Source organism: Melitaea cinxia, chromosome 13 (assembly GCF_905220565.1).
Source record: "Melitaea cinxia chromosome 13, ilMelCinx1.1, whole genome shotgun sequence".
Classification (NCBI taxonomy): domain Eukaryota; kingdom Metazoa; phylum Arthropoda; class Insecta; order Lepidoptera; family Nymphalidae; genus Melitaea; species Melitaea cinxia.
In genome coordinates this window covers 7,924,399-8,068,577 of record NC_059406.1, presented here as the reverse complement: position 1 = coordinate 8,068,577, position 144,179 = coordinate 7,924,399, and the positions used below count along the sequence as shown (strand labels likewise).

The 144,179-nt window shown below is 32.2% G+C and overlaps 2 protein-coding genes across 2 annotated transcripts; one reads left to right on the top strand and one right to left on the bottom strand.

The window, feature by feature from the left end:
• Positions 1-79,244: 79,244 nt before the first annotated feature.
• On the top strand, positions 79,245-86,914 carry LOC123659297 (elongation factor-like GTPase 1). Its single transcript, XM_045594544.1, has 10 exons — positions 79,245-79,592; positions 79,802-80,041; positions 81,564-81,747; positions 81,825-82,701; positions 82,794-82,867; positions 83,686-83,841; positions 84,220-84,337; positions 84,783-85,501; positions 86,511-86,628; positions 86,854-86,914. Exons 1-10 carry the CDS (start codon positions 79,245-79,247, stop codon positions 86,912-86,914), a joined length of 2,895 nt encoding a protein of 964 aa, XP_045450500.1.
• A 595-nt stretch (positions 86,915-87,509) lies between these two features.
• LOC123659091 lies at positions 87,510-142,987 on the bottom strand. Its single transcript, XM_045594356.1, has 6 exons — positions 142,143-142,987; positions 90,607-90,717; positions 89,996-90,136; positions 89,355-89,517; positions 88,678-88,776; positions 87,510-88,318 (listed from the first exon to the last, which is right to left on the bottom strand). Exons 1-6 carry the CDS (start codon positions 142,947-142,949, stop codon positions 88,068-88,070), a joined length of 1,572 nt encoding a protein of 523 aa, XP_045450312.1. The 5' UTR covers positions 142,950-142,987; the 3' UTR covers positions 87,510-88,067.
• Positions 142,988-144,179: the final 1,192 nt, after the last annotated feature.

Here is a 144,179-nt window from a genome sequence, read left to right as displayed (position 1 = left end):
ACATAGAAACGCAATTCTATTAAATAGATAAGTGGATGTGCAATCTAAACGCTTTATCTAGATAATAAAATTTCCAGAGGTATTATATTCATTTTATTCATGGATGTTCATTTTAGCTTTGATTCGCTTACAAACAGTGACTATATGGCAATTTAATAACTGAAAAAAATCTGATTTACCATCATTGCTTGTACTAAGTTCTACTTACTAAAAGTAAATCAAAATATCGGATATGCTTGTTTTAATAAATGTATATTTGTAATTAAACAGCTAACGATTATAACTTTTTTTGTACTATACGCAATTATAATGTACTTAATCATATTTAAACGCAGATTATCCTGATGATTATTGCAGATTCCTGATATTTTATCGACGTTGCGATGATGGAATTACTCGCGTCTGCAATGTGAAAAAAAAATCGTATTAATAAAATTAAATAAACAATGCTTACTTTTTTATTTCAATATAATATCAAAGTCCCCAAATACTCTAAAATTCTGTCGGTTTCAAATTTCGGACAGATATAATGTCTGTCACTTCTCTTATTATTAAGTCTTTGTAGTTATAAGTCTTAAATTTTATAGTCAACAAATTGTACTCCTACTAAATTCAGAAGGATATATCCTAAAAGACTTAAATGTACGCTATGTCTGCAAACTACAAATCTTCTGACCGCCGTATTATGACATTTATCGAGTTTCTTATATGACAGCAGTTTCTGAAGCGATTTAGAACGTTCTAACTTTTAAACTGTTTCTCTAACGTTACCTATATTTGTTTTACTCTTTAATAATAATTATTAAGTTACATTATAATAAGTCACATAAAAAATAAAAATACATATGTGTGTTTTACATTACAATTAAAAGAAAAATATGAAACTAAAAAATTGTGTAGGTATGTTTAATAACAGTTCTATAATACGAAAATAAAACAAGCGTGTATTATAATTATAGTTTATAAAAATGTTTCTTAATAAGTAATTTGATAAAATTAAAAGCAATATTACTACTTTATGTATACTTCAAATTATTTATCGTTCAATATAAGATTGAACAGTTATAGAAAGTACAGCTACTTCCTACTGGTGTATAAATAAATACAAAAATGGAGCTGCGTATCTGAATTCTATAAACTGGAATTGTCACTTAGAAACGGTTTTTTTATACATAACTTGGCAAACAACCGTACGGCTCACCTAGTGGTAAGCGATTACTGTAGCTTATAGATGTCTGCAACACCAGAAGCATTGCAAGCGCATTGCTGACACTATTCTCTATTCCACTCAGTAGCTCTGGTCACCTTACTCACCAACAGGAACATAATACTGCTTGAAAGCAATATTATTTAGCTGTGATCTTCTGTAAGGTCGAGGTACTACCCTAGTCGGGCCTCTCCATATTTCGAGCAGGAAATCTGTCCCCTACCTCAGTTAGAGGTCGAGAACTATCGTTTATTATATGTTTTTTGCCTTCACTATACGCATAAAACGTTGACCTGGTACTGTGCAAATAAAGTGCAAAATATAAAAATACTTTCCTGCCTCTGTGTTACAGTATCTCAACGTAAGCTTAGCTTTATTGAAGTTAAATATTCTATCATGAGGCCAGCGCACCGATACCGAATAGCGACCGCGATCGAATTTCATTTAGCAAACTTGAAATGAGGACGCAAATATTTGTATCTAATTTATGAATACTTAGTTTGTTTGCGAACATTATGAAACATTTGAGTATCAAATCGATTTCAAAGCTCTATTTTTATAAATTAGTTTTTGTAACATGAGTTTGCAACAACTTAGGATTTGATTATACACAAAGGCTTTTTTTTACGTCACTAGGTCGGCAAACAAGCGTACGGCTCACCTGATGGTAAGCGATTACCTTAGCTTATAGACACCTGCAACACCAGAAGCATCGCAAGCGTATTGCCGACCCAATCCCCAATCCCTCCAGGAGCTCTGGTCACCTTACTCACCAACAGGAACACAATACTGCTTGAAAACAGTATTATTTTGCTATGATCTTCTGTAAGGTCGAGGAACTACCCCAGTCGGGCTGCTCCATATTTTGAGCAGGAAATTCCTGCTGTGCCCTACCTCAGTTAAAGGTAAATCGTAATTGATAATCGTTAAAAGAAAATTTTATTTTGTTTGTCGATTTATGATTTTAATACGTACTAAAGGTACAGTACTATTCACAAAACCTGGCTTTCTTATAGTGTGATAAAAGTACGAAGAAAAAAGGACCAGATCTGTTTTATCTCAATCTCGACTAAGTATTGCTTTCGATACTAAAAGCAATATTTCAGAAGCTCAATAGAGAACACAGCTAGCCTGGATGAAAAACATTTTTTTTAATTCTAAATGTAATCATGTCAATCAACAAAAACGTATTTTAAGCATTTCCTTCCTACTGCACCTGAGTTTGAATTTCAAATGTCAATCAAAATTGAAATTGTTCAAAAACAACAAATAGAATAACCAGTATTTTGAGCAAGATGACGAAGTGGGATAGTAACGTATGAAATACAGCGGATTTCATATAGCAAATTCAATGCCAATTGTATTATCTGATATATATATCCGCCAACCCGTAGTGAAGCAGCGCGGTGGATTAAGCTCCGACCTTTCTACACGGAGAAAGAGGCATGTGCACAGCACTGCCTGAATCATGATCGCGATCATGAATGAACACTAACTTTAAGACTTAGAAGTTCTTAGCAATATTTAAATCCACAATTACGGCATCATTTATATTTTATATTGTTAACGGTTCATTTTGACGAGTAAAATAAATCTGTTTACACTTTTCTATTTCAGACGTTTTTTTTTTCAGATCATTCTCAAAAAGATAAAATTAAATCTATTCAGTTACTCAACGAGTGGACATCATACTTACTTTCAAATTGAACCCAAAAACAATTCTGCTGTTATAAGCCAGCAAACAGATGTTTTACTATCCGAGTAAACAGGATCGAGCTAGGATAATTGTTGTTGTTACTCTGAACTAGTTTAATCCTCAACTCTCTTAACAAAGATTTATTGGCCACTTATTAATTTCTGCTGGAAATGAATGCAGTTAGTAATTTTATTTTTTTTAATTGGGTCATAATTTAAGAAAAATGGATTAGTTATTCAGCAGTAAAACAAAAGTGCATAATATACAAAAAAAGGCTCGGGCAACTCCAACCCCGTCTCCAAATAAAAAAAAAACGAATGTGCTTTAGATAAAAATACTGAAGTAAAATTTCTTTAGCTCCATCTAACTTATATCTCCCTCTCAACTTCCATTCGTCTCGAACGATCACACTTTTCGTAACGCTCTCATCACGAATTCACCAGCTTTACTCCCCAATTCAAGCGTGCGTAGAGAAGTAAACTTCAAAAAAAAACTTTTGTTTCTTATAAATAGTATATCATTTTTGTAAATATTACATTTACGCAAATAATTTAGAAAGTATTAGCTTATACCTTGTTAGCTGTCAATAGTAGCTAACATTTAAAATTACTCTATTGAATAAATTACTAAATTAAATAATAAACAGTGGAACTGTCGAAGCGAAAACGTTGAGTAAACGAATAAATTAACACAAATTAATATTAATAAAATCAAAATATATTTTTGTTGTGGCTTTAAATATACAAAATGACATTCGTATATCTTTTGGCGTATTGCATCTTTCAATTATTTTCCTTCCTTTAACTTATATTCTTTCAAAAGAAAAGTGAATGAAAACTTCAAAAACACGCGAACTTAAACGATGGTAAGTAAATAACTATTTAATGTCTTTTTATAGCATAATACACTGGTTGAAATATGGCAGTTGATGAAGTACATTAATCTCTATCAAAATTTTGTTGCATTCAAATTTTGGGTGGTATCGCAGAGATTTCAAGCTCTATCGTATGTTAATTTCAATTTCTGTTCAGTGGCGTTGAATTATATAAATAAATGAGAAAGCTACATGGTTTGAAAAAAAATAACATCATCATATCAACATCTATATTGTATATTCTATAACTGTCAATATGGCAACGGTAAAGTGTGAAACTTCATCCTATTATCCTTATTAAGGAATAGAGCCTGTTCTGGCAGAATAGATATTTAAAAAGATTGTACAGTAAAATACAGTTTAGTACAAACTATTTACACGGTTAAGATAAGTCGGACTTAATGTTAAAACGTTTTCTATTAGCAAACTTTATAAAGTGTAAAAAGATCGATTACGAGAATACAATGAAACAACTAATTAACAATTTTTATTTTTTCGTTAAACAAAGAAATGCTTAGCAGAGAATTCAAAGCTAAAGTGGATCAGTTTAAAAAGTTCCTTGTATTAAATTTTGTAATTAAGAAAAGCATTAAAGAAACATTATTTTTTAATGTATTTTTTACAAAGTTTTTATAATATTTTTACCACATTCAATGGTGTCAAACTCTAAATTTGTATTAAATTACGCACCCTTTTTTACTATAATATTCCAAGCTACTCAAGCATTAATCAATGTATTTTTTTGAGGTGATTTTAGTTTATAAGTAGGGTAATTTTTAAATGTTTATCTTTTATATGAAAATAACCACATAGCCGCCCAAACATTTCGTACCATGTCTCCGATTTTCGCAATCAACTCAAGTGGCTCCCTATCCGCTTTCGCAGGAATACTCACATCCTTTCTTTACTATATTGTGTACTTTTCCATCCAGATACACCGCTTTATCTAAAAAATCGCTTTGAGTTTCTCTGTGACACTCATGAATGTTCCCTCAGGTCATCTTCAACCTTAACACTCAAAACTCCTTCTCATACTACTTCCTTTTATTCAAACTCCTTTTCTGTTAAAGCTGTACAACTTTGGAACTCTCTTCCTCTCTCTATAAGAAAAGCTCAATCTCTTGCTTGTTTTAAAAAATATCTAAAGGCGCATTTTTTGTCACTAAATACCTCATAAATATCATTATCAGCTTCATAAATATATATATTATGTAGTATTTGTTTATGTAGTATATATGTATATATTTATTTGTATATATGTATGTGTATGTATATTGTGTGTATATGTATGTGTATATGTATATTTACTTCTGTTAATATCATACTGCTTGTTAACTATACGCCAATTCTTTATCAACTGTTTGTACACTTCCCTCCCGCTTCTCTTTTTCTTCGCTATGTCCTATGTCCAAAGGTTGTCTGGAAGAAATCGCTCTTAGCGATAAGACCGCCTTTGTACATCTTTCTTTTCATGTATCACTTTTTTTTTGTAATGTTTCTTTGTGGTGTACAATAAAGAGTATTTATTATTATTATTATTATTACCATACCAGTGAGGCCACAAATTACAAATTTGATTTACCCTATAACGACATACTGCTGGATATAGACCTCTTTCTCCTTGTAGGAGAAGGGATAGAGCCTAATTTACACAAATATTCATACAAATACAAATATCTATCCCGAGTGGAATCAAACCCACGACCGCCGGTGTTTTAGCACTTTCACGCACCACCGCACCAAATGGGTTGTTAGTAAGTAGTCATTGTTATTAACTAATTTAATCATCTATAAAATACTCGATAGAGTGTGCTTTAATATTTTGATGTGATGTGCTATACGCTTATGTGATGTATTAGTCTTATAAACATTTATTAATGAATCTTCTCGAACAGTATTCTATATGTATATTATGAAAGAACGCGCAATAAAATTTTAAATGTAAAATATGAAATTAGTATCTAGCCATTAAGCGGTACTATAAAATATAATATGATTTTGTAAATATCAGGAAATAAACAAAATTTTACATAGACTATTACGATATGCTACGTCATCAGCTTTTCCAAATATCGCAGATTTGAAAGTTGCAGATAATGCTCTTGTCAGTTGTAAATTTTCATTTAATTAGATACTAGTAGCATAAACCTAATTATTGAATTTATAGCAGAAAATTTTGACAAGTGGTCGATCTTTAGTTTTTGAATTGGTTCCACGTGTATACTTATTTTTCTTTTACGCCGTTTATTGTTTTGAACCCTTTATTAAACTATGTGTTGTTATATTGCTATTTTGCTTCTCCTGCCTTCTGAATTTTTTTAATTTAATATGTAAGTCAAATACATGGTAGTGTGTGTAATATTTTTTTATTGATTTTATGTATTTTTCATGCATATTGTTACGTGTTAGGGTTCGAAGGATTTGGAGAGAAAGACCTGCTGACTCTTTTCAAGACTTTATTCACAAGCACTAGGTTCAACACAAAGCACTAGGTTCAAACACTAAGCACTAACAATGTCCTATGTCGTAGCCAATGTCGTAGGTTTCGCTGGTACCACTCTTGATCACTAGTTTTCACTCTTGAAGTCGCCTCGAAGATCGCTCAAACTGAACTGTACTCGCTCGCCTACCTGCGGCTATTTATATCGGCCGACACGAGGCCCAGACCATTCTGGAAAGTTCGCGCATGTACCCGGTGTTCGAGACTATACTTCTACATAGTTCCACAGTAGTTCCTCTAACGCCATCTAGTATTGAGTAGAGAGTTTCATGTTATCGCTGTCTTTGTGTGGTTTCAACAGTTGCCGCTAGATGGCGCTAGTTTCCTTGTGTGTCCTTAACACTACTCCCCTCTTAGAGATGCTCGTCCCGAGCATCGTTGTTACTGCCATGGTAACGCGCCAGACGGTCTATGTGTACCACTTTGAATGTCCCTCTTGGTTGCTTTTGAATCCTGTAAGTCACATCATTCAGTCGGGTAACCACTTTGTATGGACCGTCCCACTTAGTCTGCAACTTTGGCGATTTCCCTTTCCGGCGGGTTGGGTTATGCAGCCACACCAGTGACCCTTCCTTGAAGCCGCTCGTGTTCGATTTCCGGTCGTATCTGGTTTTCATGTTCTCGCTTGAATGTAACCCATTTTCCCGAACCAAGGCGTGTATATAGCGCATTTTTTCCCTTAAATCGCTGACATAGTCTTGTACGGTATTTGGTCCCTCCGGTGCCCCTCCAGTCAATAGGTCTACTGATATTCGTAATTCCCTACCGTAATTGACATACGCCGGGGTAGCTTTTATGCTTTCATGCTCGGCGGTTCGGTACGACAGAAGGAAGAGTGGTATATACTTGTCCCAATCTTTTTGTTTGTCGTCTACCAATTTCGCCAAATGCCTCTCAAGGGTCTGGTTAAATCTCTCAACCATTCCATCAGACTGTGGATGGTACGCGGTGGTCCTCGTCTTATGCATGCCCAAAATTCTGCACACTTCCTGGAATACTTGCGATTCAAAGTTCCTGCCCTGATCGGAATGGATTTCTAGAGGCACGCCAAAGCGACATATCACTTCTTCGACTAACTTAGAAGCGACTGTTGTAGCTTCTTGGTTTGGTATGGCGAACACTTCGGGCCATTTGGTGAAGTAGTCCATGACGACCATAAAATACTTGTTTCCCGATTCCGTTATAGGAAATGGCCCCGCTACGTCAACTGCAATTCGTTTCCACGGTGCACCGACGTTATACAACCGCAGATTCCCACGGCTCCTGGTCTGTGGTCCTTTTACAGCAGCGCAAGTAGTACATTTGCGGCACCAATCCTGTACATCATCTCGACAATGCAACCAGTAGAATCGTTCTCGCACTTTTGTTAACGTCCTCTTGACACCTAGATGACCTCCTGATACGCCATCATGTATTTCACGGAGAACATCTGGTACTCTCGTTCTTGGGACAATTATCTGAAGGTGGAACTCTCTGCCGTTAGTCTTCTCCCATTTCCGGTAGGGTATTCCGTTTTGAAGTATCAGACTGTCCCATTGAGCCCAGTACGCCTTAGTGACAGCGCCAGTGGGTGCAACCTCACTCCAGATTGGTTTTACGTCACCCCGTTTCTTCCATGTGATGATGTGCCGAAGGTCGTCATCTCTTTCTTGAGCTTCCCTCATAGCATCACTCTCCCAGATACCCAAAGGACTTTTTCTTGTTAGCTTTAATGTTACTTCATTAGATTCTTGCTTAACACAATGTTTGCAGTCTTCCGAACACGGCCTTCGTGAGAGTGCATCGGCATTCCCATACAATTTCCCGCTGCGGTGTTTCGTCTTGAAGTCATACTCCTGATCCCGGGCAGGAGGCGAAGCCCTTTGCTTCTTCAGCTCCTCTATTTGTTCCTCTATCCTTTTCATCCGTGCTATCTGGGTCTTCTTCTGCGGACAGTTGAGCTGAAGATGGCCCCTCTCGCCACACTTGTAGCACATGACTCCAGAACTTTTCTTCGTAGGAGCCTTAACTACCTTGACTTCCTCAGAAACCTCGCAGATCTTATGCCGTATGTCATGGCGAACAGCCTTGACCTCCAAAGCATGCGCCAATGCTTCCTTTAACGATGTATGGTGACGAAGCCTCACTGCAGCTCTGACCTCCAGGTCTTTGATTCCGTCGACAAATGCTTGAACAATATTCGTGTCTACCATCTTGGTGTCTGCTCCTGGGTGTGACTTCCTAACGAGTTTTTCGATTTTCAACGCCCATTGTTGTAGTCCTTCTCCTGGGCGTTGAACTCTGTCGCGCAGTTGGGCACGGAACACGTGCTCCAGATGTCGATCCCCGTATCGGGATTCAAGTGCCTCCATCAAGTCTTGGAACCCATTTTCCGTATGTGGCAGTGCTTTCAGAACCGTCAAAGCTTGCCCCCTAAGCGCAACAGTGAAAGCGGTCAGGCATTGTTCTTCCGTCCATCCGTTGGCAGTAGCAACAGTCTGGAATTGTCGACGATAAGCGTTCCACGAAGTAGTGCCGTCGTATGGAGGCACTTTCACTTTTGCTCCTTGCCCCACTCCGGTCGTTCCACTAGACATCGCAATTCTCATGGTTTCAAGGCGTATTACTCTCTTCTGTAGTTCAGCGAGGCCGGTTTTCACATTTTCAAGATCCAATCCTAACCCGGTAACTCGTTCTTCCACGACGACATCTTTTCGAAGCTTAGTCACCGCGTCACTAACATCTTTTACAGCCAAAAGCGTTTTTTCTTGGAGCTCTTTTTGTTGCTCTTGTAATTCTTGCAATTTGAAACTTGTTTGCTCTTGTAATTCTTGCAATTTGAAACTTGTTTGCTCTTGTGATTCTTGCAAAGCACTACGAATTTCAACCCTTTGCTGCTCTTGTGATTCTTGCAAAGCACCACGAATTTCAGCCTTTTGTTGCTCTTGTGATTCTTGCAAAGCACGAATTTCAGCCCTTTGCAGCTCCATTAATTTAATTAAACTTCCTAATTGAAGAGCCACTTGAGAGTCTGTAGAAGTTACGGTATCACTGGTGGGCGCGGTAAGGTGGACGGGTCTGGTGGGCGGGGCCTGATACAAAGTGGGCGGGGCCTGAGCCTGAGTGGGCGGGGCCTGAGCCTGAGTGGGCGGGGCCTGTGCCCAAGTGGGCGGGGCCTGAGTCCAATTGGGTGGGGCCTGAGTCTGAGTGGGCGGGGCCTGACTCGGAGTGGGCGGGGCCTGAGCCCGAGTGGGCGGGGCCTGAGCCCGGGTGGGCGGGGCCTGGTGGGCGTGGTCGGTGGGCGGGGCATGATAGGCGGGGTCAGTTGGCGGGGCTTGGTCCACGCTGGGCGGAGCTTGGTCCCCAGTAGGTGTGGCCTCCGCAGCTCGTTGCGCCCTTGTCCTGACGCCCTTGACGTCCTTAAAGTCTTCTCTCGGAGTCAATGGCATCTCCAAATCCCACTTCTGACACCAGTTGTTACGTGTTAGGGTTCGAAGGATTTGGAGAGAAAGACCTGCTGACTCTTTTCAAGACTTTATTCACAAGCACTAGGTTCAACACAAAGCACTAGGTTCAAACACTAAGCACTAACAATGTCCTATGTCGTAGCCAATGTCGTAGGTTTCGCTGGTATCACTCTTGATCACTAGTTTTCACTCTTGAAGTCGCCTCGAAGATCGCTTTGTTCAGTTCCAGAGACAATTCAGTGCAGCTTGCCAATACTGCTTCACTACGAAACCGAGATCCCAGACCATTCTGGAAAGTTCGCGCATGTACCCGGTGTTCGAGACTATACTTCTACATAGTTCCACAGTAGTTCCTCTAACGCCATCTAGTATTGAGTAGAGAGTTTCATGTTATCGCTGTCTTTGTGTGGTTTCAACAGTTGCCGCTAGATGGCGCTAGTTTCTTTGTGTGTACTTAAATTGTTAAGTATTTTATATTTTTATATTTTTTCCAAAAATTAGCGTTCTACACTCCTCTATATAAACTGTATCATATTCATCCGTTCGCGTACTTTTCGAAAAGAGTAGAAAGTTTTTACTTCTCGTATTAATAGAGATATACTATCATACATTTTTCCTAGTTTAAAAAGTAAAATATCATTAGAGATCTTTAAATTTTTGTCTGTGATATTAAATTTCCAAAATTGAAAGGACCGCTTTTGTAAGGATTTGATATAAAGATGAATTCTGTGACCCAAATACGTACGAGTAATGTAAATTTGAATATGGGTTTGTGTGTTTTAGGAAACTGGGAAATATAAAAAAGTTTTCTAACCGTTCCGTTTCACATATTAAACGAAAAAGTTTTTTTGTAAGTGTTTCAAATACTTTTTTACTATAGAATATCGTCGAAAATTGACTAACTCTACCAAAATAATTGATGACTGTTGTCCACAGCCTTAGTAACTGTATACACACACTTTACGGCTATATTAAAATTTTGAGTTTTATGAATAACGTTAAAATTATTGTTCAGTTCTCAGAGTTTTAAAATATATAAATTTCTAAAGTAAAAGTAGCCTAAGTTATTCCTTATTACATCGGCTCAGCCATTTCAGAGATTAGCTAGAACAAACAGACAGACAAAAATTATAAAAAATGTTATTTTGGTATATGTACCGTATAAAATAAGTAAAAGCGGTTATTTTAATATTACAAACAGACACTCTAATTTTATTTATTTGTATAGATTAACAAATCGGTAAAAGTAATATACAAGAAGTTCTTGCTCTAAAAACTATGTTGTAAGGTAAGTTTTATACATAAAGCTGTTTTTTATTAAAAATTACCAATAAAAATTTAAATTGGTAATATTTAACTAACATGCTTTCCTACATCATTTAAAACTTAAACAGTATGAAACTGCTTCAATTAATTTACAAATTGTACGACGACACTAAGACAACATATTTATACATGATAAACAACATGAGTTGTTATAAAATTCAAATGCATCGTGTCTTCTAGTTATTATTATTGAATAAAATAAATGATAAATTTAATATCCACAGTCAAAGGCCACTGTCAGATAGACATAGCATGCTTATGACGTCAAGATAATTATGCTACATCCAATATTATTAGCGCAGTTTGGGCCGCTATCTTGAGTAACATACGTTTAAGCTTTGTCTAATCGGTAATTTATACCATATTAATAATCCTCGTAACGAATATATTCTTATTTCTAATTTAAAACATTTATTGCACTTTGTGATGAATCCCAATTATGTTTTCAATTTACCTATTTTCAATTTAATTAAAAATAAACACACGTTAAATAGGCGTGTTTATTGTCGCATGAACCATTCGAGTGCGAACGGTTGTACGAACAGTGTAGAGCTGTCTATAGTTATCGTAAGTTCAAATTTAATGAAAAGATTTATGGCCGAATTGTAATGATTATTTGCTGCTACTCTGCTAGATGTTAATGACAAAGTATTGTTTTTGAATTATTCCCTCCCGTTCTCTAAGTAATATACTTTAGTATCAACAGCTCGATAAAATAACTCTTTTGATAATCTTAAACGTGCTTGATACCATATAAATGTGAATATATTTTTAATTCACTATGCAAAATATATTTATTTCGTTTTCAAAACTACATAGTTTGTATGTAATTAAGGAAAAAAGTTGTGACAACAAACCACGTGACTGATGTAAAATAAATAAATAAATGGCTGCTAAAGTAAATTTTTGTCCCTGCGACACGCTCAAGGATATTACGCTAGTGCGAAGACGGGGCTCATTGCTAGTATTAAATAAATTTTAGCTGCGAATTCTTATTTCTGTTACACTATAATTTTTATTTTCATTTTTTTGCAACATTTCGGCTTAAAATGTATTTTAAATGTACTTTCGTTTACACATAAATTTAATTTTTTCTTGTATAATGATTACACTTTTACATTTTGCTTATACTTTGTAAGCTCACAGCTACGTTTAAATCATGAACTTAAATGAAACATTATTGAAATAATTGTTTAAGCGCATTGTTATTGCAAGCCTCCGAGGAGGCTATGCTTTATTCATACATAGTTGTGTTTGCTCGCAAAAGAAAAAAACTCGACTTCAATTACACCGACAAGTAAAGGATTACAAATAAGTACTCATTACATCTCGATCAAATTAAAATGGGACTAAAAACTAGCACCAGCTTTCAATTATAATAATAATCATCAAACTCGGTATACACAGTGAAAATTTATGCGGTATAATACAACGTAGGTCTAGCCTTATTACATGTAACTCGAAAAGTAATTGTTAGATCTTAATTAAATATAAATGGAACCACATGGACATGCATCACTTTTCGATTAAAATAAAAATCATTGAAATCGGTCCACCCAGTTCTGAGGTAACGTACATTAAAAAAAACAATCGAATTGAGAAACATCTCCTTTTTTGGAAGTCGGTTAATAAATGAAACCTACCAGAATGTGTGCGTGAAGGCGTACACTTTTAGATTTTCCGAAAATTTAACTTTTACGCATATAATTTTGACGTTATGATAAAAAAAGCTTTTTTACGTACCATCGTCATTTATTTTTGTAACAAAAAATTGGAATAAAGTTTTAAAACAAAAAAGTAAAATTACTAAAATGAAACCCTAAAACACATGATTCTGCTTCAACACCGCACCTGGCAGCATTCAGTATGTATAACTTAATAAATTGTTGAGAACTTTGATATTCTGCAGCTAAATGAAATGTGGCCATGTAATTGAATTTGATCTACGCTATGTGCTAGGCTGTGAAAAAACCTCTAATAGATTACGTCTCAAATACAAATCTAACATATCAATAAAGTAGCACCATTCCCAGGTACTCAAACAAATTTATGCTTTCACTTTTACGGCAACGTTATATTTCAGAACACAAAATTTTATGTATACATTTAATATAAAATATTGTGCTTTATATCAGAAAGAATACATAATATAATATAGCGTGTCTGCAATATGATATATTAAATACATAATAAAAAAAACTAAAGCATTCACTTATTTAAATTAAATATAAACAATTTGTGTTCCAATCTAAATTTCAAAATTACTATAGAATTTAGAACTAGATACGTAAAAGACTAAAAACTCTCAGTGAAGGTGTAGTTCTTATGATCATTTCTAAAGTTATCATCATAATTACTCGTATATTCAAGAATTTATTCCATTAATTTTATAATAAGACAGTCGTAATGATAGCTTTTTAAAAGGCAAACATTATTAACATGGTAGGTGTTCGAAAAATAAAAAGGACACAACGTTTTACGAAGGACATGACTTACTATCATTATGACATTTAGAATCACTTGTAACAGAAGGCAAGTCTGAATATATGATAAATTCAGAGAGACATTGAAGGCAAAAAGTTTAAGCAAATTTGGATACATACCTAAATGAATAAATACGAGTAACACTAAGTAAGAAAGAGGTTCAAATTCTTTTTAACACAATATTTCGTATTCTATTTTTTTACTACAGATTGAAAAGATTATAATTATATTCTTTTCACATAAACACGCATTTAGGTTAATAGAGTGGCCTGGGTATTCAATGACATAATATAAAAAATGTTTTTAAAAATTTGTTATAAATCGCCCAAAAACTAACGTTCTTTTTTTATAGAGATATTAATTTTTCATGCTTCCAGGTTTAGCTTAAATAAAATCAAAATTATGTTAACTCATAATGACTTTAAATCCCTTAATATGTAAAATATTAAAGATTAAAAATATGAAAATTTCTTGATCATAGTTGAAATTATGGTTGCATGTTATACGAATTATAACAACCACAACAGCGGTTGTAATATTATGATTTTTATCTAAAACGACCTAACCCGCAAACCTGTACTGCCATTTATTTTTTTTTTCAATCATTAATATATCAGCTTTTTTAATTTATACAAACCTTGTACTAAAAATAAAGAACACAAAAACTTTCATCATCTATATAATAAGTTCAACTGAAAAATTTATGAATTATTCTATACTAGCGACCCGCCCTGGCTTCGAACGGGTGTAAAAACTATCAGTGTTTCTCTACTATATTATGCAAGTATTATACATATTAACTTTTCTCTGGAATCACTCTAATAACTAAAGAAAACCGCATTAAAATCCGTTGCGTAGTTTTAAAGATCTAAGCATACAAACAGCGGGAAGCGACTTTGTTTTATATAATGCAGTGATGACTTAAGAATTCAAAACCGACCTGTTAATAAGTGTGTTTACTAGCAAACGAAAAAACCGACTTCATTACATAGACAAGTAATACAACGTAAGTAGACGAAAAAAAATAACAAAAGCACTAGACACCACTACAATTTTCGAATATTCCCCTCGATTTCTTTAGGATGCCATGATTAGATCATGGTTTTCCTATCATGGTACCACTCATGGCATATCTTCTTTCCAACAAAAAAAAGAATCATCAAAATCGGTTCATAAATGACAAAGTTATCCGCGAACATACATAAAAAATATATAAGGTCGAATTGAATAAACTCCTCCTTTTTGAAGTCGGTTAAAAACATCGTTATTATTGTGCTATTCTAAGTTAGTGATAGCGCCTATCAACCCCTTTCGAATAAGTCAGTTTATTATCTCATTCTGTGCACATCGTCTCATGTTACAATTATTATTATTAATCCAGTGTAGACTGTATTGCTTTTATTTTACATTTTGTGTGTAATTTTAATTGAAATATACCTAACATAACCCTTCTTGATTAGGTTGGTATTGGTTATTACTATATTACTATATTAATTTTTTTTTTTCTATAAAACTAGTTCAGGCACACTTTAGATTGCCGATCTCTGTTTGAGGAAGGTTCAACGACGTATGATCGGAACTTACTGTAAGTGGCATGAGAGGGACCACTTTACCTCTTCCCTCTCATGTTTTATCTTTTACTAAATATTTATATATGTACTTACACACGAAAAAGAGCTGATTCTATCAACAACTTATACAAGTTGTTAATAGAAATGAGATCGAGACTTAATAATTATTCACATCAATTTACTGTTATTATAAATATTTTTAGCAAATAAAAACAATTTTGCATACTCAATTTTTACCTATAATCACTGACATTCTAAAATAACATGGTTATCACTAGTACAACATAAAACGGGTCCTAACTAATTAACTAATTAGAGGTTATCACGACCCATACCATACCATACTTTAGCGAAAGAGCTGTTGAACGGTTGAAGTGATGTTAATTAAGATCTTCGCTATCTCCACCGACTCTTTATTTAGAGAATAAAAATAATAATATAAAAACAATGTTTACATAGTAAAATATACAATATAATTCCAAAACAACGTGCACGTAGTAAAACATAAATAACGTGTTTTATTCATTCTTTCTTCTTCTGAAGATATAAAATAACCTTGTATATTGTTTTCGAATACATCACTGTAAATGTATTGTAAAATTAATCTCCAGTCAATTCGTCTTATGCTCCAGTTATCGGTAATAAATTAAAGGAATTGTCGTTATAAACAACAGTAACAATCTATGCAAGAGCACTGTTTTGTCAGCTCGTACACGAGTAAACAAATAAACAGAGCGTGCTTTTGACGTTGGTATTTGCTGGATCCAATGTTATTAACGCAGTTTGATTCGATTTGATCAAAAGTTTCGGTTCAAGCTTTAAGCAGATAAATCGTATTGTAATATATAGCTTAAAATAAAATCTGATTGAATTAAAAATTAAATATTTTATGTATGTTCGGGGATAACTCTGTCTATGAACCAATTTTGTTAATTCTTTTTTTGTTGGAAAGAATATATTCTTGGTTTGGTACCATGATAAGGAAACCAGGATCTGATGATGGGATCCCAAAAAAATCGAGGGAAACTCACGAAAATCCGCATAACTTTTTACTGGGTGTACCGATTTTGATGATTTTTAATTTAATCGAAAGCCGGTGTTTATCATGTGGTCACATTTAAATTTCATCGAGATCTGAATACCACTTTTGGAGTAATTTTTGATAATGCGTATTTACTTGACTATTTTTTCGTCTACCTACGTTACATTACTTGTCAATATAATTAAAGTCGGTTTTTCTTCGTTTGCCTGCAAACACAATTATTTTATTCGTTAAAAATATTTGCTTTAAGCTTATGACATAATATTTTTGACCTCAAATTACCTTATTTTGTTTTTATTCACCTTATATTGGTTATTTACCTTATATTGTTTTTTATTCTATAAAAAACAATATTTTATATATTTATATCTGTATGCCTGTATATCTGTTTGTCTATATATTATCTATCATCTTTTTTTATCTGTGCGCTTGTGCACGCTAATATCAGAAATGTTTTAAGTAATATAAATTCGGCTATCTTTGCAAGCCGCATTTAAGTATTATTCAAATCGAATGATGTCGAATCGAATGTAAAAAAACATGTTTTTGATGATAATGACGATTCAAAGGATGACGTCGAACATTTGTATTCAATCTAAGCTGACATGTCAAAGCTATATAATAAAGTTTGAGGGGATATTAATTTTGTAATGAAAGCGTTGTTTAAGCAGAAAAAATTTCGAAATTCATCCTCTATTGGGGTTGAAAGTTTGTATGGAAGTCCGTCATTTTAGATGTTAGAGACGTGAAATTTTGTTTTTAGGCTACCCACCAAAAAATGAGTACGAAAATGTTTCAGAGTTTCGTGAATTCAAAAACAAGGTCAAGGTCGAAAATTTCTGTAATAGTCGATCATTTTAAAGTTGGATACATTAAACTTTATTTTTGGACTACTGGTAAATTAGAAAATAATAATTTAGGTAATAAATTAGGTATCGAAAAGCCCTTTTTAAAAATATAACCAATTTATACGCAAGCAAAGCTACGGTAACAATTTATCCATTAAATATAAGAAAATAAGAACTTACTACAAGCACAACAGCTTTGTGACTAACCCGGATATAACTAGGTACATTACCTAAGTTTGTTATATACCTAAATTAAATAAATAGTAAAAGAATAGGTTGTAAATTTATTATTTTTAAATTGATTGACATTTTAGCTACATTTTTATTTATGTGGGTTTTTTGTGTTTGTACTTTTTTTTAGTGGCCGTTTAGTGTGTGTATCACCTCATGGGAAAATAAATATTTTCATTTCAGCTTCTTCTTGAACACGTGTATGTCGGAAGATTGGAAAGACACAAAAATTTGTATTTTTATGTCTTCACTTGAACCACAAAAAAGATCCATTAAGAATATATAAATATTAACTCTCACTTGAATGATAAAAAGTTAAAAATAACCATATAAAATAAATATGTAAGAAATAGTGTCAATCTGCTCAATCATTTAATTAATTAATCGTGTGTATGTAATTGAAATGCTTTAAAATTGGATTTTAATTTGCATTGAATGAGGAATCTCGGTGTAAATAAGTCATTGATTTCAACAAAATTTACCCTTTAAAGCCCTTACATGTCAACGAGATCAAAAGCCACAGTATTGTGTTCAACGAGCTGATTATTATCAATTAATTTGCGTTTCGTAATAACATTTCCTAAACATGTTTCTATTACTTTTAAAATTTTACAAATTACAAAATCAATAACACATTAGAACAAAATTGTTTTGTCAATATTGCTTCCTACAGTGTTATCAAATAAAGTAAGACTTATATAAACATAGAAATGATTATTCATTCGAGGTATTTTTATCACGCTTATGCCAGCCATCGTGGAACTGGTGTATATACCAATTTATAAATATCGCCATATATTATAATATTTTAAATTTTCGGGATACAATTTAAGAAAATAACGTAAAAACAAAGGAATACAAAATTTTAAACATACATACAATTACCTAAAACTGAAATTGAAATTGCTAATCAAGTTGTAGATATTTGAAACCAAAGTGACCAATTCGACGAAATCCCAATCTATACAAATAAATAAAATTGGAGTGTCTGTTTGTAATATTAATATAACCGCTGTTTGCCAAATGCATATGGGTGTATTATTTGAAAATAAAAATATTAAAAAAAAATTCAATAAATCAAGATTTTTTTTCCTAAATGATGCTTTAACATCACAACCCATAGCAATGCTAAATTGTGTATTTATTTCAGGGTTTATAAACTCTTACTAATAATTATTCTTCTTGGTATTTCTTACATAAAAGGCTCCATAACCAAAAAATATCCATGACAAAACGTTGATGACCTAGTATGATATTTTAATAATTATCTCCTTTATCAATACCTAAATTAAACTGTAAACCGGTTTATATCTGTAGACAGAAGATATTTGAGAAATAAATACATGAAGTGATTTTGTGTGACTAATACAACTCAAAAATACTATTTTTTAGTTCGTCTGTCTATATGTTTGTCCGTGCAACACGCAAAAAAAATATTGAATGCAATTTGATCAAACTTTTGCAGTTAAAATATTGAAGGCCTAACTTCAAAACTGGTGTATAGTTCGTCTAAATAGTCTCTTAATGGAACCGCCAAAAATCGTGTGAGCCACATAAAGTAGAAAAATATAATTCCTACCTTTGACAAAAGCTCAGAAAAGTTATATTTATCTTCTGGTAATCAGCTTCATTAAAAACAAGAACAACCCAATATACTGAAAGTCCTTTGAATATTTTTTGTCGTCACTTTTAAAGTCAGGATAAAATTATGAGAGCTTAAATTGTATCTGCAAACTTGAAAAGTTTAAACGAGAAAATTAAATTAAGAACATTTAAAATTTAAATACGGATTTAAAATTACATATACAAATTTTAAATAAACTTTGTGTAATTGTAATTATACAATATATACAATATTATTAAGGAAAATTTCATTTAACTCAAAGAGCCATTTTATCTTTTATATCATTGAATCTTCCTTGTTTTTCAGTTTTGTTAAACATCATACGAATATATAAAACGACTCCTTGCTTTTAATGTTACTTAATTAATTCTATAACTCGTAAAAGATGAGCGTAACGTATTAAGCTCCAACCATTCTCCTTCTTTTAATTTATTTCATCCTATTATTTGTAAAATGTTATATTTATTTGATTATTAAAATATTTATACTAAATTTTGTATAATTTATAAAAGTTGTCGAACTACGTTATATATATATATATATATATATATATACATCTCTTTTTTTAACACATTATAAAGTCTCATGTCAGAACCTAGCAAAATTAAAAAAACCAATGATAGAATAACATAGAAAATTTTAGAGCTCAGACTAAACATCATACATGGATTATTAGTATATTCTGTGTTAATGATGATCAGACAGATAAAAATTGTAAAAAATGCTATTTTGTTATATGTATCGTGTACACATTCATATGCATTTAGTAAAAAGTGGTTATTTTAATATTACAAACAAACACTCTTAATTTATTTATTTGTATAGATTAGGCATACTCAGATATTTGCTTAAATTTAAACATGTAAACATAAATAAAAATTAGGATAAAGTATCTAACAGGAGCACCTAAAAGAGTTTGGCAATATTCAGCTACTTTTTAAGTCTCGATAAAAATATTATTTTGTTAAATAGTTTTATTAAATAGTTTAATATAATATAATAACAATAATAATATAAATAAGTGTAATTAGTTTTCTCGAATTTTGTGATTTATGTAGAAAAATATCTGAAATGTTATTCATTCACCAAGTAAGATCTATCGTCTAAATAAGGTCATTATTAATTTTGAACAAGGAGTTTCAATAAATTAAGGATTGATAGCCAAATTGAAAATTGCGGATTTAAATGGTTCTCCCTTTCAACAACGGAAGTGTTGAATTTTCTCTGTAATATTTATAAATATAGAAATATATTCGTGCAGTTTTAAATTAGACTTTTGAGAGAAGTGTGCTTTTCAAACAAAAAGTGTGTGTTTTTCAAATTAACTTTTAACAACACTTTCTTTGTTTCACACTGTAGTGTGGTTACGGCATTAAAAATATAGCCACCCCCTCTCTTCCCATGGGCGTCGTAAGAGGCGGCTAAGGGATAACACAGTTCGACTACCACCTTGGCACTAAAAAAGCCGACCGATGGTGGAATAACCATTCAACTACTGACTTTGAAATACACAGGCCGAAGACGAGCAGCAGCGTCTTCGGTGCGACAAAGCCAGCTCTCTGGTAACCAACCCGCCTGCCCAGCGTGGTGACTATGGGCAAAATACATGAATTCACTCCATTTTTGGTGCGAATGGTATTAGGCTACACTGATAATGAACACTTTCTCTTCAAAATTTGAAAGCAGGTGGCTAATTGTATGAATAGCGTTTTCACCCCTTTGTAACTAAAGTTTAATCGAATGGAATCAAAAATACTGGCCACATCGAGACTTACTTTTTACAACAAATTTTAGATTTTCTTATACCGTTGTCATATTAATAATAATAATAGTGTACATTTTATTTACGTCACTATATTGAATTACTCATCTAGTTTATTTTTTACCAATTATTTTAATTAAATTTTTACTTTAAAAATGTACATTTTTAAAACCAATTTTTAGTAATTGAATCCAACGAGGTTATTAATGTGGGCTGTACTTAACAACGTATTTAACACAAAATTTACCACAAAGTTAAAATCTTTTATAATTCAATGCTAAATAAAATGTGACCGCGTAAATTGCATTCGATTTGCGTTCTGCGGTTGCTTGTGTGAACCGAGCTCTAATATATTACACCGTCTCAAATATAAATCCAACATATCAATAAAATAACACCATTCCAAACCACTCAGCCAAATTTACGTTATACACGTATTATTATATTCCTTCAATAAAAAATATTGTGTTTTTTATATCACAGAAAGTGTACACAATAATAAATTTAGAATACTTTTTAAAGATATTATTACTCGGATAATCATAATATTTTTAAGTAAAAAAAGAACAAGCTATAAAAATTAAAATAATTATTTCTGTCATAATCAACACACATAGTCAGTCAGCAGTTCAGCCTATTGCAGTCCACTGCTGGACATAGGCCTCCCCAAGTTCGCGCCAGACATCCCGGTTTTCCACAATTCTCATCCAGCCTACACCGGCAATCTTACGTAGATCGTCGATCCGACGGGCCGGATGATGTCCCACACTGCGTTTGCCAAGACGCGGTCTCCACTCCAGGACCCATCTACTTCAACGGCCATCGGTCCTGCGACGAAGATGACCAGCCCACTGCCACTCCAACTTGCTAATTCCTTGGGCTATGTCGGTTACTTTTATTCTCTCGCGGATAGTCTCATTTCTAATCCTATCTTTAAGAGAAACCCCAAGCATAGCCCGTTCCATTGCACGTTGAGTGACTTTAAACTTGTGGACCAGTCCCTTCGTCAGTGTCCACATCTCGGCTCCGTATGTTAACACAGGCAGGACACATTGCTCGAAGACTTTTGTCTTCAAACATTGCGGAATCTTCGAAGTGAAAACTCGGCGAAGTCTGCCAAACGAAACCCAGCCCAACCGGATCCTCCTATCGGCCTCCTTCTCGAAGTTGTTGCACACACACACACACTGTGGTTTCATTTTTTTGCGCTAATGAAAACCTCGATAAGATTTAAGTCAAAATTATTTAGTGTCAGGGCCCATAACCAGAGATCAACGTTTTTCACCCTTGATATAGCAAAAAAAAATCACAAATCAGTTGCAAGTTATTATTGGTATATAATCCCATTAACTAAAACGTGCAATGAGTTTATCAATGTGACCAGAACTAGGCAACGTGATGTTAATAAACTATTAATTCCTGGGAATGTTCCCCTAATCTCAGGTTTCACATGCTGACATGGCCAAAAGTAATATGATTCCGTTCATCCAGCTAGCTGGTTATTTGTTCTGTTTAGATTAGCGATCATTATCTTATACTATTAAACGAGCAATTCTTGTATATATATAATCTAAATCTCGGAATCGGCTCATACAACGTAGATCGACGAAAAAATAGTCAAGTAACTACGCGTTATCAAAGATTACTCAAAAAGTTGTTATCAGATCTCGATAAAATGTATATGTCATCACGTGATAAACATCAGCTTTCGATTAAATTAAAAATTATCAAAATCGGAACACCCAGTAAAAAGTTAATGCGGATTTTCGAGAGTTTCCCTCGATTTCTCTGGGATTACATCATCAGATCCTGGTTTCCTTATCATGGTACCAAACTAGGGATATCCCCTTTCCAACATAAAAAGAATTATAACAATCGGTATATCCAGTAGAAAGTTATGCGGTATAATACAACGTAGTACGACGAAAAAAGCGTCAAGTAAAAACGCATTATTAGATATAACTCGAAAAGTAGTTGTTAGATCTCAAATAAATTTAAATGGGACCAATTGACATACACCACCTTTCGATTAAAAAGAAATTGTCGAAATCGGTCCACCCAGTCAAAAGTTCTAAAGTAACATACATAAAAAAAAATACAATCGAATTGAGAACCTAAGAAAAAGCCTTCATCCAAACCGGCAGCGAATCATTTCAACTCTCTCTTCTACTACTAATCCTTCACGATTTACTAAAAATACCGAGCTGAGCTCGGTCACCCAGGTACTACTATCATAAATAGTCTAATATTTGAAATGCATAAAATAAATAAATTCATAAAATGAATTATTCAGTCTATACAAATAAATAAAACTGAAGTGTATGTTTGTAATATTAAAATAACCGCTTTTTACTAAATGCATATGGATACACATATGGTCACGGTACATATTATACCAAAATATTTTTTTACAATTTTTGTCTGTCTGTCTGTTTGTTCCGGGTAATCTTTGAAACGGCTGGACCGATTTCGGCGGGAATTTCACTAACAAATAGCTGATGTGGTAAATAGTAACTTAACTACTATTTTATATTTACTTAAGTACTATTTTATTTTAGTAATTTATTTGTTTTATAACTCTGCGAACTGAACAATTCCACGCTGAAATGACATTAAAAATTTCCAGTATAACTTTTTTTTTAATCTCACAATAGTATTACGTAAACAAATAGTCTTTTAAGCTCGTGTTAAATTTAAGCAAGACTAGGGTCACGGAATAATCCGTATTAGGTTTTTACATATTATAGTGTGGTTGACTTTTATTCTCAGTTTCTTTCCTGCGATCTGTTTTACTTAGTGGCCTCTTGCGATACCCACGGGAAGAAATGGGGGGCTATATTCTTTACTACTGTAGCCACACAGCGAGCGAAAAATCAAAAAAAATGACAAAAAGCTTTCGTTGTTGTATTATTTGCTGCTATAAAATACACAATACTAGTTTTTGTGAGACATAGTGAAATTTTACAATTTTAATGGATATGGATAATTATTATTGTTTAATGGATAATGGATAAAAGAAATAATTAGAGAAGCGAAATTGTTTTCCTAATAGTATAGGTTTTCATATTAAAAGGATTAATGAGCGGACAAAGTAAAATACCTACTCCTTTTATTGTCTATAAGTACAAATATAAAATATACAAGAAAGTAATTTTCGGCTTTTATGTTCGAAAATCATTCCTTTCAGCGTTAGTTTTGACACATTGACACAAAGCGGATAGCAGGATGGACGCCTTTCGCAATTCGATAATAGATTTCTCCTTATTGAAATTCTTATAAAAGACCGTGAATGAAAGAAAAATACTCGATTTTACGATATTGCTCCCAAACTACGTCTGTTTATAAAAGGAATGATGTGGATTCAGCTTACATCGAAGTTAAAGTTTTACTTTATTCTTTTTTACTATTGATGTATTTCTAAAGTTGTGTAACAGAAATATGACAGTAATATCAATACATTTGAAACCGTATTTACCTAGACACTTATTGACTTCTTATTAACACTGAAGAAAAATGTTATCAGGCAGAATAATCATTGTAATATAAATGTAATACTTCCATTTATATCATCAAGTAATAAATACAACGTACATAGTCGTAAAATAGTCAATTAAATACGCATTATTATGCGTAACTCAAAAAATGTTCGTCAGATCTGGATCAAATTTAAACAGGACCACATACAAACACCTGCTTTAGATTTAAAAAATGGTCATCAAAATCAGTATAACTAGGAAAATCTTACGAGATAAAATATATAAAAAAGTCAGTCGAATTTAAAATCTCTTTTTTTGAAGTCAGTTAAAAAGGAAAAATTATTACCATATTATATATCTAGTATTTTTAGAAAAAAATTACCTAAACCGTGTTTTAGAGAACTTTACATAGTTTTCTGTCTAAAACTGAGATAAATGTAGTCGATCTATAAGCTCATACGTCTAAATTCAAGAATCAGATACCGATAAATTCATGTGCTACAAAGGTCCTCTAGATTGCTTTGCATAAGCAATATCTACAGTGTCTTAAGTACTGTGATCGATGACATGGCCTGTTTCCATTTTAGGAACATCAATTGATTGAACCAATGTTTGTAAAATCTTTTATGCACATATTTGTCCGTAAATTTAATCAGCAACAAAATTTATATTATTAGTTAAGCTATCGCCACTTTCACAGCGTGACAAGTACATTTACCTTAAAAAAGGTAAGGCTTTATTCTAGTTTCTAAATTAAAATACATAGAAAACAAAGTAATTCTGTACTTTGTATATAATCTCAAAGCACAGTTGATATTCTTAACTTTAAAATAAATTTCGTGGACTATTCGTATAACTTCAGATGCACCAAAGTTTTTGGATAAGTTCAAAACTTTTCAAAACAATTCACTCGACAACTCGGTGCATTTCACGTGAATGTACTTTTGGCTGAAACCACTACGAATACTGGCAACACATCCAAGCAGCAACTAGCATTCCGTACCCTAGTCTCTAACATTAGTACAATAAATAGCTTCAATATCTATTTTTATTTATATTTAATGTTATTTTTTTTAATTTGATAGTGAATAATTTGTCTTCTTTATCTAATATAATGTATACATTGTTATTTTATACTTGGGTATACATAAAAATACATACATACAAAATTAGGGTACATATAAAATTATTTCTACTCAGAAATCAATAAAATATTAGTATTACAACTGCAACAGTAAAATATACATATTTAGGTAATTTTTTTTTTTTTTTATATAACAATATATATCCACGGACTCATAATGCCCGTGCTTTTATTATTCCAATATTAGTTCGATATCTTGGTACTTACACATGCAACTTAGAGGACTAATTAAACTAGACTTAGTATCTCTAATCCTACGTGAGTCCACCGACCAAAAATTTAAAGTTATACTAAATTTACTTATATATATATTAATTACTATATATTATATAATTTTTTTTTTCTCCATCTTACAGTGATCCAGGGTAGAAGCTGTGTACATTTCTGAAGATTTTTGTATTCTTACTGTCAGTTTTATTATCTAAGTTTATATTTACACTTATATACTAGTTACCGTATATGTATACTTATGTCCTAGTTACCTTATATATAAACTTATGGCCTACTGGCCTACTTACAATTTACACTTAGCCTAGGTTACTGTTAGTAAGTTTTTTTTTCTCTCTTCTATTTTTTTATATATTTCTATTTATTCTTATGTATTCATCACCATATATGTATTTCCTATTTTTTTTTTTTAGGTAATATTAACAAACAAATAACCACTCCCTCTCTTCCCGTGGGTATCTAAGAGGCGACCAAGGGATAACACAGTTTCACTACCACCTTGGAACTTAAAAAGTCGACCGATGGCGGGATAACCATCCAACTGCTGGCTTTGAAATACACAGGCCGAAGACAAGTAGCGTCTTCGGTGTGACAAAGCTAGCCATGAGGTCACTGCGGTTCACGCCACATGAGTTTACGCCATTTTTGGCGCGAACTTATGGAGGCCTATATGTAGGGAATATATCCGCCATTGGAGTTCATTGGAGCAGCGTGGTGGATTAAGTTCTGATCCTTCCCCTAGATGGGGAAAGAGGCCTATGCCCAGATACACAGGCTGAAGCGTAGATCAAATCAAACATAATGTGAAATAGAGTCTAGAAATCAATATCGAATAATGCATTGTTAACAATTTTTAATATCATATTAAAAATCGACCTTTGGCGCCGTCTATAGTGAGTCCTTTGCAGCACTCGTAACTATTCAAAGTATATATTCGTAACAATTCGGCGCCACGGTCGCTTAGACCGCATATAAAATCATCATATCAAAAATTTCGATCTAGCGGTTACATCGTTCCATAGCTTAATCGGCTAAAGCACCGATACGGTAAGTCAGAGATGCAGGTTCGATCCCCGGTGGAACGGTCGATTTTTGATATGATATTAAAAATTCTTTAGAATTTCCTCATGTGTGGGTAACACAAAAATAAATCATATGGATAATGTATTGTTCTCGACTTCACCGACAAAAACCGAAAAAAAATCAGCTTTTCAATTGAATTAAAACTATATTTTGCAATAACATTTTAATTTTCGTAATTGATATTAAACGTCGGTTTATCCAAATAATATGTAGGTAAATCGAAAGCCTTTAATTAGCAAATGTACATTTTTTAAATTTACTGTCTAGTATTAGCAGTTTTCAATGTAAGTACATGATTATAAATATATAATATGTAAGAATTTACTTTAATCTAACATTTTTGAAACATTCTGAAAATTGTAATGGTAACTTAATGGTACCAACTTAACAACTATTTGCCCAATACTTTTAAAAAGTGTCAAGTTATTTTAACTTAGAAATGAAAGACAACTTTTCAACGACTCACTGCAGCTACCCGGTGTTTGGTTTGATTATCTTGATGGAATCTGTAGTTCAGTTGAATTATGAATATCAATTTAAAAAATTTACTTGTAGGTAGGTATGTAGCTACACAATTCGTAGAAAATAAAACGTAACCTACGTTACGTTTATGGGGAGATTTCAAATTAGACCGTTTTGTTATTCCAATTATTTCATTATTACATTTGCCTTAAAGGCTCAGATATAAAGGTTGAATAAAAAAATATTATCAAACAATTCCAAAAAATCACACACAAAGGTGAAACATCGTCTGATACTGAGTTTATGTGGGTCTGTTTTGTTTGAAGATTTTTTGTTGAGTATAATTTTTTATTCATGTCTCTATATTAGCTGTACCCGCGACTTCGTACGTGTGGAATAACAAAAAAGTTATTGTTCAGTTCGTAGAAGTATAAAATAAATAAATTTCAAAAATAAAATTCGCCTAAGACTCCTTACTATATCAGCTATCTGCCAGTGAAAGTCCCGTCAAAATCGGTTCAGCTGTTTCAGAGATTAAACGGAATAAGCAGACACACAGACAGACAGACAAAAATTATAAAAATGCTATTTTGGTATATGTACCGTGTATACATTCATATGCATTTAGTAAAAAACTGTTAATTTAATATTACAAACAGACACTCCAATTTTATTTATTTGTATAGATTGTCACGAAGTCGTGGCTTTTTTTTCTGGTAATTAAATTACTACTTTTAATATTTTTAAGTAAAATATAGCCTATATACGGATTTCGATATCAAGTAACATATTAAGCTTAATTAAGATCAGTTCAATGTTTATAAAAAAGTAAAATAACAGTCCATACATACAATTAAAATTTATAATGATTTGAATGAAAAATTTAACCGATACTTGATAATAATTAGACAAATTGACACATAACTAAACTATACCTATAGATCATGTTATTGTAATAGAAATATAATATTATTGACCAATATCTGCAAGGAAGCTAGGCAGTTAGATTTTGCCCGTTTAAACGTACTATTATCTCTTCGTAATTAAATTTAATCATACATAGTAGAAGATGACCCACGTTCTACCCACGCTTATGATTTTATCTTCCCCTTACCAAGCTGACAAAAGCGAAAGTAATTTTAAAAATCAACAATGAACAATGAACACTTCAGTATGATAATGTTATTGTAAATTTAAACATTTTTAGAATTCATCACGTTATTAGATAAATAAGAATGTACCAAAGTTTATTTGATATGAGCTATCTTACAATAAACCTAACTCTTATAGTAAAGCTCACTAAATATTTATTTACGTTAGAGTTTTGTTACTTATCAAATCAAAAAACGTTTTACATACGAAACTTGCGTATTGTTATTCCAAAAAAAATAATAAGGAATTTGAAAGGTTAAGCCTTATTAGACTATGATAGATGAGGGTGACTTTTCACGATTTCATAATATGATCTTTCTCACCTAATAGAGTAAGCGCAATTACATGCTGGAGGTATGGTGCAAAAATATTACAAATTCAGCAAAAAGGAACTAATATTAGCAAAACTTACATTAGCATTAAACATGAGCATTTTTGATTTTTATATTTTAGTCGGATAATCAAAAATAAAAGATCATCAACATTTCAGTGTATAATTTAGTATGTGACGAGTTAAACGCAAATTGAATTGTGAGATATGCAGCCATCGCGTGTTGTCGACAGCTCGCTTTCTAATTTGTAGGGAGTAATGTTGGATGCTTCAAATTGTTACATATATACGACATTAATCATCTCGGTATAACAATGACGTTGTACTGCTAGTACTTATTAACAATACTCTAGTACTCTATAGAGCATTCAAATAGTGAACGTGTAGAGTAGTTTTCTTGTAAATTATACATTTAGGCGATGTTCTTTATTAGTCATCAAATTACGTACATATATAATAAAATCAACAAAATTGTTTTTTTTTTGCATTGCGTAATAATAGAAGAAGAAGAAGAAGAAGAAGAAATATACTTTATTGTGCATATTACAAGCCAACATAACATACATCTTTAAAAAATAAAATTTGCAAAACAATATTATGCACAAAGGCGGTCTTATCGCTAGGTAAGCGATATTAATAGTAATGTATTTAATTTCACCAGTAGTTAAATTTAGAATTTTTACATAATAACTTTTTGAAATGGTTAACCTTATTTTAATTGACTATGTCACGGAATTTTACAAATCTGGCTTGAACAAAGTTAGTCAGTCAGTCAGTTCAGCCTATTCCAGTCCACCGCTGGACATAGGCCTCCCCAAGTTCGCGCTAGACATCCCGGTTTTCCGCAACCCTTATCCACCTTACACCGGTAATCTTACGTAGATCGTCGGTCTAACGAGCCGGAGGACGTCTCACACTGTATTTGCCAAGACGCGGTCTCCACTCCAGGATCCGTCTGCTCCAACGGCCATCGGTCCTGTGACACAAATGACCAGCCTACTGCCACTTCAACTTGCTAATTCTGTAGGCTATGTCAGTTACTTTCGTTCTCGGATTCGTGGATAGTCTCATTTCTAATCCTATATTTGAGAGAAACCCCAAGCATTGCCCGTTTCATTGCACGTTGATCGACTTTAAACTTATGGACCAGTCCCTTCGTCAGTGTCTACATCTCGGCTCCGTATTAACACAGTTAACACAGGCAGGACGCATCGCTCGAAGACATTTGTCTTCAAGTATTGCGGAATCTATGCCAAACGCCACCTAACCCAACCGAATCCTTCTACCGGCCTCCTACTCGAAGTTGTTGCGGCCCAGTTAGATGGTATAGCCTAGGTAAACATAATCCTGGGATCATGGCGAGGGTCGTCCAGCCCATGAAACTCGCGAGTCTTCGGGTCTCTGGACTGGACAACTCCGTCACAATGGAGATGGTAGCCAAGGCCAGCTAGTGCGACACCGGTAACGTAAGAATCGGCGAAATAATGGCCGGACCAGGAGGGAAGGGCACTTTGGTGCCTCGGTGGCCGATCTCCACTGCAAAGGCTCTGGCTGAGGGCGGCAGACTCCTTGTCGGCTAGAGCTCTGCCAGAGTCAAACTGTTGGAGCAGCGCCCACTGCGCTGCTATAAATGCATGGGCATCTGGCACACCCGCCCGACCTGTCCCTTCACGGTTGACAAAAGTGGTCTGTACTACCGGTGCGGCAAGGAATTGGTTGTTAAACATACGTTAATTTTAGGACAGAAAGAAAATATTTTAAAATAATACAGACAATATAAGGATTTACAGCAGAAAATTGGTCAGTGTCCGAATCTTAATATTAAACAACTCAATATATCGCAGTAAAACGATGTGTTTTTTTTTAATTTATTATGCCCATTCCTTTTGTTAACATAATGCATTGTGCTTATGCTACAGGCGATTTATTATATAAGAGCGCAGATCGACAGTCCTGTGACTACCTAGTAAAACCAGGACGTGCTCCGACGTGGACGATATTTCTCTATTACAATTTCTTTAATATAGGGTAAAAGCCGGATAGTTGCCCCACTTTTCGAAAAAGCTTAATTTTTTAAAATATGAATTTGCTGAAAATTATTTAGTATGTCTCTAAAACATAGGCCTTTTATCTTCTATAATAGCCTATTTTTGTGTACATAATCAACAGTGGTTTTGTATAAATATTGTTTTATTTCACCTCTCAGAAAAGGGATAGTTGCCTACTACTATAGCGGATAGTAGCCTAGCGTGGAAAATGCTTCGAGGGATACTTGGCTCGTGCGGGGATAGTAACCTCAGTAAAATTCTTATTTTAGATAGAAACAAATTTATATCAATTAAATTAGTCTTTATTATTTATTTAACAGTAGTAGTAACTGATTTAACTGCTTTAGCGCCTTTCTTAGCTAATACTTTACCAATTTTATTATTTAGTTGGACACCGGTTTCATCCATATTAAATATTCTATCTGGCTTATTCGGCAAATTATTCTCAGTTAAAGTAGTTATTAAGAGTTTGAAAAAATTTGCAACTTCTGTTCTGTTGAGACCCTTCGCTCTTTCAATTGATAAGCCCTCAGCTTGTCTTAAAGCTATTTCAGGTTTTCTTTCAAGAAAGCTTTTTAGCCTTTGCGGTCCAGCCATTTTATTCTCATTGTTAAAGCTGTGCTTTAATTTCAACTTTTCGGCAAACTGATAAGCTTATTGACGAATCACAATTCTGTCAGGAGGAAAACCGGCGTCTCCGAGCTTCAATATATGAGCTACCAGTCTTTTTTCATTTTCGAAGCCAAGAACAGGATATTTTCCTAGAAGTGACAAAAAATACAATTGTGTCAGCTAAGAAGGTGTGTAGATAGAATTTTGTATTTATACTGCAGGGCATACACCTTTGAATCTGCTAGTTACTTGTTTCGTAGCGTCTTCTTAAGGTTCGAGAGGATATTCCGTATGTTCGAGAAATTTCATTGATACCTTTTTTTTCTCTTAATTCTTCCAAGGCAAGTTTTAAGGTATCTTCTGTCCAGTTGATGTTGCGTGGCACCACGCCTGGTTTTCGCTTATATTTACGAGGCATTTTGCTTATCTAGAATAAATATATAAAACAGTTGAGTAGTTAGAGTCACAGCAAATTCGAAAAAACAACAAAAAATGAAATTCGTCTTTACTTGTTAAAAAATATTAGTTTCTCTAGGGGCAACTATCCGCGAAAGTAAGTAGGGCGACTATCATTTTTGGGGATGGGGGGATCCCCAGGAGCTCTGGTACCCATACTCACCAACATGAACACAATACTGCTTGCATGTATTTGACTGTACAATAAAATTTTACAAACGATATTGAAATTGTCTGATGATAAATGTAAAGTTTGTATTGTAAAGATTAATAGCTAAAGCTTATCGGTGCAAGGTTACATTGATGATAAAGACAATGTGTGGATCTAGTGAAAGCTATATTTCATGCAAGATATTACAAATTTGTACAAAACACAGTTTATATAAATATATATATATATTCCATACAAATTATACTTCATTAAGGGACGCATTATTAATGAATATTACAGTCATTATTTACAATTAAAGCATTTCATTTATCACCGACTATAACGTTTTAAAGTTAAATCTAGTTAGTGTTTCAGTCTCAGTTTATTAATCCAAGATATAGACATAGATGGCTTGAGAATAATCATATAAAATATTTAAGTATTATTAAAAAAGATTAGTTCCATATTAAATATTAACATAATAAAGCTCTTCACGATTACTAAAACAAATATCACAAAACTTTCATTTTTAAATTACGAATTAGCTAACGAAGATTGTTTATGATAAATAGATGATAAATTATTGACTTTGCAATAACATAAGTGACTTAATACTAACTATATACATACATTACTTTACATTCCTATAAATATATAATAGGATTTCCATAGACACGCCAAAGTAAATGTTATAATGGTATCCGTTCCCTTTAAATTTTAATCCCTATTATTGTATTTTATTTTTTTATCAAATATCTAATTTATAATATACTATGCGTAACACGTATTAAATCAGAATTTACTTTAACTCAAAGCTTAATACTAAATTTGAATGTGAATAAATAAGTATTACATTATTTATTACATATTAATGTTTGTTCTTTTCGTTATATTTATCCAAATCACCTTCATTATTTCACCTCATCGTCTTACGTGCAAAGATTTTATATTTTTGTGCGTCTGCTTATTTTTATACATTACTAATCCTAGATTACATTAGCTATTCACTTTATGGAATTAATTTTAATATAGGCTAAGAGAAGAAGAACCCGTGACCATGGTTGCTGTAATGTATCCGGAACGTGGGGCATCTAAAAAACTTAACAAACCGCGATAAAATCATTATAAAAAAAAAGAAAAAGCTATTTCATTGTAAGAAGAAGTTTAGCTTAACTTACCGTCGAAGAAATTTACTTTTAACCCATAACATAAGATCGCGCTGCAATCAATTTATATTATTTATTACCTATATGATATACGATACTCAAATGTTTGTCCAAGACATACATACATAGCTACGACGTTTTCGTCAATGCCGAGCAAAAGACGAATTAAAAAATGTAGGTACTAGAAGTCTCAGCAGTCCAGTTCAGATTATAGTTATGTATTTATTTTAGAGTATGTGCTTGTAGTCTATGCAACTCTTGGGGACAAGTAGTAGTACTTTGAAGATAGTCATGTATATAGAGATAGATATCTACATATCTACAATCAAATAAATTCGTTACTCACTGACATAATAATGATATTTCGGAATTCCATTAAACTTAGTAAAAGGATTGGAACACATTATTCGTAGACTATAATTAGATCAATTCATACATATCAATTGAATACAATGGCGAACTGTTTCCGATCGTGTATCAATAGCGGCTGATTTATTGTGAGCATACTGAACATCGCTTTTGATTGGAGCAAACATTTGTCACTAATGGATGAATCGCTTATTTGGTATAAATGATAATCGATGGTATAAACATTTATACATGTACCTAAAAACATGATATGTGAAAAAATCGTAATCAGTTAATAAAATGAGTAATTAACGAATGTACACAAACATTGATTGCTTTTATAATTAGCAATGATAATACGATAATATACATAAATATACACGAATTATATCATTATAATGTATGAAACATTTATAAATAATAATTATTATTTTTTCGTTTATCAAGAACGCGCATCGCTTACCTTACAAATTTCTCACGAAATTGTTACTTTATTAAACAAATAATAAGTGTAAACATTTCGTCTGATATATTAATCAGAGCTTATTTATCACTGAATGAGACATTCACCAGAACGGATTTGTGAATAAGCAATGAAGCAATAACATGATTGAGTCGCGACCTCATTTAAATGTATTTATAAGAAAATCCTGAAATAATGCGAAGGTTGTGTTACATGTAAGTTTACGGTTTTCTAAATGTGATTATTTCTTAACACAAAAGAATAATGATAAATATGTACGAGATAAATATGTAATAAATATATGAATTAATAAATATATGAATTATTGTGCTGTGTGGCTACGGCACCAAAGAATTTAGCCACCCCCTCTCTTCCCGTGGGTGTCGTAAGAGGCGACTAAGGGATAACAAGGTTCCACAACCATCTTGGAACTTAAGAAGCCGACCGATGGCGGGATAACCATCCAACTGCTGGCTTTGAAATACACAGGCCGAAGACGGGCAGCAGCGTCTTTGGTGCGACAAAGTCAGTACTGCGGTCACCAACCCGCCTGCCCAGCGTGGTGACTATGGGCAAAACACATGAGTTCACGTTATTTTTGGCGTAAACTTGTGGAGGCCTATGTCCAGCAGTGGACTGTATAGGCTGTAATGATGATATGAATTAAACAAATCAGCTGTATTTAACCATTCAAGTGTTATCGTTAGTATAATAGAAATTTAGAAATTCCAGATAACCTAAAAGATTATACGTAGGCAATATTCAAGCATCTTAAAATAAAACAATTACTTACCTTAATTTTTTTTATGCAATAAATAAAATAATCGACATTTAATGTATATATGAATAAATTGTGATAGGCCAAATTCTGTGCTTTAAAGATATTTCGATAATTTTTGCTGGGCACCATTATCGATAATGAAGACAAAAAATGCCCTTTCTTGCGTGTTTACCTCTATTTTTGCTGCGTGTCACGCTACGGATCACTTATTTACTCTTACACCGAAATCTGGCACAGTCCCCTTGGGAGAGAGGATGAAACTCCTAATGTGTACTTAGTTAATATTCATTAACGCGTTGTCAGATTTGATTTATTTTTTGTTAAAACGGATATGTATTAAAGATTCTCCTAGAAAAGGTATTTTCAGTTGAGGAATCATTATACAAAAATCTTTGAACTTACGGATCGTTTTAAGATGGCTAATTTATTTTATAGATATATAGGGTATAAATTCAAAATTATCCGTTTTATATTATTATCTTATGTTATAATTAACCAAAGACAAATTCACATTAATCGGTATCTAGATAATTGCCTACTTTTTTACAGGTGTCTTTAACTTACTAGGAATATCGTCAACATCGAAATAAGTAAAGTAATTAATTAAAAATAGTTCATTTAGCATACAGTAATGAATATTTGAGATTAAATTCAGAAGTTATTGTCAAAAAGTAAATTATGATAAGCAAACTAAAAAAAAACTGACGTCAAAAACATTTAAGAAAAATATAGTAAAAGTAAGCATCAACGGAATTTAGAAGATCGTCTAATTTTATTAACAGGTGTTCGTAAATTACTTACAATATTAATAATTGTGTTTGCTCGCAAACGAAAAAAAAACCGACTTCAATTACATCGACAAGTAATACAACGTAGATCGACGAAAAAATAGTCAAGCAACTACGCGTTATCAAAGATTACTCAAAAAGTAGTTATCAGATCTCGATAAAATTTATATGTGACCACATGATAAACATCAGCTTTCGATTAAATTAAAAATTATCAAAATCGGTATACCCAGTAAAAAGTTATTACGGATTTTCGAGAGTTTCCCTCGATTTCTCTGGGATCCCATCATCAGATCCTGGTTTCCTTATCACGGTACCAAATTAGGGATATTCCCTTTCCAACAAAAAAAGAATTATCAAAATCGGTACATCCAGTAGAAAGTTATGCGGTATAATACAAAGTAGGTCGACGAAAAAAGCGTCAAGTAAAAACGCATTATTAGATATAACTCGAAAAGTAGTTGTTAGATCTCAAATAAATTTAAATGGGACCAATTGGCACACACAACCTTTCGATTAAAACAAAATTTGTCGAAATCGGTCTACCCAGTCAAAAGTTCTGATGTAACATACATAAAAAAAAAAAAAAATACAGTCGAATTGAGAACCTCCTCCTTTTTTGGAAGTCGGTTAAAAACGTAAGATAAACCGGTCAAACAACCGACCATGTAACAAACAGTAACAATTCAAAATACACATAAATATACAAAATAAAATGTACCATTAATGTCGGAGCAATATTAAAACAAAAAGTCAAAAACATCCAAAGTTTGTTAACATTTAGTGTGTATGCATAAATACAAATTACTTTTATTATGCTAACAAAATTTGATAAAATTTGGTTTCAGAGTTTATCGCTAATATACATCGTGATATGGAATATATATATATATATATATATATATATATATATATATATAAATTCCATATTATATATAGATTATACATAATTTGTAAAAATAAACGAAATAATGTAGATAAATAAACAAAAAAATAAGAAGAATAAAAGTATTGTCGTAACCATATACGGAAACTATCTATCTAAATCCACCTTATGTATAAATCAATACAGTATACTTATAATAATAAATCCAAAATTTCACAAAGCTTAGCGTGCTTTTGCAATCTATTTAAATAATTCCCTTAGATAATCCGTGTTCGCTCCGTACGAGCACGGCGATGTAGTCAAAGGATTGTTTGTTTGTGGAAACACAGGCCCTTTCATCAGAAAAGCGATCACGTGACAAAGCCAGCCACTTGATGAAACGATTAAAATTAAAAGCACCTTGCTTTGTGACCAATCTCTCTGGTAACAATTGTGCCTCTTGTACTTACTGTTTCTGTTATTCTACATGTCAATTATATTGTATGTCAACAGGTGAGTTTGTAATAGTTGTTCTCATATCAAACTAGATGACCCGGTTAACTACATACCGCTATTTTTGTTCATAAAAGTAAAATCGATTTTTTTAATTTCCTAGTAAGCAACCCTTAACCTGGAAATAACGAAGACAAAAAAAACGAATAATGCAATTTGGTGCTGGCATTCAAAAATTTTACTCGTACATACATTTCGGTGATTATTTTTATTTATGTATAAACATTTCAATACAAATGTTAATTAAATATATTTCTTATATATACATAGAAGTGTAGTCATAATAGGAAAAGAGAAGTACGCTTATTAGTTACATATCTACGTCGTATATTCATACAAAATTCCAAAAAGGAAATTACTAAAGCAGTTCAGTCATTAAATACGTAGGTATATGTCTGTAGATAGGCATCTTTCCATACATACATACATACATACATACATACATACATACATACATACATACATACATACATACATATAATCACGCCTCTTTCCCGTAGGGGCAGAGACCACTTCTTTCCACTTGTTACAATCCTTACATACTTCTTTCGCTTCATCCACTTTCATTATTCTCATCATACATGCTCTTCGGTTTAGGGTACTCTTGACCTGGCCTTTTTTCAAGACGTCCCTTATTTGGTCTCGGAACGTCCACCTAGGTCTACCTCTTCCAACCCTTCCATCCACACTCGCCTTATACACTTTTTTTGTCAATCGTTCTTCACTCATTCTCTCGACATGACCAAACCATCTGAGCATACATTTCTCAATTTTTGTCACTACATCTTCTTTCAGACCACAACGTTTCTTTATCTTACTATTTCTTATCCTGTCACTCAGTTTAACTCCTATCATACTTCTTAACGCTCTCAACTGCATTTATTCTGTTTTCATGTTTCTTCTGCCATACCCAACTTTCACTTCCGTACATGAGTGTCGGAACCTTCTTCTTCTTGGTTAGACACCTTCCGACTGCTCATAAAGGAGTGCAAAGCTCATTCACCCTGTTTCATGCATTTACTCTTCTCCAATATCACTCTCACACTTTCCATCTCTTGTAAACTTTGAACCCAGATACACAAACTCATTCACCTGTTCAATTTGTTCATCTCCAATCATGATATTGCAGTCTGTCACTGCCTCATTTCTTTCAAACACCACAACTTTCGTCTTATTCACATTCATCTTCATTCCCTTTCTTACAAAACCTCCACTCTTATCAGTTACCATCTCCTGTAAGTCCTCAGGTGAAGACGCAAGTAATACTTGATCATCAGCATAAAGAAGACATTTGACGAGTAACTCATTCATTCTCAACCCATTTTCATTCTCTTTTAAATCTGTCAAACAATTGTCCATGAATAGATTAAACAGCCACGGTGACGCTACACATACCTGTCTAACACCTTTTTCGATATTAAACCATTCAGTGTATGCCCCATTCATCCTCACACAAGCACCAGAATCCCTACAAAGAGATTGCAATGCTCGTATGAGGACACTGTTCATACCATTCACGGACAATGCTGACCACAATTCATTCCTCATCACTCTATCATAAGCCTTTTTTTTATGTCACTAGGTCGGCAAACAAGCTTACGGCTCACCTGATGGTAAGCGATTACCGTAGCTTATAGACACCTGCAACACCAGAAGCATCGCAAGCGCGTTGCCGACCCAATGCCCAATCCCCCCAGGAGCACCTTACTCACCAACAGGAACACAATACTGCTTGAATACAGTATTATTTTGCTGTGATCTTCTGTAAGGTCGAGGTACTACCCCAGTCGGGCTGCTCCATATTTTGAGCAGAAAATTCCTGCTGTGCCCTACATCAGTTAAAAGGCCTTTTCTAAATCCACGAACGCTTAAGAGCCTCTTTTGTTTTTGGCCAAACACATTTCGGCTATGCACCGCAAAGAAAAGACATGATCCGTACATCCCACTCCCTTTCTAAATCCCGCTTGTGCATCCCATACTTTATCGTCTGTTTCATTCACAACCCTCTCAATCAACACTTTTGCATACAATTTACCGACGACGCTGAGAAGGCTTATACCGCGGTAATTCCTATAGTCCTACCATGACCCTTTTCCCTTGTACAATAGGACGATTACGGCTTTGCACCAGTCTCCCGGTACTTGCCCATTTCGCCAGCCCAAATTGAAAAGGCGGTACAGCTGGCTAGCCACTATGCCATGTCCAGCCTTCAGCATTTCGACGGTAATCCTGTCATACCCCCTACCTAATCTCATACTTTTCAATGCTTTCACTATTTCATCCATGCTTATCTCACTTTCATCACCATTTATACTCTCTTCCGTGGAAGGTGCCGAATGTTGTACCTGCAATTCCTCTCTTTCGAACAAACTTTCAAAATACTCTTTCCATCTCTTTAACATACATTCTTCTCCTTTTATAATGCTCCCATCTTGACTCCTGATTGTACTCAGTTCCGAGGTAGAGGTTTTTCCTCTGGCAGTTTTGATGGATTGAATCTTCAGTGAGCCTTCTTTCAAAATCATCCTTTCGTTCTTCTTTCTTTCAACTTCATTCGCTGCTAATTTCAATCTTTTATACTTCGTTCTTGCTTCCTTTACCTCATCATCCGTTGCCTTTTAAACTTTTTGGTTAGCTTTTGTCGCTAACCAATCACACCACGCTTTCTTCTTTTCTTGCACAGCCTTTTATACATCTTTATCCATCCACACATTATAGTTCTTTCTTCTTCCACCTTTCCATTCATTCATTAATGTACATTAAATATAACCTGGAGAGTATTTTGGCTACACATATCTTATTTCAAGAACTAATTTAAGTACTCTTTCATCTGTCGATTACCATATATAAAGTTCCGTGAAAATAATAAATGTGAAGTTATTTATAATACTTAGCTAAATAGTTAGGAACATTTTATCTAATAATCTACACTTAAACTGACCTGTGAAAACTTTAAAGTTGCTAACTTTCCTTTGAGCATTTGATGATTCAAAGGTGCTTGTTGAATACTAACTGAGTTTACTGGTACACGCTTTGTCTATGCGTAGCTTAGTTTATTCACGTCACTGTCTATTAATCTAAATAACAGTAATGTTAACTATGAGTTTCAAAAGGTTTAATATTTTAATTAGTTAAAAAATGTTTAAGTACGTAAGAACGTGAAATACAAATAAATAAGTATTCAAAAAATTACACGATACTATATTTATGTCATTGTGTAATTTTATACTAACTGTATTTATATAATTTTGTAGATAAAACACATTAAATTTATTGATAATTTAAAATGTAATTGTGTGAAAAGTTATATCTAAAGCATGTTATTGTTGTATTTATTCATTTCAAATAATAGTTAGGTTGATTAAGTCTAATCAGTGTCTCATAACTAATGAATATGTTAATTTTATAAACAGAATAACTACGTGGGCGCATGATATTAATAAACGCCCCAATTATCATAATAGTGTGACTTATATTAAAGAATATTTAATAAAATTATTAGAAAAAGAAAGAAATGTGATTTTTTTTTTAAATTAACACTAATATTTGAACATAATATATGTATGAAGTACTAGCATGTACGACCATCGACAGAAAACGAACATATTATTTAGTGTTAAATCAACTGGCATTTCCATTAACTACGCAGCAATTCAATGTACATATACTGTATATTTCATTCAATCGAACAATACAATCAGTTGGGCGAGTAACTACCGGAGTTACGGGCTTAGAATGACTGAATGAATGAACGAATGAATCAGCCAGCCATTGAATTGTTTCCGATCACAATTTGTAACTTAAATCGTATTTTATGACGTAAGCATAAGTGTTAAACAATTTACATTGCTCAAATATTTTGACGGTTTTGTTTGACTTAAATTGTACAAACTAAATTATTATTTTTAAATTCAATGATAACTAATTTTCATTTTTTCTTCTTTTACTTTGTTTCTCTGGAAAAAATGGCTAAATAGAGATGTTATTCTTTTTTTAAGGTAGGGCAAAGTAAAAAATATCCTACTCAGTATTTGGACCTGGACCTTACTCATATTGCTCTCAAGGAGTGTTGTCTTCCTGTAGTGAGTAGGGTAGCAATAACTCCGGGGGGGGGGATAGAGTAGGCAACGCGATTGCGATGCTTCTGGTGTTACAGGCGTTTATGCTGTGGTAATCGCCTTTATATAATTAGGTGAGCCGTAAGTTTATTTGCCGACCTATTTGTATAAAAAAAAAACGAGTGTGCTTTAGACCACACGACTGAAGTAAAACTTACGAAACGTAACTCTCTCTCTCTTTTCCTATCTTAACTAATTAATATCTCCCTCGCAATTTCCCTTGGCGTCGCCAAATCACACTTTTCGTAACGCTCTCATCACGCATTGACGAGCTTACTCCCAAAGTCAGACGTGCGTAAAAAAGATTTACGTTAAAAAGTAGTTCATCATTATCATCATCATCATTACAGCCTATACAGTCCACTGCTGGACATAGGCCTCCACAAGTTTACGCCAAAAATAACGTGAACTCATGTGTAAAGTACTTACCAAATAAAATTGAGCTTTAGTTTCAATCTAACGGAATTAACTAATACTATACGGTAGACTAAACCTATTATTTCCTGACAATCGTATAAAGCGATGTAAAAACAAAGAATAGCCAATAACAAGCAACCATAAAGCTAAAGTTGATCCCATATCATGAGAACAAATGACGGCCATGATAGTTTACAATCCTACTTCCTCGTAGAGCCAACTAATCGTATTAGAAAAATCGTCCCTGACCTAATTGTGGTCGATTATCCTTGATGTTAATGAAAACAGACTTTATATAAATACTAATTTGTTATATTTCGCTACGATTTGATGATCAGATTTCGATTAAATTAAAATGTGGCAAATGAAAAGTACCAGCTATCGAATACAAAAGTAAGCATTATAATCGGTACACCTACTAAAAAATTATGACAAAAAACTACATTCGAATTGAGAGTAGCCTCGTCTTTTTTTGAAGTCGGTTAATAGACCAAGAGACAAATATACAAACCAAAGTTGTTTAATTTGTGATGACAAATAACATACCCATAAAGTATTCGCTAAAATAACTATGACAAACTGTAGAAAAATAAGCTTGATATGTTACTGGTACCACTCCGCAGTTTCAGTTGCGTAATTTTCTATCCCGTGAGAACGTCGAGATAAAAAGTGGTCTATGTATTATTCTGGATTGCCGAATATCTACGAGCTAAGTTACATTACAATCAATGCATTAGTTATTGCGTTAAAGAGTATCAAACATCCATCCATCCTCATAAACGTTCTTATTTGTATTTTTAGTAGGGTAATTTGGAGATATAAGTCGTTTTATTCATAAATGATATCTCACTTTGCTTTAAACATTCAAATTTTTTTATACGCAGATGATTTAAAAATTTACTCGACTATGACAAAAGGTAATTAATTCTGTTTGGTGCAGGAAGTTTTGGATAGGCTAAATAAAAAATTATTCGTTTGCAAAAATATTCATTTTTTAAGAAACAAAAACATAATACCATCCACCTTTTTGCTAGGGGATCATACACTCGATACTGAAACATCGATTCGCGACCTAGGTGTTTTTCTAGCTAGACTAAGCTTGTACTTGACATACATTGATCATATATTAAAAAAAAATCTTACTGCATGTTAGGTATTATTTGCTACATTACGAAATCTTTTAAGCGAAAAGACACATTTATCTACCTTTACAATAGTTTAATGCCTTGTCCCCATTTGAAACCCGTTCTACTATATATACAAAAACCGCATAGAAATTATACAAAAAAAAAAGTTCTTACGTATCCTCAACTATCGTATTCATTCCCCAAGGTGGTCTTATAATGAATTATTAGATAGGTACAGTATGATTTCTCTTAACGATAGACGTTCGATGGCTGATCCACTTACCCATGGGAATATTTGCATGGGTGAAATAAACGCGCCACAACTTCTTGCACAACTGTATTTTCGTGCACCAGCTAAACCAACTCGGACTAAAAAGCTTTTCCATATAGAAATAACTAGAACAAAATATAGGTCAGTGTGCCACTTCACAGAATGTGTGTCCTGTCCTACACAATTGTTTATGTAATGAAATATATATGTTTTCATGCTCCCGGCATCTTTCTAAAACTAAAACAAGGAAATCATTTGTTTAGATCAATTAATGACCTTGATTTGTCCTTTAACTCTAGATTATGAATAGTAATAACTAATCATCTTTACTGTCATTGCTGTAAAGTCTAAACCTCGTGTTCATAGTGAAACATAAAGGGGACAGTTTGTATCTATTATTTCGTCTTATGTGCTACGCTGTTATCTAATATATTAATACGTGAAGCAAAAATTTTGTACTCCTTTTTACAAAAATTACGCGGATGGAGGAGTATGAAATTTCGCTCACTTATAGTTTATATAATGAAGGAGTACAGAATGCATTTTTTTTAATTGTGCATAAAGAGTACATTAAATCAATTTAAAAAAAAAGCATTACACACACTACCATGTATTTGACACATATACGCATATTATACTCTTTTGTTGATTTCAGTCTGTAGTCACATTGAAAATTAAAAAAAAAGGTTTCTTATTTTCATAATTTTTTGATTTTCTATAATTTGATTTATGGTCGAATTTCGACGTCTGGGCGACCAGTTCTTGTAATTGTTTCTTTACCGTTCTCTAAATAAATAAATAAAATGATGATATAAAAATGCTTATGAAACCTATCTATAAAAAAAATGTTTTTTGATTTTGATCCTATGTAGATAGAGCAATTGAGACAGAAAGCAATATTCTAGTCAAAGCGTCGAATAGGTGATGCCTACCTTAATCCGTTGTACGAGTATACGATACTGTGATCGCCTTCAAACACAGATAAGCCTTAATCCCAATGACAAGCACGTTTGTATACGCTATGACATTTCAAATTACATTAACTTGTTTTGGTTTTGATCTATTTCTTTATTTTAAAACTACTAAACTTTTTTTTAATAATTATGTAAGTTTATCATATCGTAGTTTTTGCCTATTTATAATTGATTTTTACTCCTTAATTTGTGCACACCTTAACCGGTGCTACTGTATCGTGTCCAGTACCCAAAGGTTATCTCGAAGAAATCGCTATTTAGCGATAAGATCGCCTTTGTACATCTTGTATTGTATCTTTCTTTATATGTGTCTGTATTTCGGTGTACATTAAGAATAAATAAATAAATAAATAAATTAGTCGTGTTACTGTTTAAACAAATAAAATAATTCTACTACTTTGAGTATTCATCGTTAGAGTATGTTGTTAATCAAAAATTGTTCAGGTAATATGATTCCAAATTTTGAGTATTTTGATAATTAAGAAGTAATAAGCATCGTGACGCCCAATTTTATTGTAATAGCAATACGTGGACTGTATGTTTTAAGTTTGCTTTTACGACCACTCTGGTGTAATGGTGCACGTGCCGTTAGGCGGCGCCTAAACACCGACGGTCGCGGGATCGATGGCGGGTATAGGCGGGTTATATGGTTTGCCTAACATTAGCTTTCGTTAGACACAATTATTATTATATAAATAACTTACAGTATTTTAGCTATTGGTTTAGATGTTATGATATGTTCTAACGACAACTTACGATCTATTAGTACATTTAGTATTCATTAATATACATACAAATTTAAATACGAATTGATTGATCTTTTGTAAAAAGGTATCAAATTACATTTTAAAATAAATTAATTAATTTTTATGGTGAAAATTCATTTTTTTAATACTGTCTCGAGAAGTGGGTGAAAATTGTAGAAATACTCATACTCGCTAGAATTAAAAATAACTACTCAAACGGTTCAAAACTGGCATTATTGATAAAAAACTAGCGTTTTGACTTCCCTTTCAAATAAGGCGTAGATATTTTGAGTATATTATTCATTTGTTCTGTTGCATTTGTGGTAATTTTATATATATCTAACTAGTTGTGCCCACGACTTCGTCCGCATGGAATCTAACAAAAAATTATTGTTCAGTTCGTAGAGTTATAAAATAAATTTCTAAAATAAATGTAGCCTAATTTACTCCTTACTAGATCAGTTATCTGCCAGTAAAGTCCCGTCAAAATCTGTCCATCCGTTTTAGAGATTAGCCGGAACAAACAGACAGACAGATAGATAAAAATTGTAATAAATGTTATTTTGGTAATGTGGAATAAGGTGGAATTTAGTAAAACGCGGTTATTTTAATATTACAAACAGACACTCTAATTTAATTTATTTGTATAGACTACATTAGACTTCGAGTTAGCGAATAAGTTCTTAAACAATAGTAACAATCGTTCTCAGATGTTCATATAAACGGCAAAGACCGCCAGCGCAATAGGTACAATCCATGGCTGTGACCGTTGTACCAACGCGGCGTTGTGGTGGATCAGTATTTCTGAATAACATTTCCATGTTGATTTCGTCCAGAAGTGAGACATTGTTAAGATTTCAATTTTGTATGGTACTCTACATTATCATATTACCAAAAATACATATGGCACACCAGGATATATCCTGCTCCAAATCTGGAGCATAAAATAATACTGCTCTCGAGAGCTCTTCAGAGCTCCTGAGATGAGTTGGTAATAGGTTCAGCAACGTGCTTGCGATGCTTCTGATGTTGCAGGCTTCTATAGGCTACGATAATAGCTTACCATCAGGTGGGTCCGTACGTTTGCAAACGTAGTCGTAAAACATATATTTACGCTTCACAATTATTATACCGACTTGCTTTTTAGTGCACATCATTAGCCGTGGACTCTTCACCTATTTTTTGCTCGTTTGGTAATGAGTACCTAACATTGTGTCTATGGTTAAAACTTCTGATATTATTTTATATATTATCAACAAACAAGACTCTTTTTTAAATAATCTTTATGTCAAAAAGTATACAATATTTTCTCTCTCTCTCTCTGTTTTCTGAAAAGTTTAATGTCGTACTATTTATGGTAATTTGTGCAAATACAAAACAAACTAGCCGACATCGTTTTAGAAATGTCACGATAAAATTCCAATTTCAAAACTAGAAACATTTGTGCAATCCGTAAGCAAAATAGCTTTTCGTTGTTAGAAGTGTTGCCAATGGTACGTGCGGCTGAGAGGTCGTTCACGGGAATTGAAACGGATGCCGTGGATTGTTCGAGGTATTACGAGATTAGTTTGTGACTGCGAGTTCGAAACTTTAAAAAAAGTAAACTATTACAACGTATAACGACTGTTTCACGATGATTACTTTTTTTTTTAAATCAACTCGATAATAGGGTAAAAATATTATTAATACATACGCATTGTGACTAGGTGAACAATGCACGCATTCGTTTTTAAACAGAAGTCAAAATAGCATAAATCGTATTCGATAACAGTTTAATTTATTTCGTCTAATCTATAATATAAAAATGAGTCGCTGAATGTGTTGCTAAGCGCAAAACTCGAGAACGGTTGGACCGATTTCGCTAATTCTTTTTTTAAAATATTCCTTGAAGTACGAGGATAGTTGTTACGGAGAGAAAAATACTAAAAAAAAAAAAAATTATAAAATTAAATTAAATTATAAAATTAAAGAATCGACTGTTAGGCGATACGAAGTTCGCCGGGTCAGCTAGTTGTAAATAAAATTTAAATGCCTTATCTTTGGTTTACGATAATATGATCACGTCTCCCAATTTCGTACTCAACTTAAGTGGCTCCCAATCCATCTTCGCCGTGATATGGACATCCTTTCTTTTCAGCATACTGGTACTGAGATGTATGTACGACACGGCGACGATGACCGTCCGTATCCAAGACCAGAGAACAAGACCCATTTTCCTTCGGTGTGGGGAAATAAGACAGGGAGATGTAATATCACTGAAACTATTTACCATTGCGCTAAAGGATGTCTTTAAGACCTTGGATGAGGGGTAACAAGGCATCAACGTCAACGGCAAATACATCTCTCAGCTTCGTTTCGCCGACGATATCGTCATCTTTGCGGAGACTTTGGATGAGCTAGGCCAAGACGCGTCCTAAACGAGTCCTTTCGACGAATCAGTCTCGGTATGAATTTAGACAAAAGAAAAGTTATGTTTAACAACCAAGTCATACCGAGAACAGTGTCGGTTGACGGTATCCTTCTCAAAGCTGTTGAGGATTGTGTCTACCTTGGCCACAGTATTCGACTAGGATGATATAACTTTAAGAAGGAAGATAGGAGGATTCGGTCGGACTGAGCGGGATTTAGCAGGCTTCGTAAAGTCTTCGAAGATTCCGCAATACTTAAAGACAAAAGTCTTCGAGCAATCGAAAGCGAGCAACCTTAGAAGCTGTAAAAAAAATGGCGAAAAGATTGCAGTCGCATACCATTTTTGGCGCGAACTTGTGGAGGCATATGCCCAGCAGTAGACTGCAATAGGCTGAAATGATGATGATGAAACTTTTTGATAATTGTTTGTTAATTATATTGACCCTTTTTATTATAATTTACATAAATCTGTAAGTGTCTGTAAATCTGTGTATTTTTATGATTAATACACTTCAGAAAGAATAATTGTGTTTGCAGGCAAACGAAGAAAAGCCGACTTCAATTATATCGACAAGTAATACAACGTAGGTAGACGAAAAATTAGTCAAGTAAATACGCATTATCAAAGATTACTCAAAAAGTAGTTATCAGATCTCGATGAAATTTAAATGTGACCACATGATAAACATCGGCTTTCGATTAAATTAAAAATCATTAAAATCGGTACACCCAGTAAAAATTATGCGGATTTTCGAGAGTTTCCCTCGATTTTTCTGGGTTCCCATCATCAGATCCTGCTTTCCTTATCATGGCACCAAACTAGGGATATCTCCTTTCCAACAAAAAAAAAAAAGAATTATCAAAATCGGTTCATAAACGACGGAGTTATGCCCGAACATACATAAAAAATAAATAAATATACGGTCGAATTGAGTAACCTCCTCCTTTTTTTGAAGTCGGTTAAAAATATGGACATTATACTATGGACAATAAATGAATACTTATTAAACTGTTAATTTTATTTTAACGACCCACTAAGGAGGCCGCGATTTGGCAGATACACATTATAGGTAATAGTCGATAACTGGGAGTCGGTAATTGGTAACTATCGATTACTGGGGTGTCGATTACTGGGGTGTCGATTACTGGAGATTCGGTGTCGATGATTGGAGATTTATACACTTTTTCCATTTATAGGATTTTTTTCTAATCCGAATATAGTTAATAAAAATATTACATTCTATTCTTATATCAAGAATATACCTTACCATACTCAATCGTTAGTTTTGGTTTAAAGATGACTAAATGACCTTTAATTTTATAAAGAAGTACACTATCTCCATAAAGTGTGGACGATTGGTGCCACTACGGTACTTACTTTACGTACTTTATGAAGTGAAGGAATAAAAGTGTTTTCGTTGAAAAGTTTTATTGTGCAATTTTTATTTCTCTAATTGAAAATACATCAAACAACATAAAAGATGGCATAATCTGTGACGTCATAGGCGTTAACAAAAGGTGTATTTTCCAGGTATGCGTCTATGCCCTGCACACGTTCTTTTACCTACAACTTCAATTACTTAAACTCAAAAGATCGACGCTCCGTCAAGTAGAAAATCGGTCGGAGAGATCACACGCTTATCGAGCGCATGTTTCACTGATGAGCAACTGATTTGAAAAAATATACATATTTTGATGTCATCTGACCATAAACAGGAAAAGTCGATACTTTAACACATATGCATCGTAAAATATAGGAAAATAATGCACACTTAGTGAATGAATACTGAAAAATCGTCAGTGTTGTAAACATATATTGGATATACGGATAGGTACAATAAATAGATAGAGATACCGAAATAGAAAAGTAATAGCAACGAAAACTATAGTACCTATAAGATAATGATAAACTAGTTAGTTATCTTTGGTTGATTCTGTGATTTTGCATAGCGCTTATACGCTTCAGGCTGTAATATCCCACTACTAGGCTTAGGTCTCTTTTTCCACGTAGGTAATGGATCAGAGCTTAATCCATCACGCTGCTCTACTGCGGGTTAGTGGATGTGTTGCCTATATTATACATGATAACAACCGGGACCGATAACTTAACGTGCTCTCCGAGGCACAGTGGGGAGACTCACAAGGACTAACAATTAAACCGGTAATAACTATTTATATAAACACAAATATCCACTCCGAGTGGGAATCGAACCCGTAACTGTCGGTATTTAAGCGCCACTGACACGGCACCCTCACCATTACACCACAGTGGTCGTCTAAACTGGCAATTAAACAAAAGAATATTAAGAAGAATGAAACCCTCAACAAGTATCTCCATACAAGAAAAAATATTTATGAAGTTTAGCTTTAACTTTAAAATAATAAGTGTTAAATATTCACAATCGTTCAAAACAGATTAAATGTTAGATAAATTATTCGAAAACCTTTATTTATACAATTCTGTTGCTTGGCAGAGTCAAGCCCATTCAAATTATATAAAATCTCATTAACAGGGATTCTCAGACGAATAATTTAAATTTAATCAGCAATTAAATGTTAATTATAATGAACAAAAATCACGCGAATGTATTAACTATATTTCTTCATCCATACAATACGGCTTCAAAAGAAAAATTGCGTAGTATTATATCAACAATTTGTACTATTACGTAATTGAAATATCGAAAAATCTGCATCGAATTACTATTCGGTGCAGTTTTCCATGCAATACAAATTGACGCTTAAATAAAAACATTATTTCTCACTTTCATTGAATCGTTTATGAACGGATAAAGTCTTTATTATAGCATCGGTATATTATGTCGTAGCAAAATGAATTTACTGTTTTTACGTATTTAATATGCAAATAACTGTACATAACTTGACGTAAATATTAAATATCTGTAATGCTTCCTGTCGACGACGTTTTATTTCCACGTTATGTTATGTTTTTTGTGGGAGTAAAACATTTTAATAATATTGACATAAAATATGTTATTTTTTATCACAATGCGAGCTGAAATAAAAAGTACATGCACAAATACCTACATCGTCCATACATATTTGAGAGATGACATACGATATTGTATTTTCATATCGGATATTACACTTTGTACGTTGCATATCATTGAATATTAAAGTAGTGTGAAGACAAGTAAATCCATAAAAACTTAAATACCGCTGCGCATCTCTAGTATCGAATAAGATATAATATCGAAAATAAAAAAGACACGCATCTTGCTAACATGACATAAAATATATTATATTTACATATTTAGTTAAATCAAATACTTATTGTGCCCTCGAGCAAACAGAAAGGCAATCGTTGCTTTATTATAGTAGAAATGTGAACTAAATGTTATGATTCGTTGTTCCGCATTTTTGTGAGCCCTAAGGGTGTGATGGGGAAAACGAGTGCCTTAGAAGTAAAGGCAACTCACTATAAACAAGTGATATAAAATATTTTTAATCAATTGCTGCTACATATCGTTTTTTGCAGCCGTATGAAACAAAAATTAAATAATTAAATTTTAGTAATAAACTAGCGACCCGCCGCGGCTTCGCACGGTTGCAAAAACTATCTATAACGGTATTGAAACCTTCCTCTTCAATCACTCTATTAAAAAAACCGCATCAAAATCCGTTGCGTAGTTTTAAAGATTTAAGTATACATAGGGACAGAGAAAGCGACTTTGTTTTATACTATATAGTGATATAATCGTCGCATCATAATACCTTTTAAGTCATTAACTGTCCAAAATTATTAAATTGTTCTTTTTATTGTTACCAGGGAGCGAATCATTTAATACATTATTTTTAAATAATGAATAGAAAAATATATTAACACCATGTTTATACTTCAAATTAAAAAAAATGTGCTTAAACTCGAGTGGATGAACCAAAAATATTTTATTAACGACGTCCGCGTAGAATTTAACAAAAAAGTTATTGATCAATTCGCAGAGCTATAAAATAAATAAGTTTCTGAAATAAAAGTAGCCTAAGTTACTCCTTGTTGTATTTTAAAAATAAACTACATTTAAAAATACTTTAACTTTGTTGTGAAGTTAGACACAACACCCACTGGTTCGTGTGTTGCGAGTGTAATGAAATTAGTTATGCCGCTTTTAATATTGCTCTACACGAAAGGTATTTTAAGCCGTACGAGTATGAAAGTTTCTATGACATGATAAATGTATATCGATTAAATTAACTTTACTTTTTGATTAAAATATATTATAGATACATGGTGTTACAATTAATACTTGTATTTGTTCTGAAACGAAAAAAAAGTTATTCAAATATGCATTATTAGGGGTCAATAACTCAAAGTACTCGGATCTTCCTAATGAAACCACAAGACAACCACCAACTTTCGAAAAAAAAGAAACAACAAAATCGGTTCGTCTGGTAAAATGTTATAGAGTTTGAATGAGGTGACACATAAAAAATAAACTACAATCGAATTAAGAACTTTTTATTTTGAAGTCAGTTATTTATTTATTTGTTTTCAAATAATAAGTTCTTGTAACGAAGCACGTTGACAGACACGTAGACGCTGTTTCGAAAGTGAGTATCGGACAGAGGAAATTCATCCTAACTACATCGGAGTGCGACCCCTCGTTCAGGCCGCTGAACGTTGCTCTGCTATGGACCTAACGTTAATAAACCTTCTATAAACTACAAACTCTAATACTTCTTTTTTATTGTAAAATATAATGTAATAATGTTAAATTAGTCACATTAGTCTTTATAAGGCTTACTAGCTTTTGCCCGCGGCTTCGCTCGCGCAAGAAACCTACCTAAGGAAGAACGTCACAAAAACTATAAATAACGACACCTATGTCGATTATTAGGTTTATTTACCCCATTCATCCCCTAAGGGGTTGGTTTTCGGAAAATCACGAAGGTCGTATTTGCTTATTTATTTTTGGGAGTAATCCTACGACGTTTCGAATCGAAATGTCTATTTAATATTGTTTCACCATACAATTTTTGAACCACCATTCATATACATCACTCATACATCATCAAGGGAAACTCTGTGCAAAATTTCAGCTTTTTAGGTCCAAGGGTTTGGGCTGGACGTTGATGAGTGAGTCAGGACTTGTCTTTTTATATATAAAATGATTGATAGTCACAATAAAATGATCATTATATATATATGTATATATATATTAATAATTAGGCATACTATACACTATAGGCACGCCATATACGTAAACAAGGATATTCAAAAAATTAATCAAAAGCTGGTATCAAAGTTATCTAACGAAGAACTCGCTCCATCATAATAAGAAAAAATAAATTACATTTTTACCTAAGTCGAATAACAATGTAATATTTAGCTATTAGTAATATGTCCTTGACTTATAAAGATAACTTGGCTTATTGACACGCTGAAACAATTTATCATATTAATGGTCTACGATCTGAAAAATTGATCTTCACCGACCTGATAATAAAGTGAAAAATACTTTATAATAAATCTAGTATATTCGATAATATACAAAAAATGGGTTGCCTAAAAATCCTGGACTGACTATTTCTAATTATTTTAAAAATATATATTTTTAATTGAAAATTGCAACATTTTTTTTTTCAGAAAATCAGAATAACAGATTATTAAGCATTATACATATTTACAATTCACAACTTAAAAACTAATTTACAGATAGTTTTGGTATAAATCATGTCCGCGTGGAATTGTGGCAAGAATGCTGGCAGCATTTCCCCGTTGAATGACTATGCCGATTCTCTGGGTAAAAAAATGCACCAGCCCTCTTGTCATCAGTGGAGGCAATAAGGCGTGGAATTATCTCATTTAAAAAATTTTTAGCACTGCTACTCCAAGGTCCAAGTGTTTCGACTGCAAGATGAAAACGGCACAAAGATGTAATTTGGAATTAGTGAAATAAAAATAAAATGAAGTTACTTGCTTCTCTTAAAAGTTTTTTTTTTTTTTTTGGAACACTTTATTACACTATAAAATAATTATTAATATAAACGACTATTACTATAAATATTGAAGTTAGGATCGGTCGGAAAATATTTGGAAACAATGGAACGCGAATAACCTAAAATCTTACCTATAAACATAATATAATTACATTTCCATAAGTATCCGAGGAGAAATCCGATTTTTAACACTAAGAGGTTGTCGTAAAGTTTTGACAACATTTCAATCTCCGCTCGAAGTCCGCTGTACTCAATTTCCAGTCGTCTTTGAAATATCATTTTATAAACAAGGCTTTGTTAACTTTCATAAATTTAATTTTCAGAAATACCTATTATTCGACCGATTTTAATGAGTTTGGATTAAGTTTTAACTAAATCCTGCCCAAAGTAACTTTACGTCATAATTTCATTTATTCATTTTTTTATTACCGCTTTACGGATATCTTAAAAAGAGTATAGAAAATGTGTATATCGTCATATAATTCATATAACCCACCCATAAAGATATCTTTTGATTTATTATTATTAATTAATCTATCGAGTATTAAGGTCCAATTAATTATTCGAATCTTTAGCATGATCTATTCTTATTTCATGTCGATATTAGCCGATGTACAAGGACCAAAGCCGTTTTGTCTAATTACATCAGAGGTTCATCACTAAAACATGCTTCGCTTGTTACCTATTGTGACGTCAATAATACGGTTGATCAGCAAAAATTATGTCGTTTTTTAGATTACTTTTGGGATAGAAATATTTATTTTAGTTTTTGAATATATTGATAATTTAAGTTAATTTCTGTAACTGTTAAATAATAAAGCTCAGAAACAAATTTAAAAAATTTAATTCACCTAAATAAACAATGACATTAAAATCTAGGGTATATTGTATCACCATATATTATAACTATATATATATTATAACTAGTAGTCGCTCAGAGATCGAAATTGGACCATAATTAATTTAAATTATAATTATCAACAATATTAAGGTTCTGTTGTCAAAGACTATACTTATATAATAATAAACAAAAGAGTTTATTATGTGTTTATGTAGGTATTTGTGTACGTGTATATGCATGTATTTGTGTAGGTGTATTTGTATGTATATGTGTATATAATATATATAATATAATATACTTATGTTTATGTCTGATAGTACATATTTTGCGCCCCTATAAATTCAGCAGCAGCGTCTTCGGTGCGACAAAGCCAGCCCTGCGGTCACCAACCCACCTGCCCAGCGTGGTGACTATAGGCAAAACACATTGACACACGCCAAAAATGGCGTGAACTTGTGGAGGTCTATGTCCAGTAGTGGACTGCGAAAGGCTGCTGTGATGATGATGATGATGATGATGAATTAAATTTATGTTACTTCTGTGTTGGTGTGCAAAAAAGTGTAAATAAATAAATTAAATATATATGCACGTGTGTATCAAATATATGGTAGTGTGTGTAATGTTTTATTTATTAGTTTAATGTATTTGTTATGCACAATTTTAAAAAATATTAGTGGTCTGCACTCCTTCTCTACATAAACTATAAGTGCGCAAAATTTTATACTCCTCTGTCCGCGCAATTTTCGTAAAAAAGGTAGGTGCAGTAGCTTAAAATGTCAACACGAGTGGCATTGTAAGGGTCAAATAATCTAGTCTAACTTGATAAAAAAGTTGAACTTTCATTTTAAATTATATTCTTATCTGTTTTACACTTACTTTTGAATAATATATGGTATAAAAGATTTTGTATCAACAAAGATTTTGTATCAACAACCAAGGAAAACTTATGTACAAACTTTTATCCAATATTTATAGGGTCTTTCCTTTCTTTTTTCCTTAACTTTACATGCGACCGATTTTCCTCACCCGCCTAGAAGTATAATCACGGTTTTACTTTAAAACTGTCAAAATTTTTTTAAAGAGAAGAAATATATTTAAAATTCTTATAAGTTTCAGTTAAAATAAATCGTCATTCACTATATACAACCTATCCCGATATATTCGCTTCACAAAAGAACGAGAGAAAATTGTTAAAGACCACAGAAGAGTTAACAAAGAAAACAATCAAGACGCGAAGACAATATTTTCCAAATTCTACAAAAACAACATGATGTAAAAAGTTTGTTCATGTAGATTAATATTATTGTTTTTTTGTTCTAATTTTTTTCTCTAAAAATATAATTAAAAATAAAAGAAAACACAATAAAGGATTAGAATTATATTCAAGGAATAAGTTTGAAGAAAAAAAATTCTTACCAATTACTGACAGATTTCTTAAGATACTAGTTTTACTTTATCGGGGTCGACTGAATTTTTAATATGAATAGTTGGGACCAGAATATATTAATAACTGACTTTACTATCAGATTTTCATGATTTATTTGTTAGAGGCATGTAAACTTCTGCAAATGATCCTGCTAGCAAGTAACCTACTAAACAACTGGTACCGTAGAAGTAGTCGTACCGTGAAAGTATTTCTTATAAATACACTGCCTATACAAGTTGGGCTTTATTTCTGATTTCTTGAGCCTCCTCTAAACGTTCACCTGAAGAAAAAATGCACGAATTCACAATATATTTGCCGTGAAATAGGTCTATACAAGGTTACTGGTATAGAATATTCTCTAGTTTTACTTAACATGTTTAGAAAATTCTTAACGCCGCTGTTTATGCACTCAAATGTAATGTGGAACTGCTGAATTAGGTTAATGGTAACCAGTTATTTCAGCGTATTTTTCAGTATTGCAAAAGAATCGTGTTACATTTAATGGAATTGCCCGTTTCTGGTTTAGGTTTACTAATAAGCCAAACTCAATTTTGACATTTTTTTATTGGTGAGTTGTTTCACATAGTTGTTCTAGATTGTAAAATCATTTCTTAATAATTGTATCTATTGGAATAAAAAAATAACTCTAATAGTAACAAATATTTTTTTATTAGAAATCGGTTATTTATGACTGCTAAGTAAATTTTACTTTTATTATAAGTAAAAACTTTTATTATGGTTTAAAATGATTTAACGTGACTACAAGAATCGAATTTTTGGAAAATTTAAGCTCACAAAGAAAAACGAACAAAAAACCTATTTCAATTACATCGACCATCAAAAAGTACTCATCAGATCTCAATCAAATTAAGGGGACAAAAAAAATGGATCAATGTGAAAAGCACTAACTTTCAATTAAAAAAAAAAACGGCCAAGTGTGAGTCACACTTGCGCACCGAGGGCTCCGAACAATAATTATAATTGTGTTTGCTGGTAGACGAATAAAAACCGACTTCAATTACATTGACAAGTAATACAACGTAGGTAGACGAAAAAATAGTCAAATAAATACGCATTATCAAAGATTACTCCAAAAGTTGTTATCAGATCTCGCTGAAATTTAAATGTGACCACATGATAAATATTGGCTATCGATTAAATTAAAAAATTATCAAAATCGGTACACCCAGTAAAAAATTATGCGGATTTCCGAGGGTTTCCCTCGATTTATCTAGGATCCCATCATCAGATCCTGGTTTCCTTTCCAACAAAAAATGAATTATTAAAATCGGTTCATAAACGACGAAGTTGTCCTCGAACATACATAAATATATATACGGTCGAATTGAGTAACCTTCTCCTTTTTTGAACTCGGTTAAAAAATATAAAAAATATTTATATTTATATGCTTGTAACTAAAAATTTATGCTTTTCGCAATTTTTCCTTTATATGTGCTTTAAGACATTGCTTTATTCAAGATTCTGAGTCCACGGAAGGTACCCTGTAGGTTCTGATTCCCTTGTGAGTAACGTAAATTTACTGCATAATCGGCTCTATCTTTTGATTACGTTGGCTTAGAACTTTGATTTTTTCACAGTTCAGAAGTAGACCTGAGTATTTGATAAGAACTTCAGCTTGATACCGCCACGCGTTCCTCGAAAAAAGGTTCTTGACAGACAGACGGACAACTAAGGTAAATTTTCCTATAAGGGTTCCGTTTGTTTCCTTTTGAGTTACGGAACACTAAAAAAGAATCATCGAAGTCAGTACACCCAGTAAAAACTTATGAGGTATAATACAACGTCCTCTTGGTTGATACGTTCTTGTCAGAATGATCGTGGTCACTAAGAGTGGTCACTCGCCGCACAACCTCTTGCCATTTCGACCTATTTTCAGCCTTTTTGTTAAACTCATATAATAGGCCGTAGACAGTAGATTTGATCTAATCAGTCCATCGCATGGGTGCATACAACACACGAACATCGAATACAACGACAATCGTCGAAAAATAGTCAAGTAAATACGCGTTATTAACGATAACTCGAATAGTATTTGTCAGGTCCCGATAAAATTTAAATGGAATCCAAATGGTGACACTCACCACAGGTCACGGGAGGACTGAGTTGTCAGACGTCCTAACATTACAGAGTTATTCGAAAGTACCTATATACATCAATATTTTATTTAATACTTGAAGCAAAGCAAGTTTCAATTAATTTACATTTAAAATTTGATCAAGAACTCTCAACTGAGCTCGACAATTTCATAGAACATTATTTTTTCACTAAAATCAGTGGAAATATCAAACAGATAAACATAATATGAATAGTGCAACTAGAAAATATACATATGTTAAATACACACATTATATCCCGTATCAGTATTTACTGAATTATCATGAGTATTTCGAGAGATCGTCTAATTACAGCTAACATTTGTTACTAATGGATGATTCGGCAATTTCTCAGTCCGCAATGCAATCGATGTGACATTATTACATCGTTGCGAGTAATAAGACTTACTCCACTCCGATGACGAGTCTGCGGTACGGTTATTTATTCGATACGAAAAAATATCACATTTGACATATCTAGATCGAAATATCATGTACATACATATTAGGTGATACATATGAAACTAGCTATACCCTGAGTCGTTACCACGCTTTTTTGCATTTTTTTTTTTTTTTGGTCGTACCAACTCAGAAACCTTTGTGGGCTCATGCACAACACTTTGATGAGGATCATGACATCATCAAATGCATAATTTACGATTCTATAAAGGATATACAGACAAACATTCATTTTTATATCGCTTCAGTCTGTAATATCCCACTACTGGGCATAGCCCTCTTTCCCCATGTAGGAAGAGGGATCAGAGCTTAATCCACCACGCTGCTCTAATACGGATTGGCGGATATGTTCCCTACTATGAGTAACGATCGCTATCAGGTGTACATGATAACAACAGGGACCGACGGCTTAACGTGCTCTCCGAGGCACGGTGGGGAGACCCACAAGGACTGCACAAACACCCAGACCACGGCAAACATCTGTTTGGCCAATACAAATGTCTGTCATGTGCGAGGATCGAATCTGCAATCGCCAGCACATGAAGAAGAATAATTTAATATCTTTAAATAATAAAAGTATAGTAACTGCCACGCAGTATTGAAATTCGACAATAGATGGAAACTTATTTACGTAGTAGAAATTGACTTTAAATTTTTAGAGCGTACTCTAGCGCTAAGACCTGTCCTGAGATCTGCTCTGAGAGTGACGTTTTATCAAGCACTTGCAAGAAAGTGATAAATGTATTTTTAAATATCACGGTAATCGTTTTTAAGGAGTAAACTCCACTCCCGTGTCGGAACTGGCACAAACACTTTTACTTCTTATAATAAGGTTTATAAAAGAGTACATTTCTTAAAACTCTTACCTAGCACTACTAGTTTTATCTGTCCGTTTTGTTACAACACTCAGTACTATAAACTTAAAGCGCAGTAAGCACTAACCGTTTTATGTATTTTCCGTCACCATCTTTTCGCAACCTTGCATTTTAGTATTCTTTAATAATAAATTATCACTTCGAGTTAGTTCGCTTCAAGAGCTTGAACAAATAGGATTTAACACTTGAAAAAAGGATAATTTCTGCATAATTTTTGTGGACAAGATGCCTTTTCATTTTGATGTATTGGGTATGCGTAACCTCACTAAAATTCATTTAGATTTTGTGTTGTAAATGTAAATGTATGTTCAGTTCGCAGAGTTATAAAATAAACAAATTTCTAAACTTAAACATAGGTTAAGTTTCTCTTTATTATATCAGCTATCTGCCAGTGAAAGTCCCGTCACAATATATCCAGCCGTTTCAGAGATTAGCCGGAACAAACAGACAAACAGACAGACAGAGAAAAATTATAAAAAAATGTTGTTTTGGTATATGTACCGTGTAACAGACACTCCAATTTTATTTATTTGTATAGATGTATTTCAGCTTCCACAAAAACGATAAATAAAAATAAAAGAAAGTAAAAACTATTGGAGTTTTCCATACAATAACTGTTTTTTTTTTGTAACTTTTACTACTATAACAAAAAATTGACCTTACTTGCAAATTTTCTAGGTGCATAAAATACGATCAGGTGTGTAACAACGTGACAACAACAACAGATTTTGCTGAAGAAAACATGTACGGCATTCTTCGACATACCAAGGTTGGCTGGTCAAAAATGCATTAGCGTTAAGCCCGCCTTTTGTACACACTTGTATTAGTGTATTTATTATACGATAAACAATTTAAATAAAATAAATAAATAAACATAACATAACAATATACTTTATTGTACACCAAAACAGAATACATATCAGATTGATATTAACAAAGTATAAGGAACAAAGGGCGGCCTTATCGCTGAAAAGCGATCGCGAATAAATATGTTGTTATTACAAAAAATGTACCCAAATTTATTATATTTTACATCAGTCTAGCTTTCCTAGACTAGATTTTGTCTGCTCTGTTTTTTCCCTTTAAAATAAAACTAACTGAGTGACAACTCAGTAAAAACAGTGTCGTGGTGATAGAATTCTAAAAATGGGTCCAGTAGTTTTTAATACTGAGTTTTTTGCCAGTTATAATTTAAAATAATAAAAAGGTTTCTTTTTATTGTTAATATTTATACATATATTTTTTTATTTCAGGTTAGCAAAGTAGATGATTTTTCGAAGTTACTTTGCACAGAATGTGAGGAAGTCATTACGAGATATCGAAATTTTCATAAACAGTGCACACAGACTGATTTCATTTTGAATACTGCTGTGAAGGTAAGGTTTCAAATGACGATTCATTATCTTAATTACTTGGTAGCTTTGTAAACCATATTTGGATAGCATTTTTGTGTTGATATCAATCAAATACAGGAAAATTCCACAGCCTAATTTAGTTTGTTCTATGGTGATTTTTACGTTCTAAATATATTTAAATTTTTTTTTTTGTTTGTTTGTTTAAATTTTAATTTGTAAAATGACGATTCGAAAGTACTTTTGAAGCCTATTTGAATAAAGTTGATTTCTATTATTTTTATTTTATATTATATTTACTGAAACCAAAATGTATTTTAGATAATAAATGTTGCTCTATCTTACGTCCTTATAAAAGGAATAAAGAAAAGAAAACAACGACAACGACGAACGAAGTCACGCAAAACAATATCTCAAGATCTTTGAATTTTTTTAATTTGTTTTTTTTTTTTTTTTTGCTTTTTGCTTACATCTATACTAATATTATAAAGCTGAAGAGTTTGTTTGTTTGTTTGTTTGAACACGCTAATCTCAAAAACTATTGGTCCGATTTGAAAAATTCTTTTAGTGTTAGATAGCCCATTTATCGAGAAAGGCTATAAGCTATATATCATCACGCTAAGACTAAAAGGAGCGGAGCACCAATGAAGAATGTTTCTAAACCGGTGGTTCTTTTTTCCTTTTGAGAGCTTCCGCTGCGTGTGCTGTGAAAACAGTTAAAGTTTCGCAAAAATCATGTATGACAGAATTGATCCTCTTTAAAGGTTCTAAAAAAAGTCCGCGACAGCATATATCTATCTTTTAAGGTTGGCTCACTACAATCTTTTTATGCTATCCAACTTTGTTCTAAAATAATGCATTATTTGCGACGATGTTTTTATAAACATGATATTAATCCTTATCTAAATAAATACGTTATTCATCACAAGTATTTAATGTAAAACAAAATAGACTTTTACATAATTTGAATTCAATGAGTATCTCAGGAGATATCGCAGTATTTAAATAACATCGCAGCAAAATAATGATCAAATATTGCGCGTGCCTCTGTTCCACGCGGCCGAAGTCGCGCGCAGAAGCTAGTAAAGTATAAACACGTCAAACTTCACTTACAGAATCTTTAAAACAGAAACTTTGTAATTGAAAATTAATTGAAATAATGTGCAAACCTAATAATTAACTGTAGTAAAATTTCAGAGGCGAAAATAGACCGTCCCTGGTCTATTTTCGTTAGAATGCGAATATCAAATTAAAATTGGTACTTAAAAAGTTCCAAACAAAGATAACGGTTTTCGGGCTGTTGTTCTTAATTATCTTTGAATCAAAGAAAATAATTATTTTTACATTATAAATTAACATTCATTTTATTTAATAAAATAAAAGAAGAAAAAACACATTTGTTTCGTTTTGTCTCTATTTATATCTCCAAGGACAATGACTGCAAAATGTCATGTTTAATCTCGACTACCGTGTCCTTTGGGATTTCTCCTGCTTCCTATCACCACTAATATGACATATCGCATTACTTGTTATTTTCACTAGGTATATTAAATTCCGTAGATAAAAAATATGCAATAGTGTGTCTTATTATTTTAAGAAAAACCTCAGTCTCTTTATATCATCATCATCATCATTCCAGCCTATTGCAGTCCACTGCTGGACATAGGCCTCCACAAGTTTGCGCCAAAAATACGTGAACTCATTTGTGTTGCCCATAGTCCCATGCCCATTTGAAAAATTTATTATTTGTTTATGACAGGTCTATTTTTCAAAAGTTGAAATATTTACTTGGTTTTCCTTTTTCTTAACCTATGCATAATCCAAACACATTACACTACCTATCATCATCATCATTACAGCCTATACAGTCCACTGCTGGACATAGGCCTCCACAAGTTTACGCCAAAAATAACGTGAACTCATGTGTTTTGCCCATAGTCACCACGCTGGGCAGGCGGGTTGGTGACCGCAGCGCCGGCTTTGTCGCACTTTAAACGCTGCTGCCCGTCTTCGGCCTGAGTGTTTCAAAGCCAGCGGTTAGATGGTTATCCCGCCATCGGTCAGCTTCTTAAGTTCCAAGGTGGTACTGAAATCTTGTTATCCCTTAATAGCCTCTTACGACACCCACAGGAAGAGAAGGGGTGGCTATATTCTTTGGTGCCGTAGCCTCACAGCACAGTCTCTTTATACAGACGCAATCAATAGTAAAATTAAATAGATTTTAAGAAGTCGTTTAATGAAATAAACACAAGAACGTAAAAAAGAAGTGTTACATACATGTGCATATACATGTGTAAAACTTTCATCGAGTCTCAAGGACTTGGTTAATGTGGGCAAAATCAAACAAAACTAAAAGGTCGCTAACAAAGTTGATACGTCCATCACATCGCCCGAGAGATAACAAGTTAATGTGTTAGTGGGTGCTTCATTAATGAACTAACTGAATGCCTTATCGCTTATCCAAATGACAATTAGGAGCTACGCAACTTAATATTTATTTATTTATTTATACTTTATTGTACGCCACAACTACATTTTTAACATTAAACATATTAAAGACATTTACAGACTGTGAAGCACAATGGGCGGACTTATGGCTATTTAGCCATTTCTTCCAGACAATCCAAGTAAAGGAAGGATAAATTTATTATTAGTTCGAGACAGGGTAGGTAGTGCAATTATATGATAAACTTACATGCAAATATATACATACTAATACATATACAAAATACATGCATAAATGCATACATACGTGTGTATGTATGTATAAATTTATATATGTACATATATACACACATACATATTACATAAAATTAAAAAATTAAAAAAAATAATAATAAACAAAACTATATATACGTAATAAACTCTGAGATAAAAAAAGAGAAAACAAAAACTCGTTCATGTCGTCTCCAATTTAAGATAGTGACTTTTTAAATACTTATTAAATGTCTGTAGTGACTTAGCCTCTTTTATATATAACGGCAGACTATTTCATAGCCTTATAGATTCACCAGTAAAGGACTGACTGAAAAACCTACTTTTGTTTAATACCTACTTAAAACAAAATGAAAGGTAGCTTTTATGCTACAAATGTAAACGTATAGCAATAAATTACATATATTTACAAATTTACATCGTTGTTCAACTTCTAATTACGTTATTTAATTAATAAATACCAAGATCGAAAAAATAGATCGAAGTTACTCTTACTAAAGAACATATCCACCAACCCGCAGTGAAGCAGCGTGGTGGATTAAGTGGTGGAGAAAGAGGCCTATGCCCAGCAGTGGGATGTTACAAGCTGAATGCAAGCATGCATGATCGAAGTCTATACGATATTATCAAAATATACATAATATTAATGAATTTATTTGTTATGCTACGATACGATATTTTTATATTGATATTGTTTTATCTTATATAGATAAATACAGCATTAATAATTTTTGAATGACGTTCATATCTGGTAATGTTGTATTAATAAAGAGTGAACCGGTTCTAAAAGAGCTTCTCGCTCTTTACATACGCAGTACACTGGCGCTATCTAGTTGGACTTAGCTTTGGTTACGATTACCTTCTAAAATGAAGAAAGTTGGCTTCGGGTGGAATATTCGTTTTTCAATAATTTTTCGTATTTAGAATACGTTTATAATTAATATCCTCTATTATTATCTAGATAAATCATAAAATTCAGTTATATATCTTAAAATTATTGATGGTTGCTAGTAAATCTAAGCGATAAAATATCGTTGCTGAAATTCGTCTTACCTTTCCGTTCCAACAAGAAAGATTGACAAATAAATAAAATAAAATGTAAACGTGTGATATTTACGAAGTTCAAATTTTTTATTTGTCTTCATTTTCTTCCTATTTTTTTTAACCAAATATTTGCACACTCAATATAAGTAAACATAGTTTATGGCTTCGGTAATTTTGGCCTTTTATTTGAAACCTATTGGTATACCACAAATTATTAAGAAAAGGATTTGAGGGAACATAAATGTTGTATACTAAAAGCATTATTGACAGGATAACGAATACATTCCGACATAATACCCAAAGCTTGTGAGGCAATGTACGTCAGCAGCAAATTGATGATCTTAGGATACGAAAGCGATGTTTCGGAAATTATATTTCCTGAACAAAATCGCTCCCAGTGAAGTAAAATTTCGCGATCGAAGCGAACAGACTTAAAAAAAGCCGATAAATATTTAATATCGAAAGTAATAGCTATGTTAGAACAACGTGACTTTTATTGCGAACGGATTTCTTTTATTTATTAAATTGTAAATCAAATCTTCCAAATAATTTTCCTTTCTTGTTTTTCGGTCGTATTCTTATCCTGAGTAAGATTTGTACTTAATTAATAGTCTCTTTATCGGTATTGAATATTTGATTCGACATAAACTTGGAACCGAAATACGCGACGGAGTGTAACACTAGTACCAGTGTGACAGAGTTACCTTTCTTTTTTAAACTGCAGCCTTTTTATATATTCTTGTAAAAGGACTCTGAAGAATTGTTGGTTTTATGCCGTATTTTTGTGCCGATTTTCTAATAGATAACGTGTCTAAAACTTGATAAATTGCATATTTTAATGCCTCTTCGTTTACTTCTCCCGTCTTAGATATAGTCTTTTTATATATTCTTCTGAAATAGTGGTATTTTTACTGAAAAAAAAAATTCTACTTTTTAAGATAGAAAAAAAAACAGTATATACCAATACCTTTCAGGCTGTAGGTTTCGTTTTAATTATCAACTGTCTTCGTGTTAATTGAAACAGTTGTTCTTCAACTATTAGATTCTGAGATTTGACATTTTATATAAACACTTGTACCGACTTACCGCGATTGTCATTTCGAAATTCCCGATAATTCCCTTTGTTGACGTTGCAGGCAACCATGCTCACGAAGCTTGGTACGTTAGCTGTATCTTGAATGGTTCCCTTAATACTACAACATCTGCCAATATCGAGAGTGGGGTAATTAATTGTGATATATTTTGAAGAAGCTTTTAAGTAAATGTTTTGTGAAATTCTAGTAATTTTCTAGTAGTGTTACACTAGTTTTTTTTTGCCTCAAATGAAAAAAATATAGAGAACATTTGTAGGAGTGAAAAACTCAAATGATAATAGTGCAACAAAACTGGTAGTACAATATTTTGTTAACCGTCAGGTTGGTAAAAATATTGGCTTAGATACGTAGTTGCGTATCTATATTATTATAATTTTGGTAAATATTTATTTTTATCTATATAATATAATCCGTATATTCCATTATCCTATCCAATTAAGCAAATAACTTATACGAGTGGATATGAAAGTACCTCGAAAGGTCAGAAGCAATATTTTGAATATAAATAGTGTGGCGCGCCAACCTCTTAAGTTCAGCTACATAACACGCAGCGTTCTCGCCAACAGCCTGTCTTTGCCTAAACCGGTAACGCTTGGCAAAATAGACGGCGGCGAAGGTAGATGATTTTTTACTCTCGATACCGCCACCAAATATTCCGTCTCAGCTGGTGTTTTGGTGCTTGCATAAATTTATTAATAGTTCATATGCCTCGTCTCCCAAGACCGCTATTGAAGTATATCATTTTAGTTCGTTTTTCATATTATTTACCTTAAAATACATTTCCAAGCGTTTTATGTAAGTATAATGATCATGATAAATAAATATATAATGGTAAGTATGAAAAGTTGCGAAATTCGATGTAAAGAGACGACTTTACATCGAATTCCGCAACTTTTCCGACAGACATTTTTGAAACGCGTAGATATAATAAATACTCGTCGCCACTGTAGTGTATCGAGCAAAATAATATTAATTATTTTTACTAATAATCATCATCATCATCATTACAGCCTGTACAGTCCACTGCTGGACATAGGCCTCCACGAGTTTACGCCGAAAATAACGTGAACTCATGTGTTTTGCCCATAGTCACCACGCTGGGCAGGCGGGTTGGTGACCGCAGTACTGGCTTTGTCGCACCGAAGACGCTGCTGCCCGTCTTCCGCCTGTGTATTTCAAAGCCAGCAGTTGGATGGTTATCCCGCCATCGGTCGGCTTCTTAAGTTCCAAGGTGGTAGCGGAACTGTGTTATCCCTTAGTCGCCTCTTACGACACCCACGGGAAGAGAGGGGGTGGCTAAATTCTTTAGTGCCTTAGCCACACAGCACCTTTAGTGCCGTAGCCACACAGCACACTACTAATAATATTACTACTTAATTCTACCTAACATTTGAACAGTGTTTGTCCCATACAATACCGAAGTTTAACTTAAGAGCCATTTCACAATTTTACGCTCAGCAAGTTTAGGTAAATTTGGTCGCATCGCGCGAGTCGTACGAGCCGCGCGATTTTTGTGCTAGTACGTATAGTGTGACCACCAAAAGACCATCGTGATCATTTTCTGATGTATAATAAAAATTATAACTATGGTATAAAATGTTTTTTACATAATTAATTTGTTAAAAATTTCAAGTATGTTATATAACAACAGTCAATAAATTTAAAATAAAATTTAAAAAATCAATTTTATGAAACAATTTTTTTAAATTGATTTAGTTTTTTCAGTTTACGAATGAATCTAATATTTACGATATGAATAAAAAAGCATTTAATGACATCGACACCGACAAACATATTAATTAACAAATAACAAGACAAACAGATTGAAATGCCTATTTGTATTGATAGTGTGAGAAAAGAAAATTAAATTATACATTTGTTTACAGAAATTATCATTATATTATTTTACAGTCATTTTCGTAATATGTTTATTTTATTATGAAAGTATCAAATGCGTTTTATCCGCTATAACAACAGGCGCTTGGCGCGTGTGAGCGAAAGAGACGGCTGCGCAGAATTTGGCGTGGACCTTACCTCTAAGAGCGCTAGCGCTCGACTGATTTACCGGGCTTGATGCGTGGCAATATATACTATATTTTTATTATTTAATATAAAATGTATTAAAAATAATTACATCTTTTAATTATTTTTTTTGTATTCCTTAATGATGTAAGTTTACTTTGATGAAGATAGTTCGTTAAAATTTCTTAGTTTTCTAAGAGAAATATCGCTTTTAAAATTGTACTTATTTGGAAAATATTCGTAACTTTAAATTTTTTTTATCGTTTAATAGAGATACAAATGGAATAAAAATCTATGATAGTGGACAACAAAATTATATTCCACATATTATGATATTTTTTTAAAATGGTTTCAACGTAGAGGTTATTGAAAAGGAGGACTTCAAAGTATACATTGCGACCGTTTACCCAGGGAGGAGGCTGATGAAAAGGTTAATAATTTTATACACATAATATAAATCAAAATTCTGATCTGACTATGGACTACAACAAAGGTTGCTCTATTATATTTCAAGAATATAAATTACATTATTGCATCCAACACTGAGATTAACGACGTCAAAATATTACAATTTCGCGGATTGTTACCGATTTTTGTGAAATGGCTCTTAAGGCACCTTTGGATAAATAAGGCTCTTCCTCTTTTTATTTTTTATTTCACTAGGTCGGCAAACAAGCGTAGGGCTCACCTGATGGTAAGAGATTACCGTAGCTTACAGACGCCTGCGACACCAGAAGCATCGCAAGCATTTTGCCGACCCAATTCCCAATCCCCCCAGGAGCTCTGGTCACCTCACTCATCAACAGGAACAACTGCTTAAAAACAGTATTATTTACATGTGATCTTCTGTAAGGTCGAGGTACTACCCCAGTCGGCCTGCTCCATATTTTGAGCATGGAATTCCTGCTGTGTCCTACTTAGTTAACCTCGCAAACTAACGGAAAAATTTGTATGCATAAATTATAGAAGGTTAAAAAAGTAATGCAATGTGAAATTATTATTTTTTTAATTCTTATATTTTCTTAATTCTTATAGATTTTACTTATTTTATGCTATACTTACCATTATATATTAATTTACTTATTACTACAACAACATTTATACTTAACAACACCCAGACCAAGGCAAACATCTGTATGGCCAATACAAATGTGTCGACGCCTCAGGTCACTGGTTACACGCAATGCCGTCGAAAAATCTTGGGACACTTTTAGACAGTTAAAGTTTTAGAATTACTGTTAGTCTCCGGCACTATGCTTTGCTTGCTTCGTCTCGTGTCAAGGAAATAGCCTTAATGCGGGAGTCTCAGCGGAAAGACCTGAAACGATTAACAACAGAAACAATAAGTACTAACTAATAACAGCACAAATATTCGTCAATAATTCCAAATTACATCTTTGTGCCGTTTGCAGTCGAAACACATAGACCTTGGAGTGCAGTGCTAAAAAATTTTTAAATGAGATAACTCCTCGCGTTACTGCCTTCACTGGTGACAAGAGTGCTGGTGCATTTTTTGGCCAGAGAATCGGCATAGAGATTCAACGGGGAAATGCTGCCAGCATTCTTGACAAAATTCCACGCGGACATAATTTGTACCATAACTATCTGTAAATATTTAGTTTTTAAGTTGTGAATTGTAAATATGTATATTTTGTAACATAAACGTCAAGTTGTTGTACATTAAATCTAGCATATTAGTATTTTAACGAATAGATATATAAATAATTGTGTTTGCTCGCAAACGAAAAAAAAAACCGACTTCAATACTTCGACAAGTAATACAACGTAGATCGACGAAAAAATAGTCAAGCAACTACGCGTTATCAAAGATTACTCAAAAAGTACTTATCAGATCTCGATAAAATTTATATGATAAACATCAGCTTTCGATTAAATCAAAAATTATTAAAATCGGTATACCCAGTAAAAAGTTATTGCGGATTTTCGAGAGTTTCCCTCGATTTCTCTGGGATCCCATCATCAGATCCTGGTTTCCTTATCATGGTACCAAACTAGGGATATCCTCTTTCCAACAAAAAAATAATTATTAAAATCGGTACATCTAGTAGAAAGTTATGCGGTATAATACAACGTAGGTCGACGAAAAAAGCGTCAAGTAAAAACGCATTATTAGATATAACTCGAAAAGTAGTTGTTATATCGCAAATACATTTAAATGGGACCAATTGACACACACCACCTTTCGATTAAAACAAAATTTGTCGAAATCGGTCCACCTGGTCAAAAGTTCTGATGTAACATACATTAAAAAAAAAAAAAATACAGTCGAATTGAGAACCTCCTCCTTTTTTGGAAGTCGGCTAAAAAACGTACTCTCCGAGTCTCGATATTTTTTATTTTATTTAAGCTATTATATTTATTTTAATAATTTTTCGTTTAACCTAAATTCTGAGGTAATAATATAATGGGGTTTCCTTTTTATTTCTAAAATTAGTCATCTTAATCGTACTTACCTATTTATTTACTACATGGTTTATAAATTGTGGGGTGGCATCTTTTTATTTAAATCTTATTTTCTTAATTCTAGTACATTTTACTCATTTATTTATACACTTCAGAGTTTTAGTTTTAATGGTGTTTATTATCCATTACCTTACTAACTTATTCTATTTTTATGCTAATACTATATCTCTCTATTTCTTTTCTCTTCAACTCCTTGGTATTTCTATTTTTGTCAATCTATAGATTTTGAAAGTATTTCAATATACCCTTGATTTTCTAAATAATTTTCCTTTGTATAAAATTAACGTGTCTGTTTAAATAACTTTTAGAATCAAAACCAGTGATTACGTTAATTGTGTAGAAAAAAATTTAAAAACTATAATTTATAGTATTATGCTTAAAAACTCATATTTAATGTTGAAATAAATGGCGCTACACGTACTCTTCCAAAATAATAAGCGGGTGATTTTTCGCCCTTCGAGGACTAGCCGGACAAGATGTAACGTAGCGCGGTCTGTGGCGGTTACACTGACATGTGGTATTGAAAATACACTTACAAATAAAGTAGTCATTGAAACATTGGTGAACACAAATTAATGACGAAACGTCATTAATCTGATTTGAGATCGTGTAGTTGGAGTAACTCTTAAATTAAAGAGACAGGTGTTTTTCGACATATCAAAAATCAACATTAGTCAAGCCTATTATTCCCTCTAGTCAAGTAAATACGTATTATCAAAGATTACTCCAAAATTGTAATCAGATCTCGATGAAATTTAAATGCGACCACATGATAAACATCGGCTTTCGATTAAATTAAAAATCATCAAAATCGGTACACCCAGTAAAAAGTTATGCGGATTTTCGAGAGTTTCCCTCGAATTCTCTGGGATCCCAATCAGTTCCTGGTTTCTTTATCATAGTACTAAGCCAGGGATATCTCATTTCCAACAAAAAAAGAATGATCAAAAACGGTTCATAAACGGCGGAGTTATCCCCGAACATAGATAAAAACAAATGTACGGTCGAATTGAGTAACGTCCTCCTTTTTTGAAGTCGGTTAAAAATGAAAAAACAATTTATGTTCTACTCTTTAAAAAAGAAAATTTATGTTTAAATTAACATTAAATGCGTGACAAATACTATTTCTCGTGCTGTTATTTTAGTAACATAATACTTTGTGTAAGTACAACGATAATAAGACATACAGAACACAATCGTGTAATAAATACAGCTCGGTACAAATTGTAGCTCGTGTTGTTGTGTGCTATAGAGGATTTAAAGTGCTATGTGTTACAGGAAATTCAGAAGGGGCACGCGTAACTCTAGTTCGGGAGTTTTACGTTTGATGTTATCGCACTTACATAAATAATTTTTATAACTAAGCAAGTTTTTTGCGTTCGAGTATTTAATACCGTCTTAAATTAAAACTAAAACGTAATTCCTATTCAAGTAAGCTGTTTTTTCGTTTTGCAGTAATGATAGAGACAATTATTCTAATATAGCCAGTAATTTCTGAAATTGATGTCATTTCTACTGTCTGAAGTTCTGAGTACTGAGCAACTTTGCGGTAAAATAAACTAGGCAAGTGGAAACGGAGGAAGCAATTTTTCTAGTAAAATACTATTATTCTTAGCACGTCTGGTACGCAATTAGCTTGAGCGTGGTCCGTTGTTGCCACAATGGCCGCGGTTTGCTTGAAGCCTTAATGCAGAAGGCGTGTCTAATTCATCTCAAGTATTTTCTTAAAAGCCTAAACGCTTAGAAAAAAGTAAAAAGTTTTCTTTAAATATGTTTTTTTTTTTATATATATCTACACAATTTTCAAAACAACTTATTCATTTATTGATAAAAATCAGTACATGAAGTAGAAACACTGTAATACATGAAATCATTTCGTGACGAGATGTAGTTAAAAGTGGTAGTGTGGTTAAAATTAATAATAATTTCAAAGAAATTTGTACAACAAGAATTAAAAGCCACTACTTGTCTACTACTTAAAATATCACATTATATGTATATAACACATTAAATTATTAAAATTCACGTCAACTATGAACATTTAAAATTAAAATAATGTTAACAATATAACTCATAGAACGAACTGTAGAGAAAATTGAAATGGCATCAAAAATTAAAATGTAAAATGACCGTGGCAAATATCCCGTTTTACTGACATAAAACTCGTAACAATAGATTAATTACGTACTTTCTCAAAAATACAATTACTCTATATTTACATAAATATAATACAACTTTATTAAATATCAAAATACTACATTCATACATTGTAAAAATGTTACGACATATTATAACGCCGAACACATTTTCTTGATTAAGGTTACACGTGACTAGCATATACACACATCTGCTCGCAAATGTCGTAAAAGGACTCAGAAATCTTCCGAAATCACATTTTCCACACTCTGAGAGGATAATATTATTTTATATTGCATTATACACACCTTAAAAGCAAAAAGTATGATAATGTTACTACTATACATACACTTTCGCTATAAAAACATGCATATTTGTAAAAATAAAATTTGTAAATCACTTATTGTGATTCGAAGGTCTACACACGTATCGAAACTCAACGGAAAAAGCAATTGTTTGCTTTAAAAGGAATGTCTGTTGACGGTCGCAGAAGTTCTATTGCTTCTTCGATTTACAATTCCTTATACGATTTCTTTTAAAAAGGATGTTTTATTTGTACGTCAAACGCTTTTTAGTAAGATCGATTCCTTTTATAAAATTCAATCGAATAATAGAACTTTGTAACATAATGTATAATGTTTCGGTAACACCAAACACTCGTCAGTGATGATGCCACGAACCAATATATTTTTATATTATTTTGTTTCATATTTGATAACTTACAAAAAAATATTTAAATAACGTTTTTCGTCACAAGTAACTTAGTTAATATTTTCGTGTCAACAAAGTATTATGTATATTCTCGTAAAAAATGAACATTGATTGCACCGCGTTGTAATAGGATTAACATATATTATTTAGTTAACATGTTATTTAGAACGAAAAAATATTAGTTCTATTTTTTCAATCAAGCTAACTTTTTTATTTGATTGGCCTTTTTTATTTGATTTGATTTTTTATTGGATTACACAACAAAAATAAAACTATATATTACAAACTACAAGAACATAATTATTATATTGATATTCAAAAATGTTTAGAATTCCTAATGTGTGGGTAACACAAAAATAAAATCGTACATATTACAAGAACATATTTTAAGTAAGATTAACTCATAAGTTAATCACAACACTTTAACTTTCTGTTTTAGTAAAAATAAAAAGTTATTAAGATTATTTCTAAACTAATATAAAGATAAAATCTCAATGAATAAATATAAAGTAAGTTTTTAAATGTTGCGAGACTATTTCTAAAAATTAATTACTTTTGTGGTTGATATTACTAGATTTAATTTTTTTATTCACCCGACAAAAAAGTAACTCTATGTTACTGTTACTGAAATACAATAACTTTTACGATAAAAGAAAATTAAATTATATAAAACACCACATCGTATATAACAGTGTTTAACCAATTGATGAGAGACGATTATTTTATCACACATTTCAAAATAGCCAAATTAACATTTTTTACAATTTTTGTCTGTCTGTCTGTCTGCTTGTTCCCGTTAATCTCTGAAACAGCTGGAACGATTTTGAGGGGACTTTTACTGGCAGATAGCTGATGTAGTAAGGAGTAACATAGGCTACTTTTATTTTAGAAATTTATTTATTTTATAAGTCTGCGAACTGAACAATACCTTTTTTTGTTAAATTCCACGCAGAGAAAGTTGCGGGAACAGCTAGTAATTAAAACAGTAGAATGATGTAACTTAGCATAAAGTCGAATGTATAACTACTAATAATATCGAGAACATATCCGATAAAACTCGAATGAGTTCATGTGATATCTTATTATTAGTGATAATTGTAATTTATATCCTTTTATATATCTTAATTAATAATAATAAAATAAATTACACTTACATATATATTAAATACCTTTATATAATTACTAGAACCTCAATACTCAAATAATTTAATGAAATTTTTATTTCTTTAAGTATCTTCGTATTAATAAAAATTATTTATTTATTAAAAAAAATCACTAGTTTTCTTTGGTTTGCATATGACTTAAAACTAAATCATGAATCTAATGATATTTTCATAAAGCACCTATTTTGTTGCCAGAAAGCGCTTTTACGTGTAAAAAAAATATGAAAAATCGTGCGTAGATTAATTTAACATGTTCTTCAAAATGAAGGATTTCAAGTAATTATGAATACGCTTCTATAACATCTTTTAGGTATTATATATTAAATTATATTCCTAAATTTCTATTAGGCCATGTTATCGGCAATTATTCGAAAAAGACTAGATTTACTTTTAGATAAATTACTTTTATCAGTTTCTAAACGACTTCAAAAAAGGAGGAGGTTACTCAATTCGACCGTATATACAACCGATTTTGATAATTCTTTTTTTGTTGGAAAAGAGATATCCCAAGGATGGTACCATGATAAGGGAACCAGGATCTGATGATGAAATCCCAGAGAAATCGAAGGAAACCCTCGAAAATCGTAGTAACGACTAGTGTATATTTCCAGTCGAAACACTTGAACCTTGAAGTAGCATTACAAAAAAAAATTTTAATGTGATAGCTCCTCGCCTTATTGCCTCCACTGGTGACAAGAGGGCTGCTGCAGTTTTGCCCACAGAATCGGCATAGAGATTCAACGGGGAAATGCTGCCAGCACTCTTGACACAATTTCACGCGGACATGATTTGTACCATAACTAACTATCTGTATATATTTACTTTTTAGCATCATGACTTGACATGACTTTTTAGAATTTCACTCTTAATGAACACTGTAAAAACAATGATAAATATCAGCGAAATGAGAAATAGTCTCCAAATTCGTAATAATAATAATTAATTAACTATGAGATGGCACATTTCTCGAACTAATCTGAAATTTACTACCAACTCAGCTTGACCTAATTACTGTAGCAAAAATCCGGCCTTTATTTCAGCGAAATAGTAGTCACAATTAATTAAAATTTCACTTTTGTCGTGATTCTATTTATCTACCTCGTAAAATTTAAACGAGACTGTTTATACAAGATTTCAGAGAATTCAGACTAGAAGGGAGGTTTTGTAGATAGATAAGTGTGACATAAAACCCAAGCATCCAGGCATGAAATTAAACAGCTTGCACTAAGTTGTTAATCGCCTGGACTCTTGCCAGGTTCCAATTTGAAGGAATTGCTGACAATCCGGCAAAATTCGGGCAGTTCGCAGAAATTTAGAGCTTGAAAGAATGAACGATGAAAAAACATAATTTGGAAAGTGTAACGTCGAAAATTGGGTTGGAATTTTTTACGTTTTGTTGTAAATTCGTCGCATTGTTTTAAATTTCAGAGCAGTATAAGTAATACTACCAACTATTACTGATGTACGAAGTTAATCTCATAAAATAACTCACTGTTTAGAGCTTCAAAAAAACGTATGGAACAAACAAACTATACCTAATCACTGCGTTATTATGTTATATTATAAGAAATAAGGTATTTAAGTTGTATTTTGTCAGATCAATATGAATGAAAGTAGTATATTTAAATTCTTAATACCTAAATTAATTCAAAACAAGCGTCATTTTAATCAGTGTTTTAGAAAGAGAGCATGAAGATGGAGATCGACGATCGACGAAAAGAAAAACGATTTAAAACATTGAAATTCAATTAGAACGTTTATACTTCAGATTCAATTACAGGCAGAGTAGTAAAGTCAATAGAAAGGCTGACTAGTGTGAGGGCTCTTGACAATGGTCCAAGAGAAACTGGAGTATCCAAAACATTGTTTTAACTTTTCGATTGTGAAAATAAAAAGAAAATATAAGTTCATCTTAAAAAAATACACGTGTAAACATTAATTTAAGAACTTCATACATTTTAATGCTGTAATATTCTGACTTCCTATGTTAGAGTCAACAAGGCACTTGTAATGCTCCCAATGTTCCAGGCGGTCGTAGATAATGGTAACCGTTTACGATCATGCAGACCGTACGCTTGTTTGCCACCCTAGTGTTATAAAAAATGTAAGCCAAGACAAAAAGAATAATCTAAGACAATATTTGCAATTGCATTGGTATTTAAGGATACCGTTTTACTTGTATGTGTAATAATGTGACTTTGTAAGTAGGTAAATGTAGATTGTCTTTGACGCTCATTAAGTGTGTATACCTATAGCGAAATAAATATATTCATTTCATTTCATCAATTATTTGATAGTTTAATTTAATTTCTTATTAATTTATAAAGCGCACCAATATTAGAAGTATTTTTTAATTAGTCACAAATATATTCTATTGACTACTATGTATTATTGACAAGTTAAAATCTCATTTATTTAAAGAATGCTTAACATTCCCTATAATAGTTAATTCGCCTCGCCTTGTACCACAACCGTAATTCACTAGAAATTGTCCACTTCAACTGCGTTTGTATGACTGATTGAACAAATGCATGCTAGGTCTGAAATTACAACTGAGACTCAATTAAATTTTTATTTTTATAATCTAGTGTTAATATAACTATAATGTTAATAATACGTATCGAAAAATTCTAATAAAAAAAACACAATAAGTACTTAATCCAACAAAGCCGTTAATATTTTATTACTATACGTATATTTAGACTAAAAAATTTGAAATTCATAAAATGTAAATATACATTATGTTGGATATTGTTTTAAAGAATAAGGTCCGTTTTAATTATTCAACAATGTGCAAACTAAAAACAGATAGGTAAACACACAATTTTAAAGTACAATTATTCAGGTATTCAATGTTTTATAACTAGGTTTTGTAATTTAGGTTACATAAAATATATAATGAAGAATAAAAAATGAAATTAAGAAATTCGTACTTAATGGAAATTTATAACAGTGCATTTAATTTTACTCTTTTTAAATAAATTAAATAGTGAAAATAGTTATTTGAAAATAAGCATTAGCCACAAACCCAAACAAGGCTGTTCGAAACTCGATTACAGGGGTTGTCAAAGCGAAATCGGCTACCAGTCAAAATTAATTGCGAGACATGGGAGACGGTGAAAACTTGTTGTTATTGCAAACGACAGTTTGGTTACTACGATCTAAAATGACCACGATCTATGATGTGTACTAATAGCTTACATTAGATATTAACTGGCATTTGCAAGACAATATTACTTAATGAAATGTCATATTTTTAAACTTATAAAATGTTTTAATGAACTCGTTTTCGAAAAATGTAATAAAAAATAATACGTCTTATGAATGCTATTACAATCCATACACAATTCTACATAGGAATGGATGAATATACATAGGAGAGTTAGAGCATGATCAATGTGAAGATAACTACTGTAACTTCCGCGAATTTTTACAAAAGCATTTTGTCTCTGGAGATTTACACAAGTAAATAACAGTAATTGGCATCATAGCTTCGTTTAAAACTTAAGTAGGATGTCAATCTCTTAAAGACAGCAGAATTACTCAGATCTTTCTAAAGCGATTGTTTATAAACTGAATTTCAATAGATTCAATGCAATAAAAACTGGCAAAGATATAATCGTTTGAGTTGATGTTAACTAGTTACACCTTAGACTTTAGAGAATAGAAAACCGAAAAAACAAAATAGTTAAAAAATTATTCACTTTTCCGTTTTTTTTTTTTTTTTTTTTTGAGTAATATCAATCATGTGCGATTTTAATTTAAAAATAGCTAACCAATTACAAAAACTTTATCAAATATTAAAATAGAATATGTCAGATACCGTCATTAAAACATAATTGACAATCGATTATGCAGCTTTTATAATTTACCTTAATTATATTTGCAAGCTTGATCCCACGTTGTTCGATGTGATAAATTATTGACAGGAGAGGCACAATGGGTGGACAGCCGGTAAGCCGCAATGCGGGTAGATTTTCAAATTCCGAAATAAATTCTTTACCCACGCATTAAGTTGTAAATAAATTTGGAACATGACAGCTTGGTGAATCTATCGTGCATAAAATTTACAAGCTTTAAATTTACAAAATCTTATATGTTTATTTCTAATAACTGACATGTCAAGAAATAAACTCAATTATTTCAATAGGTATGTCTAATATGATGTTGACATACTAGATTGCATAAGTAAATGGTATCGTATAATTTAGTTTAAACTATTCAGTCATCCACTTGGATTAATGGCTTTCAATAGTACCAAAATAGCACGGATGATATCGTCAATAGTAAAAAATACGAAGGGGGTTGATTGCTGTAGTAGAGATTACAACCTCGAAGAATTAAAAACACCGTAGAATAGTAGGTATGTATTTTATCATTACGCCTTAACAAACGGGACGCGTTAGCGCAGCGGTCACAGCACTGGCAGTTGCGCTGGCGGTCGCGGGTTCGGTCTTCGCTCACGACAGACATTTGTATTGGCCATATAGACGTTTGTCGTGGTCTGGGCGTTTGTTGTTTGTGTATTGTGTCTTTCCGGACCCCCGACACAGGAAAAATCGTACTGAGGGACGCTGAGTGCGAAGCGTTTATTTATTATTATTTATTTATTTAAAGACACTTTTTATGCAAATATGCTATAAGTAGAGCTATGTCAAAAAATCAATAAGTATGTTTACAGTTTCTATTTTCTTCTAATATCTAAGTATATTTAAAAAAGAAAGGGCAAAAATATAACATATGCATCACCCAACATTCAATATTTACAGGACGAGGGATTTTATGAGGGAGGACATTATAGACAAAGAAACGATAGAGAGCCATCTGTGGCATAGAGAGTCTTCTTTGAAGCTACATCCACGCAAAATAATGGTCACGCACCGTAATTTTACCGAACCAACTGAATCCCACAAATTTTCAAGGCATAATCAACATATTATAAATAGGACCCACGGGGTTACATGTCTTTGAAGACAAAACTAAGGATGTCATTGAAGAAGTAGCCGAATAGTTACGTAATTTCTGTCTTTGATAATTTTTGGCTGAATCACAGAATAAAGTTTCAAAATATGTTCTAATAAGTTAACGCCATAGCGCTTAAATTTTGACTAAAATTATAAAAAAAAAAATTGTTGCTATTTTTTATTATTTCACTAGCGACCCGCTCCGGCTTCGCATGGGTATAAAATATAACTATAGCCTATTTCATTCACTGAAAAAATAATTAAAATCGATCCAGTAGTTTTGATTTATTCATTACTGCCCGTGGCCCGCACGCGTTAACTTTAGAGTAAAAGCCGGCCGGAACTGCCGCTAACGCTACGAACCGCAATTTTTAAATCTCTAATATCTTTGAAAATATTCATTTAAATCATATGCTGTAAAATATATAGATCTATATTAAGTCAATAATCTATTTAAGGTATTTATTTAGATAAGTATTAATGCTGTGTTTGTTAAAATCGCTTTGAAAATTAGCCATTATTTGTCGTAAAAAGTAAATGACAAAAAAATGTTATTGTGGGATATCTATAAGAGATAGAGATATACCATAGCGGAGTTTTCTGTAGATCTTTTCAATGTGTACAATAATTAGTACATTATCTTGATAAATCTCGTAGGGTTCAGGCTGTGTTTGCAATGTAAGCGGGAAAAATGTAATTATTTACGACATCACATTAGAAACCTCAAAAATAACAGTATTATAATATAAACCTTCCTCTTCTATCACTCTATCTATTAAAAAAAAACGCATCAAAATCCGTTGCGTAGTTTTAAAGATTTAAGCATACATAGGGACATAGGGACAGAGAAAGCAACTTTGTTTTATACTGATGTGTGATGTATTTTTAATTTTATAAACGTTAATTAAATATATATATATATACATATTTCGTGTTCTTATTTCTAAACGAAATGTAACTTTCACTGGAAAATGTCAAAGTCACTTTGATGCTGTCAACGATGTCAATATTATATTTTGCAATTTCGCGCACGTTGAACAGCTTGTTCGTATTTTTTTCCAAATAAATGCGGCGTGTTTTATTTAAAATTTGACTTATCTTACATAAAATAACAGTTTAACTCCCACATTAATAGCAAAGTTAATCATGAGGCTTGTGGATTCAGAGAAACTACTGGAACTACAGAGTAGTCCGGAAAAACTTCGCAATATTTGCATTGTGGCCCATGTGGATCATGGAAAAACAACATTAGCGGACTCCTTGATATCAAGCAATGGTATCATATCTCAAAGAATGTCTGGAAAACTGCGTTATATGGACAGTCGCCCTGATGAACAGGAGAGGGGCATTACTATGAAAAGTAGTAGTATTGCTTTGTACCACGCTTTGGATAAAGAAGAATATCTCGTTAACCTCATTGATTCGCCTGGGCATATTGATTTTTCTAGTGAAGTGTCTACTGCTGTGAGATTATGTGATGGTGCAATTGTTGTTGTGAGTTGAAATATTAAAATTTCATTGAAAAAATAACACTATTTATATCATCTAATGATAAAACCATTATAAAAATTACTCCAGCTTTTTAATAGTAAATTTATAATTAGTTTTTTCATCAATTATAAAAACAACTAGCATGAAATGATTTTCGTAATATTGTGTAATGTATGTCTTGATATTTGAAGTTAAATTCTTAATATCTTCAGGTGGATGTTGTGGAAGGCGTGTGCCCTCAAACACGTCTAGCACTAAAACAGGCGTACTCTGAAAATATTCATGCAGTTTTAGTATTAAATAAAATAGATCGGCTAATCGTTGAAATGAAAATGAGTTCTTTAGATGCATATGTACATATTACACAAGTACTTGAGCAAGTGAATGCAGTTATGGGAGAGCTATTCGCCTCAGAAGTATTGGAAAATGAAGAAACACAGATTGATAGACAGGTAAATTCATTTATAAATAATATAATAATAATTAATTATAATTAATGATTCATTTATAAATAATGTTATAATAATTAATAATAATTAATGATGCTTGTTTATTATCTTGTATATTATTGTGTATAAAAGTTATAAGCCCTTGGTTTTAGGCTACCTCCTCCCCAAATCCAAAAATCACGTGTTTTATATATTGTGAATTAAAGTAAAACTTTCAAAATACTGTTTGTCTTTTTTTATGTAAAAATTGAGCATGCAATGAAATATAAATACATGTGATTTTGCAGTGTAGCCCAAGTCTTCTTTGTGATATTTCGTGATGTTTTACCATACCCTCTCCTCCGAGTCTCATACGGTTAAGAGACAATCTCTTAGGAGCTATAAAATTGAATTTTTATTATATTATATTGACATAGTCCAAATTAAAATTGAGTCCAACTTTTATTTATTTCTATTATATCACAAACCACAAATCTTAACTTCTATACATTTATTAATAAATTAAGGAATATTTAATTTTTTATTTCTTTGTAATCAATTAAGGGAACCTGGTGGTCTAGAAGCTCAGAATTACATGAGTTTGTACAAAAAAAAATTATATCTAAATAACTTTGAAGTCAAAAAAAACCTGCCCAGGTGCTCGTGATAATTAAACTCTTCTGTGGTTCTGAAATAAGAGAACAAAACGGATTTTTAATTATTATAAATACACTTATGAGAATAAGAAAAAAATTTGTTTTTAAGAAATGACGATGTTCGAGAATTTCTATTTAATCATGCAATAGCTGTTAGTGTAGTAAGTAAATAACATATTAAAGTTTGAAACGAATCGACTGAGTAGTTTTTTTTTTTGCCACGCGCCATGCAGAAAAAATTAGTTTTGATACAAACGTGTTTAAAATTTTAGTCAAGGAAATTCTCAAAAAAATTAAATTTGAATGTATAGTTACGATTAATCAGATATTCCAGCACCATATACTATATCCTCACTCCTTTCAAACTCTTCAATTTATTCAGGTTTTTCAGCTCTCAAAACTAAAAAATCTCAGTTTCTCAAAGCTAAAATATTTCCCTTTACTACAACTCAGGTAAAGAAACCGAAACAATGACCATTTGATATGGCGCTGACCTTTTAAATAAGTTTTACAACATGAAATACTGAAAATATCGTCACCTAATTTTAACCATATACTTTTGAAATACTGTATTTTCGAAATATGAAAAAAATGAACTTTCTAGACCACCGGGTTCCCTTAAGCTATTGGATTCCAAAATAATAAATTGTTTGTCACCAAAACCAATATAAAAGTTTTGGAAACGGATGGAGTCAAAAAAAGATGTTCTGACATGTTCTTTGTTTTTTTTTTTTTTTTTAAATATAAAAAGTAATATTCGTAACTATCGGAAGCTGTTCAAAAATATTGGATAATCTATAAATACTAATTCTTATATCCATAGTCGTAACCATATCTAAAATATATCTATAAATTCCCTGTTTATTAAAAATGACTAAACTAAATTTTAGAAGCTTAAAAAAGTCAACACAAATGAAGACAATAACTTTTATGATTGGACATCAGCACTAGAGGATGCAGACGACTCAAATTTATACTTTTCACCTGAACAAGGGAATGTAGTGTTTGCAAGTGCTATTGATGGTTGGGGTTTCACTGTGCATACTTTTGCAAAATTATTCTCAGCAAAACTCGGTAAGCCTTAATAAGTAAATTTGTAATTTTTAATTAATTTCCTAATTGCAGATTTTAATTTACATTTCGATTTTTAGGAGTCAAAGAAGAACTACTCAAAAAAGTACTTTGGGGTGACTTTTTCTTAAATTCTAAAACGAAACGTTTTATGAAAGGTGCACAAGAAAAAGCCAAGAAACCACTTTTCGTACAAGTTATTTTTGATAATTTATGGAATGTTTATGAAACTATTGTACTTAGGAATGATAAGGAGAAGGTACCTCTTATATGTGAAAAACTCGGTATTAAACTAACTACACGAGATTTAAGACATACAGACAGTAGGATTCAGCTACAGGCACTAATGATGCAATGGTTACCATTGTCAAACACAGTGTTAGATATGGTTTGTACTAAATTGCCTTCTCCGAAAGAAATCTTGCCTGAAAAAGTTGAAAAACTTATGTGCTCACGTATTAGAGACTTTGAATCTTATCCGGAAGAAACAAAGAAACTTAAAGATGACTTTTTAGCCTGTGATAGCAGCAATGATAAACCTGTGATTATTTTTGTATCTAAAATGTTTAGTGTTGATAAAAGTGTTTTACCAGAAAATAAGCCTAAGGCTTTAACGGCAGAAGAAATGGCTCTAAGAAGAGAAAAGGCAAGACAGATGCGTGAAGAACTTAAACAGAATAATTTAAGTTCCGAACCAATTTGTATATCAAAAAATAAGGAATCATGTGAAAATGATACTGAAAAGTTTACTGAAGAACCAAAAGAAAAAGATGAAAATGAAACGGCATTTATAGCTTTTGCTAGAATATTTAGTGGTAAGGTTAGGAAAGGTGATAAACTGTATGTATTAGGTCCAAAACATGATCCTTCCCTAGTAAATATTAAAAAAGACTTGATTATAGACCCTAATAAGAAACTTAAAGACTTACAAAGTGATGAACACATAACATGTACAGAGTAAGTATTCATCAAACAAAAATATTATGATTGTATTCCGTTAAACCACATTCATAAAAAACAATTTCTTATTTCTTAACATTTTCTTGCAGAATTAAATCATTGTATATATTGATGGGACGAGAATTGAAAGATATTGACGAAGCAGTAGCTGGTAACATAATAGGTAAGTTGTGATTGGATATTAATTTTTTATATTTAAAAATTGCATGTATAAGAAATTAAAAATTAACATGTTATATAAGTATATTATTTAATTTTCACATACATATCAAGAATTCTTAAATATATGTGTATTCTATAATAATGGAATCATTTACCAAGCACTGGAGTTATTTTTATACAACTTAGTCGGCACACGAGCTTACGGCTCACCTGATGATAAGCAATTACCATAGCTTATAGATGTCTGCAACACTAGAAGCATGGCAAGCGTGTTGCCGACCCTACCCCCAATCCCCTCCAGAAGGTCTGGGTTACATTACTCTCCACAGGAACACATCACTGCTTGAACAGTATTATTTAGCTGTGGTCTTCTGTGAGGTCGAGGTACTTCCCCAGGAGGTATGCTTCAGATTTTAAGCAGGATATTTGTTACTGTGCCACATCAGTATGGTGCTGAATTATTCAATGAATTTTCATATTTTTGTGTCTTGTTGCAATCTTACGATGATGCATAATGACTGATGATACATGAAATGGCCCAAGTGAAAATATATCTCACTTGTGACACTATGACTTGTTGATACATTAGTGATAAAATGGTTGAAACACTAATAGTTGCGAATTTGAATCTCTCACATGACGAAATTTTGTTGGATCATACATTTTTGTCTCGATCTGGGCTTTAGGAACAGTGCTTTCTGTTTCCGGACACAGGATTCACTTTCCTACTAGCTTGTATAAGTGGTGTAAAGCATTTAATATTATCATTAAATAAACTTGTGTATTATTGAATAATAATATTTTTCTGTTTATTTTCAGGTATAGGTGGGTTAGAGCAACATATACTTAAAACAGCAACATTAAGCAGTACTATAGCTTGTCCGGCGTTCAGTGAGATACAATATGCAGCAGTGCCAATATTGAGAGTTGCGATAGAGCCAACTTATCCCTCACAGTTATCTCAACTAGTTAAAGGTTATTAATTCAAATATCCTATATTAAATTAAACCACATATATTATATTTTATTTCTAATATATATATGTGTATGGATAGTATCTCATATATATATATATATATATTTGTTAAAACGTAATAGGATGGGGTATAATTTATTTTTTTAAATAATAAATAAATAAACGCTTCACACTCAACGGCCTCCAGTAGGATTTTCTCCCGTGTCCGGAAACACACAATACACAAGCACAAACGCCGAGACCACGACAAACATCTATATGGCCAATACAAATATCTCTCGTGAGCGAGGATCGAACCCGCGACCGCCAGCGCAACAGTCACTACTGTAACCGCTGCGCCAATGCGTCGTCAAATAATGTAACTATGTTGCTTTCAGGCTTAAAACTACTCAACCAATCAGATTCTTGTGTACAAGTTCTATTGCAAGAAACAGGTGAACACGTTTTAGTAACAGCCGGTGAAGTTCATTTACAAAGGTGTCTTGAGGACCTCAAGTAAGTTTTTTTCTTTTTTTACAGTAGAAGATCCTTATTGTAGACAATGATCATAGTAATTGGTTTTTCATCTAGCAGTCGTAGCTTCTATTCTTGTGCATGATAAGTATATGTATAGATCATGTGTACATGTACATTGTAATGTATTTATAATTAGCGGTGGTTATAGTGATTTCTTTAGACTCCTAGGAGTAAAACATCATGACAGATCTATTTTTCAAAAGTTGAAATATTTACTTGGTCTTCCTTGTTATTAACCTATGCATAATCCAAACACATTACACTACCTATGGCTTCACATTAAGTAATTATAGTTTAGTTCTTACCATTTGTAAATGAAATGAATAAACAAAGAATTCCACGGATATTCTGGGTTGCTTTAGTTACAAAATATACAAGGCAAATATGATAATGTTCAATCAACTTAAATATTTGATATTTTTAGGAATCTATATGCAAAAATACCCATAACAGTATCAGAACCTATAGTACCATTCAGAGAGACAATTGTAGAACCACCTAAAATTGATATGGCAAATGAAGAAATTGATTCACAAAATATTGACAAAGGCAAAGATACAGAACAGGATCCAGTTATAACTATTACCACTAATAATAAACAAAGTACGATTAAAATACGTGCTAGACCCCTACCGAATGAAATAACCACCCTATTAGACAGATCAACAGATTTATTAAAAGCTATATCACAGCATATCAAATCTTTACAAAGATTAGTGAAAAACGACAATTTAGAAGGTAAATTCGATGAACTAAATATAAACGGTAAACATCAGTTATCAGATAGAATGTTGAAACTTATTGAGGTGTTTAAAAATGAACTGCAAAATATTTGTTCCAAATTGGGACCTGAGTGGAAAGACGTTGTCAAGCAAATATGGTCCGTTGGACCTAGGAATTGTGGTCCAAATTTGCTTCTAAATCAAACACCAGATTATTGTACCAAATTTTTACATCATGAAAAGGAAATTAAAGAGGATCCTAGATTTGAATATGAGAGTAGTTTTTTGAATGGTTTTCAATTGGCGTCATTATCTGGACCGCTATGTGATGAACCAATGATGGGTGTAGCTTTTTGTGTTGAAGAATGGACACTAGACAAAAATGAAGAAGACACTTCATATACTTATGGACCGTTATCAGGTGATAAACAAACTATTCTATTGTAATGTATTGTATTTGGTGTAGGTAATCTATTTATCTCTGTTTAGTGATTACTTTCTTTTCAATATGGTTAAAAAATATTGTATATTATTCGAAAGATTTTAAATAATGAGTAATATTACATCAAGATTTCTGATTGTCTATTCATTTTTAATAATTGTGTTTGCACGCAAACGAAAAAAAAACTTCAATTACATCGACGAGTAATAAAACGTAGATCGACGAAAAAATTTTCAAGTAACTACGCGTTATCAAAGATTACTCAAAAAGTAGTTATCAGATCTCAATAAAATTTATATGTGACCACATGACAAACATCAGCTTTCGATTAAATTAAAAATTATTAAAATCGGTAAACCCAGTAAAAAGTTATTGCGGATTTTCAAGAATTTCCCTCGATTTCTCTGGGATCCCATCATCAGATCCTGGTTTTCTTATCATGGTACTAAACTAGGTATATCTTCTTTCCAACAAAAAAAGAATTATCAAAATCGGTACACCCAGTAAAAAGTTATTGCGGATTTTCAAGAGTTTTCCTCGATTTCTCTGGGATCCCATCATCAGATCCTGGTTTCCTTATCATGGTACTAAACTAGGGATATCTCCTTTCCAACGAAAAAAGAATTATCAAAATCGGTACATCCAGTAGAAAGTTATGCGGTATAATACAACGTAGGTCGACGAAAAAAGCGTTAAGTAAAAATGCATTATTAGATATAACTCGAAAAGTAGTTGTTTGATCTCAAATAAATTTAAATGGGACCAATTGCCACACACCACCTTTCGATTAAAAAAAATTTGTCGAAATCGGTCCACACGGGCAAAAGTTCTGATGTAACATACATAAAAAAAAAACAGTCGAGTTGAGAACCTCCTCCTTTTTTGGAAGTCAGTTAAAAATCTAGATCAAGTTGTGAAAAAATTATGATTCTACGAGCATCGGCATAACTTATTAAGATAATTTTTAAATGAGTTACTTTTTGTTTAGGTCAAATAATGTCAGCTGTAAAAGAAGGTTGCAAGAGAGCATTCCAAGTTCAACCTCAAAGACTAATGGCAGCCATGTACTCGTGCGACATCGTCGTAGACCAAAAAGTATTAGGTAAGTTAAAATATAATAAATTAATACTTCAAATCCAAATAATTTATAAATAATGAAACAATGTTTATCGCGGTTTATTAAGTTTTTTAAATGGCCGACGTTTCGGATACTTTACAGCAACCATGGTGACGGGAGGACTCCAAAAAAGTTGTTTTATTATAATGAGTGGAATTCGCGTAAACATTAGAAAACAATAAATATTTATATTTGAACAAACATTTGTGTTTAGGTGTATGTGCTTGTGGGCCTTGAAGAGCTCGTTAAGCGGTCGGTCGCGGTTGTTACTATAGACACCTGTTAGCGATCTTTACGCATAGTAGGGAATATATCTGCCAATTCGCAGTAGATCAGCAATATATATTAGGTTCCGATACTTTTTCTTCATGGAGAAGGAGCCATATATATATATATATATATATATATATATATATATATATATATATATATAATGTAAATAGGAAATTTAATGCTATATACAAAAATACTATGGGATTATTATAATAATGTTTTTGGTAAACAACTTAACTAACTCATTGGGTTCCCTGTAACATATGCATAACACATATAAATTTTATGCATTGAATAAATAAATATTCCCAGCAGTGGTATGTTCCAGGTTGAATCAACCAAACAATCAATCGTGCTTCTAAATGTTGATCACTTAAAGGTGTGTTGGTGTAGATATTTTTGTAAATATAACATCTTATAGACAACTAAAATCATATCACAGAACTAAAAATCCTGTGTGTAAACGAATACGTTTATTTGACTGGAATTTGTATACAGCTAAAAAATAGTACATAATACCTATATGTTGTGTAATTGTACACCTCTTGCCTGTATTCTTAAATAGAAGCCTTATTTTATACATTAAGACAAAAAATATTTTCAATGATTTTTATTTTTTAAATTACAAATATTGTAATTAACACTAATATTTACAAGACGATTTTTCTAAGTTATATGGTTTTAATATAAATAATGTATAACCTATAAATGCATCAAAATACACAAAAACACTGAGCTCGTATCACATTATGTCGTGTACTTAAAGAATTATTAAAATTACTATATTTCATTTTTCATTCTAATTCTTTCTTATATCTATGGCTTTAGCCATTCGGCAATTAAAAATTACTTAACCGTATTCAATAATACTATGGATTATTATAATCTATAAAATAAAATGTATTACTGAGACAGAAAGGTACAAAAAGTCGATTATTTCTATTAAATGCATATCGAGTATTCTACAGGCTGATTATTTATTTTATAAGTAATTTAAATAAATCAGACTTAATCACATAACTGGTATAAAGAAAGCTAAAAGCGTTTTGAAATTAAATATATCGTTATAAGTCTTCGTTGTGTTCAACGAGGCGGTATTGGAGCGGCCATCTTGAACCCAACCTACTTTTCCGTAACAATACGATTAATTTCTTCTTAATTGATCCAATGTAACGATCGTGCGAGTTCTTTTACTTTATACCATGGAAATGGTGGGTATTCTGAAGTCATTCGCCTAACGCGCGAGGCTCTCGATCTTCTATTGTAGTAATTGGAGTCCATATAGTTATGTGTCTGGTATCGGTTGTAAACTGGTTTATCGATATACGAATGGGGTTGAGAATAGTCTACTTTGTACGTGCTTGTAGTGCTCTGGATGCCGGATGTAAATCTGTTCGAGTTGTAACCTGAAAATTAAAACGTGTTCCATTAGACACGTTAGAAAATCTTGATAAAAATAATAAAATTGTTTCTTTATTTAAAGAAAAACTGTTATAAAAAACTTTTGTTAATACTAGTTACGAGAGATAAGTTACTCTTCGTCTCGTACTTGAAATGTTGAAGGAAAAATCCTCATATGCATTATTTAGTTTAATAAGATTGAGTATCTTGTTACATACAACGAGTATTTTGTAAGAAATTGTCAGTCGATACATAATGTATCATTACTTTATTCGCTAAAACCTCCATAAATCAGCTACACTATTCATATTGTACCGTATATTAATCCAAGCGATATTTCTAAAGAGATAATAAACTGACTCACCGGAGTGATAAGCCGTGGTGGGGCGAACGCACATCATGCCATACACTCTGATCCCCGGTACGGACGCGTACGTCGGCTGGTCGTGAGACATCGGACCCTCTGCGATAAAATAATCTCATGTATTTTCTAGAAACAGATAGCTGTGTGAAAGATCTGAAGTACCTTCTTACTTTACGAGAAATTTATATACGAGTAGAGCATAAACAATTATACACAAAATTTATTTACGAAAAACAAATGGTAGGGAATTTTATGAGAGCGATAGAAAAAAAAAACAATTTTTTTTTAGATTATCTATCTGTCTCTCAATCTTTATCTATGTTTATTCTGGCATCGATTTTTTTTTTTTTATTTTTTGTACAAATCGAATACAGTTCATATGTGCTGTAATTCTAGGAGTCAAATTTAAAATCCCTTACATGATTCACATCTCGGTAGACCATCTACAAATAGGGTTATGAATCTACAAATAATTGGTGTGAAACTGTAATTAATAAACTTAGGCATTATGGTATTGCTCCTTATTTATAATAAATAAATAAATATTTATTTCTCTCTAATGACTAGGGAATTAAAATTTCTATTCTAAAGTGTTAAAGGCAAATCATCAAAATCAACCTCGTTGAGATAAACATTTTCAATCATAGTTGTATCTTATATAATATATTGAAACGTACCAAGTATATGAGTTTCGGGACATCGGCAAATTACTAGGTAATGTGATTTTCCGGTTCGTATGTTTTGTAGAGCCAAAAGTGACCAGTCTCTCGGCGCACGGCATTCTCTCATCTCGGATACAGCTTCACAAGTCTTCACTAGAGTCACTGCTTTCTTCGCATACTGTATTTTAATACATTCATTATTTATTAAAAAGATATAAAACTATATTATTATATTGTATTGATAATTTTATGAATATAGTTTTTCATAAAAAATCAAAGCAATATTTATCGTAAATAAATTTATCGATAATAACACTCAAAATAAAATTTCTCACAGTATAAAACAACTGTATTTTAATACATTCATTATTTATTAAAAAGATATAAAACTATATTATTATATTGTATTGATAATTTTATAAATATAGTTTTTCATAAAAAATCAGAGCAATAATTATCGTAAATAAATTTATCGATAATAACATTCAAAATAAAATTTCTCACAGTATAAAACACGGTACTCTCGTCTCGATAATTTATACAATCAAAGTTACCGCTACCACCTCGAGAGCCCTTAAACGTTCAAGCCAACAGTGTTATTCCTTTTAAGTCGATGAATGTTACGCCGTTAACGTTAATTTCCTGCGATGTCTCACCTTCTTTTTGGAATCTGTGGTGAGCCGCGTGGTATGCAGGTCGTCTGCGTTGAGACTCGCTGAACAAGGGTCTCTGTACCTGGCGGGACACGCGCATAGTGGCTGGGTGTAGTTCAAACGCACGTAAACTGCGTTGCACACCTGAAAATCGCGTTATGTAAAGTTTGAGCTAATTGAAAAATATAAATAAATTACAATTTTTTTTTTAATGGTAATACTATATTGAATTTTAACAAAGTTGTGTGTTTGAGGAATATGTTTATTATTTATTTTATTTATAATATTGTATTTCGTTTTTGGAAAGTAATTTTCTGAATTTTCGAACAAAATAAATTCAGTTTAAAATATTTGTTGACATAACTAAAACGATTATCTGATAATACATTAAAACAATTAACAGTTTATTCACTTTTGTATAATAGAGTCTGTTCAAAATGTTCTCGATCTCTGTATCGATAATGTATGTCATGTCACCGCAACGTTCCACCGCAGACAAAACAACAAGTAACAGTCAACTTATAAGGGCTTTGCAAATATTTACTACAACACAAGTGCATTTGATTTGAATAATAAATGCCATTACTATGCTTACAATGGGGAAATTTCATTACCTGTTGAATAGCGCATTCCGGTAGTAAATAGATGTGTTGATTGTGAGGGTAGTAATGGTACTTTGTCGGCTTCGCCAGTACCGACGTCGAGCCCGCCGGCAGCGGAACAGTCTGAAAGCAGTACATAGCAAATGATTAATGTTCCTCCATGCCAATTATACGAGAAAGAAATGAACTTATTACGTAGGTCGGCATTCTTTTTGTTCATGTAAAAATGTTGGGAGTCATTGGAGCTGTTAACTCATACCTCGTTAGTTGTAAACAATGATGAGAGAAACGCCGATGTTGTTACAATAATGATGTTATCTTTGCTAAATATTTAGCTCGTGTCTTATGAATTGAATAGGTTACAACAAAGAACCTCCCAAGAACAACCGGTTGTGTGGATATTAATATTTCTTAAAACAATTATGATTTGTTTCACTTTTCCTTTAAAGATAGAGTTAAAATACAAAAATAATTAATATAGTTTTGTTAGAATATCCGATGGTAGCCGCTAGCGCTATTTTATTTCTTATTATGTTCTCATTTTATGTAAAGAAAAATTTGATAAGAATGTAGTCGGCGCCCATAGTTAAATTTACAAATATGCTGTACTTGATATTTTTATGTAGTTTGTTTTATAAAAAAATCTATACAAGTTCACTTATAGCGTGTTTCATCTCTATGAGTTAGTATGTGATCAGTTTTCCCACACCAGCACCCCACATTATTTTATAAGTAACAAATGAGCGGTTCCCATTTGTACGTAGCAGCAACACGCGTTCAGATAACCGTTATCATCGTAAATTATATCTGTGTTCACTATTGCAATTACCGAGCACACCTGCTGAGCGATTTTATTTGATAAGTATCGATCTCAAACAATGTTAGTATTGCTCTCTTGACCCGTAAATAAACATAAGATATTATTAGCTTACAAAGATCTTTATTGTATAGTCGAATGAGTAACTAGATAATTGTTTGGTATAAATATTAGTCACAAAATTATAATCGATTATTCTGTTTTACTTTGTATATATCGGCTATATCATTTTTATATAAATGTAATGAAGCAGGTTGTTTGATTACTTTTGTTGGTCTCAGGAGTACGGTTAGCTTATAGGCAAATAAAATATCAAGCTCCAATAGTCTATAACTCTATAGGAATGCAATAGTAACTAATAATGCGAAAAAAACGTAAACGTAATATCTCTTTGTAATATTTTTACACGTAATTATTTGTTTACTAGTCCTAAACGTTTTAAGCACCGTTAGTATAATTGTACCGTGTTATCATTTAAAAAGCGTTTGTCTTACATTCGCCGTTTATTTCTAATCGAATCGAACTTTTTTCGTAAAACCAATGACCGTCCTCATTAACTCTTGCTTTTAAACTTGACGCTGTTAAATTAATTGTTCGCTTTATTGAGATTTTTCTTTCGACTTTCACTTTGTGATCGGTATTGGATTTTAAAATTTTTATTAAATTATTGTTAATTCATTCGTTCGACCATTTTTGCTAGCCAATTTTAGGCAATAGAACATTGTGTTGGAGCGTTTACTAGTTTATTTCACGTCACTCTACTGATCTTGATATTTGTTTTTCTGTCGATATGTTCTTCAATAACATTATTTCGGGAGTGTTATCGAGAATCAAGGATGACTCCTACAAATAAATATTATATATATATATATATATATATATATAATATAATATATAAATGATCGGTGCTCACGCTCGAGTTGAATGATCGAAGTCAGCCGATGTTTTCGATAGAACAATTTAGTCTAACGCCTTTTATTCGGAACATTTTTTTTCAACCGTATCGTCTTGTCGATTACATATTTTTGTTCTTTCTTTAAAATATCTTAACGTCTCAACCGTCGAGATCCGTTACGTAAAGGAAGGTCAGAATCGGCATGAAGTCAGATCGTCCGATAGGGTTTACCTAAAAAGCTAATCGTCGGTTCGCGATCTTGATTTGATCTGAACTTCGTGCAACCTGCAATAAATGATCTCGATATCAAAAGTGCATTGAACTCCAAAAATACATCAATCGTTAATTTTTAAAATTGTATAAATAAATGTTCTATTGATGTTTCCTAGTTCGTTAAATCGTATACAATAAAACTTTTTATTAAATATTTACCTAAACGTTATGTATACCCACATAGTGTTATTATATGCCTACGAATATTTCTTTTATAAAAATATAAGTATAAAATACATTTTCTATTAAACGTGTAACATAATCAAATAATATTGAATGTATACGAATAATTAACAAGCGACTATTTATTTTTACTTTTTTTTTTTTTTGCAAAACGCAAATAAAATAAATTACAGAAATATTTTCCGTGCCCAATTTAAAAAAAAATGTGTTTTATTTTGTCTTTTTTTCACCTAATTAATTTTAAATTCCAACTTAAATGTTATAAAATCTAATGTAAACGCTAATAGAGCATCCGCATCCGTGAAGAGGAATTGTTCCTCAACTGAAATCGATTACAATAATATTATGGATATCAAGAGATATTGCCTTCGAGTTATTATGACAGCTATGAATATATTAGCTGTGTATGAACTCACATTGTTGATTGATGTGTATTAAATATATGAAGACGTAAGCTCAAGTTATAAATTAATCAAACTTAAATTTTAGAATTTGAATTTTTACGAATCAAATCTAAATTTTATATGAGCTGTACTCGAGAGTACTTTAGGGTCAATTTGCCTGTAAATTATAATGATTAGCTTAAAATGTGCTCTAATTTCAAAAAGCTCTTCATTTTCGGGTTATTTTTTCCATTCTTAGGGTTCTGTGCCTTAAATAGTAAAAACGGAACCCTTATAGGATCACTTTGTTGGCCGTATGTCTGTCAAAGCCCTTTTTCTCAAAAACGCGTGGAGATATCAAACTGAAATTCATATCAAATACTCAGCTCTACTGTCCCTTAGAGCTGTGGAAAATCAAACTTCTAAGCCAACGCAATCAAAATATACAGCCCTTTATGCTGCAATTTTTGACACTCACAAGAGAATTAAAACCTACAGGGCTTGAAATTTTTTTGTATCATTTACTATATTCATGGGAACATGAATTCAGGATCAGGATCAGGATGAAATTCGGTACGAAGCAACGTCTTATAGCACAGATAAAGGAAAAATTGCATCATATAATAAAAATATTATTAATAATTTGGTTTGTACAGAACCCTCGGTGCGCGACTCCGACCTGCACTTGGTCAGTTTTTTTTTTTTTTTGTAGATAATACAACCCGCGTTATGATGTCTGACATTTCCAAATATTACTTTTACGTTTTTCAAACTTTGTGCACACTTTTATTGTAATCTATTTTAATCGTTTGTTTTCTTTTTTCTATATAAATAATTATAAAGCGACTCAGTGAAGTGATATGTATGTAAATATTCACAAAACCAGTGGAGTTATAACTTGTCGGTACCGTTATTTTTTAAGTGCTAAACTTATTTATATATTCATCTTGTTCTTGCTGATGAAGAAATGTGAGGAGAACTGCTTGTACCAGGAGGTGCTCTAACGGCCAGTTTTAATATTCTATATCTGAGTTTGCCTACTGCAAATAGAATTTTGACATAAGCCATAAAAATTGTGCCAAAAGTCTATCGCTGAAACCAGAGATAGATAGGTAAGACGTTAACACAGGCCTCTATCACTCATGGAGTAATGTGGGGACTTATTTATTATTTATTACCTATTTACCCTTAATGAAGAAAGGTGTTTTAGTTCATAATATTGATATTTATGGGCCTTTGGGGCACACGTAATAATTATGTGTTTTTATTATATACCACAACCATATATATATCAATAATTAATACTTTACAACGTCGTAAATTTTCATATTCACGAGTTAACGCTATGAAATATCCATAAAATTATAATTTCTTTAATTTTATTACCGACTAAGTTAATTCAATGGTTGCATATAGAAAGGATAATCTCTTTACATTTTTTATTGTACACGTAAACAGTACAGCAATTTTAATGTAACTAGTAGTTATGGCTTTAAGATTTAATTTGGGATAGTGTTATAACGTAAGTATATATGACTTCTTTATCCCCTTTCAAATTATTCTTATAATAATAATAATAATGAGACATAAGATAACAAAATATTTAATACTAGCGTTCACCCCGGCTTAATTCGCGATTACCTTCTGATGACAATTTAGTTGCATTTGACATCAGTTGAAAAAATGACTATCCGAGCATTTGATTTACTAATACTCAGATTGTATATTTTGGAGGACAGAAATGCAGATTTGTTTATAGTTATCGTATAATGCATGTTTAGGCTTTATGCTTTGAAATTACATTGAACAAGTCACAATAATTGTTGAGATGTTCGAGTCTTTAGAGTCTTAAAGACCTTATAAGGCAACCTTATACTATTGTATATGTATAAACATTTAATTTTGTTAGGTTTTAAACATCCTTACACAATTGTTGTATCCAATAACCTTGCAAAATGATTATTAGAATGATGATGATGGTTAGTGGAAAATATCCGATTTTTTATATTATTTAAAGTATGTTCTTTTTGCGAAAAGGTATATAATCTAGAAGTGCAAGTACAAACAATAGTCTCTTCGGCAAGTTCACGCAACGTTCGTTGCCCGCGATCTACCTCAACGCAAGTTCAGGGTCCCGATGTAACCGCGTAATCACTTCCGATATAATTAGGGTTACCACTCGAATTAATTGAAATACTACAAATGGACGAGTCTACGGCCCTGGACATTTCACTAAAACAGGATTTCCTAAAATTATCTTGAAAAATAAATAAATCAAAGGACTTAGTATGGGTACGAAGCTTTCAAGAATATTTAATTTGTTTAATTAAGCGTTTTTCGCTTTTGATATTTAAGCTTTAGATATTTTCTCTTATATGGAAAATATCCTGTTTTTACCAGTTATTAAAACCCCTCTCATACCTTTGATCTCAGTGAAATACCGAAAAAATCCTGATTATGACAGCCCTACAACTGTGATGATTCGTGTACACGATGCGATATCGCATTAAATGTTTATTTATTACGCAATTACGGTAAACGATATCAGAGGGTATTTGGAGCTACGATACTAATTTAGTAAACTGAAACTTTGATTATATACACGAGTGCCGTAAATAATCTGAGGAAAGAGCGCTTGAAGCTGTAGTTTAACACTGAATCTGCAGTAATTTAAGCTTCTAAACCTTTAATTTCTAAGTAAAACTTTCTTTTCAATTACGATGCTCATAATGATTTTTCAAATATGAGTAAACCCGTTATTGGCTCATTTCGGTTTTTGTGATAACTTAGTGTATATTTTGCCATCTCAAATTAAAGTACTGAATATTACAAAATAATAGTTTTTTACTAGCCTGTGAAATTCAAAGAATTTTAAAAAGTAATAAATTTAATAAATAATTATAAATATTGAACTCATCATTCCTTTAAATATTAAGTCCAGTCATAAAATTTAATTACTAAGCTAGATAGTCATAAAACATTAAAGTTTTGCATTTAAGCCTATTTTAAGACAGTTTCATATGTTTTCTAAGTCGTATAAAGATGAAACGAAGCCTGTACATAAGTTTGCGTGAACGATGACTACTTAAGATAGCTGCTTATCTATTCAAGCCAGTACCATAAACGATAGTATCACAGCGAAAGGTTCAACGAAAACAAAGTACACATTTAGGTACAACCTTAAAATGTTCTTTGAACGAGCTACAAACTGAAAGGCGAATAGACATTCCGACCTTTAGATAACGCTACAAACTGACAGCAATTAGAGATGCTCCGTCCAAAGGAACGTTCATTAGGGATCGCGCTGTAAAGCACAAACAAACGATTCAAATTAGCCAACGACCGTCAAGGAGTTTTTACGATCCTCAGCGCAAATTGAAAGAAAACTACTCCTTTCAGTAATTACGAAATGTTAGACTGCGATAAAATTCAATATAATAGAAACCTCTTTTGTAATAAAACCGACTTTGTTACAACGAAAACTTGCAGTCAGTTTCAGATGGCGGCCTTAAGACCGCTTTAGTGTAGATAACATTATATTATTAAATTTTTAGATACTTAAATGCTATCATATATAATAATGCTACGACAAACGAGAATAATAACAGACATTCAGTTTACTGTATATTACTATAGTTCGCAAGGAAATCAGTTAGTCTAACTTTGCATCGACAGCATCCTAAAGTAATTGTAATAATTTGAAAATTCTAGCTTCCTCGGTGACCGGGAATATTTGCATTAGTTATTTATATTTCCCTATCAGGCTTACAGTTAGCAAATAGATCCAACAGGTTTCACCGTATAGCGGTCCAGTAATTCAATACTTCTAGTTTCCGTTCCGGGCTGCTTACAAGTACGTAAATATTTTATGCTCTATATACCTACGCGGATTGCGATCAGGATCGAAATAACTAAGTAATTTTTACTAACTTGTAAGTTATGTCACGGGGTAGGATGAGTTATTTATACATTGGAAACCTCTCTCGATCTTCCTTTGACAGCATAATTTCAAGTTTTTTTAGTTGTCTATTTTTATACAGTTCTAGCTTAACGACTTTAATGAAAAGTCCTAACTTCAAGTGGAAGACGTGAATTTATCTATGTCGGTACTTAAGATCATAACATTCTACATAATGTCCAAACAGATAAGTTACTCGAGTACGCCCTAATTATAAACTAAAACCTTATCATCAATCATCTCTATGGTTGTCGTGCCAAGCCTTCCTGTCATTAAGGGATATATTCAAGACTTATTATACGCTTGGTTCTAGTAGGCATCCTTCACATACAACCGTATAATATATGCCCGATACCTGCCAAGTCACATATTATGATGATATGCTTATAAACCGTGTCAAATAAATCAATACGTACTAATATTGTACAAACGAAGAGTTTGATATGTATCTTCAGGCTAATTTGAAATATTATTTTTGTGAATAGTGATTAATTTATTTAAGACTAGCTGCCTAGACATACTTCGTTCTGTAAAAAGTTAATAGTAAAAGAATTTTTTTTAGTATTACTTAAAACCTTTCGTGGGCTTTATAGAACATACAAAAAAATAAATTAGCCGAATTGGTCGAGCCATTCTCGAGTTATGCGCTTAGCAACATTCATTTTTATTTATATATTATTATTATAAGCTATGCTTATAATTATAAACATTTTATTGCAAATATGATTTTAATTTAATTTATAGAGATATTTTTTTTAAGTAAATTTGCTTAAATGAAATTATAATGAAACAAATTATATGATTATTTATTTTTCAACAAAAATGTATGCTAAATGAAATGAAAAATAAAAAGGCTTATTTATTTATTTATTTATTATAAGCTATGAATGATAAACATACAAGGCCTCGTTGAGAAGCCTAATAATTTAATTCGTAGTCAAAATTTTAACTCAACTGCGATTATTTTATTTAGTTAGTTAAAGTTTATAAATCAAGTTTTCATTTGCGTGAAATTTGTGACATCGCAAAAGTTACAGTTCGCGTGAACCGTCACGTATAAATATTGAAAATCCGGAAGCCTTTGTTATTATTCATGAGTGCCCTCAACCTCCCACGCGAGAAACTCGTCGCTTTGAAAGAACCAGTTCTAAAGAACCATTTCTTCAGTTTATAGACAATGTTTTAAAAATTGCCAATATTAAAGTAGTGCTGAAAATCAGAAATACAGTGAGAAGTTAACATTGTGAGTGGTTCTTGTAACTAAATACTCGTAAAAGCGAAAAGGAATTTAGTTCAGAGTTTTCTCGAAGCTTTATTTAAATTAGTAGTAATTACTACGCGTGGATTGACTGCATCGAAGTATCTGAAATTGGCATCAACAGTGCTTTGATTGCGTTCACTACTTGCATATATAATTAATTTATCATACTACAAGAATCTCAATGCATACAGTAAATAACAACTAATACTGTACATATATACTTACTAAAAATGTATTAAATAAACAATATTTTCGCTCTTCCGGTAAAACAATTCTTTCTACTACATATAGATATATTAAATTAAATTGAAATGTCTATGATTTTAAAATAACTGTGTTTCTCAAGAACATATAGTTATATACAAGTTACTAAAACACAAACAAACGATTTTAAAATTTTTGTCTGTCTTTCTGTTCGTCCGGGTTAATCTTCTGAACTGCTCAACCGATTTTTATGGGATTTTCACTAGAAAATAAAGGAAGTTATGGAGCAACAAACAGGCTACTTTTTATCCCGGGATACCCGCGAAATCGAGATTCACGCCGAGATTAAGACCGTGCTAACCGCGCTCGAGTACCTGCCGCCCAGATAGATATGAAATAACCAAACATTATCTATTAAATACAATTTTTGCATAAATTATAAAGCTGAAAAGTTTGTTTGTGTGTTTAAAGGTCTTAATCTCAGGAACTACTGGTTCGAACTAAAAAAATATGTTTTTGTTGAATAGCCCATTTACCAAGAAAGACTATATGCTATTTTTTTCCTCGAGTTAACACGAGTGAAACCGCGGGACACAGTTAAACATGTTTGTTTTGTAAATAAAAGTACATACAAGACTCAAAATCATATATAACGGGCCCTTATCTAGTCACGATTTCAAGCCTTCCTCGTACCTTAATTGTGTTGTTTCACATGTGAAGTGAGTTTTAGACGAGGTTACGTTGTTACAACATGTTACAATGTGTTTTACATGATGTGAATTTTCTTAATAAATATTTATTTATTTTTATTTATTTTATTTATTTAGAAAAACTTACAGCTATACATAACAAATTAAGAATACAATTAAAAACTAAAAGCCATTTAGAAGTTCTTACAATTAACAACTAAAGAGTGCTATATTAATTAAAAGTTTGAGAGTAAAAGAAAACTAAACTTAGGATGGTTTGAGAACTAAGCTGGATCATTAAACTGATTAGACATTATTAGCTATCGTAAGAGAAATATTCTGTGGTCACCAATCGTCTAATAGAGTAAGGTTTAATCAGAAAAACATCAACATCACGATGATCGCGCAAAAAGTCATTAAATCGTGTAGTAGATCTGCAAATAAAGGAATTTCGACGATAATTACTATGACAAGGTGGGATATAAAATGGGGAAAAATTACGAAAGAACCTAGTGGGTACATTAAATTTATTATGTTGTGTAAGTCTGGGTTATCTATAATATTGTTGACAATTTTATTTAGATATACTAAATCAGAGCCATTTCGACGAAGTCTCAGGGGAAGAAAATGGTATTTTTTACATCTGCTTTCATAGTCAACTAAATTATCACCACATTTATACTGCAATTTATCTTAAAAACTGTTTCTGGATACATTCGATTCTATTTATATACGTACTAAATGTTGGGTTCCAGATTTCAGAACAATACTCAAGTTTACTACGTACGTATGAGCAGAATAGAATTTTTACAGACTTAAGCGTTCTAAAGTATTTGCCAGGTCTGATAACAAACCCCAAAGCCATGTGTACGATTCAGGACGTCATTTTATCAAATAAGTGGTCTTATCCAAATTTTTTACTTTCTTAACAAAATGTACCAGGAGCTTTTACTGAAGATTCCAATTAATGTTTTTTATTTCAAACCATGTATAATATACATTAAAAGTAGCCTACTACAAAAGAATTTTGCAGTAGTTACTATAAGTAACAATATAATGGAGTACAAACATAATACCGAACATGTGATCTTAGTCCACCTTTTAATTTCGTATTTACATACTTCATTGATATTACTAGTGAAAACTGCGTCGGTATAATCATACTTCGTATTAGGCTACATTAGTCGTCGGCCATCCTATAACGTGGAATGTAAAATAATAATAATCGTCTACAACGATAGCAATACGTAATTGTTGAAATTATGTATATTTTATTATAGTCTACGTGTTACTACTATAATGACACGAAATAAAACCATTAAGTCAATACAAGACATTTAATCTAATAAGTATCTAAGTTTGCCACTTTTAACTCTAGATTGTACATTACCTAGATGCGGGTCTATTATTAGTCGGAATCTTTATTCTGTTAAGACTTTTATAGCTCATTTTCTGTTACGTTAACAATCTACTTTGAGAGTTCTTTAGAGTATTTTTGTTATTGCATGTTAACGCTAAGCCTCATTATTGTGTGCAGGTAATAATATCCAGGAGGACCATTAAATTAAATTCCAATTTCTTAGATGGAGCATGGAAATTTCAAAACCGTCGCGTCTATTGTGGCTCGTGTTGTGTTGTACAGTCGTGACGTTTCGCATTCACGGGATGCTATCTGTGCCCACTCATTCGAAGCGACGGCTCGGAGCAAGCATACACTTGACGTTTATGAGCGCTCGTTTGATGGAGCACTTGTTAAGGGTCATTTTATTTTCGCAGTTATTGCGTTGAGTATTTTTGATCGTGATATTTCAACCGTACTCACAAAAGAATCAAATTCTAAATTTAATAACTGGCAATAAATAATCATCGCTGTCAATAGAACTGGATTTAAGAGTATACAGTTTCTCGTTCGTGATTTAGAAACTTAATAGCTTTACCGAGTAATTGTAAATGAAAAGATTCTCTTCGTACGTATACTGGCAACTACTACGGCTTTGGTTCGCCATGTAACTGTCTACCCGGGATTTGTTGCGCTACTTCAAAATGTCCTTAACGAGCGACCAATAAGGTATTAAAAATAAATGACCACAACGAGACTCTGTAGGACGTCAGTGGGTAGAAGTATTAGAGAGAAAAAGCATTCAAGAATTTGAAATTAAAATATTATCAAGATTGCGCCTTTACAGCAATTTTATTTTTACAGTAATACCGGACATTAAATAGATTTTACTTTGTAAGCAAAGGCCACATTTTTCAGATATATTCTCTTGAATGTTTTTATTGTGTAATGGTATGAAAATAAATTTTAACTCCAAAGACAATTTTATGAAAAGGACAAACAAAGTAAGGCACGGTTTGCTTATACAATAAACAGTCTCGGAGCTCGAATTGTGTCTTGAATATTGGTATCGAGATAATAAATAAATGTAAGCTGTAAACGCAAACATTTGTTAGAGATTAAAATGATATACTGCGTTGTATACGAACAGATGAAATACAAGCGACTAATATCAGTTTATTATTTTCTAATTTAATTTATTTTATTATTTTTTTTTTTTACATGTGATATACATCCACGGGCTTATGAACCCATGTCCTTTTTTATTCTAAAAACATGCAATTTTTATTTTTATTTTTTTTCTATTTCAAGGTAGGCGTTACTTTTATTAAATTTTATATCTTTAAAGATGTTTAGGTTTATAAAACTATCATAATTAAGTAATACATTTCCGATTACGTCGCATAAATACCAATAAGCCACAACATCAGCACTTTCAGATAGATATCTAATTTAGTTTTCTGTATTCAGAATAGTTCCTAGCTAAATTGTTTCATACGTAAAGCAATATACTTTCCGATATCAACTATCGATGCTTCATCTACGTATGCGAAGGCACGTGCGGTGTAGAACCGATTGTCCGATAAGGCGGAACCGATCGTATGTCACGCTCGCCCGAGTACTAGGCGCTCCTTCACATTTTACTCACCATCCCTCGTGTAATGAATATACTGACTTCACGTAATTGGCTCCATGTGTTCGATTGATAGCAATTTTTCCTTTGAAAGCTATTTGCTCGGTTATTACATTTCTCGAGTTCGTGATATTAATTAACTTCGAAACATTTACTATAGATTATGGACGTAGCGGTTCATTCTATGACTTAAACAGTAAGTCCGTAAGGAACCGTTAGCGTATACCTAATTGCTAAATAGATACTTAGTATGTCGCTTAGTGTATTATAAATACTGACCTCACTCTGTTGCATAATGAAGTTCGCCAGAGAGTTTTTGCCTTTAGGAGCTATTGAAGTCGTACAACTGTTGGTTATTCCGCGAAAAGCCCATAAAGCTTGTCCCGTTTTAATAGATGATCTCAGTCAAGCTCATACCCATTTGATTGCTTTGCATGTGTAGTATTTACCTAGTGCGTTACACATTTTATACCAATTGCAAATTCCCCGAGAAACGTGTGACACGTTTTTGTAGCGCAATCACGATCGTAAAACATTCCATTTTTGTGTACATTCTCCATGGCATATCTTCAATGATCGAACGTATAGCATGTTTAAGTCCCATAAATAGACATAGCATTATAAATGTTGCAGAATTTGCTCTCTTATTTTACCCGCATCCTCGCTGACCATGTAAATTGTTCATACACCGGAGTATTCTTGAGATATTTCGTATTGTTACATTTTGAATTTTCTGACCGTTCATTCCGTAGAATTTCTTTTATTGAAATCCCTATTGTGGTCGGTGCATCTCAGTTACAACTGTAAATTGTTATTAGAAAGTACTCTATTTGAATCGAAATAGGTACCTAGTTTACGACGATACTATAATTTCACTTTATAATGTCGATTCGGCCATTAGCTTATTCAATTCAAAACGTTATTAATTCTATTGCTTAAGAAAGTATCTCGATTGATTAAATAGTGCTAATCCCAAAATAAACAACGAGTTCTGATCCTCATCATTGCAGTAGTCGTTCATATCGAAGAGTTATCTCAAACAGTCGCTATGATCTCAACATGCGAAACTAGTCACGTAACGTGACATGCGTAATAACCAATCGTGCGTGTCCAGTTAAGCGTTAACCCGTAAATCACCGACCCGGGCCTTGCAGTCACGTATAACCGCGCCACAAAGGGTTACTATTTGTCGAATACGATTACGCGATATTAGAATTTATGACCGCTGAACACAAGCTATTTTGGCATGAGTGCATAACATCGCTACCATCGTACTTTTCTGCTCTGGTGTATTAGAAGAATATTGCAATTACTGTTGTTATATCCTCGATAAATAAGAAATAAAATGATATATATGCTATAAAACGGAGCAATGTCGTTTGCGATTTTGTATCGTAATACTGCCTTTTTTCAATTACATTATAAACAATACATTCCTATACACTTTTACAAATAATAGAATAATTATATCTTGTTACAGACCGTTACAAAAAATAAAATCTTTTTTATATATATATATATATAAAGAACGTTTCTGCCAACATTGTACACTTAAAGACATATCGCTGACAGGCAGGCCATTGTATTTATTCTTGGCGAAGTCCCATGGTGGGTGGCATAAATTGCGCTAGAAAAATGCATATTTAGCATGTATTGATAGGAAAATTTCCTTCTTTTATTGTAAGCAAATATGAAACATATTCCAACAGGAAGTCGTTTATGTAAATTATAGCTATTAACATAGGATGACATTTGTTGAATAACAAATAATATTCTGTATGTGAAGAAGTATTTCGATCTAATAACGTTAATTGTAGAATTTATTTTAAAATGTAGTGAACTGAGTAGGTGCAAATATCATTACGTATGTTAGGTTTATAAGGTTACCTTTCATTTCCATATTTACAACAGAAATTTATTTTGGCACTGATAAATATATACCTATATAACTTATCTTTTATTAAGATCTTTCTTTAATGTATAAAATAACAATCGATTTAAAATAGTAGAAGTTAAATTGTCTACTTAATTGATTCAGTTATAGACAATAACTAAAGTTTCGGAACGTGACTAACTGATTTTTTTTACAATTTGTACTTAAAGATGCGTAACTGTCAGTCACGTAGAAATAAACATGAACCGTTAGAAAAGGAGCACGATGATTAAACATAAAAATATTCTGCTTATAAATATCAAGCATACATTTATTATAACATTTTTGATGTAAAACTTCTTTACGCACGCTTGACTTGCAGTAAGCTGGTGAATGCGTGACGAGAGCGTTACGAAAATTGTGATCGAGCGAGGCGAACGGAGCAAGAGAGTGAATTGCGAGCACACATCTTTCTTCCTCTCATAGCCAGTTATGTTTCGTATATCTAAGACACAGTGCAGGCCGATTGCTAAAGAAGTTTTACTTCAGTCGTGTGGTCTAAAGCATACTCGTTTTTTATAATAATGAAAGAGCTCTACATACTAATTCAATATCACACTGTAAATTTAAAAATGAAATCTAAATATTACCTTAATTTTACATTTAAATCACTTATCTATTCCAATAAACATCAGGAAATTAGATTATTTTTTCAGGACAGTTTGTATAATATAAAAAAAATTAAATCGACATTTTCACGAAAAAAAAAATACATGATGGTACTAAATTCGCCGGATCAACTAATATTTAATAAAAAAATATGGTAGAAATAAAAACATATCCTAGAAATATAGATACTACTTATACTATTATTTTATATATGGTAGAGATCACCTACTTATAAAATTAGTCCTTTCTCTCAGAAGATCAGCTCACCCACGCTTCCTCACTACATCACGTTTTAGTATAAATTAAACATTATCCATGCAGAATGCGAAATAATGTCTAGAATTTATGTTATAATGAAAATTCGTGACTTTCCACACGGTGTCATTGAATAAGAAATTCAATTTAAGCATTCATATAAATGGATTTTCTTGAAGTACTTATTAGTTATTATTAAGTTGTTTTTTTTATTTATTATCAGAATTTATTTTCCTAAAAATAATCATATTACTATTATCTAAATGTATATTTGATTATAACTTACTACCATTAGAAAGTTACATTAGCAAAATAGGCTTCAAAACAACTTTTGGATTCACAGCTTAAAAATAAAAATATCTGTGTATAAAGTGGACAGAGAAAAAGTAAAATATAAAATAGCTTTTTTTATCTGTTGGATGTCGTTGTGGTACTGTATGATAAAGTGTAAGAGTTTCCTCTTACTTTAAATTAAGGCTTTTTGACTACACTACTTGCAGTTGGTGTTATGATAATATTTAATATTACAATATAACTTATGATTATGTAATAATTTGTCGCCAGTTAATTGCTTTTTTGCAAGTACGTAATTTAAAAAAAAAAAAAACAGTTTTTTTTTGCTCGTAATTTAATAAAATAAACCAGAGTTGTAGTGATTATATTCATGTACATGTCATATCTTATCTCATTCCAATATTTATCTCTATCTTATCTCATTTTTTATTTTTTACTTTGTTCTTATATGTGCAGACCATTTTTTGTATTGTTTCTCTTATTGTTAGTTATTTTATAACTTAATAATAACCTAGGTATCAAAGTCATCTTTTTCGCTATGGCATTTTCTGAGTTCACAGCCTAGGAAATTGTTCACGATGATTGCGCGGCTAATGCTCCCCATCGAAACGGCGACTAGCTTCCGCGTCGCAAAAGAAATATTTATTTTTAAGTAAATTGATGACTCCGCCATCTACAACTGTCATTAAGTAGCCACGAGAAACTCTTCCACCTCATTACTTGACTATCTGCGAAAACAGCCAATTGCGCTATACAATACGGGCGTCACACGCACACGCTGACTAATGAAGGAAATTTATATAAATTTACTTATTTTAGTAAATCTTTATATATTTATAACCGTAATGAAAAATTTGGAGGTTATCAATTCGACTGTTTTTTACAAGCTTTTATTTAACTTGCAATGTATGTATATTTGTTCGGGTGAAATCTTACAACTCAATTTTGAAGCAGATATCTTCAACCAATTGAGCTGAAATTGATGACATTGCGTGGCATAAGCTTTTCTATCATATAAATTATGTAATGAAAGATAACTAGATAGTAAAAGTTTTATAGTAGACGTTTATTTTTTCGTTTTAGTGCATTCAAAAATAAAAGCTAGTTTTTTAAAAAACTTTTTAACTTTTAATTTATTTTTAATGTATGTTTCCTCAGCACTTTTGACTGGGTGGAACGATTTTGATGATTTTTTTAATCGAAAGGTCTTATTTAAATTTGATCGATATCTGTGTGGTGATTTTTGAGCTATCTCTAATAACGCGTATTTACTTCACTAATTTTTCGTCTACCTACGTTGTATTACTGGTTCATGTAATGGAAGTCACTTTTTTTCCTTTGCGAGCAAGCACAATTATTGTTTAGTGGTACTATTTGCAAGAAGGAATTGCTTTTACGTTTTTAGTGCACACTATAAAATAATGACAAAAATTTGGCATCCAATTTTATGTAGTCATTCTCTATAGAATTTTTCTGAGTGACTCGTGAACATCGTGACCGATATGACTGATTTTTCTCGGATACTATCTAAATGCTATCGAGAAAAGCTTTAAAATTTGAAATATAGTTTTTAAATTTTATGGAATTCGCATATTTAGATAGGATTCCTTATAAAAATCGTAAATAAAGTTCTGTCACATAATGTCATGAAAACGACTAATTCATATGTTAACACTTTTTTGTTAGGCATACTTTATAATTTTAAGTAAACCACACGAAGTCAAACAAAATCGGTACTCAATAATAATAATAATAATAATACAATAAAAAAAACCTCTTCGATGTGACTTTGAATAGGCACAACTGTCTCCGACCAGTTTACGTTACGTTCAAATTATGAATCAAGTTAACCAAGAAAAACATCTAATTTACATTGTAATCTACTAATTGGAACTTATGACTATGTTATAATTAATTATCTATTAATAGCAAAAGTTTCAAGAAAACAAAATAATTTTATGTCCACACATCGTACAAACAACGTTATTAAAAACGTTCGAGCCAGTTTTTTACGATTTTTATATGTGACAATCATCCATTATACTATCGACTGAGATACTAGTTATTTTTTGCTCTATGAGTTAATCGATCGTTGGTATTTATTTTTATAATTTCAAACAACATTAATGGATTGTCGTAGATACCATAAATGACAATATGTTAACCTGTTCCACAACTAAATAATTACTGTAAGGGCATTCAAGTAATTTTATAACATTTTTAATCTCATACCGATAATTGTCGTTCTGAAATATTTTCAAACGTGTCCCATAAAAATTATTCGCTTCATAAACTTACACGTTACTATCGATCAGTTCCTTTAATTAGACCCAATTAACTTACTATTTCATAGACAAGGCTCTAAGAGATTTCTAGTAATAAATAAACCCTACACAGTTATCAGATTGGTCTGTCTGTAATTTAATTATGTTGTAGTGACGATGGTATCTTAGCAAAACTTTATATGGACAGCGGCAGAGATAAGAAGCCGAGGAAAAGTTACATTGTTACGTCTCCAATACACCAAAACTCACTTAGTTAAATTATATATTTATAGACATGAGAAGCACGAAATTTACTTCTTAAATTTTATTCGCGAATTTATTTATTAAGCGTATTTTTAAATTTTCATTTGTTTATTTTTGTCAATTTACTGTTATCTGCTTACATTTTCGTGAGCAAAGTAAAAGAGGACAAACTAAATATAAATGATAAAAGAAACATAAAATAAAAATATTAAAGATGTTTTCGTGAGGTCGGACACAACAGGAAATATCCTGATTAAAATCTGAAGATCACAACTTAATAATACTACTTTCAAGTAGTGTTGTGTTCCTGTGGTAAGTAAGGTTAACAAAGATTCTAGGGGATATTAGTGGTAGGATTGGCAAAGCGCTTGCGATGCTTCTGGTGTTGCAGGCGTCTATAGTTGCGGAAATTGCTTGCCATCACGTGAGCCGTACGCTTGTTTGTCGAATTAGTTGTATTAAAATAAAAATAGAAATGTGTGAAAGCTATCTAAATAAACAAACACTATTATCATATATTTACATCTCTATATATTCAACTTATCTTAATAAGATGAAAAAAAAATATGATAAACTTTTAAGAAACTAAGGTTATTTTATTTATTTATTATTAGGTTAACCAACAGTTGTGTACAATGATTGATGAATAGTTAACATTAAAAATAAAATATAATTATATAATGTAACAACCACTTACAGGCTTACACAAATAACTTTTGTAAGCTGAACAAACATTAAAAAAAAGTTTAATAATGGTTCTTAATTATATCAGAGTAATTTTTAAAACCGCTCCAAACAGAATTATAATTTGGACATCAACTCTTTTATTTTACTACGTTTTTGTGTCCTAAATTAAAAGCCGACATTTTAGGTTAAAACTAAAAAAGACCCAGTGCCGTGACATCGCTTGTTTTTATTTCTTAATTATCAGAAACGAACCTATTATGAAGTTAGAAATTTTTTATCAACTACATACCGTGTTTACTTTCCCATTTCCCTTACAATAGAAGTTCAAAGCACGTAGTTCGGACGCGTCGATTTTGTAATGTAAATACCTACATCAACTAATTCGCTTAAAAAAATTTCAAGTCCGAGAAAGAGTTACACTGGTTCTGTACAAATATATAATAGTTAACACGTTTAACACTGCAAATTTATTTTAAATTATCCACTTTTTTTCAATGATTACTTATTATTTTCATATATCAGTTTTTGTGTTAAGGTTTAATATAAATGGCAGTATCTTTAAATGTTGCATTATTTAAATAAATAGCTATAAGAATAGAGGATAAATAGCTACTATAAAATATAGGTATACATATAAATAAATTACCTTTGACCTACCTTGACTACCTTTGACTTACCTCAGACAAACGGACGAACAGATGGTTGTGTTCGTACCGTTTGTGTAGGGAACTCTAAAAGTTGTGTTCGGCTTGGTGACTGCACTCGACCCGGTTGTTAAACAATTTTCATGACGCAAAAGAATTTGTGCCAGATTTTCGACAATCTCTGTTTTTTATGACATTTAATCGTGTATATTCAAGAATTTACTTTGTTTGACAAGTTTTGGACCGCGTACCAAAAATATTTTGCAGTATTATCTAGGAAGACAATATTTACTACAAAATACTAGAGAATATGTATATGTGCGATTGCATTGAATGCTAATGTACTGTGTAAATTAAATATCTAATATATAAAATTCTCGTGTCACAGTGTTTGTAGTTAAACTCCTCCGAAACGGCTTGACTGATTCTCATGAAATTTTGTGTGCATATTGGCTAGGTCTGAGAATCGAACAACATCTATTTTTCATCCACCTAAATGTTAAGGGTAGTCCATCCCTAAATATTTTTTTTTAATTTTTTTTCGGTCACCAACCCGCCTGCCCAGCGTGGTGACTATGGGCAAAACACATGAGTTCGCGCCAGTATACAGTCGTATAGGCTGTAATGATGAATGATGAAATTTAAAGTGATTTTGTACAAGATTTTAAATATTATATAAATGACAGATGTGAGCGTTTAGAGCCGCTCTCTTACATGCAAGATATTTCACTGAATTTTCCATGTTTCGGTATTTATATTGATGGTTTTCTTTTGCATAATATAAAATCGGAACCGATGGTAGTAAATTCAAAATAATTAAATTTATTTATTAAAAAATTTATGTTGTTGTAAATTGATAACAAAATTAAATTTAGACGTTACGTCATCGAAGATATTTTAGGATATTTAATATATAATCTTTTCAGCTGCTCAACTCAGAATCACTAAATAAATGGTAAAATAAAACGAAAATCAACTTATTTTCATCTTGGTAATCTATAATTAGTTTGGGTTTCTATAATTTAGTCATATTGAAATCGTAGGTAAATATCGTTGGAGGTTTTAATTTTGAATCACAGCGAATAACTAAAAAGCTAGACTAAGTGGACTAAGTTAACAAGAACCTATTAATAATAATCTTGTGTAACGGTTTCGGTATTAAAAACTGACGACAAATAACACTTCCTCGAACCCCTAACATAACACATACATTATTTACCGTCATAAACTTAATTTACAGTACTAGCAATATCTCATCTAAACCAGGAAGATGCGCATATTATGTGATAAAACAAGATGCAAAATATCTTCGTTTATGAGTTATGTAAAACGAGTAACGAACAATGGACGTTCAAATACAGCAAACGCTAAAGTAGAAAGCTTACAGAGAAAGGGCAATATAAAGTCGTTAAGACTTTTTACATTGTTACAATAAGTAACGAAACGTGGCTTTCATGTTGCGATTTATACCGATTTCACCTATAATTTAGTACTTGAATATATAATCATAGAATGATCGTTACATTAAATAATCAATCATAAGTCTGTACAGTGCACCTACAATAACACAAATTAGATCTCTTTAATATAACAACAATACGACTAATTTTTGCATTAATAGGATCGTGAATTGAAGAATAATACACCATCAAATGCAATAATATGTGTGCTTAAAAATGTTTTTATAATTAAACCTATCGATACCTAAAGGAGAAATACAATTACAATTGTATGTATATTACGGCGTCTATACAGAACTATATTTCAACACAAACTCTAAACTAGAAGATAAAATGCCGGTTACTGTAAACTCAATAGTGCCTTTACTTTGCATATATAGTAAAGAAGAAAAAATGAAAAAATATGAATTATCGATCATGAACGCCAATCAGCATCGATACATAGTAATGAAATGAGAACCACATCCTCCCCGTTAAAGGAATAAATGGCTGGGATTCGTTACGTACTTAATGATCAGAGGGAAAATAATCATGTACTTCCAATAATAGAAAAATAGTAATAAACTGCTTACAATCAACGGCCTCCAGTAAGCTGTAATTCTTTGTCGAAAACCCAAGTAAGACAAACACAAACAGCCATGACAAATATCTATTTGGCATAATAATACGTTATTCAATAGAAAATAGGTTGATGAGCAAATTGCCCAATTGATTGCTAGGAGCTATCTTTAACTATAACCAGCGATATCGTTACAAACATTATATATCACAATGTTGAATATGATATCAAATGTATAATGTTCATTCTCTTGTACATTACGATTCAGCTTGTAACATCCCACCGCTGGGCATAGGCCTCTTTCCCCATGTAGGAGAAGGATAGGAGCTTAATCCACCACGCTGCTCCAGTGTGGGTTGGTGGATATTACCTTCTATGAGTAACGATCGCTATCAGGTGTCTATGGTAGGAACCGAGACCGACAGCTTAACGAGCACGTTAAACATGCACTCCGAGGTACTGTTAGGAGACCCACAAGAACAGATAACCCCGCCAGAAAAAATATTTGTATAAATACAATTATATATTTCGAGCGGGAATCGAACCCGCGACTACCGGTGTTTAGGCACCTACACAGCACGCGCACCACTAGACCAAAGCGGTCGTTCTTTGTTTACATTTTTTTTTTCCTTTCACGAAAATAGTTTCACTACACCAAAATCTACTTTATAAGATATTACGTTCGTAGAGGGCAAGATGAGAGACTGTATGAGTGTATTTGATCAAAAGCAGGCTAACTTAATGATAGTTCAGTAGTAGGCTCTAACGCGTTATGTGACTTGTACGAATTAAATATGATTGAGTAAATAAATATGGACTATATGTTTTAAGTGGTTAAACTTAATGTAGGAAAATATATGAAGGCTTACATCCTGTTACATATTTATATATGATGTTCTTAAATATTGTACTCAACTAGTACTATGTTCTTAAATATATAGGTATGTAGTTCCCGTTTTAGACAAGATAGTCACACTTAAGTATAAAATTCAAAGAATGTCGTGTAAACTTGCTGCATCACGCACTAATACGAGACTCTCACTGCCGCGGATGTCCATTAAAATTGTATTATTAAATGTATAAATTTAAATTTCTCTTTAAAACTTTTGTTGTTTTCTTCTCAATATATAACCATCGAAGTCATCCATCAAAAATTTGACGCAGATATCATGTAGCTCATTATCGGTTCTCTAAAACCGTCATTACCATGCCTTCTGTCATGGCTACTTAAAATCGTAGCACGTCATTGTAGTAATGATTCTTTATCGGGGTCGTCGTCGTATCGTAAGCATGAAAGTCATTTTGATTTCACAGACACTATACAGTAATCAGAAACATCTATTATTTCCCTTAACGCCTTTACGCACTACCGGCTGCCCGATGATAACGGATTGCTTGTTCACCCAGAAAGTGTTCCGATCTGTAGGATTAAGGACAGTTTTTGGAATGGTTTATTTTATTTATGAACTTTATTTGTAAGTGATAAATTAATTTAATCGTCAGGAATTTTAAAAAATTTCTAATTTATTAAAAATATTAAAAAAAAACAGCTTTAATTTCATTCGATTGAAGAGAAGGCGAGACCCACCATTTTGTTGTATTGTACAAATTAATATTATTTAAAAGGTTGTCGCGACATTTTCTAGATTAGATTTATTCAGATTTAAATACTTAATGATGAAATTAAAATACTTACAAAGTGTTCTAATTCAATAAATACCATTTGCAGAAATGAGCGAGGCTTCAAGGTATTGCGGCAGATGAAATATTTGATAAAAGTTCTTGTTTTTCAATAATTTTTTACGTATTATTGATTAATTTCTCTTCTGGTACGTTTGATGGAATATTTGTATCAGTCAAACTTTTTTTTTTCAAAATCAAATGTTTGACGAATAAATGTAAAATCATGCGGGTGTCAAACTTGGACCTATCCGAATAAGCCGAAGCTAAGAATACATAAGTTTTCTCAAACCGCAACTTAGTTTGACTAACAAATTTAGATTGTTAAAAAGTTTGTTTGATTTTACAAGTGACTCATGTGCTGATCACTGATTGTATGAATAGATCTGAACACTTTCAACGTCCGTCAACACTTACTTCTGAAATGAAATAGCGTGCGCGTAATGAATCTTCATAACATCTGTTTTAAATTATTCTGAAAATAACAAGCCTTACCTACTAGAACTTTTAAGATAATAGCAACGTATGCTTAAATTATATACTTCGTGAAGCCTCGATGGATTTCGCTTTCTCTACAACTCAATCGTAAATTAGTTATCCATTTAGTTAACTAAATTAGATATCCAACTGTAGGTGTCTGTTGATTATTTCCGTGAAAATAAACAACATTTTCTTTATAAATACGTATTTGGATTAATTCAATAAACGAACACTCTCGGGTAAGTAAAAAACGTATATTGTTAAGGTTAACCCATTATTGATTGGTATGTTTGAAGTAATTTAAAAAAACATCAATTTTCTATTGTGACTGACGACAAAAAACAGCTACGGAAAGTGTGAAAATAGAAAAGTAATTAATTCATTCTTATTCTTCTGAATATTTTAATCAAAGCAATTTCCTAACCATTATTGACATCACTAATAGAACTGATTGCACACTAAACGCATTATTACCCACGAGAGATTGTGGGAACGCAAGACGCGAAGCTCAGTGAACCCTTCCACCCTTTTTATTAACCTCGAGCATAACAAAAATTTTATTCACTATAAAAGTTTCTATGATGAGTGTTATAAGAACGAAAATGCCTTATCTAAATCATAACTAAAGTTTAACACGGCTTAGCTTTGTGGAACTGCTTTTTGTTTCAATTTTACCGTGACATTCATTTTGCTCACTCCTTTAATAACATAATACGCAACTTCGTTTGCATTGCGGTGTGCATATTTACGCACATTTCGAGATACTTTGTAAGTACGTACGCCAGTGAATAATGCTGTAATTATTAGAAGAAAAAAAACAGGAAATTTTCGTATTAAATATTTGCATTTGCGTGTGTACGTATCAAAAATTTTATATATGAATCCTAAAAAAATCTTAGTTTGGAAAGAACCACAGATGGTGTCTGATTGAACGTTAAAAATTCAATTTATTTCTATAATATTCTTAATATTGTATATATATTTATATTGTAATAAAATATTCAGATTATTATGGTAAGTAATATCTATACAATAGTAATGTATTTTGAAAATATTTCTATAATTATCTTTAAAATTTCACATTAGAATTTCAACTATTTTTCTATCGGCTAACGACACAGTGTATAATTTACAAACAGTTCAGATACGTTTTATACCTAAAAGTTCAGTTATTTAACGTGTAAAAAATCGTTACAAAAACATTATCCGTTTCAGAGGTATTAGCCACGGTCCACCATTCTGTGGTAATCACTAAATTACCGTTGGACAACTCGCCTCGCCTAATTCGTTTTAGATCATGTCACTTTTACCTTGTAAATACTTCGAAAACTTATTGGATGTCAATAGATACTATGAGACGATGAACGCCCTTTATACTCATAAATAGTACCATGAAAGGTTTTTTGCTTCCCTTTTGCGTATGTATACCAAAATTAGATTTATTTCAAAACGCCTTAGATCGAAGCCAGTGGACTGAAAAAGATACGTACACGTGTTATTTGAAGAACATAGCAAGTTTCAATGGAAACATATTTTCCTATGAGTATTTTACATACAAATTGTAGTTATTATAAATCATCTTGGTCATGTAGAGAACGTCATGATGAATCAGCAAAATAAGAGCGTCCATGTATTCCTCTGTAACTTTATTTATGTATTAGCTTTAAATGGTCAATCAATAGTGACAATATTGTTAATAATGTAAACAGATTAATAAAAATATGTAGCTATTTGTAAATATAGTTTTAAAATTATATTTTAAGAAGTGAGAGTTACAATTCTAATTTAAATAACACAAAAATTTTATGTATATTTATGGACGCAGTAGCTAAACAAAAATAAAATCTACTTAAACGTAATAACGACGATAACGAGATAAGCTTGGAATACAAGTATCTAAATATGATCTTGTTTGTTGTGCCAATAGCTTGTAAGGCCTCTTTTCAAAAGCAATTTCGCTAAGACATTAAATTTTTTTCAGTCTATTAATAACATAATACCCCAGTGCGTAGTACCACGACGTTTAAGTATTTCATTACAGACTATGAATGCATGAAATTACGTATTATGGTAATTTTTAAAACCTGTTTATATTATTTAACCGAGTAATACAAAATATCACACATTTCTATTTCCAGTATTCATACTAAAATCTACATAGGTACATGTTTTTAGCGGCACGTTAAGCCGTCGGTCCCGGTTGTTATCATGTACACTTGATAGCGATCGTTACTCATAGTATATATAGGGAATATGTCCACCAACCCGCATTGGAGCAGCATGATGGATTAAGCTCTGATCCTTCTCCTACATGGGGAATGAGGCCTATGCCCAGTTGTGGGATATTACAGGCTGAAACGACATGTTTTTAAAGCATTTTACTGTTTCGATCGTTAGTTAAATTATCTAAAGACCGAATTTAAATTTCTATAATGTTACTTAAATTCACACCTAACAACAAATATATTTGTTGCTATTTTACCGTTAACTACAAAACTTAATGCACTATCCGTAAAACACCTCCAACAACAATTACACAAACATATAACACAACAATATACTTGACTCGAACAAAAACGGTGTAAATTGAAGTAAAATGGCAATAAAACGAGAATAGGTACATAATTCAATAATAGCAATCAGGTTTCCGTTTATCTCCAGGGGTCACACGCGTACCTGCGGAAGTCACGGGTTAATAGCGAGTCATCGCAAGTGTGTCAGATCATTGTGGGTCAATGGAACACTGCAGCACGCTGCGCTTTCTTGCATCGTATTCAGATAATATTACCTTTATGCATGAGAGGTCATGAAATTATCAACATTCCATTTTATTTAAATACAAAAGATTATCCTTTGTTCTATGTCGAATATTTCAATCCATACTTTTAGCTGATTCATTACAGACCATTTATATTAATCATAATAATGTTCTTTATTACACACTATTAAAAGATACAAACAAAAGTAATATAATTAGAGGAAGATGTACATAGGCGGTCTTATCGCTAAAAGAGCGATTTCTTCCAGACAACCTTTGGGTATAGGACAGCGCATAGAAAAGCGGTTAGGAAGTGTACAAATAATTGTTATAGAAATTTATTATATTTTATTAACAAAAATTCTATTCTATGTCAACGTTTGAATGTTGAAACGCCAAGAAATATTTTACTGTTAAAAATAACAGCACAAATTACGTCGACAGTTTTAGTGCTTAAAACTCAATTTTACTAACTCCGGTTTGAATGCTTAGACATCAAACTCTCGACTCTTTCAATTGCATAAATTGATGTCATCCATTTTAATGATGATTATTATTGAAATAAAATAGCTATAAGTTCATAAAAGTACATACTTCAAACCTATTTAAAAAATCGTAAGGATTACAAAATATTTGCGTCAATATTCATAACGCTATCAGTTCTAATCGCTGATAAATATGCAACACGAAGCACAGTTAGTTTACATCTTATACATAAATTAAGTTAGCGGTGCGCCATCTCTATCTCAACTTCTATAAATATATTTTACTTAATACGAGTAAGTTTAATTTTAACCCTGATACTGTATCTCTGTGTCTACGAACATTTTTATTCATTGAGTTTTGTGCGCTGGTGTAGTAGTTGTTTTTTATTTTATTAGTTGTAACTTCTAAATATCTTTTTTGGTCTCTTTTTATTCTAAGATTTAAATCAAGCAAACTAAAACAAAAAATCTCATGATTTTTATTAATATGTATGATTTTATTTTTGTGTTACCCACGCATTAGGGATTATAAACATTTTTTGAATATCATATCAAAAATTGACCGCTCCAGCGGGATTCGAACCCGCGTCTCCGACTGACCGTGTCGGCGCTCTAGCCAATTAAGCTATGGAACGATGTACCCGCCAGAGCGAAATTCTTGATATGATGATTTTTATTTTCGGTATAAGCGAACCGTGGCGCCGTCTATAGTGAGTTCTTTACAGAGACCCGTAACTATTCAAAGTTTCGTATTACAATGAACACAATCAATGTCAATTTTTGATATGATATTCAAAAAATGTTTAGAATCCCTAATGTGTGGGTAACACAAAAATAAAATCGTACATATTAAGAATAGCATGGTGTCGTCTCCTGTCAAAGATTTTCATTGTAATATGAAACTTTGAATAGTTACGGGCCTCTGTAAAGAACTCACTATAGACGGCGCCACGGTTCGCTTAAACCGAAAATAAAAATCATCATATCAAGAATTTCGCTCTGGCGGGTACATCGTTCCATAGCTTAATTGACTAGAGCGCCGACACGGTCAGTCGGAGACGCGGGTTCGAATCCCGCTGGAGCGGTCAATTTTGATATGATATTCAAAAAATGATTTTTATTTTTATAATTCTTTACGTAAATTATTTTTAATTTAAAATTGAGATTTAATTTTAAACATTTGTAATGAATAATATTTTTGTTACATATTATAGCGCACTTTTTTATATAATAACAACAATGTGCGTTATTATTACAGTTTGATATTGTAAGACATTAGAACTTTAAGGCCTAATGAAAATAGGTCTAAAGTGAAACACGTCCCGTAATTTGCAAAGTTTGAAGCAGTTAATCTCTTGTAATTATGATCAGAGAATTGTGCTGTGAGAACAAAGACCAGCGCTCTGGATTCGAGTCTTAAGATTTTCCACATTGGAATGAAATTATAGATCTTAGATATACATATACGCTATATCTAAGATCTATAATTTTTTTGTATTATTATAGATCTTAGTTTATACGTGTTTTCACATCCGTATTTCGTTTGAATTTTACCATAAATAAATAGAATTGTATAGAACACGATGATTTTAATCAAAATGTTTTAGCTTTAAATCAAAGGTAAGGTAAAAGTGTTGAATTTAAAATAGCTTGTGTTAAAAATATGTAATCACACTCGGTGACAACCGAAATATTTTAAAGTAACTGACTTATATCTGACTAAATCTGAAGAGAAGTGTCTGAATAACCTGGTTACATACATAGACACGCAATCGATTTATTTTAAAACCGATCGATGTTGGACATAGTTTTTATTTCTCCTTATATTTAAGTCCAGTTCTTTTACTTAAGTGAACAAAGCAAACTCTGTCCCGCAGTATACCATTAACAGATTCTTGCATTACTTTACAGTGCAACATATTAAGTACATATATATATTACACGGACACTATCATAACGTTTTATCGAGGAAATAACCGCCAACGTAGAATTAAACAATACGCTTCTGCTTAGAAATTCCCTCCGCCTTTGTCAGAGTTCTGTAAGGATTCTAGCAATATATATTACACATATATCAGTTAAAGCGCTTACAAGTTCTGGTATTATTTTATATGAGTACTAGATTTTATGTGTAGCTTCATTGAAATTAAATTTCGATATAATTTGTTTTTGTCTCAGTCGTAGCAACATATTTATGATCACTTTTACTAAGAAGCGATAGGTATATTTCAAAGATAATTTTTAACAAAAAAAAAACCGACTTCAAAAAGGAAACTAAAAAGTGAAAAATAAATTTACTTAGTACAAAGTAATTCGTATTTTGATTTAGTTAATCAGAAATGATTAAATAAATATTTTATAATTTTGAAGTCGGTGCCAAGTAGTTTTTGAAGTCGGTTAAAAAAGAATCTTCATATCGTTTTATAAATAGTCATCTCAAAAACCAATCTTTGTGGTTTTTACTTTTCAATAGTTAAGCATTTGTATACTATTATATTATTATATTTGTAACAGATAGCAAATATTTGATTCAAAATCATTACCGTGTTATATAACTGCCAAAACACACTTTTCTCTCACACGTATTACTACAATTAACAAAAAATAATCTTTTTTTTCGACTCGCGAATCGGCTGTGTGAAATAAATCTTATATATCTGATTTAAATCATCAATCCGTTAACCTACATTCGTCAGTTAGCCTTGTGAATTTGTAAAGATACCTCCGCTATAAAATAAACCGATAATATCTTTAATATTGTTCTCAGCAATTGCTTTGAACTGGATTATTGCTTTCTTAACGCGATTGTCCGTTGATTTACAAACGATATACATCGTGTACACAGGTTTATCTTTTATTTTTATAAGAAATCTTGTATATTACAATAATTAGAACGAACTTTTTACTGTTTTACTGCATTTTACTAAAATTTGTTAATGAATCCGACCGCTACTTAAATATTTCCGGCGGTGAATAAATCTTGGTAAGTTATAGCACACAAAAAAAATACACTATGATATTAATTTAATATAACGTTTCCGGGATACAAAAATATCTGGATTTTAAAAATCGATACCTTCAGAAACCTCCCAACCGGCCCCAAAATAGCAAGATAGCAGACCTTAACTTAACGAATATATCTTAATGTTTAAAAATATTTTAATATGATTAAAAAAAGTTAAATAAGCATTGTTTCTAAAAGCGTTGGTTTATAATTGATTAAAACTATTAGCAATCGGACGAATTCCCTGCATTTTTTATTTATGTTTTCAATATTGCGTGGTGTAGTTGAGCGTGACGCGTCGTTTTGTCGACTGGTTGTCGACACGGTCTACATGCGTCGAGTATCCGCCGGGTAACCCTTGGTTTCGGTTCTCAAGTTTTTTTCACGCCGGAGAAAGTATTGGTTTTCTTTGACGCTCATGTTAACTTTAGTTACATCACTGCTACTTGTTTAAATACATTAATGAATAGTTACTTTTCGTTTTGTAAGGACGTGCTGTTATATTAAAAGAGAATATAATTATGTTTGCAGGCAAACGAAAAAAAACAGACTTCAATTACATCGACAAGTAATACAACGTAGATCGACGAAAAAATAGTCAAGTGACTACACGTTATCAAAGATTACTCAAAAAGTAGTTATCAGACCTCGATAAAATTTAAGTGTGACCGATCACATGATAAACATCAGCTTTTGATTAAATTAAAAATTATCAAAATCGGTACACCCAGTAAAAAGTTACGCGGATTTTCGAGAGTTTCCCTCGATTTCTCTGGGATCCCATCATCAAATCCTGGTTTCCTTATCATGGTACAAAACTAGAGATATCTCCTTTCCAACAAAAAGAATTAACAAAATCGGTACATCCAGTAAAAAGTTATGTGGTATAATACAACGTAGGTCGACGAAAAAAGCGTCAAGTAAAAACGCATTATTAGATATAACTCGAAAAGTAGTTGTTAGATCTCAAATAAATTTAAATGGGACCAATTGACACACACCACCTTTCGATTAAAAAAATTGTCGAAATCGGTCCACCCGGTCAAAAGTTCTGATGTAACATACATTTAAAAAAATACAGTCGAATTGAGAACCTCCGCCTTTTTTGGAAGTCGGTTAAAATACTACAATGAGTTCTATTTTTCTTTATGAAAGATTATTTATAGTTTAAATTTCTGTCAATATCGGTCATGTAGCTATGGGCCATTAGTTTTATCATATCAGACGCGAAAACCGAATTTAAACGTGCTCCAACAAATAACATAATCCAATTACACGAATGATGCAACACAGACCATTATTCGAAAACACGCTGAATATTCTCTCTGGACCCTGCTGTTTTCCGATTATTTCTCACGTAATACTGAATATTCAAGTAAAGGAACAATGCTTTCGTAATAGTGTGCGTTCCTAGAGTTAATTACCTATTCAGATTTTACCATTATTTTTAAATTTTTCGTACTAACTTTTCTTTTTCTAGTTAAGATAATACCTTCTATAAAAATGTACTTCCATAAATTGGTTTTATAATGTCGACTAGCTTTTTTTAAATAGTGTATTAAGTTGTTAATGTAAAAACTATCTTTACTTATAATATGTAAACTAAAGAAATCGCTAAGACTTAGTGTGTAAATAAAACTAAGCCGATTACAATGTTTTAAATAATTTGTTAATATTATTATCCCATGACTATCGTTTGTCTTAGTCTATTAAGCTTAATTTCCTAACGATGAGTATTGTTCGAATATCTAAAGTAAGACCTGGGAGTAACGAAAATCATCAAAAACCATGTCAAAAAAGCGGTATCCGAAACGGTATCCGAGGACTATGTAATTGAAATTTTTGTAAAGTGGGATTTTTCTAGCACGACCTCGGTTTCAAATTCTAAAGTGAAACGTAAGGTTGGGAACCGTTTTTCTTTTATCTTCAAAAGTTATTGTCACGCGTCTCTCTGAGTTGCATTGTTAGAAACCATCGCTTTACTCGATCGAGGTGGATGCCGTGCGATACTCGACTGTAACGTATAAAGCTCCATCTTCAATGATAGCTGGTGCCTGCTAGCCCTAGTTATTGCGTAGCAAATATGCAATCGATTCTCCGCGATTAACGAGTGTTTGTTAAGCTGAATCGTAATTGTATTCGACTTCAATTCGATGATATCATTTAGTAGTAGTTGCGCAGTTTTATAAACGATTTTCTATTTTATGCTTACTTGAAAGAAAACTAAAATGAATTATTTAATTAACGTTATTTAATGCAAATCATCTCATGCAAATGGGCAGACCATTTGCATGAGAATTGGTTCAGTGGCAATAAAGTAAAATTTTACTTGAATTGCTGTGTAAGAAAGCACAACATAATTTGAATGCAGTGATTCTGCGGTTAGTTCAGAAGTGAAGGAAGAGCAGAGTGCGCTATTAGTGTTTGTGTTCCTCTCATAGCATAAGCCACAAATTGTCGATGAATTATTATCAAAGTTATTACTGCTTGGTCTCATAAAAGTCTAGGAGTGTCTGACACGGGTGCTTGATGTCCTCACCTGTCTTTTGCCGTTATAATCTCACAAATAACTTTATCTTCAGATATTATAAGCAACGCTTGTATCCGTTTCTCGTCTACATTCTAGAACGTAATGGCGTTATCATGACATCTAATAGGAAACTTCATGAACAACGACGGGATTTTCAACACAGTATTTGCAATTTAAAATGGAATTATTTCTATCGCGGCGTTAAACTTTTACTAGAATTGAAATAAATTAGCTTTAAAGACTACTCAATTAATATACTGTATTAACATGGTGAACTAGTTTAATTAAAATTAACGCAGTTTTAAGCTTAATCACTTGCTGATATTAGATTAATGAAGGGGTGAATAATACGCACGAACCAGAGGCATCTAAATTACTCCACGATCGAGTTGATTACAAGAACAGCTAATATTATGGTATAAAACCTATATTGGTCATATACACATATAATTAAGACACTACTCATGAGAGGTGAACGTTGGAAACATAAATACAGTAACATCAAAGTGGTAATTACATCAGTATTACGTTCAACAAACTTAAGAATCAAAGTCAAACGTTAGATCTTTATGAGCATAAATCATCGAGTACAATAGTCGTTAGACATTTTATGTTCACATTTTTTGAATAAGTTATTTCCTAAAATGCTATGTTATTGTATAACATTTAGTAATAATATGTTCTGATACAAAGTAATAAATTATTTTGTAAGCAAGCGGCTTTATAGCGAAATAGCGGGGTAGTGATTGCAAAAGGTGCATAATGTCATGTAGCATACAATAACCATTTTCATCGCAGTCACATCCATATAAGGTCGAGATGAAAAGTCGCCGTCTCAATGATTGGTTCGAATAATCTCACGGTGCAGCGCGAACCGAGTAACGGACTCTGTCGCTTACATACTATAACCCCTTGACACAGTTGTTGAGATCTCTCTTCTAAAATTGATCCCTTAATTTCGCGCCTGTCTGTCATTGTTGTTGAGCGTCAGACTACTGTAATGACTAAATTGTCATAATTAATATCTCTCAAATACGTCATTTAACTTTCATTTAGGAAGTTTATTTTTCCCCATTTTCCTTTTTGTTTCTTAAATGATAATTAAAATTATACATGCAATATTGACATTTTATATTTAGCTGTATATACACGTAATCATAATGTAATGCTAGATTACTTTTGCTTTTTATTGGAGATATTTATGAGCTTATTGTAACGAAATGCGCTATATTGTTGTTATTAATTTTTTTTTCCTTCTTTCGCGTTCAAGATAGAAATATAAAACGAACTAAAAACTAAAATTTTGTGAACAAACGTAATTATTTGTATTCCGAATGAATACTATTTATATAAGTAATCATATTAAACACTCGTTACATTATCAGTAAAAATTGTCATGTGGTGTAATTAAATGTTAAAGTAAATATTTTTTTTAGTAAAAAATATTTATTGTTAAAATGAATATTTAATATTTGCTCTTACTTTTGTATAACATATTATTCAACATTCATACAGATAATGTAAATGTAAAAATACATTTAAATTTCCAAGTCCGAGTAACGTTCATTTAACTCCTAATTAAAGTGAAAGTACTCAGTAATAACTGTAATACATTACATTTTATTACGAGCACTTAAGGAATTTTTAAATTAAATAAAGTTTTTTTTTTTATTTCACTTGTCACTTCAATATTTGATGTTTATCGCACTTACGTTTCTTTTCATTAATTTTACTTTTATGAGTAAAAATTTAATACAATATTATGATAGGATATCTACAAATCGGTTAATGAATTCATCATCGCGTAGTATAAAATATCGAAGCTTGAATACATGATTAAATTTGTCAAAGAATATTTATAATAGGTACTTATTCTTATTTTATTTGTATATGGGTACCTAATAAGAAAGGATTCTTATAAGTTTAGTACTTAATATTATGTACCTACTAGCGACTACACACCTTTTGAAATAAGATGTAAGAATGTTTCTTTTTGCGTCTTACCCCTTTTTAATCTCTACTCAAATTTTAATTTTGTTTCGTGCAACTCGGCGTTAAGGTAACAATCACGCTAAAGGAGAGAAAAGTTATGGAATTCATAGCTTAATTGAAACTAGATATACAAAGTATGAATTAAAAACAAATAATCGTGTTTCAGGTATTTGCATACACAGCTCTGAATAAGAAGACACATCTATTTAAATCTAATCTTAAATAACTTTAACACTTTAAAAAACGATGTTTCAATTACAATGATTGTCGCTCTTACTGACTTCCTGTTTCGACCACTCGTTGTCCTTTTACAATGAAATCAGCACGGATTAATTAATAGCGTATTTGTGACCGGTGTCATATTTAAGTAACGGGAGTTTTTTATCATCCGACAGGGTATCTCGTAGACTATCACTCGATCTCTTTCCATGCATTTGCGGTTTTCTTATCCTCCACACCACAGTAAGGAATTTGCGATGTAATAATAACAACAGTTACGTTCTACTTGCAAAGCAGTAACATCTTAGGGTCTATTGATTTTAGTCATCTTTAAAAGTTTACTTAAAAGTCACACATTCCAAAGAAAAAATAACATAATATAAAATCATAGTAACAAAAAACGGTCTCATGGTGACATGAAGATTACAGTGTGTAAAGGAAAGTGTGCCTAGTAAAAGAGACCGTTACAATTTTGTAAGAAAATTAGTTCAAACGATGCATCATATTTTAATCGATTTACAGCTGTATTATTAGATATAATCTTATACACTACATACGATCATCAAGATCATCTGCACGTTATTTAGTAGCGTGAGAGCAATGTCAAAGGTGATCTGAAACACGAATGCATCAGTGCTATTATGGTATATCAATGTACTCAACAATATTTACCCACTTAAAGTTTTATTGCAAAGAATTTGTAATTATGTAAAATGATGGCTTATGACATATACGTGAAACTGTAAAAGCGCAACAATACAAAATGATAGGTTAATAAATAATATCCGTACCTGTTTAGTAAATATGACTTTGAACAGTAATACTCTAACGAGGTTTTTATTATGAGAAAAATAATCGTGATTATGAAGTTATTGTTTGCTGTCTTTAACTATAAATACATCTTATATAATATTTCTTATAACTTACACACACTGTCGTCTGTTCCTATGTTAAGGAACTTAATGCTTGTGTTATAGGTAAGAGCCGGGTGATATAGCATTTTTTTTTGATAAATATATATAGAAATATTGAATACATAAATATATAAATACAAATATTACACCCAGACTCAGGCGGGGATCGAACCCCCAACCCGCGGAGCAGAAAGCTGGGTCACTATAAACTGCGCCAACGAGCTAGTCTCTAGTAATTATGTGTCGATTTGTAGTGTAGTCTATAAATGTTTTTATTAATTTTTTATTCCATAGGTTTAATTGTGTAAGTTTAACGTTGCTTATAATTTAATTTCCTATTTAAACTAAAAATAACATGTGTATTTCTATTTTCGAGTTACGAGTATACTCGTAATTCGTCATAAGAAGCTTAAAATCAATAAATTCACACATCAATTATTTCTAACGAATTGAATAGTAAGCGACGAATGATTATTATTATATTAATAAATATGTGATTATCACATTTCGAGAATGTGTTCATTGACAGTTCAATGAGGCACTCGTGGTGATGTGAAAGTGTCCATTGTAGCTGTTCCGACGTACACAAAGCCACTGCCTAATAACTCATACACTTAAACCAGTAACTCATTTACTAAAATGAAAAGGCTATTTTAATACATCCATACCTTTATTCTTTATTGTTATTCGGTTTGTGGTGGTCAGCTACAATAGCGTTTAAGATTATCAGACCGGATGATGAGACTTTGGGTTATATTTTATTGCTTTCACCCATTACGATGTCTTTACAAATATTGAGGTCGGATTCGATAGGGCCTTACATAATTGCGGTCGGAGCTTGATAGTTTTTGTAATACGTGCCTGTAAGATCAGGGAGAAAACCTCATTTTTGGTATACAAGTACAATTAGAATTACTTTTGTAGAACTGTTCATAATAATATTCTTGTAAAGGAATAAGTGTCAGTTTACTGTCACTTTCTTGTATTTTATAAAATAGTTGAAATTGCTTAACAAAATAGACAAACCTATTATATTAGAATACTACCATTACCTAATATTCTAACACAATTATTAAACACGTCACTTTAATGCATCAATAACAATGACTAATTAAAAATTATCTGTTGATTCTACTGTAGATAGCGCCACCATCCCTAGAGACAGGATAGATATATTTAAACAAGAATTACGGAATAGCGTCTCTCGAACTCAACGTAATTAACTTAATTGAGGGCCTTAGGCACCTTTTTTCCGAGGCAGAAACACCCTTATATTCTTAGTAGCATTCTCTTATATTTTTACAAATATATATTTCAATAAACATCTAAACGTGATTTTCTAAATATAAATTACTAGCTAACCCGGCGAACTTCATGCTGCCATATTTATTTTTTAATAAAAAATCTTTTTTTTTTTTAAATTAAATTTAACCTTGTCCTGAAAATGACAAATCCAAAAGGAATTTTCAAATTTGGTGTATTAGTGCAGAAGTTATATGTGTACTTATATTTCGGCGATGCGTTATTATTTATCTATGAAAAAATGTAGATAGATACATCGATATATAATAAGTATGATTCAAATTCGTAAAATATTTGTCAATAATGTTTTACATAATATAATAATTACGGTTCACTACAATTAAAGAAAGACGCATAATGTCAAACTTATTTATTTTAATAAGGTTACCGATATTTTAATTCGTGAAAAATACGCTTACAAGTTAAATCCGCTTCATACAAAAAGAATAAACTTCTTGTCGTTTTTTATATTTTCACCTTTCACGCAAACTAAGTTTGTGGCGATGTTTGGCCTTACTTAAGGGAACATTTCGAAGTTACCTATAGACGTGGGTACTGACATTTAAATTACATCTACACTATTTCCTTTCATGTGAATAATAGATTCACGAGTTTGTGATTTAGTATTCACGTTTTAAATCGAATCACTTTCTCTTAAAATCGAAAACAGAAATTACGTCTTGTATAGATTATCTAAATTGATTTCCATGGTCAAGAGTACCATCGAGTTTGTATGTTTTCACTTTACTGTTTGTAGAACGGTATAGTCATTAACTGAACTTATTCGATCGATTAATTAATAATAATTAAACTTTGTTAAAGATTGGAAATAATAAGAACAAAAAAAAACTTTTGGTTCCAAACGTTACTGCTGTTTTAATTGCGTGAAAGTGTTCCTAAGCAATAAAAAAAGTATGTGAAAGGATTTCGATATAACGTCGTAAACATTTTCGAAGAGATTACGATAACAATGATGAAATTGCACGAATTTATTGATAAGAAAGCAGCGTAACTTGAAAGCATTTCCATGAAACCTGCGATTTGCTCTCACTTATCAAGACAAAGAAGCGATAAATAGCAACAGCTTTTGCCTAACATTGTACAGATTGTCCCTTAGACACACAAACTACCCACAAGTCAGTGTTACCCCGCTTTACAAAGACCGCACTCAATAGGTCTTAATGTACTGCGAAATCAGGTGCCATTTTGTTATGACAATGTTTTATTTCGTCTCCAAGTAGATAAACAGATCGTTAACAGTCTAGAGACCTTGATGGCACGAGTCAATAGAGCGAAAATTTCGCTGAACACGTGAACAGCATACATACGATGACGAGAATTTTGCGGGCAAACTTTGCATTCATTCCGGGCTACAGCACAGTAACATAAATAAAGTTTGACCTCCGTCAGACCAGGGAAATTGTCAGTCGAGTGATACATACGTGCTCGTCCAATGTAGGCTAAAACTTTCGTCTGCTTATAACAATTTCAACTGCAATGCAAACAAGAGCGGAGTCACGTATCCGAGATTGTGACCAGATTCACAGTGGGACTCAATTTACTGATACCTATATAATTTTGCGGTAAAAAGAAAAACCAAAAAATGGTGTATAATTAGCGATTTGCTCACTCCGCGCTCACTTCTGATTTTAATTATAAATGTCTTTCGAATGACACCTTCCCACGTTCGCATGCTCCAAATACTGCTAATGGCATTTCTTACGAACGGATGATCATGGGCTTCTATCGAAACTGAAATGGTTCGACAGTAATAATTATATACATATAAGTACGTATCCGCGCTAACCTAGTGCGTGTTTTCATTTATGGATCTTGTTAGTCATGAAGAGTAACCGAACAGCTAATCGTTATAACACAACTAAATTTCATCTCCGGCAATATTGCCTTACAGGCCAGCGACACACAGTTAGTAGTGAGAGGCGATCTGTCCATTTAAGTATATACCTACAATCCACTTTTTGTTTGTTGAAGATCTCGCAGTTTATCACTGATGCTATCATTGTAGCTTCGAAACGAAAAGTGATCTCGTTTTTTTTTCCTCATACGTAATCTTAGTTTGAACTCTTCCTTTCTAAGTTCACCAATGATCGTGCGAATTAAATCCGTGTCTGTAACTGTTTAATTATTATAAATTGAACTGCGCTTTATAAATCTTAACATTAGTCGATCGTGATGACTACTTGGCTCATCGACCCGACGCTGGACGAAACACGACGGATTGGTCGAGGAAAGGGAAAAAAGCGCATACCGCTAGTTGACACAGTGCTTTATTGAACACGATTCCGTTGATCACAGCGCAACGGTAGGCCAGATGATACACTTTTAAGAGCAATAATATCGTAATCGACCTACTTCTTAATAAGACTCATGTTTATTCTAACTGCTCTTTATAAATAATAAACTTCCTTTTAACTGATAATATCATCTCTTTGAGTTATTTACAACAGTATTCTGTTATGAATACAAGTTGTTAGTTTAATTGAGTTTGTAACAGAAATCGGCTCAAGGAAGTTGTCTTTTTAAAAATTAAAGTGCTTTTATTTTAGAAGCCATTTTTAGGATAACATTTTTTATTCACTTTGACAATTTAAGCAGAAAATAATTTTGTTGATTGTCTCCAACTTCATTTTTACTAATTGCGACTTAATATTTTCACTTATGAAAAAATACATCTAATAATTGTGTTTGCTCGCAAACGAAAAAAAAACCGACTTCAATTCCATCGACAAGTAATACAACGTAGATCGACGAAAAAATAGTCAAGCAACTACGCGTTATCAAAGATTACTCAAAAAGTAGTTATTAGATCTCGATAAAATTTATATGTGACCACATGATAAACATCAGCTTTCGATTAAATTAAAAATTATCAAAATCGGTACACCCAGTAAAAAGTTATTACGGATTTTCGAGAGTTTCCCTTGATTTCTCTGGGATCCCATCATCAGATCCTGGTTTCCTTATCACGGTTACAAACTAGGGATATCCCCTTTCCAACAAAAAAAGAATTATCAAAATCGGTACATCCAGTAGAAAGTTATGCGGTATAATACAACGCAGGTCGACGAAAAAAGCGTCAAGTAAAAACGCATTATTAGATATAACTCGAAAAGTAGTTGTTAGATCTCAAATAAATTTAAATGGGACCAATTGGCACACAACACCTTTCGATTAAAACAAAATTTGTCGAAATCGGTCTACCCGGTCAAAAGTTCTGATGTAACATACATTAAAAAAAAATAAAAAAAAATAAATAAATAAAAAAAAAATACAGTCGAATTGAGAACCTCCTCCTTTTTTGGAAGTCGGTTAAAAAATAGTCGCCTTTGTCTTTTCTTTCGTCGATACTAAAGTCGCCAGGAAGACGGGAGGTCAAGATTTCTAAAGAAGTTAATGATCTAAGATTTTTGTAAGTTGTATTTCTTTTAACTAATAAGGAATGCAGTGGCCGACGCTTATCAAACCTAATGTATATGTAATAGGACACACCTGAAACCTGTTTGTATGTCCTGCGCGCGACAAGATTTCAAATAGTTTCATTTCCCGCTACAGTAAAGTGCTTATGTACTTACTTTCTGTTAATGCCTTATTTATTTCCTGTCAATTACTATATTTACTTTTCATCCTCTTGGATTATGATGGCATATAATTAACAATATGTAGATTAACTTACAGAAAACCTTCAACTAAGGAGCAAACTTTTTACTTTGAATTTTTTCTCGTTCGTTTATATATTATTTTTAAGTACCGTTTGTTGCTTTAAGATTTACATTTCTGTATTCTGATAAAACCTTGTTAAAGCCTTGTATTCGTTCTTAGTAAAGGAGTAATCTGATTTACGACACTACAGTTAAGACGTCAAAACTAAAAATGTCATAGCTAGCGGAAAAAGCAAACATTTTTGCACGTATTCGGTGTCAACTCGAAGTAATGTCCTGTTTTAAAAATAGATCCGCTACGCTTTCAAATGCAATGAACACGATGTATATCTGTATGTTATTGTCATTTTTTCCGTTTCTTTTTTATATCTTTAGCTACAGTAGTAATAATGTTATCTGTCACGTTCGCTGATTTTTATCAAAAGGATCCAGGATCTCAGTCAAGCGCGAGCTTAGACATTCCTTCGGTGACCAAGGCCGCAGAAACTTGTCAAAATTCTGTGGATCTTAATGCTTTAAATTTTCATTTTACCACTTCACCCGTAAATTTATATTCCAAGATTAAATCTGCTCCTCTTTCAATTTCATCAAATCTTGCTATACCTGACCTATGTCTTAAAATTATTATTAATTATTTATTTCAAATCAGTCTCAGTCGATGATATAAAGAAATGTGTCCGCTCTATTTCCACGAAAGCCATTGGCGGTCATCACCTCAGTCTTGACAATCTTCTTCCTATACGGGCTAAGACATTGCACCTGTGATCACTCACATAATAAATTTCTCATTCACACGCGGTGTTTTTCCATCATTGTGAAAGAAAGCATTTGTCAACCCTCTGCCTAACTCGATTCCTAACTGACTGACTCAATACCGCCCTATTTCGATCCTTCCTATCCTATTCAAAGTTGCTAACTAATATTTGTACACAGATATGTAACAGTAAAAAAAATTAAGTGCAATAAAGAATATTATATACGCTTTTTTAAACTCCTAACCTCAGTTATGACTTAAATATGTGTTATGTACATACTTTTGGTGTTATGTAGTAGAACAATTCCAAATTTACTGTATATAGGTTACTAAAAGGATAAAAATTTTATAGGAATTTGCCTTGTATAAACATAGATGATAAGTTTTATTTCAATTAAGCAAAAACGTTAATCATCTTAACATATCAAAGAAATAAATCAAAAGTTTAATCAAGAAATGCATAAATGTTTTATTACACCATTAGTAACGTATTAATCAGATTTATCTATCCCTTGATAGTTAGTAAGTGCCGTTACATTTAATACATATTATAACGAGTACGTAGAGCAGAAGCAATCCTGCAACTTACAATCAATCTATATCGGTTTAATTGATTATGAGTATTTATAAAGCTTAATAGCGTTTTTAATATCAACTTTATTACTATTGAATATAGAATATATTATTTTAAAACGTCTATAATATTCTACAGTAAAGATTAAGATCTTAATCACAAACTAATACTATGTAAACTCGCTCAAGATACTTAATTAGCCTGCGAGGAAGCCTTTAAGTGAATTTTCTTAAGATCGTAGTTTTATAAAATACGGTACATAATATTGATGGAGTACCTGATAAAAATTACTGTTTATAATATTTAATTTTAAATAATAAAATATAAAAATGTGTAGTGTAATAGTCTGTAATTAAAAGGGGCCAACGCTTTCTCTATGTAAAAAAACTTACATTGTCATACAAAAAAGAACAGTTCCCCAAACGATCGGTTTTGTATTTTCCGATGTGTCGTAGAAATACCCACAGGCACATATTTTTGACAAGAAGCGAATATTTGCACAAATGCCTTATGAATTATCTACACCGAGCGAAAATTGAACTCTCAACCGTTGCGTTTACAACTTCTACCATCAATCACTACATTGGAAGAATGGTAAAATGCCTAAAACTATTATTTGAACGTTAGACATTGCAGAAAGTAATTAACTTCGAGCGAAATAAAACGTTTTCTAAATTTAATTTATTCTCCATAGAAGTATAGTCTAGATTAATTTAAAAGTCGCCACTAGTACTTAGCAATGGAATTTTAATCACATTAATACAGTAACGGCCACTTTCAATACTGAATTACATGTACTTTGTACGCAGATCGTTTACGAATCGATTCACAACGCAGATCAAATCACTATTACGAAATCTTAATCACTTTTTTTCTTTCTATTTACGATTTTTCTATTGAATACGTACATTCAATTTATCCGAACAACATTACCAAAACATGTATCATTAAGCTATTGACGTAATCTTATTATTTAATTTCACTTTCGATTATGTTTTAATGAATCGAGAGGTCAAGCTTGCGAGCGTCAAATAAACTTTCGACTCGGGCTTATGTTATCAAACATTACACATGCACGATTCTCGCTTGTTTTGTATCTGAAGTCACGTAACAATTTTATTGCTCTTTTTTCAGGTAAGTCGCTTAGCATCTGAGTAAAACGAAATACAGTTACATACTGGGTAAGTATTGATACGAGTGTATAGTTATAAAATAACATGCGCTGAATGATATATTCATCATTGCTTAAACTATAAACACGCTATATTACTGAAATAAGAACCTTTTACGGCATATTTATTTACACAAGGAATTTTTGCAATTGTACTCAAAAAGAAAATTTTAAGGTGCGGTAGACATTTTTATAACTGACATTATTTTAATTTTAATTATGCACGATTTAATCTCAGACAAAAGCTAGTTTTATCTGTTTCTGCATACAAATTAATTTTGCTGTTTTTAATAATTCCTTAAGTGATCTCGCATAGAATAGAAAACTCTTTTGAGAATGTATATTCGTAAATCTATTTCTTTGATACGCTTTGTTACCAATATATCCAAGACTACGTATAGAATAGACGGTGCCATAGGCGGACCAAATCTGAACCAGCACTTGTTCACATTGACAGTTTTTTATCATGATTTCGATTAGGTATTATTGACTCGACATTATTCGATTTGACCGATTTATATTTATTTTTCTTTTTCTTTATCATATCTTCGTTAAGAAATAGTTAATAACTTTAAATGTTTGAATATTGTATTAAATAGAATAATGTTAGGATAATAATAAAACTAATAAATCACGCTTCAGCATTAACTTTAGGTATGTGTTTTTTTTTTTTTTTTTGAAGACTAATATATTTTTAAAGAAGTAAAAGTAAAAAAAAAATAAACTATATTGAATTTGAATCTCGCATCACATGGCAATCAATTGATTATATATAGATACTGAGGTAGGGCACAGCAGGAATTTCCTGCTCAAAATATGGAGCAGCCCGACTGGGGTAGACCTTATAGAAGATCACAGCAAAATAATACTGTTTTCAAGCAGTATTGTGTTCCTGTTGGTGAGTAAGGTGACCAGAGCTCCTGGGGGGATTGGGGATTGGGTCGGCAACGCGCTTGCGATGCTTCTGGTGTTGCAGGCGTCTATAAGCTACGGTAATCGCTTACCATCAGATGAGCCGTACGCTTGTTTGCCGACCTAGTGACATAAAAAAAAAAAATCTAAGTATAACTTTGTCGTATTATAGTCGCGGTATTATTGTTAAATGTCAAAACTTCGCGTATGTTTTTGTACACGGCTTGCGGCGCTCACGCGGTTTGGTTTCGTGCCTTTTCGATCCGGTGATTTCGCCATTGCGGCGCCATGTAAAAACCATATAATTAGTTGTGGTTTTAGATTTATTTTCACCTAATTTGGTTTCAATTACTTTATTCAGATATCTATTTTACCTTAATTTTACAATAGTATGCAAAGGTGTGAACGCCAGAAGTAATGATGTACGCACATTACAAATGCTTCTAAAGATATGTCCGGTGATTATTATCAAATTAACACTGAATGAGAATGAACGAATTTGCGATATTTGGCTTAGTCATCACAAATGACTGAACATTTCTAATGAATAAAGAATAGAGAACGACGGTAGGGTCAAAGATGAAACATTCAGAGTCACATTTTAACACAATAGTTAATAATTTCTTACTTTCACTAAAACCTTTTCAATGCGTACATGAAAAGAAGCTGAGAAGTGAAGAGTAGTGTCAAATATCACTAAAGTACATTATATGCATTTTTATTAATAACGACTTTTTAACCTAGTTTTACTAAAATTAACTTTTACTTTTTATAGTATTTCAGTCAAAAACAAGCTTAAGAGTGGTTGATGTATATAATCCACATTGCTTGTATACTTTAACGACGATGATCTAGTCTTTTGTGTTATAAAGTTTAAACTATTCGCTTAACTGTCGTTCTATTGACACTTAAAATGTTACCGTTCGTCCGTCAGTTGTTCTAAATACATGGGTAATAGCACTTTTCGCGATTTACCGAGAGTGAAAATGATTTCTAACAACACTGACTACTAAATTAACATACTTCTGTACTTTCTATTGTGGCTTTATTATATCTATAAACCTTAACGCAGCCATGAAAACGTATTAAGTACTACTCACTGTCAAGAAAAACACTAATTGGTTTTTAAAATTGTTAGTCTCAGGTTTTTAATGTACACTAAATTAATTTCCTCGAAATTAACTTTAATATTTTTCGTAGGACAAATATTTAATTGGTCATAATCTAATTATACAACTAAAAACAAAATCGCATAACAAGCTACTGCTTAACTTAAAATAAGAAACGTTTCGTTTACAATTTATCCGATCTAAATGACTCATTTATAAATTAAAAATAATGGTAAAACTTAAGTCTTTATTCAAAATAATTTAATCGAATACATCACTTGAGCAGTCATGCGTGAATCATCTACTTATCACCCAACAGACAGATAAATCTCGATAATTGCAGGCAAAGAATAATAATGAAGCGAAAAAAAAATCGTTTCATATTCGATTGTAAATAGTGGAAGTGACTTGACTGTAGTCATTAACGGAGAATGTGAATTTCAATATTGACTGACATGAGCAGATTCATTACGACGAAGTAATTACAACGCCGTTTTAATATTATTGAAGTAGATGGTCCACTTACTTATTTTAAACTTCATTAATGTGCGTTATATAAATTTGATTATAAAAATTATTTCATTTTATATGTAGTGTGAATATGAACAATTAAACTTTTACATTGGCTGATGATAACCTAAACCGGTAAAATAGAAGTATATATGAGTCCTTTCTTCTCCTTATTTGTACCTTCAATTTATTACTATGGTTTATATTTAAAAATGTATTACCATGAATCAATACAAGATAATCATGGTTCCAAATTCCGACATTACCTACTTACACTAATTAACATATCTTTCAAATTCAACTCACAAGAAATAAAATTTCAAGACGTGTGTATTCCCAAGCCTGCAAGCATGTGGCATTTAGTTAAGCATTTAGCGACTAATACAAATATTTTTTTAAGGCTATGAAATATCAATATTTGTGAGAGTTATCTATATTTGTTTGTAAAGTATTTCTATCGTTCTAAACGCATGACATTCTAGCCCAATTCGAAATAAATCTGTATTGTGTTTAGTAGCCTATTTATTGGAGCGAAGCTGTAACCACTAAAGCCACTGAGACTGCGCGCATATTCTAGTCATTCATTTACAATTAAACCGAATGTAATATCTTATAAAACCTGTCATTCCCACCAATACAATTGCAACTACCGTTTAACATTTCGTATATTGAATACACATCGGTAGTAAATAATTGATTATGCACACTTTCTACAATTAACTTTTCGGATTCGCTTTCGTGGATTATTTATATGTTTTGATGAGTCAGCTTTGTATCGGTTCATTCTAACAGCAATCGTTCAATTTGCTTTAATGTCAAACATAATAGCTTCCGATTCTCATACGAATAATAAATATAAACGATCGTTTTAAATTGGTTTTGCAAGAATTTACTTTTAAACGATAACTTGATTTAAAGTTACATAAGACTTTGTTATTTTGCTTTCATTATTTTATTATCAATTTGTTTTTGTATAATCGACTTGACCAAGATGTACGACAAACTTCGACAAAAATCGGTAAATTTATGTTTATACCGTCATTTTTATAAAATACATTGTTAAAAATACATGCATAAATTAATACATTCACTGCTTCGCCTTTATAAATTTCATTACCTTTAATACTTTTTTCTATTTCAAAGGATAGGGAGCAAAAGCATATTATTTACGTCCTTGTAAATTGTTTAGGTCAGCATGCTAAACAAATACGGACAGGTATATGCAAATAAAAGTAGATTGTAATATCTATATATTATACCTATTTATAAATAAAATCTATATAAATAAAAATGAATGTTGCTTAGCGCATAACTCGAGAATGACTTGACCAATTCGGCTAATTTATTTTTTGTATGTTCCTTAAGGTCCACGGAAGGTTTTAATACAAAAGAAAATCTATGAACTTTTGACAGAACGAAGTCTGTCCGGGCAGCTAGTTGTTTTTAATTAATGACATCTAATAATTATTATTGAAAATAGAAAATAAAGAGATTAAAGATTTAAATAATTACATTACATTATAATACGTATGTTCGTTTTGAATAGAATATTTTTAAATATTGCGTAATATTCATTACGAAAATTACGCCTCCAGTCGGTTATAGCAAACAATTTATACTGAGATTTATGTATCGACGTCCGATCGACCGGTAACGGGTAAGTGGTTAGCCTCCATTATGCAAGCGGCTGAAAAAGTCCAAGAAACGTTAGCTCTGCCTGTACAGCCTATCCTTTTCCAGAGTTCGAGTCCCGTAACCGTTTATTATTCCACATATATGGTGTACGCATTCTGGTATCGTCTTGCTTCGAGGCATATGTTACATCTATGCGGTAAACTACCATAAAATGTAATAAAGAATTTTAATTTAACTGTACTTTATAAGGGGTATGAGAAACTCACGCGTTATGATCTAGGTTAAATTTATATAACTATAATAATACGAAACAATTTGTTTAATGATCTTTTTCTCTTGCTTATCTAGACATTTGTGAAACTATTTGAAATAGTCTTTTCTTTTGACTGCTTTGTGTGCCTGTATTAAGGAACCATATTAACTTGTAAAGATACGCGGTGGCGTAACGGTCACAGCACTGGTTTGTGGCTGATGCGCTGGCGGTTGCAGGTTCGATCCCCGCACATGACAAACATATTCTTATTTCTGTATTGGCCATACAGGTGTTTGCCGTGGTCGGAGTGTTTGTGTAGTCCTTGTGGGTGGGTCCTTACCGTGCTCGGAGAGCACGTTAAGCTTTCAGTCCCGGTTTTTAGCATATACACCTGATAGCAATCGTTACTCATAGTAAAGAATATATTAAGCCTTCTCCTACATGGGGTAAGAGCCCTATGCCCAGCAGTGGGATATTACAGGCTGAAGCGAACTTGTAAAATATTACACTTTGATTAATGACATGGGAGCTGTATAATAGATTATAACAATCCGAACTGAACAAAACCGCGAGAGGTGTGTAGTTTTAGAGTAGTAGCAAATAATGTGTTTAGCCAAAAATATCTCAGACATTAATTGCATGTGATATTTTTACATGTTCTTTTTACAACAACGAACTTTTAAATCTAAACAATGCAGTTTAGAAAGTAAGTTTTATTCTCGTGATCGTCATTCATATTTACAAACAGAAATAAAATAATGAGTGTCGTGTGTCTACATTCACAATCGCGATGTTGAATGAACATTATACAATAAATGCAATAACTGATGGCCTTGAATTGAAAAGTCAATGTCGGTCGTCGCACGCGGTGATGCACAAATTACCGCGTCACACGGAAACCTGTCTCGAACGATTCCATACTTCATGTCTACTAATGTGATGTAATATAAATGTTATACATTCGAGTTGTAATGAACCATAACACACGGATCGAATTAATCCAGAGTTCAAAATCGTTATAGCATTGGTGACTTATAAGTTCTGCGTTTTAGTTCATCTTGAGTTAGTAATCCTGGTGCCTTGATGATAATAATCACCGTAATGGATAAAATGTCGGTTTTAAGGAGGAAATTGTGCAATATATATTCAGTAGAAAAAAAAATATAGTAAAATATATCGTTTCAAACACAATGTAAAGTACATTGTGCACAAGTGGTCGGTCATAATTTTTTTTAATCTTTGTCGAGCTTTGAATGACTGGCGTTGTACTTACAGAAAAGTGTATAATTTCGAACCATCACTAGCCTGTTTTCCGTGTATCAGGGCATCTAGTTATGTAAACTAGATCTTTCTATCGACAAGTACACAATTAAAAATGGAATACATTAGTTTATTTTTATAAAAAAAAAAAGATTCACGTTTACTGATTGCAACCGTTTCTTACACTAGCTACTTCCTCGTTACAAGTGTTGCAATGCGAACCATTATCTCACTTTTTACACCTTAATTATCATTTAATGAGTATTTTCTTTTATTTCGAATCGATTTTAATTGGAATCCAATTATGAAAGTTTACAAGTTCAGTCATTCGTAAACCAGCCCTAAATAATAACAAGAAGTGTCTTATCGTTTTGCGTAATCAATTACACTTTCGAAATGAGAAAAAAAAAGCGTCACAAAACGATGTTAAAGGTCACAGCGACAGCCGAAACAAATTGATTATTCTATAATAGGTATTATCCAATTCAAAAAATAAAACTGCCCATCATTTCGCACGTCTATCAGAGAACCTAAGATTGGTTATAACATCGTAACATAATTACATTTCATACACGGTTTTAAGTGCTCGGATAATGAACTTCATTAATTACACTGCATATTTAGTGCCCTTATTAAAAATAGATTTATGAAAGTGATCGGAATTACTAGTAATAAGTCTTATAACAATACATGTATTATTTTACTTGTTTACTTTCCACTGCAGTTTCTGTTTACGACTATTATAACCTAGTTCTCGGATCGTAACCTAAGGTATATAAGGTACTATACCCCTTTCTCTTCCAATCGTAAGATAGATACTGCTATCGACTTTCTACCTGCTATGCGTATTGATTAATTAGACACGATTACTTTTAAATTCGGTTTCAACGTTTCTGAAGATTGTTTTGTTAAAACTCATCTTAGTTCTATTGGTGACTTCAATTCATTACAATTGTACTTTGTTTTTCGTCCATTTTTAATTCTCTTTAATAGTGTGTTTTATTTCCACAACACCGCGAATATGTAACATTGACGTTATTTGTGTTTTAAACTCATTGTGGATTTTATAGTTTAATCCTTCTTCAGTAACGTAAGATATTTAGTCAATCGTAGCCTGTAGTTAAAAATCAGGCTTCGAAAATAACCTTTTAATGCATTTAAAAATATAAATTATAATTTTTTTTCTCCCTCCTGTAAAATAGGATAAATGCACGTTCGCGTGGAGCGTTTTAAATTACATTTTTTTTTTATTTGCTTTTCTCGTTTGAGTATACTCACGAAATTTGAGTAAGCTTTCAACACATTAACTGAATTAAGGTATAGGTTTAAAAGGTTAGTAGAGTCCCAAATGTTTCGGATGTCATTTAATATGTACAAAGGCGTAATCTCTAATACCCAAATGATACGGTAAGGGCTAGGATAATGTTAAACGTCTTGCAATCGATTACCCTTGATCGAATGCTATAAACAAAATTTTGTGATGATTTTATCCTTGGAATAAATCATTTTAACTGTCGTGCTAATATATCTTCTTCTTATATATATATTATTTTATTATTTTTATTTATTTATCAAATAAACAATACTTTACTTATTCATCATAAATAGCATTAAAAAACCACGTAGGTTTATAACAATGCTATTTAGAAAATTTTAAATGAAATTAATATTTATTATTTTAAGAATTTTAATGAAAATGAATCGTCCAAATGTATGTACGCAAATAAGTTCCAAACTGGACTAAATTGGATAATTCTGCTTTTGTTTTGTGCTCGTTAATTGTCATGCGTTAGAATACGGTTCGTATAAAAAAATTTAAAAAAAAAAACTACATATTCACGAAAAATATATACGATGAAGTTATTCGATTTAGCCAGCGCCATATAGTTTTAATATTTAAAATCTTTTTGTAAATAACACCTGACGTATTAACATAAAGCTTATAGCTTGTCATGATGGTTTTAACGAATTGTATAACATTAAATCCAATGAATCTCTTGTATGTTTACATACTTTATTCATATATTTTTCACTGTATAATGATGTTTATCGTTAAACAGTGAAAGTTTTATTATTGTTCTCATAAATCTGTGACAGTTTTTTCGCTAAATTCCGCATTTGTGACCGCAACTTACTAATGATAAGAAAGTACCAACTTCTACGTGATTAGAATATTTTTTCTGTCTAAACCACTTCAACTAAATCTAATTTTTTCTTAAGAAATAGAATAGCCGTTTTCTCTTAACAGACAATCATACCTAATTTTCGAAGAAATATCAATTTAACCGATATATTTAACTTAAACGATGGAGTGGATCAAAGTATTTTCACTTAAGTAAATTTTACAATGAAATATTTTTTATAATGCAATATAAATATTGTCAAGTAAGAAGTAGATAGAAAATATTACGCTAAAAATATGTATAATTTAAGTATGAAAAGGGATCAAGTCTGAACAATACAAGGTAAATTCCTTTAAATAAAATAGCCAAAGTATTATTTTGAATCAACAAAATAATACTTTGGCTATTTATAATTTATTGCATGTGCAATAATAACATTTCATATGCCAGCCCGGCCCTATTACATACAGTTTTGCTGTATTTATTTGTATATAAAATAGAAGAAGAAAACTGGTTGGCATTAGACTGACTAACTAGTTGTTTTATTTCTGCTCTAACATCTATTTCGCGATTTTCTGGTGAGCGAACAATCTCAGAACATTTCCACAGCGATTATGTTAATCGTTTTTGTATTATTATTTATAATTTTTCAGTAGTCAAAGTTAAAAGGCTATAAATAATTAAACGCTTTTTTGCCAACTTTGTTATTTCTTGTGTAAAGTTCTCGTAAATGAGCTTTACGTGAATACGAGAGGTTTTACGATAATTGCCTCCTTTTTACCATAACTATGAGTTAATGGATTCTATTGTTATTTGAGCTATTGTATTGTTACAGAGAGTATAGTGGTACGGAAAGACACTTTACAGTGATGAGATTTTAATATTCAATACAGAACTAGGAACCTTTTTATGTGTATTATTATGATTGTGAAAAATTATTTTAGTAATTAAATATTGCGTTCAGGTTAATGACTGCTTATTTATATGAGTTATGGCTCTATTTTTATGAGTTACTTTTTTTATGAAAATCGACTTAATATTTGAACGTACACATAAATTTAATAATTATTTGGACGCACACTAGCGTAAGTATAACATGCACAATTATTGTTTTGAAAGTTATTGAATATATAGAATAGGTTTTGATTTTATTTTGTTATGAGTGTAAATTTGAATTGTACATATGCAAGAAGTAATTAAATCAATTTGAAGTAACTATAAAAGAAAATAATACTATATTATTCATTTATACAGATTTCTAATGTCTTTATAAAAATTCTAATTGTGATTGCATATTTTAGGTTTGCAGTCGGTTTTATATAATATATATAATGTTTATCAGCATATTTAATTAAATACATTTAACGTACCGATTTGTACTTTTCAATAAATTATTCCCATTAATTTATAACATAAGAATGCATTAACACGTAAATAATTTTCAACAATAACAATGTATTGCGCTCATAATTATATCAACAATAAACTAAAGAATCAGCTTTTCTCACAATGAAAATTGCCAGAGAAATCGTAAATATAATTACTATTAGACTGTAACGGACTTGAGAGTTATGCTCGATAATGTTTGAAATTACTGACCTCTTTATTCGTTTGCTCGTTGATCTTGACGTGAGTCGCCTGTGGTTTGTCCCGCAATGGTAAATAGCCCTCGCGACTGTCTGCCGGTTCTGTTGCTGTACTATCCGGCATCAAGGTTGTCTCCGTGCCGGTACTGGCCGTGCCCTCCGTGGACCGCGTATCAGCGGCCGTGCTCAAAGTCGGAACCGTATCTTTCGTCACCTCTATCGTTGTACCCGATGTATCAATACCAACCACTGTTTCCGTACTATCGCTGTTTATATTAACAGTTGACTCGGTTTCCTGAACTACCGGAGCTTCCGTCGTCCGTATTGGGCGGATGGTGTAACGTTTGGGCGGTTTCACCGTTGCGGTTACGATGTTCGTGGTCGGCGGAGATGTTTCGATTTTAGTGGTCTGTGTCGTTTTGGGATCAGCAGTGGTATCGGTTGCGACGTTCTTGTGAGTCGACTTTTTTGTTTTCGGGGGCGTGGATGCCGTAGGGCGAAAAGAGGACGCGGTCGTTTTTACCTTATTATGAGACTTTCTACCTAGCGTTGTTAGACGTTCTTGAATGGTCGTCATCGTCGGGGAGTCGTCCAACGGCGTTTGTACGGTGGGTGGTTGTCTGTCGGCGGGTGGGTCTAGAAATGATTGCTTAGGGGTCCTAGACGGTGGGAAGAAATAATCCATGATAGATGGAGATTTGTTACGGTTATTGGGGAGCCAGGACCAAGGGTTGAAGTCTATGAGTCGAGGTCGCGGCGGGTCGGCGGTAGCGGCTGCGAGGGCGGCGAGCGCTAGGAGAGCGTACAGTGATCGAGTCATGGCCGGCGTGCGCGTGCGGCCGCTGTGACGATCGGAGCGGGACTGCGCATGCGCTGCGAACCGCGGGCCAGCGCACCACCGCTGCACCACCGCTCACCCACTTGAGTTTGTAGGGTCGAGATGCAGATACAGCCTACAGGCATATATCCGCAAAGAAAGTTATACCTATGCAGTCTCGTACATTTGATAATCTTTGCTTTATATTACTATTCTTAGGAGATTATAAACTTTAAACGAATATATTATTTTTTATACCTGTACTTGCACATATAGGCCTATTTGCAATACTTAAATGTAGTTATTTATGTACAAGTGTCATTTAATAATATGTTTTTAATGCAAGACAATTGAATTAAATAATGTAAGCCTACATAAATCCATTACATCTATGTCTTTACATTTGGCGACTATTGATATTTACCGCTAGACAATCATAAGCGTAAATAAATAATTTACGAGTTCCGAAACACGTCTATCGCCTAAAATTGATAAAGAATCGAGAAGCCACCGCAAACCGTGGCGATCACTTCTACACGCTCTACTTGGAAGACAGCTTTATATTTACAAAGTCTTCGATCCCACGACACTCTGTATTGCTCTTTTGACATACATTTTCAATCACCATTCAAAATATGCACTTGTATTCGTTAAAGATAATTTTCTCTAGTTAATTGGTCATGGAAATTGATCAATCTTGAGTAAGTTACTCGTAGAAAATAAATGCTAATTGTGTTGTAAAGGCAAAATTTCGTATAGACGTTTGTTATTCTTTCATGCTAAGACTAGTGAATCGATTGTATTGAAATTCGGTGCATAAATAACTGTAGATTTAGAATAAGAAAAGGGCTACCTCTGGTCTCAATTTGTGTGGGATCAAACGTTATATGAATGCAACCGTGGGACGTGACTACGAACGGATAAATATTATTATATTCTTTATTGCACTTAAAAAAAGAAACAAGTAAAAATCATATTTACAAAGAAAGTTGACAAGGGCAAACTTATTTCTAGAAGAGATCTCTACCAGTCTACCCAGTGATGAGAAGTGCTGTTATCGCGGGAGACAGAATATTACGTATTTTATTAGAATTTTTCTCTTCCCTATAGGTAAATGCTTTCACCGATATATCGCCTTTAAAAATATCTCCATTTAAATAAATAACAAGATCAGAATCGTAAAACCATGTCAAAATCACACCCACTCACTTTAAGTACTAAATTCGTAAAGAG

Coding starts and splice junctions, on each gene's coding strand:
- LOC123659297 (XM_045594544.1), top strand. CDS start 79,245: ATGAGGCTTGTGGATTCAGAGAAACTACTGGAACTACAGAGTAGTCCG. Junction 80,042..81,563: donor AAACACAGATTGATAGACAG/GTAAATTCATTT, acceptor ACTAAATTTTAG/AAGCTTAAAAAAGTCAACAC. Junction 82,702..82,793: donor GAACACATAACATGTACAGA/GTAAGTATTCAT, acceptor ATTTTCTTGCAG/AATTAAATCATTGTATATAT.
- LOC123659091 (XM_045594356.1), bottom strand. CDS start 142,949: ATGACTCGATCACTGTACGCTCTCCTAGCGCTCGCCGCCCTCGCAGCC. Junction 90,137..90,606: donor CGGAATGCGCTATTCAACAG/GTAATGAAATTT, acceptor CGCGATTTTCAG/GTGTGCAACGCAGTTTACGT. Junction 89,518..89,995: donor CCACAGATTCCAAAAAGAAG/GTGAGACATCGC, acceptor ATTAAAATACAG/TATGCGAAGAAAGCAGTGAC.